Below are 144,179 nucleotides of genomic sequence, written 5' to 3'. Positions count from 1 at the left end.
GTAGTCTTTACTACTTCCAATTTACTGATGGAAAAAAAGTCCTGCAGCTGAGGTAAGAGTAGGACGGTTAATCAACTGAGCCATCCAGGCACCCTGAACTTTGTTTTATGGATACAGTTTTTTTCCTTTTCTTTCAGCCTTAGGATTTTTTTTTTAAAGATTTATTTATTTATTTGAGAGAGCGCGAGCATGAGTGGGGAGAGGGGCAGAGGGAGAGAGAGAATACCAAGCTGACTCTGCGGAGCATGGAGCCTGAGGGGGCTCGATCTCACCACCCTGAGATCATGACCTGAGCTGAAATCAAGAGTTGGAGGCTTAATCAGTTGCCCTAGCTTTGGAGAGAATAATGACTACTTTCACATGTCATTTTAAAGATTAGAAGATAGTTTTTTAATGTAATAATATAATCTATATAATTATATAGACACACATGTCTATAGATATAGGTAGAGACATATAGATGTATATAGTCTCACAGGGAAGAGTTCACAAAATCTCCAGAGGGGAGAGAATCTATCCAAAACAATTCAGACTCTTACATGTGATAACATGCTAACTGACATAAAGGAAAATCTCTCCTTTGCATTTATTTTCACATGATTGTATAGCCATGACAATTACAATTAGATGTGACTGAAGACCTAGGTAACTTGATTTCATTTTGTTTCATTTGTTTGTTCTGTGGGCAGCAGGGCAGCAGGGCAGCAGGTTTAAAGTCCTGTACCTCCCCCCACCCCAGATGGTTTAAAGAGATTGTGGTTGATGGAGCAATGAAATTTGTCATATCTATATCTATTTTTCTCCGGGAACTGGATCAACAGTCCATGGGTACCAACTGTGTCTTTCCATGAGAAAGGAAAAAGAACTTGCTTTGTTGAACCATGCAAGCCTCTGCTCAAGTCCCAGCTCCTTCTCTTGAAATTGGGCCTATAGGTGGCAGCAACTGTTAGCTATTGAGCTTGGGTGACAGGTGCCAAAAGTTCTCTTGAAATACTTTGAATAGTTTAAATATTCTTGGATACTTGAAAATGAAATTTTCTCTAGATAAGAAAGTGAAAGGTCGAACTTGAGTTGTGACTGTTGAATGATTCACAAAATATAGTCAACATGAAATAGACTAAAAAGTTACAGTGGCTAAAACATTCTGTATTTTAGAAGTTTAAGATGCGATCATGGTTGGGTTCAGTCTTTACATCTGCGGCTGCTGTGGTCAGATTGCTGATCCTTGGCTCTCCATGGTTTTGTGTAAAATGGATTTTTGAACCTTGGTTATTCTCCAATCAGTTCCTCTGTGCCTACCATTCAATAAGAGTTGAGATTTCAATTCATGTACTGTCTTTTTTACACAATGAATGTGCCACAGAAACATTGAATGCAATTCAAGTTTTTGCAAATCAAACAACGCTTACATGCATAAAGCAGCTTATACCTTAAGGGTAACTTGCAGGGAAAATCCTATTGCAGTTTGAATTATTTCAGAGGAACTTTTTTTGAGGGTTTGGCATTTTGTTAATTTGTTTTCCTAGATGAGGGACATCTGTATTCAATAATACCTTCCAAGAATCCATTAGGTTCTGGGAGAGTGGGGGCAATATGAACTTTAGCTGGATGTCTGTAGGTGACTGCTACACCCTATTTTGGCATGACTAATCTGAACACATTAATCATCCTTATGGTTTATGTAACTTGTGGCTCAGTCTACTGGGGAGACGGTGGGTGGCATCAGCCACATTTCAATCAGCTGGACCCAGCCTTTGTATTTCCTCATTCTCAAGAGAGCTGAAAATCATGCTGTTCCACCCACTAGGCTTCTCTCAACCCCCTGAGATACCATACAGACCAGAAGACTAGCTGCTTCTAACACAGACCTTTGACTACTCAGCAAAACCATGTTTCTTTGACTTCATCATTTCCAAAGGGAATTTTTTTTATGTGAATTATTTAGTTGGGTTATTTCTATTATGTAAAGAAAATGTCTAGTTTTCCTTTGTTATCTTGACCAGTCTGAAGGAAAAAAGAAGTGGCATCACTTTGGGAACACAAGTTTTAATGCATGCCAACAGTGAGACTCACTGAACCAGAGCAGAGAGTAAAACATAGTTTGGAATAGATGCATCTATAGTATAGATGTCAAATAATCTTAGAAAAATGAGGTATAGCCTTTTTATGTTACAACTCTGGTAATATTCATAAATTCTGACTTTAAAATAAGATGACTGAAACTGAAATTGAGTGGGAACAACTGAATGTTGTACCGGAGCTTACCTGAGATAAAAACCAAAGGGTTAACTTCCTCCTTTGGGATTAGCCTGCAGTGAATCTATTAGAGTTTTTTGCTTGTTTTGGTTTGTTTTTTGGGGGGTTGTTGTTGTTGTTTGAGTGTGCTGTATGGAGGGGAAGAAGATCTAGAACAGATACATAGACATCGACCTACAAAAGCAATGTTTCATATAATCAAATCAGCTATACTCTGTCTAGAATCCTGAGCAAAAGTTACGAGGTGCCTCAAGAGAATGTGCTGCAAAACAAAAGTATCACATACCTTCTACGGCACTGCTGAGGGAAGAGTCTAATACAAGGCAAAGGTGGAGAAATGAAAGAAAGTGCTTCAAACAGATGGGCATTTTCTACGGAGAACTTCCTTGTTGTCCTTGCACTTGAAAATACAGTATACTGTGTTTAATCCTTTAATCCTTATCTTTAAAGATAAGGATTTGTCCCAATGATTATTTTATTATTGTTCCAAAGCTTATATAAAATGTAACAAGGCATAGCTTATATATATATATATAATTTTTTTTAAAGGATACAGCCTTTCTACTTCTTTGACTCCAAGTTTTATCATTACTAGGTGATATCTGTCTCCCCAATAAACTTGGTCTGTTTCTATGCACGAAACAATATTTAGCAGAATCAGTACTTAATAAACAGTTAAATTCCAGATCCATTCTTTCCTTTGTAACACATGGGCTTCTCTCGTATCCTTAGACTTGGTCCTCATTATAAACTCCCTATATTCAGTGCATGTTCTTGATGCTATTCTCCTTTGCCTCGAGTTGGGTAAACTGGAACCACTTGGTCCTGAAGGAAGTATCTTAGGGGATTCTAGAAAATAATTTCCCTTCGGAACCTCTGTGATTTTGAGGAAAAATATAGAGTCCCTCCAGGAAGGCCAACCCCCTTTCCTCAAAATAACTCTGTTCTCTGTAATATTTTCTGGAGTCCACATTTTAAAATTCCTTCTTCTTATACACACACACACACACACACACACACACACACACCGTCAAATTAAGCTGTGATTAATAGTACTACATCTCATAAAAGGGATCTTTTCTCCACAGATTAGATTAATCATAAGGCTTCAGCATTACATATTAAATGTCTGTTCTTAGAGAAAAATGGCCAGGATGATTGACTAAGGCTCATCTTTGCATGGCTGTAGTGATTATGTAGCCAAACGGTAGTAATTTCTAGGATGTAAGCTCTCTGATGGCAGGATTCTCACCTATTTCATTCTTTGCAGTTTTGCCAATGCCTTAACGGAGCATGGCAGCTAATAGTTGCTCAATAAATACTTGCTGAGTGAATGAATCATTAAGAAAATTACTGGAGCAAATTGAATGGTTTGCTGGGATACAATATCTAGCTTTTTACAGCATTGAATTAAATTCAGTTTCATCCAAACACTCTGTTATTGTGACTTCTGATTGAGTTCCTTAATTTTCCAGGGACGACTTCTGTGCCCATTCACTCATCACTACTTTGGCACCGTGACTAGATCAGCAGCCATTTTCTCTTCAACATGCAACAAACCTACCTCTAACCCAAGAAAGAATTCTTTCATAGTTGCCTCACTCTTGAGTGCTCTAAGGCATTACGAGTTTTTGCTGTCTACTTGAACAATTGATAGTAGTCCTTTGAAGTAGAGCTTTGAACAAGAGATAAGAAATAGTAATCTAACCATAGCCTATGCTGATAGTCAACAGGACCATCTTGCTATTCAAGCCATTGAAGATTGTTAATCTCACTCAAAATTATGTTGAAACCATAGAATATGCTCTCTAATTCTCAACTTCTCTTCCTCTCCTTCCCTTTGGTATGCTTTATTTTTGTTAAGTCGTGCTGGCAGGATATAAATATAAAGGAGAGTTGTATTCTATATCCACCCTCCTTCTCATGAGCAGAAATGAAGTAAGGCCAGAGTGTAAATGTATGTGCCTTTCTTTCTGATTAAACAGTTTCAAACAAGAATCTCACAACAGAAGTGTTCTTTTTAAGAAGTGTCAATAGCTAATACTGGGAACTTTTTTCTTGAGTGGGAGGGACATTTGACAAAAGGCACTGCTCTTCGTACTAAGACTGATATTATGCCACCTACCAGTTCAACCCAGATCTGAGAGGTGACAGATCGAGTGCCATTGAGTATCTATTCCTGCATTCTTACGCTTCAAGGAGTCTTGAGACAAATTCTCAGAAATGGGCTACATAGCCAGAGGAAAGTATTACTCTTAAAAGGTTTATACACCCCTCTACTCTCCCCTCATTTAGTCTTTACCTTGTCCAGGAGAAAACTAGTCAAAGGGCTCATTTAGAAACATTTTCATTCTGTCGAGACTGGTTCAAACATTTTCCCAAAACTTCTTTCTGGACCCATCTGTTTTTTCTGCCAAGAAACTTGCTCTCACTGTGACTCTGTTTCCTGGGATTTGGATATGAGCTATTGATGGCTTTCTGTGGTTTTCTCTCTCTTCTTGTCTCCATGTTGAGGTTACTCACCTTAATAAATCTAAGTTATCTCACTCTGTGAAACGTCTTGGTCCTCACTGTTGAAAAGCAGAGCCAGGGGGAAAGGCAGCTCATGCCCCATTACTGTGACAGAGGCTTGGGACACCCCCAGTGGCTCCCTCCGGCTCCCCCCACCAGGGGTTATGGCAGCAGGTTCCTGAAGTCAGACAACGTATTGTCAGGAGGATTACCACTGATTAGCTCTAAGTCAGTTAGGTAACAGGAGCCCTTTCAATGGTGTCCTAGGATTCTGTCAGGTTGACTATTCAAATGCTGGTTTTTGGGATCCCCTCCAGCATTCCTTAATGTAATCCAGGCACGTTATTGCAGGTTTTATTTGAGAAGGGGCTACTTACTTGTCACTTAGAATATTTTCAGTTTTAAGTCAAAACCTTCTTAGTCAAGGGAGAAAAAAAAAGAAGAAAGCAAAAGAAATGAGAGAATATGGTGTAAACTGGAGCTGGTTGGGGGAGGCAGAAAAGCCCAGAACAAAATGCAGTAGTGTATCAAATGCCAAACGTACATTAAGTGCACGTGTGCTCTGGGGGATGCGGTTTCTGTTTTGTTTTACATAGTAACTGTAATGATTTTGTGCCGCTTAGTGTTTTACTTTTTCAAGGAACTAAGACCCACGAAGTCAAAAGCAAAGGAATATAGGCAAGAGTGCAAGTCTGAGCTGTTCCCAGGGCTTGGATATGTGCTTCTGTGTTCCACCCCTCGCTGGAGGGAGTGCTATAGGCTACTGGTGGATACCCAGTTTGCCATCTTATGGGGTTGGACTGGATGCTATTCAGAAGAGAGACAAATTCCCGGGTGCCAGGGCAAAGGCAATGGCTCCAAATGAGTCAACTGTTATTGCTGCCAGAAGGACAAGACTCAGCAGCCTCTCGAAGGTGTTCAGAACTTGGGGTACAGGCAGAAGAGAAGAGGTTTTAAAAAACCAGCCACTGCACAGTATCTTTTAAGTAAATATGAATTGTTGAGTTTGGGCAGAATTTTGCCAGGCTTCCTTTTTATATATACATTTTTCTATATACTTTTTTTTTTTAAGTGTCTACCTAGCTTGGTGCCTGACACGTTGTTATAAAGATCTAACAAATGGGATTTTCATTCTCTTTTTCTCTAGCTTAAAGGCCTTCTCATAAGAATTGAAGCCTAAAATAAATCAATTTGTGAGTATCCTAAAAACTGAAGTACTTTGAAGAATGCATTCCCCCCCCCCCCACTCTATTTTCCTGGAGAGTTAGTCTTCTTTGCAGTTAAAAATGTCATTAGGATAAAACATAGATACTGCCTTTGCTTTGGAGTGCTTAGTTAGCCCTGGTGAATTATTAGCTAAATAAGATTGTTGAAAAAATGGAGACCGTGAGAGGCAAGAATATCTCTCACTCTCAGTTGGTCCAAGTTACACAATCTTGCCTCTAAAATTGTCATTCATTCTGAATTCTCTCAGATGACCCTAAAATAGATAATCCATCTCTGCTGCTATTTACTGTGGCTATTTTCATTCTCTGAGTGCAACTTTCTAGCACTTAAAAATAATAATACTTCCCTCAACACTATCTTCAGGACTTCCTGCCAGTTAGAGACTTTCTGTATCCTCCCCCGCTCCTCCCTCTGGCTTCTCCCAGCTGCTGGAGCTCGTGACGCCGCCGCGTCCACACACTCCCTGGAGAAGTGGCCGCCTCTCCAGGTCGGGATGGGGCAGGCGGCTGCGGGTGTGCAGCTCTCTTCCGTCGCAGACGGACACAGCATGGGCCCACGTCCACATCGATGCGTTTCTTTTCCTCACAAGTAGTTGTTAAGTTGTTAATTGTGTTTTTGAAGGTCAGGTTTTGAAAGAAAAGGGAAAAAGAAGAAATGCTCTGGCTAAAAAGACTCCAGAGAAGGGAGCAGGAGTGGTTGCTATGAGCTTCGAAGCACGCACGTGTGTGCGTGCGCGCACGCACACATGCACGCACACACACGTACACATGCACGCACACACACGCACACATGCACGCACACACACGCACACAGACACACAGACACACACAGACAAAAGGCTAAATTGAAAAAGAATGCAGCAACCCTGCTTGGTTTAGCAGTCCGGTCAGCCCCACAGATGAGGAAGTGCTGCTTTGTTCCAAGCTAAAGCCTTGTTTTCTTGTTTCTTGTCTTTCAGGGTAAAATCGGCGGGGGGGGGGGGGGGGGGGGGGGGATTCACCTGTCTGATGCAAAGTTAAACTGCTGGCTTTAATGTGACCGCATGGGAACTTGGGTTTATTAATGAATACAACATACCCTCTTTGATTTGAAAGCTTTCACCCTGCTGAAAAGATTCAAAAGGCATGGCTTCCTGCACCAGCGCAATTCCTTTATCCGTCTCAGTGGCTCACCCGTACCGGCTGCTCTATCTCATTAACAAGCATTTGACCACTGCAGCCGGCCTGGGAGTGTGTTGACACTTGAAAGGCCCAGGCAGGCGTGGGCAGGCCATCAGCTATGGCAACAGGAAACTGCCCCGGAGACAAAACTGAGAAAACAGCAGCTGCAAAAGCCAAAGTCAGAACAGACATAAAGGGTTGCCTATATCCACGTCAGGCTGGGCTATCGGTGCGTGCCTGTGGGTCTGAAGTCACACGTCCGTTTGCGATATTTATGGGACAGACGGGTCTCTATCAACATGTATCAGAATCTAGACTTGCTGACAACCCAGAATAATTTTTTTTGACTTACAGTGTTCTCAAACCTTAGGTTTCAAAAATCTTAGTCTCCTTCTAATGCATGTTCTCGCTGAAGTACACAGGAATGTTCACTCGAGGCTTAAACTTGATATCCGCGTTCACTCTGGTGGAAGTCATATGTATAATATACCTGAATCCTTATCCACTTTTCATGCTACCACACTATTTTTCAAAAACAAATCAACTTGTAAAACTGTCATATAAAGATGTAAGATTTCTCTGAGAGTCTTTGGCCCAGGATTCAAACTGTGATAATTTTGGGTAGAATATCTAAAAAGGAGAAACAGTTGTGTAAAGATAGCTCATAAAGTAAGTGGGATAATCCACATGTATAATTGATTATAATAATTTTAAGTACGTAATAAAATGTATCTACCAGTCATTGAATTGTAGGCAATGAAGTACCATACCCCTGAATCTGCTCCTAAGTGTTGTGTCCGTAGTCATCAGAGGAATTCAAAGTACAGATTCCGATTAAAATGTCTCATGCAATGTTTGGAGCAAGTATTTCTCCAAATCTTGTGTGTCCATGTTCAAGCCTATAAAAGCATTTTGAGAGTATAGGTAAGCAATAGTTCAAAATCTCAAAATAAAGTTTGCTATCCATAAAGTTTTCCTGTTTTCAAAACAGGAAAAAGAGGTCACTCTGTATTAGGTGAAGAAAGAAAGCTAAATGAAAAAAGACACTAATGCAACATGTTATAAGTGAAGTTACTTGTCATTCCAAGAGTGTGACAGGAGTGGTGCATTATTTTCCTGTCATCATCAGTACAATAGACTATTAGTAATTATTATATTGATGTGTACTAATACTTTATTTTTTTAATAATTTAGATTTACTTAGCCCATTATGTACATATCAGTCATAAAAACTGCCCTAACTTATTCACATTGTTACTCTAAAATGATTAATTAGGTAAAAAACATGTGAACTTAGTTAACATTGCTAATTAACTTTTTTGTTGTTAGAAAATGTTTGAGTACAGTGAATCTTCCAATTCTACCTTCATCTACCTGTTCTTTTTCTTCCACCTTTTATATTCCAGGGAAGAAAAAAATGTACCAACCACCCCTGAAAATTTGCGTTCTTGACAATATGGTAAATTTAGAAATATCTTCCTGATGGTTATTAAAATATTTCCATTTGACTTCAATTTTTCCATGGCAGTCATATTGGGTTACATTCATGTGTAATAGGCAGAGAGATACCCAGGCCCTGGAAACAGATATCTTGGGAGCAACTTCCAGTTCTGTCACTTAGCAGCAAGGCAAACCTTAAGCAACTTAACTTTTCTGTGCCGCACTGAGACCCCCTGGTTTGTTAAATAGGAATAAGATTAATAGTACTTATTCATAGGGCATTGTAAGTGCCAAACAAATGTGGATCCACACATACAGGGCCTATCACTGACTAAGCACTCAATAAATGTTAACTATTTTTATTAACATCAACCCTTTCCCCACTATATCACGCTCTTCCTCTCTACACTATTGTAGAGGGTAATGTACAGCATTGTAGCTTATGTTGTCATATGAGTGTTGACTTGCTTATTTTATAATAAAACCCCTCCCCTGTCTTCTCCCACTCTCAGATATAGACTCATAAATATAAGCTCTATGAAATAATGGACCTTATCTGTCTTGTTTACAGTTGATTCCCTTGAGCCTAGTATACTATTGGCATATACTAACGGCTCAATAGATTTTTTGAATTTAAATAATGAATGAATTTGCATAGCTCTAGGCTCAGAGGCAAAAACAAAACAAAAAAACGAAAAACAAACAAAAAAAACCAAGGATGAGTTTATAAATTACTCCCATAATGGAAAAATGCCTGATGTATACAGTTCTAGGGACAGGATGAATACTAGTTCAATGGATGTCTATATTCCTCTATATTATAAAATCGATGCCAGTGCCCTGGAAAACACCTCGATAAAGTTGCCATATTCAGTTCTATTGGACTGATTCAAAGTTCCTGTCCTGTTTAACTCGCCTTCTAATCTTATCCAAAGAATAAGTTGTTTATATACAGGGCCTGTGGTTAAATCCTGCATAATATACAACATTCTTATTACACACTGACATGATTTCACAGTGTTGTTTGGAGTTTGTGTGAGTTGAACTTTTATTTTTTGGTAAAATGTTATTTTTTTCTAGTAGAGAATTGGGGGATTTGAGGAAAGGGGAAATGATGGCACCAAAAAGGAGGAAAAGCCTGACATTTGAAGGACCATGGGGATAAAGTAGGGGCTCTAGCAGCGACGTAGAGGCTAATCTCAAAGCCTTAACCACATGGAAACCCGAAGGTGATAACCTCAACTCTGCCAATGTTGGGCTGCAATCTGCCTAGGGCAGGGACAAACTGGGGGCTTTGAGGGGGGTGGATATCAGATTTTTCAGAGTTGAAAAATGTCCAAACCACCCAAAGCACTGTGATGAGCTCCAATCTGATGCTTCCCATCAGTCCAGCTTAACTCAGACTCAGTGATCTACAACAGAATTGACCCTATCTTAGCATTAATTGACTTAAATTCTATCTTTTTATAGCTTCACTCACACCTAAAATCTCCCCCATTCCCCAGTCACCCGTGGTGATTTGGGACTAGCATATAAGCTGGACACTGTTCTGGGATGGCATACACTGTCTCATGTAATCCTTGCAACGATCAGTATTTCTATCCCCATCTTCAAGATGATGGTATGGAGCTAGAGGCCAGTTTGGCCATTTTCGTAAGGTGATGAGTAGGTATGCCATTTGAACTCAAGTAATATGCTGAACTTTAAATTAAATTTTCTTGGGGCACCTGGGTGGCTCAGTTGTTAAGCGTCTGCCTTCGGCTCAGGTCATGATCCCAGGGTCCTGGGATCGAGCCCCACGTCGGGCTCCTGCTCAGCAGGAAGCCTGCTTCTCCCTCCCCACTCCCCCTGCTTGTGTTCCCTCTCTTACTGTGTCACTCTCTGTCAAATAAATAAAATCTTTAAAAAAAATAAATTAATTTTTCTTTTTATTACATCTCACTACCTGTAGAATGTCTAAATTGCTTTTAATAATACAAAGAAGTGGAGTCATTCTGAGACTTTATATTTCATAGATACCTTTTTTTTAAAGATTTTATTTATTCATTTGAGAGAGAGAGACAGAGAACAAGCAGGGGGAGAAGCAGAGGGAGAGGGAGAAGCAGACTCCCTGCTGAGCAAGGAGCCTAATGTGGGACTCGATCCCAGGACCCTGGGATCATGACCTGTGCTGAAGGCAGACGCTTAACCATCTAAGCCACCCAGGCGCCCTCATAAATACCTTTTAAAAATGTTCCAAAGGTGCTGGTTCCTGTGAGAAACCGAGTGGCAATTAAGGCATTGACCCCAGGGTAGCAGCTGAGGATATGTATTGGAAACAGGCACAAAGTTGTGTGTCACCCCTATGAAGAGAACAGGAAAGAGCCGAGGAAAATGGGCAGAGGGAGGAATGAAAAAGACTGAGTTGCTTTAGGTTTGCAGGCACACTTTGGATCTGGAGAATGTAAGGTCTATGGCAGGATAGCAAAGTATTGGGGCAGTAGCCTCCTACGTCATTTCTCCTGCAGAACCTTCCAATGGCTTCCCCATGGAACTCATCCCCACAGTTTGCACTCTCGTCCCTACGTACCCACTTCATGTCCCCTTCACAACCCCTTCACTAGTCACCCTCTCTAAAATTTCCCTTATACTTCAACTCCTCATCTCCTCCTTCCCTTCTTTATATGCATTCACTCCTTAACCCTTACCACTACTAACAAATGATATAGTTGACTTTCTTTTTTACCTACTACCTGTCCCTGGAATTTAAGCTTTTTAAGAAGAGGATTTTTGTTGGCATTTCTTACTATTATATTCCTGGCATATGAAATAGGACATGACATATAGCAAATGCTTTGTTTTTTAATGTGTTAATTATTAAAATTGTAGTTGCCCAAGATGTGGTAGATTGAAAAAGTGACTCCAATTAGTGGCTTCCCTGTATCTATGCCCTTTGCAATATGACTTTGCAGCAACTCCCATTAATATTTGGAGTCTATTTTCCCACTCTTAGAATTTGGGCTCTATTGGTGTTGGTTGGTAGGTTGGAAAAATATGACACTGTGCTTGTTCCCAGTCTTAGGCATTGAGAGGCCATGTATACCTCTGCAATTCTTTTGAAATTCTGCCTCTACTATGAGGACAAGTCTGGGCAAACCTGCTGGAAGATAAAAGTAGCAGAAATGACTTCTCTCAGCTGAGGTCATCCCAGAGTGACCAGCCCTAGCCAACCCACCACTGATCACAGATGCATTAGCAAATCCAGTTAGAATCAGTCAACTTGACCTAAATCAGCAGAGCTACTAGTAAACTCAAACTCAAGCAGAAAAATATTGATATGTGCCACTGACAATTTGTGGTTGCTTGTTATACAGCATTGTTGTAGTAATAGCTAACTGATACATAAAATCAGGAGGTAAGATCTGAACCCACATTCTGTCTCCAGTGTCTATATTCTCAACCACTATGTAAGTTCCACCCTTAGGAGCATTCACAGTCATAGATGACCAAATACAGTATCTCAGGTGAATTATCATCAGAGCTAAATTTAGGCGGACCTATCCAGGTACACAGGGAAGAAAAGGACTTGGGAAGGAGATAGTAACAAAAAACCCAGTAGCTTGTTTGGAAAAAATAACGAGGCTCAGTGTTGCTGAAGGATAAATTGTGAAATTGGAAAATGCCAGACTTGAGTTTGGAGAGGTAGATAGTGTGTCCAGATTATTGTATGTAATCCTGAGGAGTCTGAGTTGAATCCTATGCAAAAGAGTATCATTAAAACTTTGCAGGTAGGAGATGCTACAATGAAACTCATGTTTGGAAAAATCAGTCTGGCAGCAATCTGGTAAGTGCATTTGGAGGTGGCTATGACTGAGAGGAGGTGGAGACTCCAGTGGCCATTATAATATAGAGTTCTGAAAATATAGAATGATGGTGATAGTGGAAGATGAAGATGAGGGAACAACACTACTTACTAGGGAGAGAAGGAAAGAAAGGCTTTCTGAAGCAGTGAATTTGAATAGATCCTTGAAGAATAGACAGACTAAAACAGTAGAAACGGGAGTGAGACTATTCCAGGCTCAAGAAGTAGCACAGATGAGGTCATAAAAGTAAGGAATTACAGATTATTCTCGGAAATGGAATATAACCTGTCTTGTAGGTAGATAAATTCACCTGAAGCCTAGAATACAAGGTTGGTTACTATTGAGAAGTAAGGAAGGATATGTAGAATCATAAAGTCCCAGAATATTAGAGCTGAAAAAGATTAACAGATTGAGTTTAAGCTATAATATTTAAGGTCTTGAAAACCAGGCTAAATGGGGTTTAAATTAATTTAGTGGTCCTCTGGAATCACTGCTAATTTTTGAGTAGCTGTAAGTATTTTGTAATATTGAGAGAGAGGAGATCAGGGCTGAAGGTGCTTCTAGTGGAGGGGAAAGTAAATGGATTTGGAACATCTTGATCCAGATGAACTTATGGGGAGAGACATATGATTCTATTGGCAAGTTGACTTTATAATATTGAGTTTTATTAGCTTTCTTTAACAGAATAATACCAAAGAAAAACCAGTCTATCTGAGAAAGAGGGATGACTTTATTATTTGTTGAGTCTAAGTTCTAGAAGGACTCTCATATGTAGCACAGAAATGGAATGGAACTGTTCAGAGCTTGGAAGGGAGAGCAGGGCTAGGACACTAATTTGGTAGACAGTCATACTGATGTGGTATTTTGAAGATGCAGAAATAGTTATTACAGATATTATAGAAAGAGGGAGGGAAAAAGGCGACAATGATGGCAACCATATAATTTATCCTCCAAAATGGAGCACTTTTGAGAGTGAAAGGCAATGATATTAATAATTGTTGACAAGACAACAGACTATACCAAGATGTTCCTAAGACACCTTGGAGGAGAGGGCAGGCTGTAGAGATTCTAGGGTTGGTGATCAGCAAGGAAGAAACCCGAGACTGGCTGGAGGAAAGATACTGCAGTAGGAAGGGGTTGCCTACAGAGTCCTTTCTGCATGGGGAGACCTGGTAACCAGGAAGGGTCTATTGAACTGTACGAGGAACTGTGGGTCCTAAAGAAAGCCAGTATCACTATAGCTATGGAATATTTAAAAACTTCTATCCACAAAATAGCATCTGCTTTTGAGGGGTTAAAACTGGCTATCCCTCAACTCTGCTCCCTACCTTTTGCTCAGGTTAGGGACTAAGCCACGTTGTACTCTGAAACACCACTAGCCGCCTCCTCAGCATGTCCCAGGACAGTTTTATAGCTCCAAACAGAACACAGATGAATGGCCGCCTGTTTCCATTTTATGGTTTGGATCTACAGGTGCGGGTTGTATAGCTTCTCATCGTTACTTAACTTGGAAAACATTTTAAAAGCTTCCAGCATGTCAAGCTCTGTGATTTTGGATAAAATTGGATTTTGAGTCTGTTGTGTGCCTTTAATATTTCCTGTGCTGAGAAAATTATAATGATAAAGCCAAACAAAACACCTGCTCTGCATGAAATGTCTTCTAACTTTCATTTGGTGACGGTTGAATTGGGAAGGTGAAATTGCTGTAAGCGTAAATTGTCATGAAAATATTAATTCTTAAGTTGATTTAGGGGTGTTGTGGTATATATATGCTCAGTGCTTTGAGAGGCGAATGCAACTCTTTTGTTTGGGTGATAGCTTTTAAACCAGAGCTGTTGCTTGGGCAGGAGCAACTTGACCCTGGAGGGATCATTTTTGGCTGAGGTGGTAAATTACCTTGACCCAGGACAGTTCTGAAAGGCTGCAGAAAATTTCCTCTGAAGCTCCTGCCTCTTGTCAGTTGTCCTGGTTGGGTAATGAATCCCACTCACTCCGACAGAATGCTCCAAGCAGACAAAATAGTCATTTTCTACTTTTCTCTAGTTCTTCATTCCTATCAAATAAGTTCCTCTGATCTTTTTGTCCTAGCTTATATCTATTAAGGATCTGCTGAACCAAGTTTGCAAAACTGAGTATGCTTGAATGTAAAGCCTTGGTGCTCTGGCCAATGGAGGGCTTATTCATGTAAAAAGGTCCATAGTAGTTTATGATGTCCATAATATATCAACAATTTGTTGGAGGGTGGGTATAGACTCATTTTTTTAAGCAAAATTTTATATAAAATAATTTTCTACATAGTGATATCCTCTCAGGCATCTAATAACCCACGGTTCCAAAGAAGCTCTTAGAAGAGATTGAAGTAGTTAGCATTCTCTTGTGGGGTTGTACAAATCATATAATCACAGGTGTTTTGAAGCTCATGTAATCACGTGTCAAGTAAGGAAGTGGAGGCCTAGAGACAGTGGAACTAAGCCACACCCACACATGCCTGGTGGCCAAGTCAGGCCCAGAAGCCAGTGGCTGGCATCCCAGCTCTAGGCTCTCCCCACAGCGTGACCAGCATGACAGGTGTCTCCTGATCAGAAAACCAGAGCACTTCAGAGAGCAGTTGCCTGACAGCCCGGGTGATATGTGAGCCAGCTGCGTGGCATATGCCTTGTGTTCCTCAGAGAAAATTTCAGAAGTTCAACTGCTTGTAGACGCAGGGCACATTTTTGGATGCATAGGTCATTCCGAAGTGGCAAAGATGGTCTTCAGGGTCACAGACCGGGCTTCAACACCTGCAATTTGTGTAGGTGACAAGTGGATCTTTGATGAAAGGTAGACATTTATGGGAACGGAAGAATGTAAATTGTTCCAGGCAAATATTTACTTGAATTGTGTTTCCTTAGCTAGGGAAGTATTTATATTAGCTTCTACGGTGTGAATGCCCTTGTAGTCTGATCAATCTCTCATCCTGGTCCCTTAAAAACGCTGCAATACCATCACACAATATTCCACTGATGCTGTTCACTTGTTCCCTATATGTCCTGTGGCCATGCTTTCAAACCTCAAACTGGGACACTGTCTGCCTGAATATGCTGATGTGGCCTATGAAGAAGGATCTTTAAAACTATGCTGTCCAGAAAACACCACCATGGATGATCACCTTGCCTTAGGTACTAAAGAAATGTTGATGAGAGAAAACCGGAATGGCTTTGAGGGAAGTCTGTGAAAAGACTTTAAAAAGGGATGGGCCCCAATTCTGCTTCTATTCACAAATAAAGATGCTGCCCAAGGTGTCCCAGCGAGGCCTCTATTGTCCCAGGGTATCCCAAGGAGGCCTCTATTGTGAGCCTACAGTATTCCTATTATTTTATTTTATTTTTTTTTCAGTATTCCTATTATTGAGAGTCATTTTAGCTGTGACAGTGCAGAGATTTTAAGTGTGCAATTCGTGTTCAAATTATTTAGAACGTTAAATGTAGGAACTATGAGGGTTCAAGTTCCAATTGATTAAGGAATGGCATCAGAGGTGTTGTAACTCTATTGTGTGAAATAAATAACATGAGCCAAGATTTAGCTCTAAAACAATATTTGGACTAATTCTCCCTCTTGGGTTTCGCTGGGTAGAACAAGGTATACTGTCATGATGCACAGAGAAATAAAAGTCCATTCTTCTTTCTTTTTTTCTTGGTGCTGTGGCCGCGTGAGCCTTGGGAAAGAAATTTTTGATTCACCATCATCGGCTGGAGTGCTGTTTTCAATGGCACTATGCTACACCCTCTTATGAAACATCAAAATACATTAGCATACTTTGGGACGTGCTCTACAAAGCAGATCTTAAAAGCTTCTTCCCTAGCATAAATTCCCAATGGAAAATTCCTAAATATTCTGTGGAACTGAAGCAATGATACTCCATTGCAAAGGATTTGAAGATGACCCTAAGGTTGCTAACTGGGTACAATAATTTTTCTGAGGATTGCTCAGGCATGTGGAAATGGGACAAGGGTACTTTCGTTACTCCTGTCCCACTCTGTGCTTGACTGCAATCCATTCTCCGGAATCAAAGGCCCGCATCCCCTCCTCTTCTATTTTATAGTCTATGTATGCAGGATCATTAACAATTTGCCAGAGCAATTTAATAGGATTGAATTAACTCCCAGAAGAGGAGGAAGCTGTGAGTGAAATCACATTGCTCCAACAAAAATAGTGTTAAGCCTTCCAATGAAATATCATGAATTGACAGTGTGCTCCCTGAGTTGAAATAGCTTGGTGGTTACAGCAGATTATATGGATTTTGTATTACTACCTATCTGTCCTTAGGCATGTTGTGTAAGCTCCTCATACCCCAGTTCCCTAATCTATAATCTGGGGAATCACAAACTCTCTCTCACAGCACAGTTGTCAGGATTAAAGGAGATGGAGTATTTAGTTCAAAGCCCATTTTCACTAGTGTCTGGACTTTGTAAAAGTTCAATTAATAGTAGCTATATTATTTTTAGTAATAGTATTGCTAATGCTAATGCCACTATAAAGTTATCCACTGGATGGTTATTTATGTAGCCCATGTAAGTGCCTACCCATTCGTTCATTCAACATTTATTAGAATTGTGTAAGGCTGAGGGCTAAAGAGACAAAAAGTGAAAGACACATATAATATGCACACACATATATATAAAATATGAGCTATATGTACACACATATACTTTATTAAATGTACATAGATATAAAATAGAAATGTCCTATGCCTGACACAGAAGGACTAATTATCTAGTATGCCCCTTATTTTTGTCACACAGCAAAATAAGCTTTGGCATAGGGCATTGCTGACACAAAGAGATTGATAGGGCCATGGCCAGATGTCACATTTTAAAAATTTCGTCCCGTGACCCCTCATGTTAAGGATTCAGACAAGCTCCAAATCCATCAGGTCATCATTCGCTAATGACAGGTATTTTGACTTTATTGTTAGAACCAAGCCAGGGAGGCCAATAAAGAGAGTGAACTCAATTTGGTTTTGGTTTTGTTGCAGCTGGATGACTATCATCTAGGAGCCATTTAGCAAACAGATGAGAGACACATGGCTTTATTTATAGCAGTCTGTAGGGAAGGAATGCAGTCGATTGCGCCGTCCCTTCCGCTGTAGTTTAGCTTCACAATTATCTCTATCAGGTGGAGGATGCATTAGGCACACATAGGCTCATGGTGGAATGGAGGCAAATTGATCTCTAAATGGATGGTGCCGGTTAATTAGGCAACACAGTTTCACCTGGGGAGTGACGGTTTTACAAGTGGGGAAATTTAGTACGAGCCATGTTTTTAATTTCTTGAAATAAACATCGCAATCACTCCCAGTTTTATTTAAAAATAAATTTTTATATTGTTCTGCCAATTCAGAGACTTTGAGTTAAAATGATCCTAATGATTTATACCCATTGATACTTCCGACCATGTGTGGGTACTGTTTCAAGTGCACTGCTCTGATGGTATCACACTTACACCCTTCACTCTGAAATAAACATTCCCCAAAGCTCTCAAACAGATAGTGCTCAGAGCTTTCCCCTGGGTCCTCTTTTGAATTAAATCAATTAGGAGAAGGCCATATGTTCACCATATGTATGTCAACTTGCCAGGGATTCTTGAAAGGAGAAAGACATTTGAAAAAATCACTGATCACTTGGAAACACACAAACTGAAAAAGGATTAATCAACCAACCAGTTAAATCTCTATTTCTGTCATTCAAAAGTTGATTAAAATTAGACAAGATAACGTACCTCCTGATGATCATTATATATTGTAAATCCAATCTTTTTTTCCCATTCTCATATGCAATTAATTTCTCAGGCAGTATAGAGAATCAATCACTCTTTATCAAGTTTTCTTCACCTGTTCACCTGGAGAAAGTAAAATGACTGCCAGGCCAGAGGTGGTAGACCTTAATGAAACTTTTCAGAGTTCAGTAGTCTACAGACTATAGGCAACAGCATTTGATGAATATTTTGGCTGTCCTTCATGAACTGGGGTGGTAGTCCAGTTGGCTGGAACCTGATGACATGTTAGAGTTGGGATGTGCAGAGTTGGTCTTTCGGTTGGGCTTTTTAGTTGCACAGATGCTGTGATTCCATTTTGAATCCTTTAGGGGGCCCAGACATGGTGTTTGGCACATAGCAAGAGTTCCATACATATTTTAAAAATTGAAACAATAAGGAGACTGAGGGCTAGAGAAGCGAAGGGGCGTGAGCAAGGCTATCCAGTTAGTGAACTCCTAAACTTTATGCTTCTACACTCTGAACACCATCGAGTACTCTCCACAGGCCCCCACGTCCCCCTATGTTGCCTCCCAGGTTAAGCGCGGGGCTCTCCCCTTGGCATTCATCATGTCCGTCCAGTCCCATCTTCCTTTCTCCTTCACATTACTTAGATGTACTTGTGTGCTAGTCCCTATGTTCTCTCTGGATTTACCCTCATTTCGTTTTTTTTTTGGTTGTTGTTCCTTTGCTCAAGCTGTTCCCTTCATAGTGACAACCTTGTCTATCCATCTCTACTTTTCAGAAATTTTAGCGGCTTCTCAGATTAGGGGCAAATTTAAGTAGAGGTTTCAGGACTGGGACCTAATCTGGTTTAAAAAAAAAGTTTGATTACAAATAGCAAATATCCTAGGTGGTTTCCAGAAAGGTGGCAGAAGTATGTCCTTGAATGTGTGCAGTGAGTTGTGTATTTAGTCCCCATTACAAGGAGTTGAGGTGCTAAAAAATGTGGGGATAAAGGGTCCGGTTGGACTTAGCTCTGGAAAAAATTTAAACCATACAGAAATTATTTTAATGCATCCTTATGCTTCCCTTCTCCATTTGGCTCTTCTCTCCTTTTCCATCCCACAAATGCAGTTAAAGTCATCCAAAGTTTTATTGCTATCCCTAAGCCAGCGGGCTTTACAAAGGTAAAAATAGTAATAGTGCCTTCTTGCTTCTTAGTTCTGTCCAGTTGTAACAGAACCACAACAGCAAATTCTTACGTGGTGCTTTCTGTGTGCAAGAACGGTTTCACAACACACAGATACACACACGCACACACACACATTTAGTTCTCGTAAGCAGTATTTGGGTAAATACTATTATCACCATTTTACAGATGAGGAAACTGAGCCACGGAGAAGGCAGGTAAGTTGTCCAAATTGCCCAGCTAGTAAATGACAGAACCAGGATTTAAATTCATCAGTGTGGCTTCAGTCTGCTTTTAATGGTGACTTCTCTCTCTCCTCCTTTCCTCTGCCCCCGAACTACTGGGGTGTGGTCAGTGGGGGGTAACTACTTAATTACATTTCTACTTGTCTATCCTGACTGGAGTCCCTAATTGGATTTCTAAGGATATAAACTATTTTTCTCTCTTTATGTTCTTTCTGGCCTGAATATAGTTCCTTTTATGATAAACTTAGTTTTCAAATAATTAAATCAACAAATATTGAAATTTCACTAACAATAGTCTTCCCACTTTCCTTTTGCATTTTCAGTTTTGTGACTTATTCAGGTTATTGTCCGCACCTTTGTTCTTGAATTTCCCTTCTTTTTCCTGCTCCTTTAAAACTTTTTGTTTGCTAAAAGTCTCTGCAACTCTGCACAGCTCTACCTTTGGGCAACACTTAACCCATGAAATCCAAGTGAAGGTATCTTACTCTTCTCTAGGCTGGCCATTATCTTCCTTTTCTGTGTCTCCTTTTGAAGATCCATGATTACTTTTTTACCTAAAATTTAACTCACCAATTTTTAGATAGCATCTCCTAAATGCCTGAGGTTTACCATTTACAACTTGAATGAGACATTTTGTCTCTTGAGTTCGGTACACAGATATGGAAGAACCTTGGGGGAGAGGTACATAAGTTTATTTGCTTGCTGATCTTGGGACAAAACCATAAGTAGAGAACTATGTCCCATATATTTATATTTTGGCAAAGATCCCTGAATTAGAGAGAGATGGGAAAAATACTCAGTCACCATGAAAATTCTGGAAGTGCTTATAGTAAACAAGAATGAGGACAATGACAGAAATCTTATGCAAGGAAAATATGACAGTTCAGATAAAAAACAAGGAACAGCTGTATGAAAGATTTACAGTAAGAAATGTGAAACCATTTTGGGAAGAGTTACATATTTTAGGGAGAGAACCACTTAATATTTGAAGAGGACATAGATTCAAAGAAAAAGTAATAAATGGAATGGGAGTACTTCATTGTATCTTATCTCTTGCTATAATAGGAAGTAAACAGACAAAATGAAATTAACCCTTGGCACCCAATGCCCTGGTGGTTTTCTTGGAACCTTGCAGAAAGGATGGACCATATGGTAAGGACTGCCTCTGTGACAACACAGGCTCAGATGAAATTACAAGGATTATAAATCCTCTTGTTTCATCTCATAATTTGATCACCAGCTGGCATTGGGAAGGATAACATTGCACAATTAAGTGTCTATGGGTTTTTTATATCCTCCTCAGTAGCATCCGGATTTGGCCTCCACATTCTGGAAAAGAGAATGTGGCACTACTCCAGGATGATCATTAATCTGCCTCAGTAGGGCAGTCTTCCACACGGGAGCCCATCCATAATGGTCTGTTGTAGTGATCTGTCACACCATATGGGGGAGACGAAACAAGAGATTGAGCAATAGAGGGACGCACATAACTTGGAATCCTGGCAAAAACGGAAAAGAAGGAAGGAAGCATTACATATCATCTGTCCACATAGCTGAGCAGAGGTCAAGTAGTTAATTACATGCGCATTGTTGGTCTTAGAGTCTGTCATACAGACATGGAGGGGAAAAAGAACCAGCAGGGATTGTAAATCAGTGTTTTTGGAGAAGTACCAAATTAAATATCCTTTCTGTGGTATCTTTCAAGGGCCACTTGAATGTGAGGGAATGGAGTCCCTGGAAGGCCCTGCCATACCATGTACACCATGCTTGTTCATGTGGTATAGGTTATACAGAGAAGGTCTAGGGGAGATAGGAGATCTAAGCCACAGTGTGTATCCCACATTTCTACAGTACGAATGGTCAATGAACACTATGTCCTGTTCCAGTCCAGTGTTCACCTACCCTTTGTCCCACCTTATATGGAAGCCATATTGCACTCTTCATAGTAGTTCACACTTGTTCCCTTTCTGGAGCTTGGACCTGCCTGAAAGAGGGAGGGATGGATGGTTGAATGGATACATTGGTTGAATTAGACAAATGCATGAGCAAATAAATGTTCACACACAGCAACACTTTCTGTAACCAGTCAGCTATTTTAACAGAAATACTGGTGGCAGTTAGTGTGTTGATCTCCTGGAAGTAACATTGTAGGATGGCGGAGTAGGGCAAGAGAAGGTGAGGTGGAAGGAGTGGGCAGGTAGGAAAATCGTCTGAGGGAAATTGTGTGACTTTCTTATTTAAATTAGAACACTCCCTATTCAGTCTGTTTCTGTGATGCTTCAGTTATTTAATACATGGTTTCCCATTGGTTTTAAACATTGAAATATAGCGACCCCCAAGGTATTTTTAACGCAACTTTCAGGGTTCATGGACCAATAGGTGTTAGGAAATGCAAACTGGGGAACTGTGGAAACCAAACAGAATAATCTCTGTCACAGTATTTATTTCTTCCACCTTCTGAAGGTAAGACTGGGCTAATGTCAGCTCAGCTGCAGCAAAGACAGGATTCGGTGGCTGGAAGGAAGAAGGGAAAACAACTTTTTTTTTTTTAACCTATCTTTCATGGGAAGGAGCTCCCTCAGCAGGTGGGATCGCAGGGCTCTGGGAGAGCAATTACATTGTGCAGGCACAGACAACAGGAAGTGAGTGCAAACAGGGCCTCTCCTCAGCGTAAACACACACAGACTTAACCTACAGCTGAACTTCTGCCCTTGAGTGACCACTGCCATTAGGATACAGGTCAAAAGGTTGTAGGGTGACAGAAAATGGAGCCTTATTGAATGAAAGAGAAAATGAAAAATTCTTTTGTTTGCCTCACACTGTGGTTTGTATAGCTACCATGATGTCAGAATGGAGTCCAGAGTGGGAGAAAGAAGTCCCCGATTTATCACAGTCTGAGAAAGGCAGTTGGGGTATTCAGTTCAGGACTGAAAAAAAAAATCATACGGGAGAGCTACACAAAATGAAAGCAAAGCACATTTTACCATTCTTAAGGGGGAGTGCAGACTTGATCTGCCTCTGGTGATGGTAAGAAGGTACTAGAGAGTATCAGAACATTTTGCTTTCCGTAACGTGCGGGATAGGAGAACTACAAATGCAGTGGGCTCGGCTGGCTGGCCCATGCTCTTCCCTCCCATTCTCCACAGCAACGCCCCCCCACCCCAGCCAAGCCTGCTAGGAAAAGCTTCCTGAGGCTAATAGCTGTGCACTCTGGGAGCACATTCAATAACAACATATGAATGAATATATATATATATGGCAACATGAAGCTCACCTGGCAATTTGTTTTACTTCATGGACAAGTATAGACACTGGAGATTTCTTGTTGTGCTTGGCTATTTCCACGCATTCAAACTCTGACATATTTGCAAGTTCTGGATGATTCTATGTCTTCCAGAATGTTTCTTCAGGGTAAAAAATTAATCACTTAATTGAGGATGCAAAAGACTATCCTGTGTTCAAATTCAGCCCATCATTCTGTTGGTAAAAAATTATATATATTTATATATATAATTATATATATATAATTTTTTTAAAGAAGAAAAGAAACATTACATTGCTTTTTTGAGGGTTTTGAACTCCAAAATGTCTGGTATTCTAAAACCTCTTTTACTTTGTACCTTCTCTTAGGTTGGACTTTAGCTATTAACTTTGCTTCCAGTAGCTGAACAAATAATGAACTACTGCTTTTCAAAATGAGTTTTATATTTGGGATAATTGAGCAGGTTCAAACATGCTATTTTTTTTAATGCCATTTTCAACAACTTGCTCTGAGCATTCATGATTTTTGTTTCTTAGGGTATCCCCACGTTACAACCAGGCCCTCTGAAATGAGGCTTTAGCTCCTTGCAAAAGCTGAGCAGACCTGAACACCCTCCTGGGAGATTGATGAGTCCTATTAACCTTGTTGCACAGATGGAAACTCAGAAACAAAGTGACCGTGAGGATTAGGAGGAAGTCAATGTCAGCACCAGGATTAGAATTCACACTTGCCTGGTTTCTCAGCCCACGACCAGCTCCCCCATGGATCCCAGCTTTGTCTCCTGCCCTGAGTGAGGGGGCAGGGTGTTTCCAAACGTTGACAGAATCCTGTTATCCTCAGGCCTCCACGTTGCAGGAAGGTCCTTAATAAATGACAGAGCTGGAAAGTAACTTTGAGGTGATTTTTTTTTTCCAATCTCCAAACTTTATAAGTGAGAAAAAGGTCATAAAAGTGCTAGAAACAGAATAAGAATACCCAGCTTGCAGTAACACCATGGAGGTGAGGGGTGACAAATCAGTGTGGTGGAAAGTACCAGAAAGGATTTGGAGCCCAGGATTTGAAGCCTGGCTTTGACTTTCGGTGAGCCTGTTCCTTGTCTGAAAAATGTAGAAAAACAACTCCAACTTTAATGTTTTATGCAGATTAAATATTCCAAGTACCTGAGACGTTGTAGCTACTTCTTAAAATTTTTGTCCATCCCTATTTTCATCTTTTCTCCCATCAGAGTAACACAGTTTCTCTGTGTGAGAGAAACAGTACCCAAATGTGTTCTCCTAAAGGTTCAATCACAAATCAGCAGGACTTTGTGGTACTCTAACCTTGGAGCTTTGTTGAGCGTAGGGTCAGGAGTTAGGGCCCAAGTGCTGTACATGGCAGTTTAATTCATTGAGGCCATCATTGCCCAGAGTCCTCAACAGTGTTTTGCTCCTAGGGTAGGGATTGCCACAGTCCAGGGGTCAAGTGGAGAGGCAGTCTGGGGAATGAAGACCATTTGAATGTCAATGTTCTAGAAGGTGTCACCTCGATGGATGAGCTGGTGCATATTCCCACTGCCATGCCTTCTCTCCAGAATGATAGCTCTGCTATTATTTATCTCACTTCTTCCTCCCAAATTTTCTTTTGCCACTCCTCCAAAAGAGCATCTACTTCTTCTAATTTAACAAGCATGGTCTTTGTCCTTTGAGTAATTAACATAATTTGCCTTTTGCCCTCTGAGATTTGCAATTCATCTTCATGAGTCTGAAAAGGAAGGGAAAAATCCCCTTTTCTCTTTTCTTCAAATCTGAACTGGGATTTTCAGGCCAGAAGCCTTAAGTGGATGGTTGGAGCAAATCACAAGAAGGGTGCCTCTGTCAGGTAAGAAGGGCCACTGGCCTCTGTCTCCCAGAGGAGGCCTCTATACCTTTTTTATGTTAAATATATTCAAAACCAGAATGTGCTCCAGGAGGGAAAGTTTAGAACGGGAAAGATCAGAAGAATTGTTTTGAATAAATCCCCCTTCACCATGTAATGGGAACATATGGCCAATAACAATTATTGAAAATCTATTAGAGTCATGCCCTATGCTGTGCTCTTATGTACAATGTCTTGTTTAGTCCTCAAAATAGGACCTTTGTGAGGTAGGTTCTATTACTCCCATCTGTACATGAGGGACTATGGTGCAGAGAAGCTGGGTATGGGGGCTCTGAGCACAGATTTTATGGAGTACCCAGTGGAGATTCAAACAGAGAAGGATCTATCATGAACAAGAGTCCACGCTCTTGGCCACCATATTTTACCAGCTGTTCTGCTGATCTTGGCTTAAGTAAACTCAAACATTCTTCTTTACTCCCCTAATCTTGTCCTTGGGGAACATATGACTCTTCTCCTCAGATCCAAGAGGGATCTACTTCTTGGTCTACTCCTTACTCCGTCTTCCAAAGGCCAGGGTCAGCAGTGTGTAAGGGCTTCACACAGTATGCATTTGGCTTTCAGGCATTGGCAGTAGCCCACTTTCCCTGGTTGATGGCCCTGTATGGCTGGGGTTTGGAGGTGATGGAAGATGAACCAATTTCAGGGGTTACTGTGGTATGTGGGAGCTTATGAACAAGACTGCCACAATAGCGTCTCTCACATTTGATCTTGGAATGAAAGGCAGATAGGAATTTGCTGAGTGTATGTTCTTTAGGGTGATCAAAATCTTCTTGGTCTGTCTCTGGGCCATTTTTTGTGCCCACCAGGAGATTCAGGGCTCTATCAACTCACCTCTAGCAGTTCTCCATCAACATAAAATCTAGCACTAAGATTTTATTGACAAGATTTAGGTTAGGGACTTTCTGGGGCCAAAGGTTTTCTATCATTTTCTACTTCCTAAGGACTAGAAGAATAGGATTCAAGACCATTCTCTCTTTCTGTTGTTTTGCTCCTTGTAATCTCTTTAGATTTCTTTACATATGGATTATTTGATGTTTTAAAGGAAGCCTGAGATTGTTAGTGACTTGATAGTGTCTGATTGAAGGTGTTTCACATAGTCCCTTGAGTTTTCTAAAACACTCACTGGCAGAGCCTTCAAAACCTCTAGCCTTTTTTGCAAAGCTTGCCTGTTGATTTGAGAGCATTTAAAAATGTGAAAGCTCTGGATTCACTTTTCTCCTTCTCTGGTATGACTTCTGCCCCTGCAAATGGTCCGTGCACTGCTTGTCAGACTGGAATTGACCTCTCTGTGGAGAAGTGAGGTAAAAAATGACATGGAAATCCTTTTTGTTTTTCACATTGTCCATTATCACTCATCCTATTTAATAAAAGGGCAGCTCTTCCTTTGGTCTTCCCTCTGAACCTGATGTATTTAAAATCTAAGGAATGTGAAGAATGCTATTGTGAACTATAAGAGTGACTTTTAGGCACCTATGTCCTTTTCCTCTTGGCTTCTGCGCAAGGACACACTTGCCCAGAGGAAGGTGGGCAGAAGTTTGGGGAGTGCGGGGGTGGTATGTTAATGTAGCTTGTTCTCTTTGTCCTCAGACAGGCTGCTATCATCTTCTACCTTCGAAAATCACTAAGTGACATTTAGAATTAAACTCCCCCTGGGAAAGTGGTATGAATATTGAAGGTATTCAGGTAAAAATCCCTTTCTGCCTCACTGCGTGATTTAATTCTTTTCTCTTCTTTCCTAAATATTGTGTGTTAAGAAAAATACTGGGTTTAACTACAGTGCTAACCAACCATGATTAACAGCAGAAGAAAGATAGCGTTTTCTTTGATTTAAACAAGTGACTTTTCTCACGCAGAGCCTCAGCTCAGGGGCTGAGACTGGTGAAGTGGCTACTCTGCCCTCTATTTCTAGAAAGACAGCTTTTCTAAGGCTACAAGGAAGCCAAAGCCACCGTTCTGAAAGGGGAAAGGCTTTCTTATTGTTGATTAGGATTTAGTTAACTTTACCAGGGAAATAATGAGCTTGGTTTTTTCTTTTAGCCTCAGGAAGACTTAAGCAATACCCTTCCAGCCCCTTTTTCTTCAGGGAGTTTCCTATACTGATGCTCAAGTGAGGAGAATTGGTTTCTTCACAACCCAGAAGACCAGATGGAAAGTATTATTCTTTGCCTCTGCAAAACCAAAATAACTAGTATTTCTTGCTGGTGATAAGGCATGAGTGCCACATAGAAATAGTGCCCCATCTAATCACAATGGGACTCTGCCATCTTAGAATGTGTTGGTGGAATTCCAAATAGATGAAGCTGAGCCCAGAGCTGGTCACAACTATGAAACAATCCTATTGTTAAGAGTTTTCCCTGACTTGTTTTGTATCATATAGTCCAGATTTGTTCTTTTCCATTTCTTTACCTGTTCTTGGCACCACTCAGTTGACCATAAGCACATGGATTTATTTCTGGATTCTCAACTCTATTCCGTTGATCTCTATCTGTCCTTCATGCCAGCACAATACTTTCTTGATTACTGTTGCTTTGTGTAGTGAGTTTTGACATTGAGAAGTGTGAGCCCTCCAACTATATTCTTCTGTTTCAACACTGTTTTGGTGATTCTGTGTCCCATACAAATATATAAAAAATTCAGAATCAGCTTGTCAATTTCTACAAAAAATCCAGCCAAGATTCTGACAGGGTTTGCCACCGTCTTAATAATATTAAGGCTTCTGATCCATGAACAAGAGCTGTTGTCCATTTATTTAAATCTTTAAAAATTTTTTTAAACAATATTTTATAATTCAGAGTATAAGTTTTGAGCTTCTGTTGTTAAATTTATTATTTTATTCTATTTGATATTGAAAATAGAATTGTTTTTTAATTTCATTTTCAAATTGTTTCATTGCTAGTGTATAGAAATAGAATTGATTTTTGTTTATTGAACTTGTATTCTGCAAACTTACCACCTTCCTTGGTTGGTTGTACTAGTTTTTAGTGTATTCTCTAGGATTTTCTAGGTACAAGATCATGTCATCTGCCAAATAGAGATAGTTATACTTTTTCCTTTCTAATCTGGATACTTTTTTTTTTTTTTTTTCCCTAAGTTGCCCTGGCTAGAACCATCAGTATAAAGTTGAATAAAAATGGCAAGAGTGGACATCCTTATGTATTGCTCATGATCTTAGGGAAAAGCATACAATATTTCACTATTAAGTATGGTGTCAGCTCTGGATTTTTTGTACATACCCTTTATCAGGTTGAGAAAGTTCCATTCTATTCATATTTTGTTGAGTGTTTTCATCAAAAAAGGGTATAGATTTTGTCAAAAGACTTTTCCTCATCTATTGAGATAATTAGTGGGGTTTTTTTCCATTCTATTAATACAATGTATTATATTACTTGATTTTGGGGTGTTAAACCAATCTTGCCTTGCTAGTATAAATCCAACTTGGTCACAGTGTATAATTTTTTTATTTGTTTAATGTTGTCAGATTTGCCTTGCTAGTATTTTGTTTCGGATTTCTGTGTCCATTTCATAAAAGATAGTTTTCTTTCAGTGTTTTCACTTGTGTCAAGTGTTAGCCTTAAAAATAAAACTTCCAGTTATTTAGAAATAATTATTTTTTTAAAAAAAACACTGCCAGCTATTTTTCTAGAAAAATATGGGTTTATTCAGAAATAACAGAGAATTACAATCTGGGACAAGCAAAACTGCAGGCAAGTCTGGGAACACAGACTTCACTCTTTTATAGAGAAAAGGGGTAAGTTGGAAAGGCTGTTATAAACAAAAAGTCCATTGGAGTAAACTGGGAGTTGGAAGTATAGTGGCTTCTTATTGGCTGAGTTGTGACTTATCTCTCATTGGCTGGGCAGTTACAGGGGTGAGGATGGAGGTGGATGGAGGAAAGCCTTTCTTCCTCTTACTTAGGTAGTAAAGTAGCATCCTCAGGAAAGATCCATTTCTTCCTGTTGGATTTATAATTGACAAGTGGTAGGGCATGAGGACTCCCCCTGCTGAATCTCTGAACTTCATTTTAGTGAGGTTTCCCATTATTAATTTTCACACAGGATAGTTAATACTGGCCTCATATAATGGTTTGGGAACTATTCTTTCCTGTTATATTTTCTCCTCTCTCTTTCTTTAGAAGGATTGTGAAGAATTGGTATTACTTCCTTTTTAAATGTTTGATAGAATCCTCCAATAAAGCTATCTGCTCCTTTTTTCGGTTGTATTTTTATTCCCTATTTCATTAATTTCCAATTTAATCTTTGATTTCTTTTGCTTACTTTAAGTTTAGGTTGATTGTCTTTTCCCAGTGTCCTAAAAATGAAAGTTTGGGTTATTGATGTAAGTTTGTTCTTTCTTTCTTTCTTTCTTTCTTTCTTTCTTTCTTTCTTTCTTTCTTCCTTTCTTTCTTCCTTCCTTCCTTCCTTCCTTCCTTCCTTCCTTCCTGCCTTTCTTTCTTTCTTTCTTTCTTTCTTTCTTTCTTTCTTTCTTTCTTTCTTTCTAACGTAAGCATTTATAGGTTGTGAATTTCCCTCTAAGCACTGCATTAGCTACATCCCATACATTTTTTAGTATCCTCCTTTTTCATTTTAATTCATTTCAAAATATTTTCTAATTTTCCTTTTGATTTCTTCTTTGACACATTGTTTATTTAGGAGAATAGTGTTTAATTTCCATATATTTGTGTGTTTTCACCATTTCTTCCTTTTTTTGTTTTCATTTCTTTCTGTTATTGATTTCTCATTTCACTGTGATCAGGGAACATACTTTGTATTATTTCTATCCTTTTAAATTTATTGAAGCTTGCTTTATAGTTTATCATCCTAGCAAATGTTCCATATGCCTTTGAGGATCTCTATAGATGTTTTATAGCTCAAAAGATGTCTGTTAGGTCTAGTTGTTTATAATGTCATTCAAATCTTCTGTTGTTGATCTTCTGACCAGTTGTTCTATCCATTATTGAAAGTGGGGTAATGAAGTCTTCAGCTAAAGAGTATTGTTTTTGAAATGCCCAGCTCCCAAGATATTCATAGGATTGGCTGAGGCCTCTGCTGAAACCATCCCAGTTCACTTTCCCTCTGCCCAAATCTACTTCCTTATTCCCTTAGAGATATTGCTCCCAAGGGCTCTTCCAGTAAATCGTCTACATGAAATCTCTACATCACTGTCTATTTCCTAAGAAACCAGCCCTTGAAATGATCTTAGGAGCAAAGTCTAAGGGGATTTTGGAAGGTAGATTCATTGCTGCCTGGAAATGAGGACCACATCACTGGAAGCACAGTGACGCACAACAGTAGTACAATTTTTTAAACTTCCACTGGCTGCGAGCTGGTTGTGATACTAGAGGAAGGGAATACATTACTAACTGATGAGTGTTATATCTCAGGCATGTGACTGTTTTGGGGAGAAGAAGTAATTATAAAATTTATAGAATCAGATGGCTCTTGCCAGTTGCTATGGATGCACTGAAGGAAGATCATGAAAAGATGAGGGTGATTCATCACGCATTTAAGGTGAAGCCGTATATATTCGTATCCGTAAGAGGAAAACAGCCTGTCAGAAAACAAACAAACAAACAAACAAAAAGCCCCAGCAGAATCTGGAAAAAAAGAAAAAAGAAAAAAAAAAAATATATATATATACCACACATACAAGTAAAAGATCACCTGATAAATTCACAAATAATCAGAGAATAAATAGTATGAGATAATTAGTAATCTCCTCTGCCATCCCTTCCCAAATTACTTTTCATGAGAGACTTTTAACTGATGGCCTTAAAAGGAAAGGTGACCAATTAACTTCACAAGATTCAGCATGGAACTAGTGACATTGAGATCTGTCCCTACACCACCCTATTGATGCAAGTGTTGTAGGGACTTTCTTACAGTACAGGGGTGAGAGAGTTAGTTTAGTATCCTGGAGAGCAACCCAGGGCAGCCATGTGAACCACAGGGTGATGTCAAAAATTTTTTAAAAACCCAAAACAAATAAGTAAACTTATTGTTCTAAGTCAATGAAATAGAGTTTTTTTCTTTATGTTTTTATTGCAATCTAACTTAGATAACCCTGACTAATAGAGGTCCTCAATGAATAATGCAAACTAAAGTAAAGAGGAGAGAACAAAGCTCTTTTCATTTTTTTCCTTCATAATTCCCTATCAGCTTAAACAACTGATTAAGCTTCTCCATTTTTTATACAAGCATAAAAGTCTTGGCTTCCTATTCCTCGCACGTGTAATATATATTCTTCCTTAAGACAGCTGGACATTACAGTAGGCAACTTAGTGTTTAAAAGAGGCCCTATTTTTATTTGTTTTCTTTAAACATTGGTGCTTTGTAAATTCATATGGAGGAAAGGCCAGATTAAAAACACAACAGGAAAAAGCAGATGTCAACAACCCAGAGAGTGTCATGTTATGCTCCTTCATCTTCTGAGTTTATTTCTCTGTTTCTAAAACTAGAGAAGTCTGGGCATATGCTCCAAAAAGGAGTAAAAATAAATATCTAGACATCTCAGCAAAGTAAAAAGCCAAGAAATAAAGACAAGCCATTAGCCCTCTGATCAATGGGAAAAAGCTGACTCCCCCCCCGGCTGCAAGCGAGTGTGTATAGCCTCTGACCCTGTGCCCCGTGGCAGCACAGGTGATGAGCGCAGCACCAAGGCGCCTGGGATGAGTTTGGCCTGTGGGATGCTTTACAGAGGTTAGGTTGTAAATCTGTCCATTTATGAGCATCCTGCCCGCGTTCCCACCAGTTCTGTGGACAAAGCTAAAGCTGGAAGGAACCAAAATTGTCCCTCAAAGCCCTTCTTTTTACCACTGTTTATTAAACAGCAGCAATAAACACATTTGTTGTGTGCTGTTTCCTACTCCAAGGGCTCTTCTATTGTTTTGAGCAGAAATGTGTACACATGTAAGCAGTAAGGATGGGCCATTCTTTTTTCCCCAGAGTTTCCTGATTTTTGTGTTGTTGTTCTAGTGACACGCTGACTGTTGGAGGTCCTCAGGCCTCCGAATTCTCTCCCAGCTCTCACAGATCATTCTGTGATTAGAAGAGAGACCTCAAGACGTTCCCCCCAGGAACATATTCAAAGCAGATGTTGCCCATTAGTCTTTTTCCGCAATGAGGAGGTGGAGCAGTGACATTTGGATTACCTTTCTACACCAGCAGGTATTAGCCAAACAGGAGATATTATTTATTCCTCATTAAAATTGGCTACCCAGAAACCCTAAATGTCGTAACCATGACTTTGCACTACATTAGGGAGACTAATGGCAATATGTGGCACTAAAAGACCTGAGTGACAAATTGTGGCTTCATTGGCCCGGGAAAAAATCTCATGTTTCAGATTAGATGGCTTATTTTAGGTTCAAAAAAGGGGGCCAGTGAATTAGCCAAGGCACCAAGGGATTTGAATGCCCCTAATTAAGTGGTCACTTTTGCAGAGCTCTTCATTTCAAGAAGAACTTGTTTGCTCATAACTTAACACTGTAATCGCCAGGAGGAAATGTTGCTGTGGCATGAAGTTTACTTACCCTGCCACCTGCTACCAACTGTGAAACGCTATTCTGGAAATTCAAGAATGCTCTTTAAATAAAGCTGGATTAAAATGCGAAATAACTCTTGGATGCAAAGGAACCCTTTCCATAGAGGAGTTGGGGCTTTAACTCCCCTACCAATACTCCTGGAAATTACAGGGTATGAGTTGATTTAACGTTATAGATAGGAGTCATGGCAAAAGAGACAACTTGTATTTCTAGTTCAGGCAAATGCAGCTCATTCCCTTTTTATTTGGGAAAAGTATATCTTGCTAAAATGTGTCTTTTTGGTAAAAAGTGCTTATCATTAAAAGACAAATAATTTGGGAAAATAGGAGTTTCCTTTCCTGCCATCTCTCTAGTTGAGGATAAATACCTCTCCCACAGTCATTCAGTGTAATTATGCCTACTTCACGGGTGAGGAAAATATTGAATATTAAGAGAATCTTCTATGTTTTAAGGAAGAGAAAAGAATCTGCCTCTTTTAATCTGCAAGGCCTATATCCTTAGTTTCTTTTCCTTTGCATATCCTGGTTTGTGCAGTGATGTTGTGGCTCTTCGCCTGGATCCAGGATCCTCATTTACTCGAGTCGATAGTTATATTGGCCTGTGCTTCATTCTCATTAGTTACAAAAATAGATGACGGAAGAGTCATATTATTTTACAGCTATTCAGAGATGTAATTAATATTTTCAAAGTGCTTTAAAAACTTTGGGTGAAAGGAAATGCAATGGAAAGCAGAATATTGTTTGTTCTTTTGCATTTTTATCAGGTTTGAATAAAACCTTCTCTTACGAAAGAGTATTAGCAGCTGGGAGTGACAAGACATTTTCTTTCCTTGGGAACCTAGAGGACGTTAAAATCAATTATGTGATATTAAAAGGCAGAAGAGAAAAGAATGAATTTTTAAAGTGTATTAAAGGAATGTTTCAGACAATATGATGATTTTGCAAGCATACTTCCTACAAAACAGAAGGGACATTCTAGGTCATAGAATTGAGTCTGTCTCCAGATGGAAAATCACCAACCCCAAGTTTGGTTCTATGCACACCTCTGATGCATCCTCCTCACTTCTTCCCGTGTACGCCTTCTTCTTGCAACTTCCCCGCTGTGGCATGCCCTCCAGCTTCATTCTGTGCATGTAAATATCACCCCATGGAGCTCAGGTTGTGTCCAACCTGACCTTGGACTGCAGGCTGTGTCCAAGTCCCAGTACACCCGCTGTAAGGACAAAAGGAGTCTGAACATTACCGGGCTGTTCTCTCTTAGACATCTTCTGCAGAGAGCATGCTCTGAAGAGACTTGCCATAACATTACCATATTTTCAGGCCTAGATCCATTCTGAGAAGTCCAGTCACATACTTTTTTCTCAGAGTTTCTTATCACCAACCCCCAACATTCCTCTTTCCAAGTTCTTGCCTGTGGAACCAGATCAAGAGCCACTTCCCAGGAATCAAAGGAATTCATGCCTTTGGACCTATTCTCTTAGACAAAGTAAAGAATGCAATGTCCACTTAAGATTATTCTATACTCTATAGTATTATTTCCAGTTTGCCTCTGAGAAAGACTTCCATTCCATAGTGCTTTCCTTTCACTTCGTGTCTGCTACATCACCTCTGAGCCAGGCCAAAGTGGACAATCCAGTGATAACCTGAAAAGCAAATGCCTGCCCATTTAGAGGATTTTTAATTGTACCAGTCTCTTCAGTCCCACCCCCCCCTCCGCCCCACCCCTGGGGAAGTGGTATTGCTACATTACTCTTTGGGTGGGAAGGAGTTGAACCAATGAATCCCACCAAGCCGTTACTTCAAGGGCTAAAGGCCAGTGTGAGGATTCTGGTAGTTCCTGGGAATATTCATTATGATTATTCACTGTGAAACCGGGGACATGTCCACAGGATGTATTTGAGTCTCATTATTCCCACTGCAAAAACAAAGGAAGTCTGAGCATTACTGCCTGGCCAAAAGAAAGTCTGGCAAGTGAACCCATGACAACTTTCATTCTGAGACATCAGGTCTGAGTGTTCCCTCAGAGGCAGTATCCAAGAGAAATCACAGTGTTTGGGATTTCCTTTTCACCTGGGTAATGTGCAGGAACAAGATTCACATTGTGGCTGTGTGGTAGTAACGGAGGGCGGGTCCTCAGAACTACCCAGCCTTTTTTGCAGTCTCTGGCTGCTCTGGGCCTGAGAACTGAGTTGAATCCTGTGTCTGAAAAGATGCCATGACCCTCTAGTGGGGTGCTGGGGTCGGGCCTATGTTTGTCACAGCTGGAGGTTCTGCCTATCACATAAGGCCATCAACTTAATACCTACATCCCCAAGATTAAATAGGACAAATCTGCAGGTCAGATCATTTTCTGAGATCTGATTTCCAAATTAGGCACTCTGCCTATTATGATTATATCCACTTTTCTTCCTACTTCCTCTCTTCTCCATTTCAGTTGAATCTTCTACAATCAACAGTCCTAGCCTACCAAACCCAGTTGTTAAGCACATTAGATTTTTTTTTTTTAAGATTTCATTTATTTTCTGACAGAGAGCGAGCGAGAGAGGGAACACAAGCAGGGGGAGTGGGAGAGGGAGAAGCAGGCTTCCCACCGAGCAGGCCTGATGTGGGGCTCAATCCCAGGACCCTGGGATCATGACCTGAGTCGAAGGCAGATGCCCAATGACTGAGCCACCCAGGCACCCCAGATTTTATTTATTTATTTCAGACACAAAGAAAGCGCACAAGCACGAGTGGGGGGGTGGGGCAGAGACAGAGGGAGATGCAGACTCCCCGCTGAGCAGAGAGCCCAACATGGGGTTCGATCCCAGAATCCTGGGATCATGACCTGCGCTGAAGGCAGACGCTTACCTGACTGAGGCACCCAGGCGCCCCTTAAGCACATTTTAAACACTGGATTGCTTCTTTCCCCAATATTTTCCTCATGGTAAAGAAAAGATGGCCTTTTAGACCTACTTGACGGACCAGTGAAGGAGGAGGTTGACATTCCAATCTAGTTTACTGTTCCCAAAGTCTTTTAAGTATCCTCCACATAAAAGAAGGATTTTCTGGCTTTTTGGTATCACCTAGTGTGATTCTGTGTTTGGTCTTAGTTTGAGTTGGCTAGCCCAGCAACTGGCTTGAACTCTATAGCCAGGCACCTCGGCGAGAACACGGAGTGCTGCCACAGTGGAGATTACACCTGTGTCATTTGTGGTTGCCACCCAATCCAAAATGATGTTCTCTCCTCTTTGGTTTAATATCTTGCGAATGTAGGACATAGTTCAGATTCTGATTTTCAAAAAATATAAATCTCTGTCTGGGAATAATTCTTTCTTCCTTACTCGGATGTCACACTTGATCCTTGGATCCCTTTGAGGTCCAGTGCTGGCCACGCAGTCAGCAATAATGAGGAGATGGTGTTGCAGGAAATGAACAAATAAGCATTTAAATATGGGGTGGGGGGTTCTGTAAGTCTTCCGAACTTTTGCGGCTAGCCAGTCCTATTCCAACTGTAAAGATGCCTCACTTTTCCAATCAGTGGCTTATCTTTTTGCACAAGAGACCTAGTGGGCTTGTTATTTTGATAGGAATTATAATTTAGCAGCTTAGAGAGTGAATATCTAATTTTGGCGTCTGGAGGTCCCAGACAGGTCTCTAAAAGCAGTAAGGAATTCTTTTTGAATGGTCACATTTTCTCAGAATCATGCTGGTTGCTGGCAGAAAATCTGAACTGAAGGTGGTGGTGGTGAACGGTCAAGACAAAAGACAGGGACACCTGCTGAAGATCACGTCAGTGATCTGAAGTTGGAAGCATCTCTACTTAAACTAGGGGGTGGCAATGGAAAGGAAAAGTATGGACAGTTCAAGAGGCATTTGGGAACTAGAATCAGTGGGACTTGGTGAGAACTGGGTATGCTTTGTTCAGGAGGAAAGCGGTTTCCAGCTTGGATGAGCTAAGTGCATCTCTACAGAGGAAGAGAACGTAAGAAGAGCAACAGCATTGTCAGGAAAGCTGATCAGGTTAGCTTTAGACACATTCTGTTTGAGATGCTAGCTATTCTTAAGGAGAATCTCTGGGAAAGTTGGGCATTTTATTTTTGCATACAAGCTCCTTAGTGTCTGGAGAAGGCTGAGAAGGCATGGGTCCTCTGTGCCCAATCGAGGTGGGTCACCTAGCCCATTGACCCCGTTTTTCCTTCTATCTAGACACAGAAGTGTTTCCTGCAGAAGATCGGGACTTTTCTCCTAGTTTTGGTCCAGCATTATATATGCCCTGGAACTCCCCCTTAGGGGAACCTGTCTGTTACAGCCAGTCATTTTTTTAGCTTGACCAAATGTCCCAGGCACCTGTAACAGTAAGAACTCGACAAATTGAGGAATGTGGGATATTCTTGTACACAACCCAATTCTTCACAGACCCTGTGTTTCTAACTTTCCCTTTTTGATTAGTGGACATGAAAGTTCAGCTTCACCCTTTAGGGATCTCAAATGCATTTCTTTCCTTCAGCCTACTTGCGTTGATTTTGAAGCTCGCAAAACTTTCCCCAAGCACAATCTACTTCTAAATATTTTCTCCTAGACGCTAAAAAAAAAAAAAAAAAAGGCTGCAAGCTTCCTCTTGCTGTTCCCTCAGTAACTCTACAATGTTGTCAGTGAGAATGGCCTTGAATTCTGTTTTGGCTTCTGGTCCTCCATCACTGGTCTTTAGCATTCACAATCCTTCACAGAGGAAGCATGAGAAAAAATGTGGTGTATTGTGAAAACTTGTGTTTCATTCATCATATTCTACCTCGGTGCATAAAGAAGCTTGGCCTGTAAATGTCATGCAAAACAACTGTCGGTCTTTATGAATGTTTCACACAAAATATTTCTGGTAGTTGGACTTGTTTAGCTAATGAAAGAGGTTTGTAATTGATTTCTTTAAAAAGTCTACGCAGTACAATTCTTTTGGTGTTAATGCCTGGCAACAGTTTTGGGGTGAGAGAATGAATCTGGCTTGGCTGGAATTTATAGATTGTAAGCACAATCTGAGAGGGGGCTATTCGCATGTTCTCCACCTCAACGAGATTGTCACATGATTCTACCCCCACCAGGCCAGGATGCTGAGAGCCAGCCACAAGGGAAGTGGCCAGGAAAAACATTCCTTCTCTTTATTTCTTTTGGATTCAACTTGTCTTGAAACCTCTAGAGACAAAAACGACTTCTGTTGTTTTAGTAGCAGTTTGTGAACAAGGCTCTTCTCAATACTTTTCTTGAAACTGTGAGTGATGCATTCTCTCCTTGCCTGCTCTTCAAGAGGTCAAACCCAATGCACAACTTGTATTGCTAGATTCCCGCCAACCTCGCTGTTTTTCAAAAGTGTTTGCTTTATAAGAAAATAATTTTTATGAATGTTCATTGGAAATTTTCTTTGAAAATATATGGGGGACTGTGGCAGCAGTAGGGCTCCTTGCATCCACAATGAGCAGCACATTCTGGAGCAAATGTATGGTTTTACACAAAAATTTGTAAACAGTGGCTCACAGAAACATATTTTGGGGGTACATATACTAAACATGAAATAAGTGTTGAGGTGCTTTAACCAGACTGTCTGAATCAGCTTTCTGTATGTATTCATGCCACTTCTCAAGGTCATCCCAAGGTCAATCTTGGATTTTCACATCCCAGCCGTTTTCTGCAAGGCCCTTCAAGCAGGTCTATATCTAAAACCAAAGTGAGTTTTTCCTTCTATTGAGTGTCACTGAACCACAAAGAAAAATAATAATGAAGACCACACAACTACTCTGTTCTAGGCACAGCACCAAGCATTCTAATGGCTTGAATCTTTTAATTGTGAATGAATGCAAAGGGTCATGACGTCATGCTGTGCTCCCCAGGATGCTCAGCTAGGGGTAACATTTCAGTATGAGCGTATACTGAGGTCATGGGAGGAAAATGTTGGGAGTTGAAGCTGGAAAGGTAAGCTAGCTGACTGTTAAAAGATCCCCATAACCCAGGCTAATTACTCCGGCCCATAGGGATCTCTTTCTCCCTATTTCTTCTTCTCTTTTCTTTGGTCCTTATCTTCTCATATTTCGTTCATTCTTTGGCTTCTGTTGTTTCCTTTGCCAGTGACTGTGAACCCTCAGCTTCCCTGTTTCCCTTGGGCTCTGTCCATTGATTTTGACTGTCTTGGCCATTCCCACCCTGGTCCACCTGTTGGTGAAAACTGTGTCAGTGTGGCTAGACTTCACACAGAATTGTTTTCTCCTACAAGGATTGTGCAAGGAGATATTTGGGTAGAACTGTATTCTGACCATGAAACGTCCCTGCATGCTATATGCTTTGATAAAAATCTTCCCTTGAGCCATATTTTGAACAGGAAAGTAGATACCCTGCTACACTGGCATTCTTCATTATAATCCCCCAGGGCAATAGAGAAAAGCTCACCATGAGGAAAAGATGCTGTAAGCTTTTCAGATGAAAGCAAGATACTAGAAATACTTCTGTTTCTCTCTCTTTAAACCTGGGGGATGTCTGTCAGCTGAGGATCATGATCACAGCTGTCAGGGTTAAGAGAGAACTGAGGCTCAACAAAGATGGGCTGATTAAAAGAGTGATAGGTTAAATATTTAAATTGGTCTGTTTCTGAGGGGATTTAAATTGGTTTATTATTTCTGAGGGTAGCCAAGGAACTTGCAGAAATATGGTCTCTGAATCAGAGCCAGTAAGCTGTGAGGGTAGCACATGCCATGTGGAACATATGGAGAAGGAACAAATTTTCAACCTGAGGTGATACAGGTGAGAACTTGGCTTCTCCTGGCAGAGTGAGAGCTATGGATTACTGAAGATGTAGTTTGTGAGGACTTAGGAAGAAGTTGCGATTGCTTAAAGCCACATTCACTTTCACATAGAATCACTTAGAATCCACATTAAACTAGCTGCCTCTCTTAGTTTGGAAAGCACTAGGTTGGTTAATCAAGAGAGTTATAAAAATTGTGTATTTCTGCATGTCGTTTGACAGAATCTCAATATAGGGTTAGGAGTACAAGCTCTGGAGTCTTCAAGAACTAAGTTGAAATCCCCATGCCACCACTGTCTGACCAAGCATCTTCATTGCTCTGTGTCCTGGTTTCTTGATGTGTGAAGTGGGAATAAAAACATGGCCTACTTCATAGAGTTATAACAAAGACTAAATGAGCTAATGCATGTAAACCTCTTAGAAAAACACCTGAGACATAATAGGCCCATAATACATGTTAGCTCTTCTCATAATCATGATGTGGATGCTAGCTTTGTATACCACTTAAAGAACTGTGGGCAGTGCAGTGTGTTCAGAGAGTGACAGCTCCTGGATATGGTGCACCTAAGGAGTGCTGATTGACATCATTGATATCAACTTTGAGTGGGGCTCCCTGGTTTGTGTCCTTGGCCCTCACTCTGTCAAGATTATTGCTAAGGATTTGCATTATGATATGGAAGTACTTACCAAACTTACAGGTGAAGCAAAGCAGAGGCAGAATGACAATGTTAAATACCAGAGTGGGAATTTAAAAAGGACTTGAGAAGTTGAAAAGATGGCTCAAGATTCACAAAAGGCCATTTAATAAGGTTGTGTGCAAAGCCTTACATTTGGATTCCAAATGTTAGCGGTGCTATTCTGGGGTAGAGGACATCAGATTTGAGAAGAACTCATATAAAAATTAGGAATAAAACAATGTATGAGTCACCAGAAAGTGAGGATGTCTAAAAGCTAATGCAGTTTTAGGCTAATTAATGTAGCAAAATGGTCACCCTTGTACCATGCGCTGAGCTGGTCAGATCCTTGGGAAACATTGCACTTCGGGCCAGGTCAGAAGGGATGTTAGCAGTAAGAACTCTATAGGTGAGTATAAGGGCAGTAGAGGCCAAGACACTTGATGGGTTGTTGAAGGAAACTGGGATAATTGGCCTGGAAAAGAGTAGTAGCCAAGGATTTAGGACACTTATTGCAAAACACCTGAAATACTTGATGGGGAGTGCTAAGCAGATGTGTCGCATAGAACCCCAGAAGGCAGGATTGGTACGTGTGTGTGAAGATTACAGTGAGGTGGATCTCAATTAATGATATGGAAGTGCTTTGTAGAACATGTCGAAAAGTGGAAAGTGTTGCCTTGTTGTGGGTTTGTTGTCACTCGAAGTGTCTAAATGCAGGCAGGAAGACATCGATGGTGGAGAGGAGATTGGGCCAGATAACATCTAGTGTTCTCTCCACCCTAAGAGTCTTTAATTCTCAACCCAGTACCCTCTCTCCGTAAGGAATCAGTTGTAAATAAGGAGACACATTTGAACATTATTGATTATGAGTCAAGATAGCAACTAAACTGAGCACTCAGAAGTGAGGGCAGAAAAGCAGCCTAACAAAACCCAGAGCCCTGGAAATGCAACCTTCCACGGTAACCACCCCTAGAGAAGTACAAGTAAGCGTTAAAAACAAAACAAAAAGGAGTCCCCATATACAAACGCATTTCAAACAAACAAAAGCCCAAGGAGCTTGTTTAAGAATTATATAAAGAAATCCAAGAGGTTGTGGGGGGTAGGTAGGGAGATGAATAGTTTGCAATGAGCCATGAAACTAGGTCCAGAATAAGTAGATAGAATCAGTGTTAAGAGTACAATTAAGGAAAAGAACAATCAACCTATACAGCATTAGGATATGGAAGGTGAGGAATGCCAGTGGGGCATAAAAATTGGGAAAGGCAGAATTAATCTTCCTGAAGGAAACCAGCCTATGCTCAGAGGCACCCAGAGGGTTAGAGATGGTTGGGCTTTTATTTGATTCCTTTTGGAAGAGTGCCTGGAGGTGTAGCTCTTCTCTCATTTTACCTGCCAGAGGTTATAGACAATGTGCAATTCTAGCTGGAAGACGCATGTTATGAGACATTCAAAGGGAGGAGAAAATAAAGCCCACTCAAAAGAAAGAGCAGTTAAAAAAAAAAATTGTTTGGAGGAATAATTCTCTCCTGCGCTTTGTCAGAAAGGGATGTTTTCAGAGACAAGAGTTGCTTAACAAAGGTGAATTAGCAAGGACGATGCCAAAAGCAATCACCTAAGCAGCAAAGAATTTGGAGACTGGTTTAAGAAGCCTGGGTTGAAGGATAACTCTTCAACTGATGCCAGGGCTAGGAAGTTCATTAATAAGGGAAAGGGGACAAGCGGAATAGATACAATCTACTTACAAGAAAGCAAAGTTAATAGACAAAATAAAGCAAGGCAGGTGTGTAATGGAAGTAGAAGCAATTAACTTTGAAATTCAGTCAGGATTTGTCGGGGGGAAAGGTAAGCAGACTGAATAATTTTGTTTGGAACAGGAAAAGAGGAAGCTGATGGAAAGGCTGATAATTACAGGGTGAGAAGAATGTTCCCTTTCAGGATACAAAAGATGTTAGGAGACCTGGGAAGAAAAGATGGCTCTGAAACAAACATGCTGAAATGAAATCCTCAAATTCAGGGTGATGGATTATGATGCAAAGTCAACAGCATGAGTTTATTGAGTTCGTAATATGTCCCAGGCCCTATCTTCTAAGGAAGAGTGCTTTTCTCTGAGAAGCTCACTGCCTAGGTGAGGATAATAATCATGTTTATTAACATATTTAGTCCTCCCAATAATCCTTTGAGCTAGGCATTCATACTATGCATATTCCTATATTACAACTGAAGAAATGGAGACAGGTTGAGATAGTAGCCTATTTTAACACAATGAGAAACTGGTTAATTGTGAGATGAATGTGGGCACTTTGATTCCATAACCTTCTGATCTTAACCCCTATTGTGCTCTGCCTCTTGGACCAAGGTACCTCTAATGGGGTCACTTTGAGGGGCTAAAGGTTAGGTTTCCCTAACTCTCAAATACCTCCTCTGAGAGAGTAACACAGTACCCGAAATTCTACCAGTAGGCCTCTCTCACAGGGATATTCATTGTGGAAGAGGACACCTGTTAAACCATTACTGACCACTCACTTTGTAGAATTTATCGCCATTTATTCAACAACCATTCCCTGAGTGTTTGCTCGGTGCCAGGATTATGCCGTACGGTCTGTATGCAGAGATGAATTAAGTGTTTTCCCCCACCTGAAGCTGCACGCGTTCAGGATACTGAACAGCCCCCTCGTCCAGGCTGTCACCATCTCTCCCCTGGATTCCTGCAGAAGCTTCTGGACTGGTCCTTCCATTCTAAACCCTTCCTGTTAATTCCCACATGACAGTCACAGTTGTCAGTTTAAATGCACATCTCAGCTGGTCTCTCCCTATTGGAATCCTTTGATGGCTTCCTGCTGCTCTTGGGATTAAGACTCAAGTCATTAAAATGGCCTCCAGGGCCTGGTATGATCTGGCCTCTATCTAACTTTCTAGATTAACCTTGCTCTCTCCTCTGCCCCATACTCTTCCAAAGTCTCCATGATATCATGGTTCTTCCCAAATTACTTTTGCCCACTTAATTGCTATTTATTTGTTCAGATCTCCCTGCCAATGTCACCACCCCAGGAAGTCTGCAGTGAGCACCATCTTGTAGCTTCCTGTGGTTTTATCTTCCAAGCTTTGACCAGTTAGTGTGATTATTTGATTAATATCTGGCTCTTTCAGTAGACTCCATTAGGACATGGATTTTGTTTTGCTCTCATTTGTATCTTTACACATGGAAAAATGTGCAATAAACATTTATTAAATTGATGAATCTTTTTCTCTTGGAAAAGATGCCTACTTTTTAAAAGATTTTATTTATTAGAGAGAGAGAGAGCACAGCAGGGGCGGGGAGGGGCAAAGGGAGAGGGAGAAGCAGACTCCCTGCTGAGCAGGGAGTGGGATGCAGGACTTGATCCCAGGACCCTGGGATCATAACCTGAGCTGAAGGGAGATGCTTAACCGACTGAGCCCCCCAGGCGCCCCAAGATGCCTCCTTCTTTTACGATCAGTTGTCCAGTCTCTCTGCTATGTTCAGTTTACACGTAGGCATGGTGTCTATCACCTCACGGCGTGTATATATGGCTGTGTCTGTCTCCTGCCTTCTGTTGCACTCTACCACCCAATGCCCTCTTTTATACTTGACATTTAACCCCGCAAGAGATTCTTATAATGGTTCAATGGCTTATTATCCAGTATAGAAGCATTTTGGACATTTCTTATCAACTATCTTATAATCTGCTGCAAGGCCAATAGATGGTCGTGTTTAGGTCAGCTGCCCATTCCTATCCGAACAGATATAGTCACGGTAGCAGGCTCGTAGAGTACAAATCGCTGAAGTCGATATGTAAGGAACTGCCTCTATGCCTTCTTTGAAGGGAGTCTTGAACATAGGCTTTCAGAGCCAGCATCGAGCATAGCATTTGGAAAATATTATCCATGTACTAAGTAATTGTTGAGTGGTCAGTGATTAAAGAAATGAAAAATGACTGGGCCGAGGACATCTAATAGTAACGTCAGAGCTTGGTGCTGCAGTTAGAACGCGTATCTCCGGATGAACTTTGCAGGGTCTGTTTGACTATACCATTTCACGTCTAATAAGAACATGAAATAAGTAAACAATTACAAGAATGACACCTAGAGAAAGCAGTCAGACCCTGAGTATAGTGTTAGTGTGCTGTAAAGGACCATTGATTTTATTTTTTGGGTATTTTGTGTTTGTTTGTTCGTTTTTGCTTCCCTTGTTTAATACTCTTCCCCTCTAACTCTGGAAGTCCCTTGTAGACAGGTGCAGTGAGAGGCTGTCTCTGAACAGAGAAGGTCATCTCTCCACCATCTACCACCCCGTGGAATCCTTACGTATCCACATCACTTGGCCTTGGTTTTCTGCACACTTTGTGTTCCCAGGCGTTTTTCTGGATTATAAAATTTATGAGTGTGATAACACCATATTCCATAGGAATAAAACTTCAAAAATTTAACCAAGGGAAAGGAAAGGCTTGCTTGGTATTATATTTTTAAAGATATTTTGGAGTGGCAAGTTAAAAAAAAAACAACCTCTCCATACTCATGCATAGTAAGAACAAGGGAGGGCCTAAGGAAATGACACACAAATCAAGACTCCACCTGCAATTGGAATGCTGCAATTGATTATTTACAATGATTTTGTTGACACGTGAGAGAAATGAGGTTGTTGGGGTATTCTTTCGGGGACGGGTTACCCTGGGTTATGCAACTACTCGTCTCGTCTCTCTTTGTAACCATACAGCCACAGAAGCAATACACTTAGCTTATCTTTTTAAACTCTTCTCCCTTGAGCTTTGTTTGGTGGGAATTCTGAAGTTGCTCTTGACAGTTGGCCTAACTTTTTTTTTTTTCTTTGCACAAGGGAATAAACCCAAGCACAGCCTTTGGGACGATAGTGTACTTTTTGTTCTCCCATTGAAAGCCTCTGGGATTGGTGGCTGATGAATCACCCCCGGTCAGATTTACAGACAAAAGCTTTTCTGATTGGCTGTCACTGGGTCAGTTTCCCACCCTGTCTTATCTCTATCTCATCCTTGTAGCTGAACAATAGGACTGGGTGTAGGGCCCTGTTAGTGTAGGGAGAGATAGTGTGGCTTCGTCTGAGCCTTTGCCTGGTACTAGTGATGTCAAGTGAGACAAGAGATGGAAAAGCATTTTGCAAGGACCAAAGTGCTATGTACAGCAAGGGTTATAGCAGACAAGAAAGCAAGCTGCCTATGGATAAGACGGGTATGACCTTGAGAAGCTCCTATGCTGTAGGCTGAGGAATTTGAGGAAATTCTTCGTTCGCCAACCTTAACTGAGGTGCCTTTGCAAACACAAACTTTATATTTAGCAAGCATTTAAAAAATGTGTGTTGCTGCAGCCAAGAACTGAGTTATATTAAGGTAAAAGGCACACCTGGGTTAAGAAATGACAGGGAAGGATGATTAGCTCATAAACTTGCAATTCTTGCATTTACGAAGAGACCACGCAGGCTGCAGAAAGAACACATGTGAGGATATGTGCCCCAACCATTTCATTTAAGAGGAGAAAATGAAAATCCAAGAGGTGGAGGGACTTGCTCAGTGCCACCTACCAAGTTAATGGCAGAGCTCAGATCTCCTGACCCCTAGTAGTTGTCATGAAAGGAGTACCAAGCTAGGTGTCTGACACCCGGATTCAAATCCTGGATGTACCACATACCGTGTGTCCTTGCAGTTTCCAATCCTGTAGTATGGCAGGAAATACTCCTACTCCGCTTGCCTCTCAGGTTGGCTGTAAGAGTAATATAGGCAGAAATATTTTGCCAAGACTTATGTAAGTGCAGGGTTATGTTGCATTTGTTTGCCTAATTCAAAGTATTACCACTCGATACTATCTGTTTGATAAATCCAACTTTGTAAGTAATAAAATAATGGAGATGAAAACCTGTTTTTCACTTTCTTTTGCCCTTTAGAGTCTGGCAATAGTTCCAAGCACATACTATCTACATGGAGCTCAATAAATAATTGTTGATTTATTGAAGAGCAAGATTTGTGAAGTTCAAGTGTACTTGTGACAACAGAGCTTACTTTAGAGAAATCTTGCTTTCAGAGAATGTGTGTAAATAGACCATGATTCAAAGTTAATATTGCTCATTATTGTTTTTCATACCATGGATACTAGTGAGCTTCCTTTTAAAATGATCAAGGAGGCAAATTATCTCTTATTTAGCAGAAATATTCTGCCTTACCGAGTCACGAAATTCACCCTAATTTCAGGTCCAGACTCAGATCAGTGTAACTTTATCAGGATATCCCCACATTCATCACTGATATCCACTCTAGTTCTTTGTATACTTATTGTGTGTTTATTGAAAAGCTATAATGGGACAATCATTGTCCTTTTCAAACATGTACATAGACAATATTCACCATACCACCCTTTTCACAGACTTAGCAGAAACATGCTTTAGAACTGTAAATATGATGATAGACATTTTTTATTGAGTTGAAATTCATATAACATAAAAGTATCCATTGTAAAGTATACAATTCAGTGGCATTTAGTACATTCACAGTGTTGTGCAAACAGCACTTCTATCTAGTTCCAAAACATTTTCATCAACCCAAAAGGAACTCTGTACCCATGAAGCAGACACCCCCTAATCCTCCCTCCCTGCCCGCCCCAGACCCTGACAACCACCAGTCTCCTTTGTGTTTCTGTGGATTTACTTACCTCACCCAATTTGATTGGTTTAAGTTGATCTGTCCAGCAGTAGCTCCTTCAGCTTCATACGGTTTTGAAGAAGATGGTGTTTGTATTTGCAAGCTACAAAAATAAGAATGGAATTAAAGAGAAGTTAATGGACTTTCCACTGGTCAGAGAGGCACTAGCTGGCTGTGCCAGAAATATAATTGACCATGACAGATTATATGTGTACCCAGCAAGAAGAGAACCACAGGTTAGCATTTGTTACTTACTCATACTAGCCAATCTCAGAGTTGTGCTGTTGAATTCTTCAGCTTGATCAGGATGGGCAACAATGTTTGTTCGTTCATTCATTTGTTCATTCATTCAACAAAGAATGTGTGCCCAGCACATACAAGTTGCTGGGATACGTATTTATGAGTGATGGCACACGGTTCCTAATGCAGACAGTTTACTAAGCACTAGTGTCTTGCAAATTACGACATGCCAAGTAAATGTTCTATTCTTAGAGAGGGATCCTTTAAATACACACTTGCACACACACACACACATTGGTTTGTTCATGTTTGGAAATCAAAGCTCTTTTAGCTTGACTAGTGGTTTTCTCCTAAAATGGCTTCGTGAATGTCTAACATAACTTGGGTGTGCATGGCGAGCTCATGTCCTGTTCCTTCTGGCCACGGGTAGTGGTTCCTCGATACCTGACTGAGTTGACTATCAGACTGTTCGACTCGTTCAGGGGCTGTTTAAAATGCCTTTTCTTTGGGAGCTCTGCAAATGTGTGCTAGTGTAACATCACTGCAGCCCCCCCACCCCCCTCCCGAAACAGGGCCCTTGATGCCATGATGTCTAGCTGGTTCTCTTCTGTATGTGTTCCACACATGCGGGTGGAAGATGTCCTGCAGAACGTTCAAGTCTTGAAATGAGGAAAACTGGGGGGGACCTCGGCAGGTCATTGGTGCTGCTGTATAAAATTATTTGGGGCATGAATTTGGATTTAGGTTAGCCCATTCTTTGTTTAAAGAAATCACATTATACATGGAACTAGGACCTGGGAACCCCCAGCCCCTCCCCAAGATCATGGTCTGCTTGGGCCTTCATGATAAGAAGTTTCAGGTTATTCTATTGAAATGCAAGGGACTAAAGAGGGTTTGTTATCTGTTGCCTTTCAAAGGCCTCTCAGCAGTGAAATACTATCTGAGAGAGTGAAAGAGACACAAGACCAGACTAGCAGGTGCTGATCCAAACTGAGGTGAAAACACAGCACAAACTTACAGCCAGTGTGAATTCATTTGTGTGCCTTCAGGTAGGAAATGCCTCACAAACAAAACATTAGCCTCATTTGGTCTTTTGGAATATGTTTTAAAATTTTATGGTATATGTGCTAAAAGAAACAGTTAATGATTCATCACAGTGCTGAATTCTTGCACATAGCAGAGGAGAGAGGACATAAAGGTGAATATCAAAATTAATCATTTGTAGTGTAGGTCAAGACATTTTCCAGTTTTAAAGAAATTTGCTCACAACGTGGGCTTTTATTATTGAATCCATTGCCTGTCCTTTGGAGGACAGAGTTTACATTTCTTTGGGCCACCTGGGAAAGGACTCCTGTTTGACCCTGAAAAGGAATAAGGAAAATCATTGTTTTGGCTGTACTTGTTTGCTGTATTTTCCACTGAGCTATGATGATCATATCAGGATTCTGCTTCGGAGGTGATTCGTTTTTCCCGAATGGTCCATGGTTTTGAAAACATTTACGTTATGCAAAGAAAAAATAGTTCTCTATCCTACCTCTGCTCCAGATCCTTCTTCTCTTTCAGATCAAACTAAAACACTTGAGTGTTCTTCAGAAAGCCTCCATTATTTCACACAAGTACTGGGCACTCAGATGCGGTCACACACAGCATTCCTTTGCAGGGGTTGAAATGCTGTTGCTAGTAACTTCTTTTGAGTATACTGTTTTAGTTTCTCCAATGATGTGGATGCCTGCTCAGGATTGGGGGAGTCCTGTCCCAAAGTTGGGATCCAGGAGATATCCTGGTCATTTGGGGATATTCAATGTTGACCCGGTCAACTCAAGGTCAACAATTTTCTGTTCTCAACCCTCTTCTTACCATTTATACATGGGCACTAAAGATTTTTAGAGGCAAGTACGCTTTGCACGTGGCGGGGTGGTGGTAGGAAAGGGAGAAAGAGAAGGAAGGCGGGAGAAAGGGAGAAGGAAAGAGGGAGGACAGGAAGGAGAGAGACAGAGAGAAGGACCAGAAGAAAAAGAGGAGGAGGGCGCCTGGGTGGCTCAGTCGTTAAGCGTCTGCCTTCGGCTCAGGTCATGATCCCGGGGTCCTGGGATCGAGTCCCACATCGGGCTCCCTGCTCAGCGGGAAACCTGCTTCTCCCTCTCCCACTCCCCCTGCTTGTGTTCCTGCTCTCGCTGTCTCTCTCTCTGTGTCAAATAAATAAATAAAATCTTTAAAAAAAAAAAAAGAAAAAAAAAGAGGAGGAAGGGGAGGTTTTGTCTCTACACATTAGTCTCTGCACTGCCCCATGGGTGTACTGGTCCAGCTTTCAAACTGATATGAGAAGAATAACTGGCCAGTTTTCATAGGTAATGTCAACAGTGACATGGGAGGGTGGGTTTTACACATAGCTTGTTTCTTTGAAAGCATTACAGTCCAGATAAGCCCTGGAATCTTGGCTGCTCATTAAAAACATAAATGAGGCAAAGGGGGAAGGAAGCCCATGGATCCCACTGCCTTATCACTGAGGAGTTTCAAGCACCGCTAACATCCCAGGCTTCCAAACCTATGGTCCCTTTTCTGAGTTTTATGGCCTTTTTCATATGGTATGATTTATCCAACTAGAGAGTCTTTGCAAATGCCTGTCTGAATTGCTCTTCCCTTTCCTCTTTTAGTTCAACTCATTTTAGTTCATTCATTTAATGAATACTTGCAGTCAACTTTCATGCCAGGCACAGTTTTAGGCCCTAAGGATGATGTGACAAACAAGACAGCATAGTCTGCTCTTGTGAGACTAAAATCCCACTAAGTAGAAATAGAAAATACAGTATATATGGCTGTTCCTTGATGACTATGTCATCCTCAAATTCTAGCTCAAGCCTCACCTTCTCTGCAAGGTCTTCCTTAAAAATTGTTTCTAAATGCTAGATGTCAAATCCCTCTATTAAAAGTTCTCTTATCTTAATTTTACATGTTTTTGTGGTTATTTGATTAAAATTCCCCCAGGACAAGGGATGAGGTCCTCGTCCCATTCCCAGCAGCTAGCACAATGCCTGGCACATAGTAAGCACTCGATAATTTTTGAATGAACAAGCAAGTATATGTGCAAGTTAGACCATATGACAAAATGATAAAGACATGAAAATACCATAAACTACAAGGACTCTTGAACTGGCCAAATCTGGGGTTTCTAGAGATATCAAAGATCTTTCTTCTGATATTACCAGTGAGGTAGTCACTCCTCATGAACCCCCGGAGGAAAACGAAAAACAGAACAAAATGAGCAAATAAAACACCGTTTTCAATGGAGATCTGAGATTGTGATTCTTAGGTCCCAAACCTCTCTAAAACTCGAACCAACTACTCTTTCCAGTTACCTCTGTTCAGACTTGGTGTTTTGGTAAAGGAAATGTATCTCTTATTTTTTTCTTTTGCTGACTTTTTTATATTTTTTTCATACCTGGCGTAATGTCAGGCAATTGTTTACTCTAGTAGGTCACATAGTCCAATAGCTGGGACATTGAATTAAAAAAGACTTAAGAGGGCGCCTGGGTGGCTCAGTCGTTGAGCGTCTGCCTTCGGCTCAGGTCATGATCCCAGGGTCCTGGGATCGAGTCCCACATCAGGCTCCCTGCTCGGCAAGAAGCCTGCTTCTCCCTCTCCCATTCCCCCTGCTTGTGTTCCTGCTCTCGCTGTCTCTCTGTCAAATAAATAAATAAAAATCTTTAAAAAAAAAAAAAAAGACTTAAGAGTAACAGTAAATGAACTTATAAAAATGTCAAATTGATTATATTGGGCAAGTAACCTACATTCCAAGCCCTGAGGATTAAAATTGTATGCCATTTTGAGGTCATGAATCTTCAAGTTAAATATAGAAGAGACTTTTTTTTTTCCCAAAGGAAAGACATTTTTTCTCACCTTGATAACTGGTAAGGTTCTCTTTCTGCCATGAAACTATTTCTATGATAGGCACGTTAGTCTTTAAGGAAAGATCCTGAAAAAAATCTTTTTTCTGATTCATTCTTCAGGGGCACCAAATAGTTTTGCGGGTTTTTTCTGCAGTTAGAATTTACTTCATGAAATGTATTCGCTTCCTCCTTCCATGGGGGACTTGTGTTAAAATGGAAACAAGCGTGCCGCATGTTGATAATGCTCCAAATATTGGTTCACAGGTACACACAGGTACTCAGCCTCACTCTGTGACATTGTTAAAGTCACTGGTTGAGAGAATTTTAATCTCCAAGATCGACCTCTTTCAGAAACAAAGGGGGAGGAGGTAAAGAAAGAAAAAGTACACACCTGCAACCTATTTCTTTTTGAAGCAAAGCCTTTGAGCAGATGGAAGATGAGATAGAGAAAGAAAACAGGCCAATTGCCAAGAGAGGTCTGTTTACAATACAGGCAAGTTCCTTCAGAAGTTGATAGGGAGCCGTTGTCATGGAGATGAAGAGAAATATTGCTGCAGGGTTTCACAGAACAGATTCCTACTACAAATGTACCTGGATTTAAAGATGATGGAGATGGGAAAGGGGACAAAGAGTTTACAGTAATGTTCTCTCCGTGGCTTTTCAATACATTCTTCAGGCCCTGAGAATTCCTTGCCTTGGGGTATGCAAAATAAGGAATCTAAATAAAGGTTGCTTTTTCCTGTATTAAATGGCATTCCTAACTAGAATTGGACAGTGTTAAAGTGAAGCGTCAGTAGTCCACAATATATTCTAATTTTGGACCGTTGCCTATTGTTGGTAAAACTTCTGAAAGGCAAATTATCATTATTAAAAACCAAAAAGACATTTTTAGTCCTGACGACAGTAGCACAGGTAAAGTGCCTACTACGGCCGCTGTTCTACTGCGCACGGATATTAGCTTTTAAAAATTAAATGGAATCGATCCCTCCGCTCTCTTCCAAAAAAAGCAAAATGAAAAAAAAATCCCTCAACTTTACAACTTGTTGCTGACTTCAACCAGCATCTAATCTTTAATTTTAACCACCAAGACTTCCTATTTGCATTTTTTGAAAAACACGGGAAATCTTTTCACAAATTGTCTTTCTGACGTGTGAATTGTTTTGTGGAGGAAATGTAGTCCTGTGAATTCCCAGCTTTCCAAATTCCCTTTTAGGAAGTGCTTAGGAAGCTCTTTTCTCCCTGTTATCCTTTCTCCGACAATTCCAGCCGAGGATGACATCACTTTTTCCTTTTCCTTTCCCACCTCCCACCCTTTCATCCCACTAAGCTGCTTGTTAGGCTTTAATTGAACAAAGCAACACCTGTGTTTTTTACGTGACTTCAAACCCCTATTTCCAATCCATTTCTTCAGCTGCCGACAAGAGTTGTTTTCATTGACAGCAGGTTATTAACAACTTCACACAGATGGGGGAAAAGTCATCTAGAAGCTCCAGAAGACTTTGCTGTCTACTGCTCATATTAAATTTAGATGCTGACAATCAAAACGTGACATTGTTTATTAGACATTGTAGCACAGGGTTATGGAAAGAGCAATGAACTCCAGGTTAGGAAGTCTGATTCCTCTTCTTGGCCCTGACATTAACTAGCTAGATCACTTAAAACTTGCCTAACTTAATGTAACTTTGCTTTTCTTAACTCCGGCAATTTGGGGGACTGATGTCTTTGGTCTCTTGTCATATTATTCTCTAAGAATCACATACAATTGATTTGAAAGTACACCTATTTGCAATATGGCTCATGACAGTCTAGAAGCTACTGTTAAATTATTACTACTCTTTTTCCTTTCTTGCCCCTGTACCCTCTCTCCACTCTTAAACTCCCACCAGCATCCTCGATTTCTTTCTCGCTCCCTGTTGTCTCTCCCCACGATGCACAAGAGATCAGTCAACGCTATTTGAACACTATTATGCCATCTGGTAGGATTTCCGGTAGCCTCTGCAGCTCACTCCACTGTTGCTAAACTTCTCTTCCTACCTCCTTAGGAGGATGCCTCCCAGACAGCACGCTCAAGGACTGTGTACGCAGAATTATCCGCAAAGGCGTACCTGGACTCCTCCCCATCAGCATTCACTAAGGTCATCAGAAGATGTGAAGCCCTAAGCGAACAAACCACAGCAAGCCAGAGGGTAGTTGCTTAGAGGGTTCATGCTAGAACTCACCTGCATTGTTTTTTCCAGAACCTCTTTCTATTTTTTTACTGAGGTCCAGCAGACACACAATGTTACATTAGTGGCAGACAGCATAGGGATTCCACCTACAAGTGCATTTTTGAACATTGTGTCTCTTCAAAGCCCCGTGTCCTTGCATGAGTTAATTAAACCCTCTGGGCCTCTGTTTCCTCATCTAAAACTTGGTGGTTTCAGTGAGATAATACATGTAAAAATGTTTATAGCAGTGCCTGGAAAAAAGAACAAGCACTTGTCTAGTGTTGGCTTCATTACTGGGGAAGGTAAAGGTGGCGGGGACCCACGGACACGTTTTCTGATGATTTTCAACTCCTGCTGTTTTCAGAGTTGCTAGATCTTTTCCTGCTTTTGAAATTATATTTTATGTCTCTTTTGCTCATTGTTTCCTGTCTTCACTTCTTTCTTTGGTTTACCTCCAGGACATACATTTGATGCTCTTCCTTAAGCAGTCTTGATAAAAGCAGAAGTCTTGCATTATGATAGACTTCTGGAAAGGGAAGGAAGGCAATTAGCTCATCTAGCTTCACTGAAATATATTGCCCACTTAAAGGCAATTAGTAGTTCTGTGGTTCAGGAAAACAGGATATTGATTTTTTTTTTTCTTTGATCCAATGGAGTAGTTGACATGTTTGTGTTGAATTCTGTGTCCTGGGAACTTGGAGCTGAGGACCCTGTTTCACAAGTGAGGCCACCCTTGTTTTATGTCTAATGGAACATTATACACCCAAGAGGAACTCAGGGCATGTTTATTACTACATGCTCCAAATAAGGTTGATGATTTTCAAAAGCCATAGCAAGGGGGGTCGTGGGGAGGATGGGGAACTGCTCTCAGCCCCTCCCCTGCTGCATCTTCTCTTTGCTCCCATTACTGGGCTTGTAGAGGGTAGAGATGGGCTTCAGTTTTTGCTGCTACTTTCAGTTGGTGCTGTTTGTAATTTACCGCTGGGCCTGCTGAATTTTTAAGGGAAAACTCAAGGAGGACTGTGTAACAAATATATTTAAGGGGAAATAACTGTCCCATGTTTTGGAAAAGTCCCATTTCTGCTCCTTAACACTGAAAGAGCCTTGAACTTTGTTGTTTACTCTCTGTGCCTCAGTTTCCTTGTCTGTTAAGCAGTGATAAGGGCACTGTCACAGTTATGAAGATTCTATGTGTTCGCAAGGCACTGATAATACCTGGCTTAAAGCAAGTACTCGGGAAATACGGCTATTGCTAGCATTCTCTTCCAAATATTATTTTCCGTAGCCATGGGTGTATGGGTGCCAGAGGTGATTGCTCATCCTTTCCTTGTAATCTTTCCGTGGAATGTTCGGCATGACCCCATCATTCGTTGCTGTTTGAATGCCTGGTCTCTTGATTCCAAAGGCTTAGATATGATGGCTCTGTCCATGCCTCACAAGTGAACTGGAACCCGGACTAAGAAACTAGCTTGAATTAAGACCCGTGAATTCAGTTGTTTTGTAAAGTAGGATTAGCTTGTTTATTTTCCAAGAAGGGAAACTTCCGGCCCCAGTTTCTTAGATGGGTTGGAATTTTGTTCTTCATTGCCGTAGAGAGATTTGTTTCTTTGAAATAGACTTTGGTTTATGTTCTGAATTTCAGGAACTTCTTAATTTCAGGCTGAATGGTCATCATTTTATAGCCAGTGTATTGGGCAGTTATAAGGTAGCTGCTGTGGCCACTCCCAAATCTCAGCGGCTCACACGACAGTTAAGTGCAGGGTGGGGGCGGGGTTTTGTTGCCATGCGGTGACTCTGCTAGCCACTCGGGCCACAGAGCATGAAGAGAATGGTGTGGTGGGTGCCTGGCAGGCTGTCTGGATCAGGCCTGGAGGGAGCGTACTCTGCCCACCCTCCCTGGTCCAGAACCCATAACTGGGTGGCACCTATGCAAGGGAGGCTGGAAGATGGAGCCAGCTCTGTGCCCAGGAAGACAAAAGAAATGGTGGTGAACAACTAGTTAGTTTCTGCCAAGCAAGCTAGTTGGTTCTACCAATTCCTTAAATGATGAACTATTTCTCATATAACATACGTATAAGATACAAAGAATAAGAACATAAGTACCCAGTTTAAGACGTCATACATTTTATATGTACACATCTCACCAATGCAGCTGAGATCTCCTACATGCCTCTCCATCTCTGTGTCATTTTCTGTATTGCTCTAGAACAAGCGCTGTTTTATTTGTGTCCTTTTTGGTTGTCATTTTGTGACAGATATATTTATACCCAAACTCTAATTTTCTTGTTATTTTTGGCCTTTGTGCAAATAGTATCTTACAGTATATAGTGTGTGTTCTTTGGCAACTTAGGTTGTTTTCACCCATTTTTTTGATTCTGAGATTCATCCACGTTGATGTGTGTAGCTAAAAATGGTTCGTTTTCCTGCTGTATAGTATTCCCTTTGTTGGATAAACCACGATTGATTCATCCAGTTCCATGCTCATGGGCATTTGGGTTGTTTTCCTTTTTTATTTTTTTATTTATTTTTTTATTTTTGCAGTCAATGGTGCTATGAATATTCCTGTACATACCTCTTCATACACATGTAAATTACTGCAAGGTATGAATCTTCCTGCTATACCAGAACACCACTCTATTAAAATTGTATATGGTAGTGTGGATCCCTCCCTCAAGGAAAACTAAAGTAATTTAGATTTCCATTCACTCTGGCCAGGCTGGTGTGAGTTTGTTGCCATGGAGAGCTGCTTCACAGAACATGGACTAAAACAGACCAGCACATTCCAGCTCCAAAGATCTAGTATCTTCTTTTGGTTTTTGAAGAAAACTGACAAAATGAATCTCTAGAGGAATGTTGTACTTCCATTAGCTGCCTTTCTTTGTGCACTGTGGCTAGGTTATTTTTGGGGGTTTCATATTATGTAATGGCGTATCACTTTTTGAGGTATAGCATTCCACGTGCCAAAGCTAGGTTTACTTCAGAGATAAAAAGGAAAAGTCTCCAAATTCCTTTCCTGCCCACTAAGTGAAATTCCAACTTCCCAGCCTCATTTTTCCAACCTAAGGTTTTTCTTTCCTTTAAAGAGCAAACACAATCCTCCTGACAGTACATATGAGATAAGCAAACTAATAAAGAAAAGCGGAAATATTCTTAATTCCAGAACTGGAAAGAATTGTACCCAGGGTTCTCAAAATGGGGGATAATTTGATGCAAAAAAAAAAAAAATGTAGACAGTGGCCTCATCATAGCAAATGACATGGTGACTGTCACAGGCCTGCTTGATAGCATCTGTTCATTCAAGTAGGTGGCATCACTCTGACATGATGTTGGGTCACAGTGAACCCTCAGTGGGATAAATCTAAGTTTCAGTTTCACATTAAAATAACCTCCCTGTAGCCCAGAAGAAGGGCAGTGTTTTCTATAATAAGACAAAAAACTGAGAAAAAAATTAGAAAAACAATCTCCTAAGTAAAAACCACAGAAGAAAGCAAGCTGTTCTTGTAGTACAGCCTTGATTAAGGGTTGGTACATGGTTCATCCATTAGACAGCCGATCCTGTAATTCCACACAAATTTCTAGTTGCTCTGTCACATGACTCAGAGGTTTGTATATACCTAGAGTTTGTCTGTGTGGGGAAATCTTTTCCAAACTTACAGGCATAAATCGTTAGAAAAACAACAACAACAAACAATTGACATTTTAGACTGCATGTGTTTTAAACTACATTTAAAAAGACTTCTACAATTTTAAGCCACATGATAATGAAGGAATTTATTATCCACATATAAAACTGTGTTGCTGTGATAGTTTTTCCTTGAAAGAAAATGAGGAGAAGAGAGAGAGAATTTCTCACCTCTGTTTGTGAGTTGCTTCCTAGCTGTTAATAGTTACTTAGGCAGTTAGGATATTAAGGTTCTGAATACAGGGCTAAGATGCAAAGTACTAGCATACACCAGTCAGTAGCTAAGGCTTTAGTGCCCACATGCCTGGGTTTAAATCCCAGCCGTGTTGCTTTCAGCATCTTCTCAAATCTATCTATTCCTCAGTTTTTTAATTTGTAAAATAGGAGTGATCATACTAATATTTACCTTGCAGTGTTTGAGTAGGAATTAAATAATTTAATGTAGCTTAAAAAATTGATAGCCTTCTTTTTATTAATATCCCCCACAACAACTATTAGTGAGCCTTTTTGTCAGGTACTGTGCTAAGTGCTGGTAATATAAAGTTAACTGCCTTGGAAAAGGAGCAGCGTAGGGGGAGATCAGAACTTTCTGTAGAGTAAAAAATACACTTGCATTTTAGTAGGAGCCATTCTTGTGTTTATATTTGTTTTCTTCCTGTAATCTTCAATCCTCCACAAATAATTTTAAAACATCAGTTTATTTTTTTAAAGATTTATTTATCCATTTGATAGAGAGAGAGAGAGGGAACAAGTGCACACACACTAGTGAGGGGGAAGGGCAGAGGGAGAGAATCTTCAAGCAGACTCCCTGCTGAGCATGGAGCCTAAGGCGGGGCCAATCCCAGGACCCCGAGATCACAGCCTGAGCCAAAACGAAGAGTCTGACACTTAACCGACTGAGCCAACCAGGTGCCCTGAGAAACATCAGTTTATATTTTTGTTACAAATATACCAATACCCATTCTGTAAGAAAGTAAAAAGAAAAAAATTCCTCCTTCATCAAGAGATTCCTTCACTTCTTACAGGTTCTCTTATGTCCCACTGAGTTGACAGACTGAAAGACCAACTGGAGTGAAGTCATATACATAGGCCACCATTACTGTCCTCAGCAAGCTCTGTGCCTATAAAAGGGAATTTGCCAACATATCTGCCCTCTTAGTGACAGGTTGGGGACACTTCTAGCTCGTGTCTTCTCCCTGGTTCAGATGTTTCCCATTTGGGTGGGTTAAATAGGTTCAAGGTCACTGTCCAGGTGTGATCTATAACCCTTTTACTCTCTTGGGAGCTCCTGCTTGCAGACTGTTGGCATTCTCCTAGCCTCTGAGCCTCTCTGGGGAAGCTCTATCCCGCAAAAAGGATGGACAGAGGGGATGCATCTACAGTTTTTCAGCTGCTTTGTCTGTGACCAATTTAGGGGAGAAAGACTAAGAATCCCAGTTGGGCCTCAAGTCCGGACTATGCTCTCTAATGCAACTTCCCCAGTTTTGTTGTCTAAAGGAGGCACGTGTCTATTTCTCCACTAGGACAAAACCTGGAAGAAAGTGGCATGTGATGAATTGGCCCCTCAAATTTCTAGGCTGTAGAGTCTCTATTCTGTCACTTACCAGCTCTGTTAACTTGGGCAAGTTATTTTATTCTCTAGACTGTAAGAGTGACAATGTATTAGCTTCCTACTGTTGCTGTAACACATTCCCATAAATGTGGTGACTTAAAACAGCACAAATTTATTATGTTACAGTTCTGGGCACCAGGAGTCCTACCTGTCATACTGGGCTAAAATCAAGATATTGGCAGGATTGTGTTTCTTCTGGAGGCTCTAAGGAGAACCTGTTTTCTTTCCTTTTCTAGCTTCTAGAGGCTGACTATGTTCTTGGCCTATGGCCTCTTCCCCTTCTTCAAAGCCAGCAGCCTGGCATCTTCTGATCTCTCTTGACTCTGACATTCTTGCCTCCCTTTTATAAGGACCCTTGTGATTACATTGGGTTCCCAGGAAAATCTAGGACAATCTTCCCATCTCAACATTCTTAAATCACATCCTCCAAGTCCCATTTGCCATGGAAAGTAACATATTTACAAATTCAGGGGATTAGGATGTGGACACCTCGAGGGGGGCATTGTTCTGCCCACCACAAGCAGTTTGGATACTGTCTAAATTATTTTCCACCCTTATAGATTCCTATTATAAATTAGCTTTGGAGCTCTTACCCACAACTTTTCACACACTCACTTCCTCATCAGTACGGCCTCCCTCTACCCAAGTCTTCACATCACCTTCTCCCATCTTGGTTCTTTGTTACCCTCTCTTCATTCTTGCAGAAATTCCTTAATAACAGCCCTCCTCTATATAGGTCCTTGATTCTCTATTCAAATCCATTGTTATAAACAAGCCCAGCTTTCAATTTCTTCAGATTTCTCGTTGTTTAAATTTTAAGTATTTGGCCTGATAACACTATTTGCAGTTCAAGTATTATTCTTTGCTGATGTTTCATCTTAACAGTTCCATGTATTCACAAATGCTGGGAAACATGACTTAGCTCCCCTTCCTCCATACTTTTTTTTTTTTTTAAAGATTTTTTTAAATTTATTTATTTGACAGAGAGATAGCACAAGTAGGCAGAGCGGCAGGCAGAGGGAAAGGGAGAAGCAGACTCTCTGCTGAGCAGGGAGCCCAATGTGGGGCTCGATCCCAGGAGCCTGGGATCATGACCTGAGCCGAAGGCAGCCGCTTAACCGACTGAGCCACCCAGGCGCCCCCCTTCCTCCATACTTTAAGGGTAGTTTAATGTAGTGAAATCTCAAGGCTTACAAAAATATAAATTTTATTTGAAATAATGAACTGGCTTTAGGATCAGAAGTATGAAGTAGCATGCACCCTGCCATGTAATCAAGTACTTGTAAGACAGTGTAGCAGATCTTCAGTGTTCTGAAGACATTTGCAGAGTGCTTCGGGAATTTGCTAATTAACAAGAGCTTGGTTCCCTGTTGGTATGCCTTACCTCCTTGTGTTTCTTACCATACATTCATCAAATGGAATTTCATTAAACATCAACATATGTTTCCTTGATTTGTTCTGACTTTTCTCATCAGGAGAAAACCTCATTTTTAAACAGCTGTATTCCTGATTCTGTCTTGGCTGACAGAATGCTATTTTTACTGGGAGTGAAATAATGGATGGGAAGTGTCAGAAAGGGTGGTATTTTATCAGGCCCTTACTTGGGCACTTAGGAAGATGATGATTGCTTCCTTGTCCCAACTTTCTCTCTCTCCCATGGAAATGTCTACTTGCTTCAGCTCATAAGATAATGAAGAGACCCATCCTTGGAAAGATTCTTTGAAAATCTAGCAGTTGTGGTGATGACTACATTTCTTCTAGTGGCACCTGGAAAAGAAAGTATTTTCTCTCTACTGTGAAAGCACAATTTTCAGATCTCTTCAACAGGGCTTGAGTTTCACTATAATTCTTCAAAGAGCTGCTATTATTTGGGGGTATTTCTGGTAATTCCCATGAAAATGATAAACTGTAAAGGCCTGAAGGCTTGAAGCCGACAGTCACTAGCTGGGTGTGTTGGGGGGGAGGGGCATCGGCTTTGATGTGTTAATTACATAGTGGTTTCCCCCCCCCCCCCCCCCCCCCCCCCCCCCCCCCCCCCCCCCCGCCTCCTTAGTCCTCTTCCTTACAGGCTGGGTGAAATCAAGGTAAAAATCCTATGATAGGTATCCTTGCAGGAATGTATTCTATGGAAAGGAGGGAGGATCCTTCCAACTGTTTTTCCTTAATCAACACCACCCCTAGGGTATTCAAAGCCCCAGGCAAATGTTTTGCAGGGTCTGTGTCTATTTACAAACTTTTGTTTGTTTCAAGTTTTCATTTAAGTTCTAGTTCTATAATGACTACTTAAAAAAATGCATTGCAACATTGAGCTCCCATATAGCTCTTTCCAATGATGGTTTAGAATAATTAGTAGAGAAGAGGTACTCCTGTATTTGTTTATTGTCCAATCAGAGCACAGGAGGATTCTTCCTATTCGGAGACCGTCTCTTTCTGTTCAGACTCAGGCATCCCCTCTTCAGGTTCTTAATTGTTAAATAATTTTCACCATGAGAATAAGGTAGCAATGACTGTTAATTCACAATACCATAGCTGTTTGGATCCTGTTTATATTAAAGCAATGTTGATCTTTGTGCTTCTAAACTTCACCAGCAGCATTGATTTCATTTATTCAATGCTGGCTGCAGCATGACTCCTGACGTGTATCCTGCAGCCTGCTGCCCATCCCACAAATACTGGCTTTCAAGGATTCTCTCAAACGTTGTATTTGGGCTTTACTGATGATTTGCCCACAAATGCAAGTCTTATTCAGAGCACACAGAAAATGTGAACAATAATTCATTTTCTGGTCATAATTTATTGTGTGGGACTTCGTAGTATAAACATAGAACAGATACATCTTCCAAACATGTCACCTCTTGAATGCTTTAGGCCATAATCACTGCATTCTTAGATCGTGACGTCTTTTAATGTTGACTATCACCCTGCCTTTTATACATGGCCCACCATTGAGAGGAATATACAGGGGACTGTGGACAGAGTAAGAAAAGTGATTCTTGCAAGGGAAGTGTGTTCCTCACCCAGCATGGGTAAAGATCAATGCAGAGACGCCCTTGTCACTACATGGACGGGAAGGGCTCATTGGTATTGGAGAGCGATGGATGTCCCAGGAAGAGGTAGGTGTGGCCACCCTGGACGACTGCCTGCCACATGGTGCAGAGCTATGAAGGGGGTGTAGTGACTATCCCGAGTGCCCCCGTGGGCAGGGAGGGTGCACTGGGTAAAGGATGCCAGTACCACCCTACCATCCTCAGGTGCCGAAGACCCAAGAATATATTGTGGTCGGCAGGTGCAGAGAGCCCACACACTGCTGAAGGCTGAAAGGTTAGCCCAAAGCCTGAACTTGTCCTTTACCTGTTGTGAATAAGAATCTATATAAACCAGTAGCCAGCGGCACTATTCAGGCAGCCCAATTACTGTACTGGCCAATGGGAATGACAGATTACAGCTCACCCCTGGGAACTCTGTGCCAGCCACAGAACCCCAGGACCACTGCATAGGCACATGATCCTGGAGCTCCTGGAGCACTGGTCAACCCAATGCTTGAGGGAGGAGGATTAGGAGGATTAGAGGGTTGGAGGGTACCTCAAAGGGGGTGGGGTACAGAAACGGATCCCTGTGGGCTTTGACCAAGACTTGGGACACCCAGCCCAGATGGTGCTGTGGCCCCTGGTGGTCTCAGGTGCAAGAGGGGTCTTGGAAGAAAATATGGAGGATGACACTCCAAAAAGCAGAGCCCCCTAAAATGCAACAGGGGTCCCACTTCTTTGGGTCTAACGGCCTCAAGTGATAATGGGTGTGTGTGGGGATGGACAGATAATTAGACTGTTACGTGTGTTTGAACTCTGTGTATTTTACTATTAGCTGGCTGGTTGCATTCTCTTTTTCTCTCCCACCTGTCATCCATTCATCCAACAGGGACTGAGTGCCTTTGATATGACCAGCAGGGCCAACTTACCTGTTAGCCATTAAGACCAACAATATTTTTAGGAGCTCAGAAAAATGTTATAATTGCTTTTATAATCGCAAGAAAGAAATGAACTTTTAGGTCCAAGAAAATGTTTTAATATATAACATGTATTCATCTTTATACCAACACAGTCATAAAATACCATCTTTCATTTCTTTTTATGGAGGAAGGTGCTCATAAAGGCTATAGTGCTCAGAACCTAAGGAAGTCAAAATGCAGCCCTGATGGCCAGCACAATACTAGGAGATAGGGAAGCTGCAGTGAGCAAGAGACAGTCATGTCTTCTGTGGTATATGAGCATGGAGGAAGATGGCAAAGAACATGGGAAGTTACAATACAGTATAATATATTCTTCCAACAGAGATCTGCCCAAGGAACTACAGAAGGCTAGGAAGCAGGGCTGGGTGTATGTCCGTGCAAATCAGTGATGGGTTGGGGAGGATTGCCTCATTTCACTCTGGTGCGCAGCCCGTTCACCAGAGTTTTTACCTATTATTCTTGTAATTGATGCAGAGGATGATCTGAATGTATTATAGGCAGCTATTAAAGTCAGCTACTGGTAGAGATTTAACTTTGATACTGGTTACTTTGAAATTTAAGCATCCCATCTGAAAGCATTTTTGAAATAATTGTGAAATGTGTAATAAATGTATGTATAATTTGCTACCTGGCTCAGTGTCCATGATTACTTCCAGGTTCTTCAAACTACCCCAATCAATGGTAATCCTAACATACCATACTGAAGCTTTGGAGAGTAGACTAGACATCTCCAAGTGATGCCTATTTAAATGCCTCCCAGGGTCATGATCTCATTACCTTTCAGCCTAGTCCACAAAAGTTAGCTTTGTACCTTAGTCAGTTCTCTTTGAAACTTCTTAGTATAAACAGCAACAACAACTAAAACCCTCTGTGTGTTTGTTTTGTCATCACAGGTAATGATGCAATATATATACCTCATTAGTTTAGGTTGTATTTGATGATACCAGAGTTCCCTTAAAACCATAAAAGTATACTTTATTTACATTTTGTTTAATGGAAACAGGGATTTGACTAAAGACATGTACTTTATTTCAACAAGCCAACATCTACTCTTGTGCGAGACACCGTACCAGGCACTGAGGGTCCATAAATAAACAACGGACAGTTCTTATCTTCAAAGAACTCATAATTTAGGGGAGAACACGGGCAAGAGAATCAGTGATTGTAATATTGTTATGGTCACCTTCAATGGCAGATGGGCTCTTCTACCCAAAGTTTGGTTTGGATGTGGAGACTTCTCATGCCACTCACACACAGAGGGCTATGAGAAGTCTTACTGCTTACAAAATTGTGGTCTCTGAGGTGCACAGAGCAGTCCTCACCAGCAGATCTGAAATGGCTTGAGAGAACAAGGAAGGGAGACTTACTGGACTAACAAAGCCCTTGGTTAGGTGGGTACACATACATAGGGGCTTTCATGGTTCAAATCTCCTGCTGGCGCCAAAGGAGGAGCACCCAGGTTTTCTTATCACCTTGTCCAAATGTGGGACACAAAGGAGAGTGGGAAGAGTGAGGCTTAAATGCTCTCCACAGCCAAACACGCACCCCCCCCCCAAAAAAGGAGCCAGATTCCTCATTCCAGATACAGTGTGATAAGAAGTGTTATATGGGAGGTTTCCAAGGGGTGCTTATGTCACCTGAGCATTTAATCCAGCCTTGGAGGGTTTCAGAGAGTTCCTAGAGAATGGTGCTCTTTAGTGAATCGTGGAGGGTGAGAGGAAGAGTGAGAGGATGTTAAACACGAAGATCAACTCAAGGCAGGAGAGCACCTACTAGGCTTAAAGCATCAAGGGTGCATTTAGAAGGTGACTATTCTAATCCAAAAGCTGCCTGAGGTTTAATAAGAAGGAAAGAAGTAAAAGCCGTATCAGTGAGAGGTATATGACTTCATTAGCTGACCTTATTAATCACAGTCTTAGTTTAAAACAGTAACTCTCAACGTAGTCTTAGGGTGTTTCTAGTAGGGGGTGTGCAGTGAAGAGAGGTTGGAAAGGCAGGGGGATAAGAACTTCTTGGTAAGTCTTCTAGTACTGTGCTAATGAGATCACTGTGCTCTCCCAAACCATTTTGATACTTCTCCCAGGGGAGGGAATTCTGTGTGGTTTAAGAACAAAAACAGGTGGTTTGGATATATGCCAACTTCTGCTGAGTAGAGAATTACCGGACTAAAAAAGCAAAGTTCTAAGAGTGAATTTCAGGCTTGGCTCCAGTGGGGGCAAGGTGGTGGGCTGGATGGGAGGGGAGGGGATGAATAGTGTGGTGCTTTCCTGGAGTATTAAAATCCCCGGGGCGGCGCCTGGGTGGCTATGTTGGTGAAGCGTCAGACTCTTGGTCTTGGCTCAGGTCGTGATCTCATGGGTCATGAGACTGAGCCCCGTGTAGGGCTTCATGCTTAGAACGGGGTCTGCTTGAGATTCTCTCCCCCTCTTCCTCTGGCCTCCTCCCCCTCTCAAATAAATCTTAAAAAAAATAAAAATCACAGAAAAGCCAGGTACATGTGGTTATAAAAAGAAGACCTGGTTCTAACTCGTTCAATTTCATGGAGGAGGACTTAAGAAGGATAAAAATAATACTCAGGAGTAAAAGGAACTGAAATGGCCAAGAAGAGCTGGACCCTGCAGGGAGGCCAAGTTCCTGTGGTGTGTCCCTTGGAGGGAGGGGAGGGGGCACCAGATTCCCTTCCTCCTATTTCTGACATGCAACTAAGAACTCCACCTTCAGGACATCTGAGAAAGGAAGACAAATACTAATCTGGCATTTGTGAGATGTAGTCAGTTTCCTAAGCAGATTCCTCAGAAACTTCTCAGCCAGTAGCCTTAGCATTGTGGTCCGCCATTTCAGGTAGCTCTTCTGGAAATCCTTGTGTGACAGTGGAATCAGCTGCCATCAAACCTTGGGCTCTGTGCTGCTGGGGGCAAAAGAAAAGAGTAATAAAAGTTGGAGCTGGTCTGCTGAGCAAAGGCTCCTTTTTTTTTTTTTTTTTAAAGAAGGAGGCTAGGAGTTGGGGGAGGAGGGATTTGATTAAAGGAAGAAAACTTCCTGTGACTAAGGCAACCAGCAGGGCCCCCAAAGCCTGTGGGAGCTTGTGGGGAGAGGGATGACGAAGTCCTGTAGACTTCTTACATCAAGATGTTACTGTTTTTAATCAAGGTTCATAAGTGACCCTTAGGCAATTAACTGATGGTCCAGTTGTCCTATTATGTATCTTCAGCTGATTCTTTATCCATTCTCTTCTCTTTTCCTAACACTACTAAGTCTGAGATGTGGTTATGAGTGGCTACATTCAGCATTAATTTAATCCTGGTGCTTAATTCATTTCTTTCACTTGTAGTTGACTGAAAAAAGGAGGAAGTTATTTCAATCAAGGTTTTATCCTTTTAAGAGAAGAAGGAATAATTTAAATACATGCAGCATGCCATTTCTAAAACCAGGGCAAGTAACCTAATGAAATAATTCTGACCATATGAATGAATCTCCATTTCATTTTCATTGCCAGGTACATCCAACTGGAACTGAAATAGCTGTATAGATCAATGTTTGTTCAAGTGATCATAGGAAAGTGGTTCTAAAGGTTACTGTTTTAGCAAATTAAAATTTCAAGAGCATAATATATGCCTTAATAATAGTAGGCATTTTTAAGATTGCATGAATTTAAGAAAAAGTCAAATTTACAGTTTCTAGTTAACCCAGGGGTCAATATCAAACAAACTTGGAACTGAAAATAAAGGCAGAGAAAAAAATTGGTAGGGAAGTATTTATTTAATAATATGGCATTTAACCAGAAGAAAACATATTTCGTTTTCTTCAAGTTGCTATTCCACATTGATTTGAAATATTTCATATTGTACTCTTCCACTCCCTTCATACTATTTAAATTTTTACCCACCAATTTGTAAGAGATAGGTTCATCAGGAGACATATGGTTAATTGGATATTTTCTATGACTCATCAGGGCAAGCATGTTTCATTAATGATATAGGGTACTCTGAATATGGCCAGCACAAAAGATATTCAAAATGCATAGAAAATAATGAATATTTATTGGATTAGACTGTCAAGAGCAAAGATTTTGCCCACTAGGCTGGATTTACAAAGTCAGGAGGTTTAGCTAAATGTCTAAGAGTTACATTTTCTGGAGGAGATGATACTCAGGCACAGTGGAAACGCTTAGAATTCGAAGAAATCTGTGGCCATCTACAGCTGCTCTCTCTAGCAAGTCTAGGAAACATGATGGCTAACCTATGGGCTTCCAGGTAAATTCCTGAAGATGGTTCACTTTTTTTTTAAGCATTTTTTTATTTTTATTTTTTTTTATTGTTGTGTTAATCCCCATACATTACATCATTAGTTTTAGATGTAGTGTTCCATGATTCATTGTTTGTGCATAACACCTAGTGCTCCATGCAGAACGTGCCCTCCTCAATACCCATCACCAAGCTAACCCATCCTCCCACCCCCTCCCCTCTAGAACCCTCAGTTTGTTTTTCAAAGTCCATCATCTCTCATGATTCGTCTACCCCTCCAATTTCCCCCCCTTCATTCTTCCCCTCCTGCTATCTTCTTCTTCTTCTTTTTTTTTTTTTCTTAACATATATTGCATTATTTGTTTCAGAGGTACAGATCTGAGATTCAACAGTCTTGCACAATTCACAGCACTTACCAGAGCACATACCCTCCCCACTGTCTATCACCCAGTCACCCCATCCCTCCCACCCCACCCCCCACTCCAGCAACCCTCAGTTTGTTTCCTGAGATTAAGAATTCCTCATATCAGTGAAGTCATATGATACATGTGTTTCTCTGTTTGACTTATTTCGCTCAGCATAATACCCTCCAGTTCCATCCACGTCGTTGCAAATGGCAAGATCTCATTCCTTTTGATGGCTGCATAATATTCCATTGTATATATATACCACATCTTCTTTATCCATTCATCTGTCGATGGACAAGAAGATGGTTCACTTTATAGCTCTTTGATCTCATCAACTACAGAGCAAAATGGGAAGGAAAGATGAAGAATGGGTTCTTGGTGAGAAGCGTTTTGTTTTTCATGACATTGCTCAATGTATTTTGAATACTTTTCCTAGGAATACTGATGGATTTGCACATATGTGTCCATATTCCTTCAACTGCCTTCCTATTGCTAATTGGCATTTATGAGTTAGTTCTTCTAAGTCTTGGGAAGGTGCCTGCGGCCACATCTTACAGTAGAACCCTGGAGCAATCCAGACTTCTTTAGTGATCCTTAGCCTCATTAATACCTGATTATAATCTGTCCCTCCTTTATGCTTTCTTCCTTGATGGACAAAATTAGTGATGTGTCCAATGTGTCAGATTTAAAATTATTTTATCCAACCATGAAGTTGAGTTGGAATCCCAGAATTGGGTCTAAGATGTGAGGTCCATGTGAGAAACCAGTTTGGGTTCTAGCAGAACTAAAGCTTAACAAATTGTGACCACCCCCTCAATAATTTCCCTCAATAATGAATAAGTATATTAATGAGAAGCTTATCTTAGGTGGATTCTTAAAATAATCTAATTGGTTTAATCATGCCAAATCAAAAGACTGGGATCCCATATGTCTGGAATTCAGGTATCTGAAATATGGTTAATAAAATTATAAAAACAATGAAGTCAGTTCTATTTAGTGAAAATATTATTAAAGCTCAGTAATAAAAATTACTTTTAATCATATTGAAATATGTGGCATTTTGGCTTGCAGCCTGAAAAGGGTTTTAAGTGTGATATATTTATGTTACATAAATAGAAGTGCAATTAGTATTTATTCAATGGAATAAACAGTGCACACCTGGTACTAAACATAATAAACTTTGGACTCATTTTCAGAATGGTTAAATCAGCATTTTTCTGGATTTTTTTTAGCCTTGCTCTGCCTTTTTCCTGTTCTAACTTCTCCTCTCCTCTCATTCTAAATACCGTTCCTTCCAATATTTGAAAAAAATGTGAATATTCTGAGAGTCTCTAGCCAAAGTATCTTCAGGTAAAAAATGTTTTCTCCAGCTGGTATGCTAATACAGAGGTATCGCTGAACTTACTGTTATTTCAATAATAGACATTTTGCTGCTTATTTCTACTAATCATTTGTTCAAGGGACAGGAGTGGGACACCTGATCTCTCGAGTGTGGTCTGTCAGGCTGGGGTTGACACTTCATTTCTGCTTCAGGCCACCAGTTGCGAGTGAGGATGTAGCTCTGTCCTCAGTTTCCCCACAGAGAGGATAGAACCTCTCTGTGTTCCACTGTCCCGATAATGAAAAAACAAGTAGTATAAACTTGCCAACCAGAGACAAAATCTTTTTTGGTGGTTTAGCAAAACATAAGAACTATGGTTTCTGGCATGAGAAACTATAAACTAGATGAACTAGATGTTCATTCTTCTGACGATGGATATAATTAAATTATTTGCCACTGAATCATGAAAATGCGGTGATCTGATAGTCAATGAAATGACATAGTCTTAATGGCCCTGTCTTTTCAATCTTTCCCATAGCAGAAAAAGAAGGGAGGCATCAAACAGTATTTTATTCTCATATATTTGGTGAGTCGGGAATTTGGACAGGACACAGCAGAGACAGTCTGTTTCTGCTTCACCATATCTGAGGCCTCAGCAAGGGAAGATTTGAATAATTGGGCATGAATCAAAACTCTAGAGGCTACAATCATCTTCACACTTATGTCTGGCATATGGCAGAAAGAACTAACTAGAAGATCTCACTTAGGTGGTTCTATCGACTGGAACTCTTGCACGGGATTTTCTATGTGGTCTGAGCTTCCTCACAGCATGGTGGCTGCAGGGTTGTTGGACTCTTGACACAGTGACTCTGGACTTGTGTTTATTCCTGAAAAAAAAAAAGGTGGCAGCCACGTGGCCTTTTGTGGCCTAGCCTTGGAAATCACATATTGTCACCTCTACTATACCCTTTTAGTCAAGCCTCTCATGAGCCCACCCAAATTCAAGGGAAGAACAGACCTCCTCTCTTGATGAGGGCAAGTTTTGGAGATTCTGGCCATGCTTTAAAACAGACCCAGGAGGAATGGTTTCCTTCTGAAATAGCCTTATTCAGTACTGTGGAGAAGGCTCAGATTAGTCCTTCCTTGTTTCCTCACGGGCTCTATTTCTATGCACATGCAGTTCTTCCATCTCAACGTGTGATAAATACTTCACCTACATGAGAGAAGAGGGTGAAATAAATGTTACTGAGTGCTGATTATATGTGTCATATTTACCCCTACTAAACTCATGTCAGTATTAGCTCTGCCTAATCTCTTCTAAACTTTCTCAGAACCCTTTGGGAGTGTTTCTTTCTGGAGTCATTGAGATTTTGGAGAGAGTTTGACTTGGTTGGCTTGGTTTCCCCAAAGATTATATATCTCCAATCTGCTAAATATGTCTGGCCACCATCCCTGAAGAAAGTCTCAGATTCTCTCACAGACTTGTTGCCCTTTCTTTAAAACAGAGTAAATTGGAATCCAGTTGATGGAATAGAACTCAAACTTCTGCTTCTGTGATCAATATTAACATTATAATAAGAGATTTATGAATACCCCAAAGTGTTCAATGTTTTACAAGAAAGAGTAGAATCTTCACAGGAAGAAGATAGAGTCTCTGTCCTTAAAGGAATTTACCATCTTATGTGAAAAGGAGACAAGCAGTTGCACCCTCTCAACAATGTGTCCAGCTGCTGATGAAACATGTAAAACTACACATAGCAGGCAAACACATAACTAGTTTAGCTATTCTTACTGGGCAGCTGAGCCAGAATGCACCAATGATTGGAACTGGGTGATATTAACAAGGAGCGCTCAGTGGTGAAGGTGAATCTTAAGGGGAGGAATCAAGTTCCATTGGTGATGAGGTAGAGAAAGCACAGTGGGAAGAAGATCCAGCCTACACCTGCTGAGGCCTCTGTTTCCAGAGTTCTCAGAATTGCCTTAGGGATATTCTTGGATCTGCTTTATTATCTGAAGGCTTTGCATAAAACAGTCCTCTTCCTTTGGAAGTCTACATAGCTGTTTTTAATTGAGCAGTCCTATCATGCTGGTTGTGCTCAATGATTTTTTGAGCATACTAGCCCTTGTTGAATGAGCCCAGGGCCTGAGCCAAGCTTTTTGGAAAAAAGTAGAAAAATAAGAAATCTCAGATGTTGTGATTTTTTTCCTCCTAGAAAAAAAGAACCTGAAAGTCACATATACATACCTGCTTTCAAAATACTTATGAGATTGTAAGAAAGGCGCCATCCAAATTTTGTAATTATTTCTCTCTCTTCCCACTTAATACATTTTGGTTTTTAGCATTTTCTTTACTCATTTTCTGTGGAAACAATTCTAGGTTTCACGGCTCGCTGTTTCTCCTGATGCATGTGAATCTCATACTTTTCTAACCTAAGGGCTTCTGTCATTTTCAAGAAGGCAAAGCTAATGAAAACTCACATGTCACAGTGTTTCAAGGGCAGGACTAGCCCACAGAAGCTTAGTTAGTCTGGGCCCTGACAGGGTTAGCAGAAAAAGCCCCAAAACGAAAGACTAACTCTGACGCTCATAATGCTCACAATCGACTCACAACAAAACAAAGTGATTCTGTTCCATGATCTTAGCTATGCCCAGGTCACCATCTTGCCTGGCTGGTTTTGTTGATGGCAGCTTAACCTGACACAGATTCCAAAGGTGGAACCCCTTCCAGGAACCCCAGAGTGGTGGATTATATAACTAACCTGGGACAGGATCAGGTTTATGAGAGGCTGATAACTAACAACTTACAAGTACTTGCCTTCGCCAAAGACATCCAGAGAGATCTTGTTTTTCTTCATAGGACAGTAAAATGGTTCAAAATTTTACACAGTCAAATGAACACATCGTTTATTAAGATTTATTTTCCATGTAAAATCTATAGTTCATTAAAAAATACATTCTTTAATCTCTTTTCCAGCTGTGCATCTACTCTTTTTCAAGGGTGGTGGTAATGTAACAGGCAAAAGAAGACAAAGTGCCAAATATATAAATAGCAAAAAGTGAAAATTACATCTTAGTAAGTAATCTCATTTATTTGAGATGCAGAGAGACATAAACTCACGAATCAACACTTAGGATTCGGTGTGTTTAGTTCTATGACTCTCCCTGGAAAGGATCTTGGTTTCATGTTACATCTAAAAGGGAGTGGACATTAAAAATGATTCCTATCCTTTACCCCACCTCAGCCCACTTGTCTATGTTTTATGGCTTACAAATGTTATCGAGTTGAAGTAGGAGAGAGAGGAAAGAGTGGCCCATAAAGAGGAATTTGTCCAGATCTACTCCCAAAGGGCCCGAAGATCCTGTGTTTTCCCAGATTTTGTATTAATTCAAAGGACTCTAGGAGGTCTAATCTAGATCTAGGCACAAGTGAAAATCTACAGTGACCTGGGGACTGAAGTCTAAGTATGTGTCCTTAGCCTTATTACTATACACTTTTCCTCCTCGCAGTGGGCCTATCTTTTTGAGAACATGCAGGTAGGGAATGATTGAGTTTTAAGTTATGGGAATTATTTTGACCTTTAGTAAAACCTTGTATTAGTATTAATAATAATGATATAGAGGTATAGAACCTCATCATTTTTTAAGATAATGTCACTTCTAGTATCATATTTGACCAAACAACTTAGATAAATAAGAGAGTATCCCCATTTCATGGAGCAATTCACTGAGGCTCTATGGGGATAAATACTTTATACAAGATGATTTAGAAAAGTGAGTAGCCCATGCACTTTCCATTAAAGGGCTTTTGTGACTCTCCCCAACATGTGTTCCTTGAACAAGAGTTGTGTTAGGCAGAATAATGGCCTTTCAAAGATAAGCACATCCTAATCCCCAGATCTTGTGAATATGTCCTTCACATTGCAAAGGGTATTTATGGTTATATATGGAATTAAGGTTGATAATCAGCTGACTTGAAAATGGGGAGATTATTCTGGATTATCCAAGTGGGCCAATATAATCACAAGGGACCTTGAGAGTGGAGGAGAGAGGCAGAAGAGGATGTCAGAGTGATGCAGTGTGAGAAGCACTAGGTCTGTTGGTGGTGGCTTTGACCACAGAGGAAGGGCCACGAGCCAAGGAATGTAGATGGCTCTAGAAGCTGGAAAAGGCAGGAAAATATACTATCTCCTATAGCCTCTGGAAGGGAGGGCTGACACTTGGATTTTAACCCAGTGAAACGGTGTCAGACTTCTTCCTGACTGTGAGGTGATATATTTGTGTTGTTTTAAGCCACTAATTTGTGGTAATTTGCGATAGCAGCAATAGAATACTAATACACCAATGCTGTGGAATGTTTTATTAACAAGCAGTTTCTGAGACTAAATGGTATGCTGGTAAATGTTTAAGAACCAGCTTTCCAGGGAAAGGAAAAAAGCCCTATTAGTGTTTATCACTTCCTGTGGTATAAATACTCCCACCATTGCTAAGATTTCAAAGTCCCAGTGACATCGCCCATCTCAGATTTGGGAAGAGATGCCCACAATGTCTCATGAGCTGGTGCCAGCCAGCAGCGGTAGGCTACTGGAATATGTTTGAGAAACCGTATAGCTAGCCCTTTCAGCATTGCAATGTGCACATTAGGTTTATTAGTGGTAGCCCTTCCGAGAAGAAGTCTGCTTCACGTTATGCAACCCGGCACTCCAAACTTACTTGACAACATTCTTTTCCCTGAATGGTGGACCTTAAGTGGAAAGTTGGTGACAAAATAGTATCAGCTCTGTCGTCTACTGCCCCCTCCCAGTCCAGATTTTTTACACTCTACTAAAACATCTACCCAATTCATGAATACCATTTACTTTTTTCTTCTTATCCATCTCATAAGAATCAGGGAATGTGAGTCGAGGGGTAATAACATAAGACCAACTGAACTAGGGATGGATACTGTGGCCAGTCATCATCACTGACCACCCAGTTTGCCAGGCAAGGCAAGGCAAGCAGCAGCAAGCAGCTGAGGAGTAAGTTATCTGCATTGACATCAAAGATCTAGTGACTGAGGCTCTCGTCTTTTCTATCATGATCAGTCCAAGTTGTCAACTGAGGGAGGGTCCCCTTGCTTCAAAGAGGCCGGCTTTTGAGTGCTGGGTGTTAGTGAAATAGGATAAATGACATTTGCCCTGTGACTCCTACTTCATATAATTCCTTCATAGGCTTTTCAGAAGCTTGGGGGAATCTTTTGATAATGATTTAATTTTTCCCTGAGCTTGTTAATTCTGCTGATTGGGGCATAGGGGTGGGGGTGAGGTGCTTTAATCTTGCTAATTAACTGCATTTCTGTCTCTTCCTGTTTAGATCATTTCTTTTGGATGACTCAGTCTCTTTAGGGTAAATGTTCAGTCTTTCAGATTTCTCAACCGTTTCCCTACTCTTCCCCGGGATGGTGTCATATGTCTCAGGGTTGGGGGCTGAGGGAGATCATATAATCCTGTGGCAGTGGGCAAGTCGGGCTTCTATGAATGCAGGTCCTTGTTCTGTGTGCTGTTCTCTGGCTTTGTGGTGAGGAAGTTTGTCTGTTCTGGCCTGCTGGGGTCTGCTGACATGTGGCTGGCTCCGTGTGGCCTCGAGAGAGATCATGCTGATATCCACACCTGACATTTGTGGGCGTAGACATTGGCCTGCAGTCTCATGTCTCCATGCTCCCCTGCCCTTGCTTCCAACCCAGACTTCCTCCAGCCCTCCCGATACTCTGTGGGCCCCCTTTGGAGCTCACAGGATTCGGGCGTGTCCCTCATTGAAAACTGCTACTGCAGACTCCCAAAGGACGTCTCTTGTTGCTGTATCGTCACAGAGACAGATGGGAGCTTCCTCATGCCTTAGATTGTACCAGAGAAAGGATGTTGCTAACTCCAGTGTTCATGGGTCTCCCAAGATGCCGGGGGGGTGGGGGAGAGATTAGATACTTCAGAATCTGGCTCTGCCATCATTGACCACCATTTCTGTGCTGCTTTTTCCACTCTGCCATGCTCAGAGAAGTAGCTTTCCATTAACTGCCTTTCTGATTGAAACATTTCTTATGCCACATCTATTTCAATAAGCTTCATGGCTTAGCTTTCATTGGTGGCAGAAATAACTTTTCTGTATCAGGGAAAAAAATTCTAACAGATGAGGTGGCCAGGTGTGTTTTCTCATATAAGGAATCATGGGAAAACTAGGAGGTAAGAGTTACCTAGCATGGAAATACTCTAACTTGATATCCTGGCAATCCCCGTTATACTTGCCAATAGAATTGTGCAAATGAGGACATAAAGCTCCCTACCCTCACTCCCATCCCCATTATGAGATCACTGGAGAATTTAAGCTCCATTGAGTTTTATGCCTAATGTATATATGTATATATATATTAATTTGATTCATTCCTGGGAGCTAAAGTGGTATGATCCTAGTGGACATTAGAATTCATAATTTGCTTTTAATAGACTCAGAGGAATGTCGTTATTTTCCAGAAAGGCCTTCCCCTGCCTTTATTCCTCTAGTAATTTGTATTTTGTTCTATTAGCCTATACCATGCCATATTGTAATTAGTTGTTTTCACATCTTCCTTGCTCTCTCCCAGCATCTCCCTACATGTATACTAAGCATGCATGACTGTAAGAGACAGAATCTTATGATGTTTATGTCTATATCTCTCATGCATGTATCCCAGGTAGTGTGCCTAGCACATGGTAGCTGCTCCATCCATGAATGGATGAAGTGACTTGTTAGGTAAGCTTTCGGCAAATAGGCAGTCGAGAAAAAAATCTAATGCCATCATCAATATCAGGTCTCTGGTAGAGGCGTGATGACTTAGCCGTGAGACCAACTCACGAGAAGTGAATCACAGCCGATTGAAAACCTCGTTTTAAAATATGGGACATTTTCATCAAATTTGATAATGTGGATTGACTGTGTGAATATGAAATATCCAACCCATGGTAAATATTGAATAGGGTTTTAGAGCAATATTTTTTATGACAAACATAATCGGAGCAAACGGTATGCTAATAGTTAGACATACTGTGAACACTGAGGTTTGCTATCATTATGATTATTATTGCTGTTGTTAATACTATACTACAACTGTACACCTGCTCCACTCAGTTGTTGTTTCTTTTTAAATTTAAATTATTTAAATTTAAACATGAATGCCTACTTATAGAAAAAGTGATAAAAGCACAGATAGGTTTAAAAAAGAAAATATACCAATTGAGGATAATCACCCTTAATAGCTTGTTCTCTATATTTACGCCTCTTAGAAAAAATTACATCATGCTGTATTTACTATTTTATAGAGTGCTTTTTGGTTTGACTTAATAGCAATAATATTGTTGACATCTTTTTAATATTTTCCTTTTTCTAGTCTAAATGCTAAGTTGTACTGACTCGTTAATGTATTTTTCAATTTTATGAGGTATTCGAGTATTTTTTTTTGTCACAGTAAAAAAAGCCACTTGGCTTCATTAGTAGGATTTTCTATCTCTTATACCCAAACAATCTCGTTTGCCTCTTTTTTAAACATGAGAAGTAGTTTTTATTGGTTTGTGCAATTGATTAATGAATTAGGTCCTGGGCCTGGCTTTGAATCTTAGGCTCAGCTGTGATTGTTAGCGAGACCCACATTCTGCCTTCAGATTGTCTGGATACTGTTGAAACACACTAACCGACTTGGATGTATGTTGCCTTGAATATAACGTATGCTAATTGGTTTAAAATATGGGCAGATCTCACGCTGGGTGTTTGCAAGTAAAGAAAGTTTTTAGACTGTGAACATGCTGTCTGAAGTGTGAATGTCTCAGGAGTTTAGAACAGGTTCTGCTCAATACATGAACCCGAACTGCCCTTCAGCCAATCTGCCCAGCAGGTTACATCAATGTAGGCATTTCTCAAGTATGGAATATCCATATACGTCAGACCAAATTGATTTTCCTGGAAACTACACTCAGAATTAAAACAAAAACAAAAAATATTTCTAGTACACTGTAACATTCTAAGAAAACAGTTGCCACTTATTCGTAATCTGAGATAAATATAACAAGCTAAGCAAAGAGGACCTTTGTACTTTGTGTATAAAGGGGCTTCTAAGCACCTGAGTAAGGAAAATCAAAGTAGGTGGATGAGTGTAGGAAAATTTTAGAGATAGGACAACTTCATAAACTCTTCATCAGGACACTACATATAAATTTATATACATCATACTCATAATTTTATACATATTATTCTCTACACCATAAAGGGCTGCATGATCTCTACCTGATCATATATTCTGGTAACATCTTTTGGCTTAGTTTGGGTGCTATATGAGTTCAGAAATAACAACATTGTATTTATTTAAGCATGCCATATAGTTAATCTGGCTATCAGAAATATCTTGCTTTTTATAGCCTAGTATTTACACTTAGAGCTAGAGAAATTGCCACTTGACAGTGAATATGTTTTAGTATCACTATCTTGGAGGAAGGTTTGTATTCCCTTTGATATCAATATTGGGAATTTGCAGTAGAACAATGTAATCATTGTGTAGCATTACAAGTCCCATAGTGCAATGTAATTGGAAGTCAAAGATTATTTGGGAATGGAAAGCAAAGTACAAAATGACTAGCTGCCTATGAGTGGTTTCTAATTTTTCTACAAAGAGTATTTATAGCATAATATGAACTTCATAAAAAGTATCTGCTGTGACTTAGGTTGTACTATAAAATATTTAATTACATTTGACACTAAGTTTGTGTGTGTGTGTGTATGTGTGCACATGTGCGCACTAGGACATGTGATGCAATGCTGAATGTCTTCTGAAAAATGGAAGCTAATAAGGAGTTGGGCCAAATTCTGGGGTGAATTATTCATGGAAAGTGACATCTGCACAAGGCAAATAAGTAAATGTTTCCTTTTCTTACAGAAATTGATTTTTTTTTGTATGAGACAGATGTTATTACATTACCTTGTTCTAAATGACTACTACAGAGTGAAGAATGAAAACAGCATTTTACTTTTTATGTTTATAAAGTGAAGTGATCTAATTTAATTTGCTCATTTTAAATAAAAGACATTTTAATAGTCCTGTAAGTCAGGGTTCTGTTAATTAATGGGGAGTGCTGCAGAAATAGAATACATTTCTGGATATCTCTGCTGTAGGCAAAGATTTACTAATAGTTTTATGAAAACAATTCTAAATTGCAGTGATTATATTTGTTAAATGTAGAGTGGGTGCCCTGGGCTCATTGATATCTGTTTTCTTTAAAATTCTATTCAGAGTTATTTCTCAATGAAGTGTAGCATTTTCCAAGTTGTTTGAGAGGAAGAATTTTCTAGTTTTTCTTCAACATTGCTGAGACAGAGTGTTTACATTATTTTAAATTCCTTAAATTGCAAACGAACTGTTGTCCCATCTGTGCAAGTGAATGAGCAAAAATAAACGAGGTTATTTGCTGCAAATTATTTTATATTTTTTACCAGGACTTAACTATGTTTCAGCTATGGGAAACTGAAATTTAGACTTTCACTGAACTTAAATAGCACGGCAAAAATGATCCAAAAGTGGTAGGACAGTTTCTAGAAAGTCTCAGTGTAGACTTCGACATGGAGGCTTTAGCACCCTGGCCCTTGAGAGGGGAGAGGAGCCTGCGAAAAGAAGTAGTTGGCTCTCAAATGCTCCATTCCTGGCATGCTTGGTGCTCACCTTTGAGTCTTAGCGGGCCGCAAGCAGACTGCATTCTTGTGATCACATAAATTCCGTCCAGTGGCTGTTGTTGCTAAGGTGTCACCAGAAGGGTTTTGGGGGATTATGATGTGGCTATAACTGTAGGGAAAGATAATTAGAAGTTAGAGATGAGCTAGAAATCAGTTTTGGGGTTAAGCTGTGACAAAAGGGAATCTCATCAATTCCTTCAGCAAATATTGATCAGAGGCAGAGTCGAAGATGCTGCACTACATTCTAGAGAGGGTCTAGCTGTGTTGGCCAATATGTAGCTACTAGTCATCTGTGACTATTTCAACTTAAATGTTCATGAATTGAAGGAAATAAAGTTCAGTTCCTCAGTTGCTCTGTCCACATTCATGTGCTCAATAGCCATGTATGCCTAGGGCTATCACACTGAGTAGTGCGGATAAAAACCACTAACATCATTGCAGAAAGTTCTACTGGAGAGTGTGGGCAGGATGGTCAAAGATGTGGTCCTGGTGCTTTTCATGCTGCTTATCCATCTGAGGAGGTTACAAAAACAAATAGGTTCAATGCCAGCAGTGTGCAGTGTGAGTGATTTGGGAGGTAAAGACAAGACAGAGGGACGAATTCAGAGGAGGGAAGATCAAATCAGGTGGATAGAAGAGAGTTACAGAATTTGAGGTCAGAATGAAAGAAAGCGTGTGAGTTTAGCAAAGGTAAATTGAAATGTTCGCTACATAAAGGAAGGCAGGTGTACAAGGGCAGAGAGGACGGTGAGTAGGCTGTGGTGAAGAGATCATGAGAGATGTGGGCACCTGAAGCCATTGACGTTCTGGCTGCGAGAGACCTTGAGGTGAAGGGTTTGGGCTTTTTCTGAAGGACTGAGAAACCACTAGAATTTTTGAGCAGGGACTGTGATCCAAGTGTTATTTCAGGAAGGTATTTCTGGCAGCAGCGTGCAGACTGGATTGGGTAGAGAAAGAAGTTGATAGACCATATTAACTCATGTTGGAAATGGGCCATACGTGCACTTCTAAGGACCTGACCTTGAATATTGGCAACTTACTCTGGACACGTACCATAGTGAACCTTGGCTAAAATAAGCTTGTTTTATAATGGCACTATTGGAAATCCAGGTATCCATATCTCCCTAAATGACTGATTTCTGTACACCTCTCTTTCATTATTTTTACAGTCAGAAGGATACATACAGATTGTTCATAATTCATAGCAGAGCACCTGGAGGGACACAGAGACAAGAAGGTAAGATCAGTGGGAAAAATTAAGCGAATGGAAATAATTCAGGCTGAAGAGAGAAACAGAATCAGACAATTTAGAGTGGGAGTGACCTGATTGGTTTAGAGAACTGAAATCTTTGTCTGGATAACATCTCCCCCCCCCGCCCCATGCTTGCCCCACATACGCATTGATGAGGTTGGCTCCCACTGGTCATCTGTGTCTCTTCTCAGTTTTGCTCTTGGTGAGTCTCAGGTGGAGTATTTACACCATGGAAATTGGCAAATGCTATAAATCAGGATTCTCTCAATGCCAGCTGTGCAGAGCTATGTCCCCACTACACCCACAGGAATCATGCAGACAAGCTTGATCTCGTCTTTAAAAGACAAGACTAAAAAATGAAGATATTATGATGCTGAGCAGTCATACCAGGGGCAGGGAGATGAGTTCTTCGAACCTAGAGTTTACAATTCTAGATATACATATGGATCTACAGTGTTTTGTAACATCACGTACATCTTAAGTTACATGTACAAATGCTTCAAAGGTGCAGGTTTTAGATCTCATTTTCCCTTCTTGCTTTGCCATGGAGCTGTTCAGGAGTTGCCCGGGGGAGTGGAGACCCTGTCTTCCTCGTAGAGATTTTATGTAGCTTTACCTGTGATTTGTGGACAGGAAAGCTGTCTGCGTAGTTCCACTCTTACTAATTGATGTGTAGAGCTTGGCTCCCTTTAAGTTTGGGAATAAATTGTTTTTGTTCTCTTTTAATGGGCTAACCATTGACTTTGCTACAACGGTGGTGGTGAGCGGCCTCGGCTGCTACGGTGGCTGTTTTACTCTTCCTGCCAGGTGCCATCAGTTGAGTGCCCGTGACGTGCCTGGAACTGTCCTAAACACCTTCCAGGCATGATTTCACTTAACACTCACCATCATCCTTTTCGTTAGAAACTATTATGCCCCTCTGCCAGATGAAGAAATCGGATCCGAGAGGTTAACAGACTTGCCCGAAGTCACCTAAGTGCTTGAGCTGGGATGCCAGTTCAGATCTCTCGGACATTATAACACTGACCCTTCACCACTAAGTTATAGTATATGGAGAAAAACTCTTTCCTGGCGGTGACAGGCCTACCAGGAGCCATGATGAGTGAAGAACGACAGCCCTGAGGGCTTTGGCAACCAGGAATGAGGCTTTTTTACTGTGTGCCCAGAGTGTGTTGCTATTACCTTTATGGGCTGGTAAGGAGAATAAAGCCCAAGGTGCGCTTGGACACACAAGGGGAACCTTGTTCGAGGGATCTGACTTCCTTTGAAACCTCACAGGTAATGAGCAGATTCAGTGGTTCTAATAAAACGCCCGTGAGAATTCCCAGGTTGAGTCAGGGTCCCAGATTGAGAAAATCTATGACCCAATTTTTCCAAGTCTTGCCTCATTTCAACGCTCTAATATTTTAAAAACAATAATAACAATAACAAACTACACAGACATTTCTGAGATGCATAAGTAGAAAAATAATTTCTGAGATGCAACCTACACAATCCAGTTGTGAAAAAGCGTACTTTGTGGGTATCTTAGAATGCTCCCGAATGGGTTGATGACTCTAGCATCCACAGTGCACAAAACATCCTTGAAAAAGGACCCAACTACAGTAGCAAATACGGTTTGTGGAAGTGGTGCCATTTTGTGAATTGGGTGTGTAACGTGGAAAAGCTATCTGCTTTTGTAATGTCATGTTTGTGTATATTCACACTTACGCGCGGACATGCATATGTAATAGTAACTCGGAGAACTACCCAGAGGGTGTGGAAATTCCTGCCTAGACTTGGGTTTTTAGACATGCTTCCTTTATTCTCAACACCCGTGCGCATGAGAAACTGCAGCTCGAGCGCAGACTTGGCAGGCAGACCCCGTTCACTGTTTTTCTGAAACACTCTTCCTTTCTCTTCAGTGGTACCTATTTGGGGGGCACTAAGCGGCTTCACACTGGCCTCTCAGGCTTCCGAAGGGTATTGAAGACTTGTTAGGAGCACATAATTTATGCTGTGCTGAAAAACAGTCGAGACTGTAACGGTGCCCAGAGAATCCAAGTTCTCTGAAGCCCAGGATCGCATTAATATGCAGTATTTCATTTACAACCCCTTGCTAAGTAGGTTTGAGAGGATAATGCCTTGTTTGAATAATAATATAGCACATTTTACTATTCAAAGTGCTTTCACATAAATCATCCTTCTCATTTTATTTTTGAAACAATGAGGGAGATAAGGCCAGGATTATTACCTACAGGGAATCAGAAGCTCAGAAGGGTCAAGTGATTGACTCAAAGTCACATTGCAAGCTCTCAGCAAAGCCGAGATTAGAAGCTGTGATTCTTCATTCCCAGTTCAGCTGGGTCTCTTTTAAAAGAATGTTAGTGCCAGCTTCATGGGTAGAATACTGAAATCCTCAGGCACAGCCTCTCGTTTCTAAGTATTCATTTCTATGGTTTGCTTTTGGCATCTTTTAGATTTGGTGGCCTTATAAGATGGCAGGAAATTTTGAATGAAAGTTTATAATGTAAACTTTTCTCTTAGTAGATGACTTTAAAATCTGACCTGAAAGCATATCAATTTCTTAAACTAAATATACAAAATTGGTTACAAGCTATGCCTAATGATAGCGATTCTGGATTCTTGTTTTTCATTTTAATCATAGGCAGGGTGGTGAGTTTAACATGAGACAATTACTGCGAAAGCACCTGGTGATCTCTGTACTATAATAGGGAGAGTTGACCTAGGTACTCTTAGTGTCAGAAATTATTTAATTGATTTGTAATTTAATAGTTTCAACTTGTTCAAAATGGTATTTTGATTTGTTCACAAGGTTTCTGTGCTTAGTCCCTTTTCATTACTTTCATTCAATCATTCCTTTAAACATGTCTATGTTATTTTACATAATACTAAGGGTGATGATATATATGTGTTTAGCTGTATATATACTGGAGGGTTTAGTGTAGTACTACTGTTCTCTTATACTTTTTTATTTGGATCCCTTCTCGTACTCCTCACACTCCTCTTGCTCCCCAGTGACCCATAATGACCAAAATATTCATCTTTTAGGCATTTTACCATGTTTGTGTAATTGCAAGTGAAAATATACACAGATACACATACACACATGTGTAAATATCTGTATGTGTATATATATACATATACACACACACACCTATGCACATGTATAATAGGGATTATTTATCTTTTTTATAAATATAAGATTATATAATAAGACTTTTATGTAACTTACTTGCTCACTTACTAATAGCACATGAAAATACTTCTACCATATCAGATGGTCCAGCTCTCTTATCTCTCGTGGCTGCATTATAGAGCATGGTAAGAATACACCATATGAATTCAACCATTCACGTATGAAAGCCTACGCTTTCATTTGTTTCCACTCAGTTTTCTTTTTGCAACTTGAAACAATCCAACATGAAATATAATCAGGCAATGCTTCGTGAAATACTCATATCTATATATATCTATACAGATATTTCATTCCTATATGATGACTGGAGTGGGTATTATAGATGGAAGAGTATTTTTAACTTAATAGTTACTTGCCATCCTGCTTTCTAAAAGAGACTGGAATACCTCATGTTTCCAGTGCTATATGGGCGTTCTCATTTTGTTTGATTCTAATCATACTATTTCCTTTTACCCAAATCTATAACAAGTGTTCTTATTTTTAATCTCTCCTAGTTTGAGGGCAAATTGATAAAGGGATGTATTTTTTTTTAAGTTGCTCTGCATAATGATAAGAACATCTTTTTTAAAAAAGATTTTATTTATTTGAGAGAGAGAATCAGCAGGTGGAGGGGCAGAGAGGAAGGGAGAAGCAGACTTCCCACTGAGCAAGGAGCACAACGCTGGGCTCCATCCCAGGACCCTGGGATCAGGACTTGAGTGAAGGCAGATGCTTAACCGACTGAGCCACCCAGGCACCCCGAAAAAGAGACATATTATTGTGCCTTTACATTTCCTATTGCCCACTACCAGTGAAACTGAGCATCTTTTCATGCAATTGTTATTTGCCTTTGCTTTTCTATGAAATACTTACAACTATCCCAGGCCTATAACTCAATCATTTTTTTGTTTTGTTTTGTTTATATGTCATACCTATCTATGGCAATGAGCATTATGTATTAATCCTTTATTATTTGGTTTACAAGTATTTTTTTTTCCTATTCTAAGTTGGTCCTTTGACTCCGTGTATGACGTCTTTTGCCAATTTAGTTTTTCTAAGTACGATATGTCTATTCTTTCTTCTATAACTTCTAGGTTTCCTAAAGTGTCAGTTAAAATTGCACATCTAGAACTGTTTCAAATTTTTTCATATCAATGTATTATTTACTTTTGTCTAAGGTATCTGAATGAAATGCCATAAGGTTGGGGCCCACGTTAAAGTTTTTTGTTTGTGTCGTTGCTAGTGATTAAGTAATCTATCCTTTTTCCAATGAATTGAACTACTACTTTTGTCTTTATCAAATTTTTATACATATTGGGATTATCTCATTTAATTCTCTGATGTGTATTTTTTTTTTTTTAATTTCTTAAAACTGATGGCCATAAGGCATTTTATGGCAATTACCTGGCATTTCAGGGGAAAGGTAAGACATTACAATACAAGATTATATGGGATTCACATCATAAACAGCTTAAGGGCAAGGAAGTTTGAGGGAGCTAAGTTTCTGGCCATTTTTCATGAATATGAGCATGATGTCAGTGAAGATAGAAGCATGAAGGTATGCATTTGTGACACAATTTGGCCAGCATTGTTCTGTTTGTCCAGGAGTCTTGAGCATGACAAACTTGATTGTTTTAGTGCTATTATGCAATACATACATCTCACCCCCGAGACTGATATCTTAGTGGTAGTAGATTTACAATTATAATAGAATCAAAACTTCTCCTCATTAGTGAAGGGTTTGACAAAAATCCTGGGATATCTTGTTTGTTTGTTATGTTGTGTATGTTAAAGAAAGGAAGGCTGGATGAGAACATAACTGCAGATTTAAAGCCCACATTCCAACACTGTTGATTAATTAAACAAAATTATCTTTCTCCCACTGCATTTTTCCCCTTGGCCATGTACTTAAAAATTTTTATCACACTTTTAGGTGATATCACATTCCCAGATCACACAGAGCACTGAGGAATAATTCCATGACAGATAGAAGAATCAAGATTCAAAATTACTCTGACAGTTTATGACAAAATAGTGACACTTGCCCAGGATATAAGTAAAGCTCCTCATATTGATTAAGAAAAATAACTCATATAGGAAAACATTATATTGAGCAGGTTTGCTATGACCCAGCATGAATATTATGAGGCATTTATGCTTTTATGTCCTATCTTTAAGCCACAAATGAGCTGTATATTCTGGCCAGAAATACCCAGGTAAATATGGAATTTCTCTTCTTCACTTTGAAAATAAGATTCAACCTCCATATACTAAGTACTATAAAATATATTTTTTATAAATATTCTTGTTCCAAGTCACTTGATGTCAGTTCAATTCCATAAATGTGTGACAGGTAACTACTATGACTTAGGCATTAGGGAGTATTCCAGAAAAAGTATACATATAGGACTTTGCTTCTGACCTTAAGGAACTCAGGGTTTAATGGTGAAGGCAGACCCAAGAAACACATGATGTCAAGGTACTCATAGGAAGGGCACTGTGGTTACCTAGCTGTCAGCTGTGAGAGTTGTTAATGGATTTTCAGTGATACCACTTTTACCTGAAAGGTGTCTCGGCTCCCTTTTTTTTTTTTTTAAAGATTTTATTTATTTATTTGAGAGAGAGAATGAGATAGAGAGAGCATGAGAGGGGGGAGGGTCAGAGGGAGAAGCAGACTCCCTGCTGAGCAGGGAGCCTGATGCGGGACTCGATTCCGGGACTCCAGGATCATGACCTGAGCCGAAGGCAGTCGCTCAACCAGCTGAGCCACCCAGGCACCCCTCTCGGCTCCCTTTTGACTTTGCCATGTAGTAGTGAGCCAGTGAGTTGTTCTCACACTGCTGGGGAGTCCTGAGTCCTTCTTTCCCTGACCAATGGTTAGAAAGCAGTAAGAGTCTCCTAACTAATTGGCATTTCAAAGAACAATGAGGGTCATTTAAGCATAATGCATTTATTCATAAAACTATCGTAAACTACAGGTTTGGTTTATTTGACCCCTAGTAATTGGCACAGATTTATAATAGAGCTGGGCTGCTCCAAATATTTTTATTATGATGATTCCTACAGGAAAGAATCAAAGCAAACCAAAGCAAAAAAGTAATAGCAACTTATTCCGTCTGGTGGAAGCAAAAGCGGCAAGGAATACTCTACCTGCCCATTGGACTTAATCTTCTTTCTAAAGGCCAATGCTCATTCTCCATCAATCTCACTTGGATTTGGAAATAACTTCCCTGTTGCTCAAGAGGCCCCGCTGACATTTCACATTTCTCAAACAGCAAAAGTACAACAAAACCCGTTAGATTAGTATTTCCTCAGTTGTTTTCTTCAGAACAACAGGTGTGACAGAATTCAATGGTAAAGAGGTATAAATAAGTTAGGAGAATATTTCATACTTTGCCCCCATTCAAAATTTACAATGTACATTATCAGAATCACATTGTTTTAACCAGATATGATAGGACTAAAATGATATGACTGAGAGCTTTTTTAAAAAACTAAAATAAAGAAATAAATGAAAATAAATTTAAAAACTCCCATCAACATCCCTGGGAACTTAGGAAATGCTACTTCAGATAATAGAATGTGGACATCGTGACAGTTTTATAATGAAAGTGCTAAGAAGTTTGCTTGTGGAATTAACTATTGATTTTTACTGTTTTTAGAAGTTTAGCATTCCTGCTTTTACCTGTACCCGCCTTTCCAGGGAAGAAATTGCATAGCGAGAAAAAGTCCCCAGAATTTAGTTGGGAGGAAGAAAGTGTATGCATGTGTATGTGTCTGTCTGTCTTGGAGGGCTGGGAAGTGGGAATGAATGAGATAATGTGAGAAAACATTGTAATTGAGTTTTTTTAAATTAGTCTCGAAGGACTTCACTGTTTGTAGAAATTAAAATAACGCATGATATAATTAAAACCAACTTAAACTCAGATAGTGTCACGTGGTTACAAACTTTCCAGATTCATGAAATGTACAATATGTAATGCCATTTTCAAGAGATCAGCAATCACTTTAGAAGGATGTAACAAACTGAGAGCTGCTGGGGGGGAGGTGGGTGGGGGGCTGGGGTAACTGGGTGACAGGCATTAAGGAGGGCGCTTGACAGAATAAGCACTGGGTGTTACATGCACCTGATGAATCACTAAATTCTACTTCTGAAACTAATTAAAGAAATAAAAAAGGATGTTCAACCTCAGATTCCTATGCAGTGGGTAAACATCAATATCCCAATTTTACAGGTAAACAGGCACAGAGAGGTTAAGAGACTTGCCCAAGGCCACAGAGGAAATCAGAGGCTGAATCTGGCAGAAACATTCTATCCCCCATTCCCAGAAGAACCCACTAAACCATGCTTCCTCTCGCCATGGAAGTTTAGAACACTTAGCATGGTCATCTTGCCTTTTTTCTTCCCAATGGCTGTGGAAAGCCCTTCTCGATTACGTGGTCAAATCAGACCTTTTCTTCAGCCTCCCCCATGCCTCCTTCTCTGGTGCGACAGCAGCAGCCTATCTTCTCTCTGCTTGGTTTAGGAAGCTCCTACACCAGGGTTTCTGAATTGTTGGCCTTTTGGTGGCGTTTGGCACAACCACCCTCCCTACCTGTAACCCACATCACGGACCTCAGAGCTCAATGAGAACGTTTCATTTACATGCACAGTCAAATTAAATTTGCCCGGCCTTTGAAAACTTACATCTGTTGAGTGTCTAATTTGTATTGCCATTTGTTTCACAGATGTGTAACAAGACAAATACCTGTCCAGGCTTACATGGGATTCAGAAATGCTTACGTTAATCATGCTGGTGGAAAGAGGTTAAGGGCTATACAATAAATCAGTCTCCAAATGGTTTTCACTTGGAAAGGCCTGGGAGAACAGGGTTATTTTTATCCTAGGATGCTTTTAATTTGAATCAAAAATGCTTTACCACATGTTCTGCCACAAGTTCAAAAGGATTGGTAACAAACATTTAATCTTTTTCTTCTCGGATTGGCGCTAAGCCCTCATCAAAAAGCGTATGCAGTCAAGCAGCTTATCTCCACTGAGCTGCTTCCCTTAATGTGTTCCTAATTATAATCGTATATGTTGCTCACTGTGGCCGATTGAACAATATGGCAGTAATTTCTTTACAGGCCTCCCTGCTCTTTGAACTGTGAGTACAGAGGGCTAGAACAGAACCAGATCAATGGGATCTGAGTGCTGGCAAATCAAGCCAGATGCGATCTTTAGAGAATGAATCTCCAGCTGTTTCCCAGAAAGGAATTTCAGCAGACAGCTGGGGACCTTATCATTATCATCATGATCATGATCTTCATCATCATTCCCACAAAATACACCCACAATGCCATAGGAAATGTGCAACTACTCTCATCTCTTCCTAAATCACTACCCATCGTAGAGTCTCCTAAATGCTTTGAAATGGAGACTGTGTAACACAGATAAGTCTGTGACTGATGATGTGGGATGGAGACATAATAATATTATATTGACACTATATATTTGTCAGTGCTGCATGATATGTGGTTGAAAGCAATATCTAAAAGTCCTTTTTAAAGTACAACATTTCCACGTTTTGTAAGAGGGAGCTAACATAATCCTCATTCTCTTGGTCAAAATGGTATGTTATTGCTTTGTGCATACATCTCTGTGCCCTCCTCATCACTGTCACCAGGCCTCGTCTGGGATAGTATCCACAAAACATTTCTGGAAGGAATAAGTGCTTGCTCTGCACTGCATCTTATGCTGTAAGGGAAGAGGGCACGCTTAAGAAGTTGGACGGAAGTAGCCCTCAGAGAGACTTCCAATCTAAGAGACCGAGTGCATACATTTAAATGACTATTATTTTGAACAATTTAAGAATCATTCTGGTGAAAGGAAACGCCCAATAGGGGAAGGACCCACGGGGTTTCCCACATGCACCTTTCAGAGTTGGCTGGTCAAATGAAATGATTTATGCCTCCGTCAAACACCTACCTCATAAAAATCCTTCACTTCTGGCATGCTCTGCTCTGGTGCTCCCAGTTCCTGCTCCTCGCCTCCCTTTTTCAGGACTTTCTATGGCTGTCTCTTTTCCATTGGGGCACAGCGTTCTATCTCCAGGGAAGAATTTCAGAAGAACCAGGATCAAATTAAATTCATTATAATCTGTTGTTACTAAATGAGGTTGGTCAGGTAAAATACAGAAGAGGTGGAGGGGGAATCCAAGGTCAGGAGAAAAATACTTAGGGACCCCCAAGATATGAGCAAATGAGAAGAGTAGGGATCCCTTTTTTGGAGTAGTGACCATTGAAGAGGAAACCTGAAAGAAGGAGCAGAGGGCATTGACATGGAGGAACACAGTCTAGGACTTTGTTCATCTCTTGCTTAAAACACTTTCTCCATTTTATATCCTTTTGTCTTTTCCCCACCCCCACTAGCTTGTAAACTCCTTGAAGACAGGAATCACCAATGCTATTTGCTCATCACTTAATCTTCATTACCTAGCACTTGGAGAAAGCAAACACTCAGTAAATGTTTATTAATCTTTGTGTCTTCAGTATATTATAGTAGTTGCTCAATAAATATTTGAAGACTAAGTATTTACAATTTTTGTTTGACTATATACTTACCTGAAAAATTCTAGACATCTTAACCCCTGATTCTCAACAAAACAAAAAAAACAAAAAAGGCTTCAGCCCTGAAAGTGCATTGTACAATTAGTCCTTCTGTGTGTTTTTTAACACTGAGTGTTAAGACCTAGAGCATGTAGGTGATGAATCATGAATGTTTAGTTTCATTTGCTTACCTGAGCTAAAAATTTGAGGAACTATACCACCATACATGGGTAGAGAGTCAAATAATTTATATTAATCTGTCAAATATATTAACACATAAATATGACCAGAATGTGATTAAAATTATGCAGTTTGTCTTGAAACTATCTTTCCTTAGGTCTCACAGATAATAAATGTGAATTGTCTGGAGCTGTGGTGTTCAAACCTTTTTTGATTGAAGATCCTTATGAGTTAAAAAAAATTGTGGACGTGTATCACCAATATATGTATATTTATTTATAAGTACATGTACTTCTTTTTTTTTTTTTTAAAGATTTTATTTATTTATTTGAGAGAGAGAATGAGAGACAGAGAGAGCATGAGAGGGGGAGGGTCAGAGGGAGAAGGAGACTCCCTGCTGAGCAGGGAGCCCGATGTGGGACTCGATCCCGGGACTCCAGGATCATGACCTGAGCCGAAGGCAGTCGCTTAACCAACTGAGCCACCCAGGTGCCCCAGTACATGTACTTCTATTAACATTGATAGTAACATTTAATATATTTCTTCCTTGCTTTAGGGAAAAATATATCTAAATATCAATTCACACGGCATTTGTTCATAATCTAATGGCGCATCTTGCTCCTGTCCTGGGTGTGAGCATCCCACTTGGGAACAGACCATAGCTCTAGAGAAGTAGCTGGGCTGTTGTGGATCTCATCATTACCAAATTTGCTCTCCTTTTTAGGACACCAACACAGAATTGAGAAGGGCAGAAAAAATGCACTTGATCATGTATGGCGAAAGCCGAGGACCTTCCTGTGCAAGGCAGGGTGGGGCGGGGGACAAAATTGCTTGTGAAATGAGAAAAGCATGGAGTTTGAAGCCTCTACTATGTCTGTTTCTTCTTAGCCAACATTTTAGTAGGTTTAGTAAATATACATCTAAAATAGGGTTAAGAGAACCAGTGTCTTCTAAAGAGTACATGAAATCATCAATGTGCTTTTGCAAAAAATTAAAAGTGAAAGTAATTTCCTCTATGAACCTATTACAATGCTTCCCTGTTTCCCGGCCACAGGTCAGTGAGCAAATTTGAATTAAGATTTGGATAAATGGTTCCTTCTGACGGGGAAGGGCAGGTAATGTGATCAGGGCTGGGTAAACAGGGGGCATCAACTCCGTATATTGGGTTTCTGTGGATGGGTACAGAGATGATTGCTGTATATTCTTTATTATAGAGTATCTTTTTTAAGTGGGTAAAGAGAAATAGCAGACATTATCCTAGAAATATTTTAAGAAATTAATAAAAGTCATAGAATTGGGTTTACCAGAATAATTTAATCAGGTATATAGGGATTGGAGACACTTAAATTACTCTGGAGAGACTTGTAATAAGACCCAATTTAATGGAGCAAGTTGTTAGAGAATCTTGGTTGTCTTCCTTTTAAGTCTGACTTTGGAAGGATGAACAGTGTGGTATTAAAAAAAAAAAAAAGTTCAACTTCCTTTTAGGAGTGCATACCAGTTCTTATAGGCTGTATAAATTCTCTATTTTATGCCAGCTGAGTAGTCACAGGTTCTGTGAAGTCCTTCATTATAACTTTTATAAAAAAAACAAATCAATTCTAATTCAACAATTACACATTGATCTCCTAAAATGTGCCAAACACAGAACATGCATTTTACAGGAAAATTGGACTGCACTAAGATATGCAGTAAATCATCTGCAATTTTATGAAAGGGAAGCCAGGCATGTTAATGGAGTTTGTTTTTATAAACATGAAGTGTTTGGGCATGTTTGATTTTTCAGTTGGGCTGCTCGGCCAAGCTTAGTTAACACCTTGTAAAAAGTGAGTTGCTTCTCATTTTCTTAATAGGAAGCAGTGAGAGTCATATTTAAGATCCCCTGTATCAGCTGGAGGCCTTCTGTGGCATTCCTTAAGCCTCTGAGGTTGGATCTAGGATGCAAATCCATCTGGATACTTGAGACCGGAGCGTGTGTTTCTCCAGAGACTTCAAACTATCTTCCCATCAATCTCAGACAAGTAAACTATCTAAAAGCCGATCTTTGTTTCAAATTGCTAAGTGGGCATAAAGGTTCTATTGATGAGCTTTTACATCATCCTAATTTCTTGAAATATGTTAGCCGGATTCTCATTTTTACAATCCACTTGGCCTTTAGTACGTACCATATTTCTGCATCTGTGTGGATATCACTTTCCTCAGTAATATAATGTTAACTTAAGAATGTGATAGAACAGGAAGCACGCTGGAACTTCTCCTTGTCCTGTGGCCTTAACACGCCACAGCTGTATCAGCAGCTGGTCATCAAGGCAGCATGGTGCTAGCCTCTCCCAGCATCCTTTTTCAACTAGATCAAAAGGAAATAGACGAGGCCGAAGGTTTTATCATCAAAGCCAATAGAAATCTGTGGGAGCCAATATTTCCATTTAGATTGCTTTAGCCTCATCAGACTGAAAAGTTTTTTCTCTAGCGGGAAGGGGATGTTAAAGCAGCCAATTTAAAAAGCTTTTTCATCCTCATAGATTTATCCTTAGTTTGTCAAAGAAAGGGAATATGGTATCAAAAAGTTTGTCCACCTCCCAACATGCTTTGCTGAGTTGTCAGCTTATTCTCTGACCAATTATTTTAAAAGTTGTGTTAAATACCACCAGTGATTGCTTAAATGGCATTTTTACTACAAATGGCTTGCCTTAGATTGAATAAAGGAACCCCAAACTTCTATCTCATTTGCAGGTGAAGGTAAAGAATAACTACAATCAGGGAATTAATAGTATCAGTTTCTAGAAAGAAGTCAAATAAATAGTTTCATCTGAAGCTGTTCAAAATAAATATCTTCATTCTTTCGGATGACACCATCTCAGTTCAACTGTTTGCCAATTGCTGTAGGCCAAGGACGACTCGTCATTCGATGGACCCGTGGGGGCCCTGGGAAAATGTTGGGAAATATTCTGTTTATTTTTAAATTTTGTCTTAAAAGACTTCATTATCTTTAGAGCAGTTTTAAATTAACAACAAAATTGAGAGGAAGGTACAGGGATATTCCATATACCCCCAGCCACCCACGCATGCATAGTTTTCCCCTTTAGCAACATCTCCCCTGAAACGGTGCCTTTGTTACAACTGATGAACCTACACTGACACACCATCACCCAAAGTCTGTAGTTTACATGAGGGTTCACTCTTGGTGTTGCACATTCTGTGGGTTTGGAGCTTTTGGTAAGGATGTGGGGAAATGGGAACCCTTGGGCACTATCGATAGGAATGTAAAATGGTGCACCTGCTGTGAAAAATAGTATGGAGTTCCCTCAAAAAAAAAAATTAAACATATAATCACCATATGATCTAGCAATTCCACTTCTAGGTATATGGTGCAAAGAATTGCAAGCAGGGACTCAAAGAGGTGTTTGTACACCCATGTTCACAACAGCATTATTCACAATAGCCAAGGGCTGGAAGCAACCCAAGGGTCCATCAACAGATAAATGGTTACACAAAATGTGGTGTATACATATAATGGAATACCATTCAGCCTTTAAAAGGAAGATAATTGTGGCACATGCTACAACATGAATGAACCTTGAGGACATTATGTCAAGTGAAATAAGCCTATCACAAAAGGACAAATACTGTATGATTCCACTTATGTGAAGTACCTAGAGCAGTCAAATTCATAGAGATAGAAATTAGAGTTGTGGTTGCCAGGGGCTGGGTTAGGGGATAATGAGGAATTATTGTCTAAGGGGTACAAAATTTCATTTTTGGAGGATGAAAAGAGTTCTATGTATGGATGGTGGTGATGGTTGCACCCATACAACAATGTGAGTGTACTTAATGCCTCTGAACTGTACTTGTAACAGTGGTTAAGACAGTAAATTTCATGTTATGTATATATTACCACAATTTTTTAAAAAGGTAAAACAAAGCCCTTTAAAAGCAAAAAGGAATACAACACACAGTGCCCACATCTTCATTTCTAAATACCATTTTCTGATGAGAGGTACAAACACTCTTCTGAGAAATGGCTGTTTCTAGGGCTGGGGCAGAGAAAGGACAAGGTAAGCCTGGAGAATCTTGCCAGAAAGTAATGAAGCTCTCAAAGAAGCAAAGGGAGCAAAACACAACAGAACAACAACAAACAACGGGGCATGTCAGAGGGATGTGGGAGCCAACTGGAAGAGCCAACTGGCCAGAACTGGCACCATTTGAGCAACAAAATAAATACTGTGGTATTGAATTGGAGCCCAAAGTATAAAGTAAACATCTGTGGATCCATCCTAATATAAATCATTGTTTCAATAAATCAGTAAACGGAGAAGACAGAACCCATCTGCCTTACAGAAGAATTCTAGATAATATATGTAGGCACTGCCTCTTCCAGGAAGTGAAGCTTAGCCTCTCTGCTCCTCAGTGGAGGCCAGGCTTCATGGCTGGCTGAGTGAATAGAGTATGGGAAGGAAAAAAGGATAGTAATTTTGCAGTGGGGAAACCTAGCAAACACTGGCTTCATCAAGGTTAACATCACCAGAAATGGAGTTTGATATCATGTACCCACTTATACAGGGTGATAAGAAGGACACTTCTTTGGGACGTACTTCTCCCAAATGTTTGACACCAATCTAACCATAAGAAAAGCATCAGACCACCTCAAACTGACGGGCATTTCACAAGATACCCGACCAGGACTCTTCAAAGTTGTCCAGTCGTCAAAAATAAGGAAAGACTAAGAAACTGTCACAACTGTAGGAAATTCAGATGACATGAGGACTCTGTATCATATGGTACCCTGGATGGGATCCTGGAGCCCTAAAAGAAAATTAGTGGGAAAACTGGAGACATCTGAAGTAAATCGAGTTTATTTCGTAGTATGTACCAATGTGAATTTCTTAGTTTTGACAGATGTACCAAGATGATGTAGGTTGTCAAATTAAGGGAAACTTGGTGAAGCATGTGCAGGAATTATCTGTACTGTCCTCAGAACTTTTCTATAAGCCTAAAAACTGTTTTAAAATTTTATTTTTAAAAAGGAATATGTTACTTGCCTTAGCATGATAAACTATAGTTTGAACAAACAACCTATAGGTATTTAAGGACACTGAAGACATTTTTTAAAAATCAATAAAAAATCTAGCAAGTAATGGAATAATTAATACGTAATGTTTATTAAGTAATTATGGCAGGGCCCATGACACAATATGTATTCAGCAAGTGGTAAGTGTTATCACTTAACATTGTTTTGGAAGTACTTAAAGTTGAAACAAATAAAAATTATATTTTTGGGAAGGAAAGAAATATATATTATTTCTATTATGCATTTTTTGTACATTTTTGGCTCCTTGCAAAAACAGTAAAGAATCAACTGAATAACTATTGTTGGTAGAAACTAACTATAATTATTGGAAAAATTTAGTGAAGTGACTTGGCACAAGATAAACACATTTAATGACTTTCTTATGCACCAGCAATAACTACCTGTGTAAATACACCTGAAAAAGAAATCATGAATAGAATCAAACAGCATAACATATCTAGGAATAACGTTAAGTGCCCAATAATAGAGAAATGAAAAAAGTAATTTATGGTTTATGTACATGATGGAATATTATGTGGGTATTTATAATTGTGTTTTCAAGAGAATCTGTGACGATAAGTCAGGTATCTATAAAAAAGTTAAAAAAAATTTAAGATGCCAAATTATATAGTAAGTCAGTTCAAAACTGGGAGGAAACTATGCAAATAAAAAGCCATAAAATCAATCCACTTGATACTTAGGTCAAAATATCTGAAGAATAAAACCTCTCAAGTTGTGGTAGGCCAAGGAACAAATCCCTACCATAAAAGATGAGGAATTTGGTTCTTCATATATTCAGGGAGGGTTTTTGACGTGAGCTGACGTGAGCCACCAATCTGGCCATTCGTAATTGTCAGCCACTTTTCTGTGGATTTCAGGTGGTCCGACCAGAAGGAGGTGGGAAGGTTAAGTTTGAGATACACATTAAACACACAAAAGGAGATACCAAATATGTTGTTTTGCAAAGAATCAACAAAGGTGAACAATGGTAGCTCTCCAGAGGAAAATTTTTGTGTCAGAGGGTGAAAACTGAAAGCTTTTGTCTAGGACGTGGACAATTTTGGCTCTTTGGCAATTTCTTGTAGGAGGGGTTGAGCAGAAGTGGAAATCTGCTGTGGGGGGCATTCAATAATAAAATTGTCCCTCCCATGGACGTGGCCCTTAAGACCTTGCTGGAGAACCCTTCCAGTGGGGCAGTGCAACGTGACACGGCCCCCAAAGGCTGTGCCTTGAGTCGTTGCATCAGCCCAAGTAAAAGGTTCTCAGTGTCCCCCCCCTTCCTTCACGCTCGTCACTTCTGTTAAACTTCCATATAAATATATGCTCTGTAAAGTTAAGAGCGACCGAGTGCAAGTGCTGCCAGAAAGAATGAAGAGCTCGAAAGCTTAGAACAGAAAGGGAATTACTAAACCATTAAGTTCAATTAACAAGTGAAAAATGAACTAAGTTGCTCCAGAGTGATTTTTAATTCTGTCAAATAAAGAGGAACCAGACTGCAGGGTAAACTCGTATTTATTAGTTTTGGTTAATGAGTTTTTCCATAAGCAGAATTTCTTAAATTTTATTGAATCAATAAAGTCACCGTTTGGAAATCTGGTTTTTCCCACCAGAGTAGGATTTTAATTAAGCATACAGCAAACACCCAAGCACTGTAAAGCTATTCCATGGAGATGTATTGGTCTATGGGTTATGTTATTGGCCCGGTAGGGTTGCAGAAGTCCTTCATTTGCATGTAATCTCTACCATGTACCTCTTGCACGTTAATTTTTATCTTCAGGATGATGGTATTTTCCTTGTATTCGTTCCCAAAGAACCATTGTAAAAATAGTAACATCAGGGCTTCTCCTTGAAAGAGGAGAACTACATCCTTTCTTCTAGCCTCTGAGCAGACCAGGCATTAATTATCACTATATGGAGTGTCTTGAACTTCTCCTAAGAAGGACTGAGTCTGGAGTGTGACGACCCTTTACAGTACAGATGGCCTTGCTGCGTTTCATGGTCATGGGATGCATCCTTCCCTGGTCAGTGGCTCTGTGAACACCTGCCTTTTTCATGAGAGAGTCCGCGGACAAAAGGGAGTTGGAGGGGCATAAATCTGTCCCCAAAACTTGAAAACATCATGAAATGTGTGCTTTGCAGATACTCTGTCGGTCGATGCTTCCTTATTTCAAGAGTTTTGGTAGAAAGGAAAATTCCTATAGTGTGGCCCCATGTCCTCACATTTCTGTTTGCATTATGTGTTTTTCAAGATAAAAGAAGTAATGGGAACTTGGAGATTGCTAACTTACTCCTCGGAAAATGCCTCCATTAGGTAAAAGGCTTCTCCACTAGTTCTTGGGTAAAGTTGTGTGACGTAATATAACAGTCATGTCCTGGGGGCCTGAAGAAATGGATTTCCGTCCCGTTCTCCAGACTGTGTATTTGGCTACCCCGTGGACCACTTTGCCTGCATCAGAGAGCCCCAAGCCAGCCAGCAAGAAAGCAAGGGCCTACTTCCCTTCCCTCTTCAAAAACGCTCTCCAGGGTTCCACCTCATAAATGGCAATCCCAAGAGAGGATTCAGGTTTCGTGGGGTCTGGAGCTTATAAAATTGGGGGACCCCCTCAAGAGATCGATTTCTGACTGTTGTCTGCTGTAGCGTGCCAACTACGGGTAACCTGGGGATGGTAGAGATGTTAGATTCATGCCCCTGCTCTAGACAACTGTGCTTCGCCAGTGTCTTCTCTGGCCTGGTAACCCTGGGGGCCATATCCCTCAGATGATACACCCGTGTGTGCGTGCACAGTCAGGCATGGCGGCAGATGGGTAGTATTGGCTGGAGGCGACAGCAGCCTCATCATTACTACCCTGAGTTCGCACCTTGAGGGTATTTGTCCTGAAAGCTTCTGTGTCCTGCATTAGGCTTAATGCCTTAGTCACAGAGATTTGGCTGGCCTAATCTGTTTCTAGCCTGCAAGCCCGTTTTCCATCCTCTGGTAAGTCCTGGCAAGAAGTCAGGTGGCCTAGGTACCCTCACAGGAACAGGAGAGGCTTCTCTGCTCCTCACCCTTCTCTATTGATACTTCAGGGTCTGGGGCGCCTGGGTGGCTCCGTTGGTTGGGCGGCTGCCTTCGGCTCAGGTCATGATCCCGGAGTCCTGGGATTGAGTCCCGCGTCGGGCTCCCTGCTCAGCAGGGAGTCGTCTGCTTCTCCCTCTGACCCTCTGCCCTCTTGGGCTATCTCTCTCTCTCGTTCTTTCTCTCAAAATAAATAAATAAAATCTTTGAAAAAAAAAAATACTCCAGGGTCTAATGACGAGAGTCAGTTGAGAGCTCTGTGATGGCCTCCACACCACACTCTAAATACTGATGCTTGTGTCGTGTCATTTTTCCCAAATATGCTTTACAAACTGGTTAGTTAGTCTTGAGGTTCCTTTCCAAGGCTCAGAGCGTAGGAATCATAAAAATTTTGGAGGGGAGGAGGTCAGGGGAAATGGTGAAATATTTAAATTATGAGTAGTACAGGGACGCCTGGGTGGCTCAGTCGTTAAGCGTCTGCCTTCGGCTCAGGTCATGATCCCAGGGTCCTGGGATCGAGTCCCACATCGGGCTCCTTGTTCGGTGAGGAGCCTGCTTCTCCCTCTCCCTCTGCTGCTCCCCCTGCTTGTGCTCTCTATCTCTCTGACAAATAAATAAATAAAAATCTTTAAATTATGAGTAGTACAGCTATTAGTTTTGAAATTGCCTTAAACAGTGGGAAATAAGACAACATGCACATACGTATGTCACTGTCACTCATTACACCAGCTTATGAAACTAGTAACATTGAAAACGCCTAGACTTTTCAAGATATGCTGTATGAAGACTTTCGAGACCGGCAGCTTGACTGCTGTCTCTGGAGCTGCAATGCACCCATCCAGGAACTGAGAAGCTCTTCATACTCACAGCGCAAGCACCCCAGTGACTGTGGACAACCACTGTCTGCAGCCTTGCCTGTGGGATATTCTGTTAAAGGTCAAGTCCATAAAGTGGAAACACGGCTGGTATGAAAATAAATTTCTGAAAATAATTTCTGTCACTCTAAAAAAGAAACCATTAATTCCCAGCTTTTGCCCTTTTCTAATTCTGTTGGCCACTGGGACTTTAGGTCCCTCCCTTGATGGGACACTTTCTGTCCTCACCTCCCACTGCTTTTCTTCCCTCATGAAAACACTTCCTCAAACCCATCTTATGATTACCTCACATTAAATAATCAGGCTTGTATACACTTTGGGATTTCATGATTTTTCTCATTGAGATTCCTCGCACCTAGAACGCAAAATGGACAGATCCATTATGGTTATTGGCGTTTTGTTTTTTCAGTTACCTGATTGTTTGGATTATTTTCTAGTAGTCTCAAACAGCCCTTATCACTGTGTTTTCCTATGTTATGAAGACACGTAAAACTGAGGAAGAATATCGAGTTTTTCTTTGTCGTTATCAGGCACTACAGGCTTTTGCTGAGTTTTCTGAGCTGAGCTAACTCTTTGATTTGTGAGCAAAAGTTTAAAAGGCTAAACAGGGGGAAATTGGTTCAATATTTCAGGCACAATGAAACATTTCTTTTGTCACTTTATTTCCCTGCTCTATTAATTTGTGGTTACTCACCTTCTCCTCAGAGATCCCCAGGGAACCCCAAATCTGACTCTCTATGATCTGCCACACGAACCCAAACATTTCTCCCAGTAAATTACATCCCATGTGTACTAAAACAAAACTGGCTTTTTAGGGAGCATAGGAGAATGTTTCAGGCCCCAGCTGGCCACATTCAGGTTTGTTGCTCACACGCATCCTGACGATGAGACTCTCATGGCCTGTGTGGGTCTGGGAAGAAGAGCGTAGGGTTCACTCAGTGGCCTGAACAATGCTGGAATGTTTCTTCCCTGTCCATTCACTCAAACAATGTGCCATTCTGCACCTCATAAGCACTTGATTTATCCCAACTCTTGGGCCTGACCTGTAATCCCCCTCTCCTTACCCATCTGACCCATCTGTGTTTCATTTCCCACTCATCAGCATCCAGAGAGCTAGGCCCAGACCCTGTTTGGAACCATTAGACAGAGATTGGCACTCTTCCCTCTGCCTGCACCACATCCTCCGCTGGAAAAAAAATGACCATCAGATCAGAGAACAGAGCCTGCTTTGTCCCTTGCAACGGGGATCTGGAAGCATTTTCAATCATTTGCACTCTATACCCACTCAAACGCATTAATGTGATCAACATTGGGCCTGTTGTGGGCATTTTTTCCAGCAAATAGCTTGCTAACATTCCAGGCATGTACTCCCCTGAAAACAAGACTGAGACAGGGCCCTGAATATTCAATTGGAAAATCACCAAGAGCAAAAGCTTAGCTTGGCACGGCTGGTGTTGATTCTTAATAAGTGACTTCCTAAAGCTGAGGCATGGGGCTTACAGCGTCAATGACTTGTTTGAAAAATATTTTGTAGGTGCCTCATACCACTCTATTTCCTGTGGTATGCGTCATATTGTGAGCTATTCCAAGCCAGCCTGGTTAAGCACGCTAACTTTTTCCCCCCCAAGATTGTGGTGTTTAACTAAAAATGTCTTTATACAAGATGAGCTCATAGCTATTAGTGCTGATGTAGTTTTAACTGCTTGGATACCCACTGCAGTTGGTTGAAAATGTGCTGAAAAAAAGGTAAACCTGAGCAAAAACATATCTCACCCTGCCTAAACGGGCGGATGGCAGTCCCAGTGACAGCATTTCTTCAGGGGGAGAAAGTTCCAGATTTAAGTACAATGCGTACCTTTCACTTTCATTAAAAAGACTTACTGTTCTTAGTGTATTACTAAGGTGCTGAAGACATCTGGAACATGGGAATAAAATTAACCCTTTCTGTTGCTTCAGGTACTTTTAAAGCTCAACGAAGGACAGAGGTAATGTGATTGGAGAAAACAAGTGTGTCTTGTCCACAGAATTTCCTAAAAGGGAAAGACAAGAAATCCAAAGACTGAAAATTCTGCCTCTGAGATTAAAATATTTATGAGTAGGGTTTGTGTAGGGTTCAGATGAAGTAATGTATATAAGATATCTTGACAAACATTTAGAATTCTGGAGCTGGGGGAGGAAACTGATACTGAGCCCATGCCTACGCTGTGCCACATCCAGCTTTTGGTACTTCTGCATCCTAGCAAATGTGGTCTTCACGGCACTTAGGATGTACATATTCTTTTCATTTTGCAAGCAAGGAAAGAGAATCCCAAAGAGATTCGGTGAACTTCTCAAGGTCACACAGTTGATTAATTATAGAGGCAAGATTCAAAACTAGGTTTGTATGAATACCAAGCCTGTGTTCTATCCCTTACCTTGCTTGCTACTCACAGATCCAAATCCAAATAGTTGCATCATTCTTATTGTTGTAAATTTTCTACTTGTTCAAAGGATGTGCATTTGCCATGGCGTGAAGGGCTAGAACAGGAGATGAGAGTAAATTTATGTCATATACTCCCTTGCCTTCCTCCAGCAAATCGGTTATAGACAGTGTCTAGTTTGGGGCCCTTCCCCAATGGGTGACCAGTAGCTATTAAGTGATTAGACATTGTACATGCCATCTCTGAGTGATTTGTGTTTCTACAATAGGGCCTTTTATAACACAGAAGAGAGGGATTGAGACTCTGGACACTGCCCAGGCTGTGTTTGCCTCTCGGGGCAAATAATTTTCCTTGGTGCCAGGAGCAGCTCTGACGTGGCCGCTCTGCCCTTGTGGGGCCTGGGGCTCTGAGCTCCCAAGCAAGGGCCTGATCGCATCTGCCATCAAGTAGGAGTGCAGCAAGGTGAGGCCAGGGAAGCCAAATTGTGTGTCAGGAAAAGAGGCGACCACAGATGTTCCTCTTTCTAGGCCACTGAGGGGGTAGGAGAATCTCTATAGGAAATGACCAAGACCTCCCTGGCGCAAAAGCTACTGGACAAATGCACTGTACAGGATTATTAAGGCAAGGAAGACCCTCTAGCCCCCCTCCACATTTAGGAAGGCACATACTGCAGCTCTTCCCATGAAGTAGAAAAAGGGGCTTTTGTGTTGGGTATTATCTGTAAGTGTTTGGGCTTTGCCAAGCTTTCGGGCTACAGAATTACGCACTGGGACTGTGAATTGTTAGTTGATCCTTTATGACTTGATACTTAGCGTGTTATCTAAAGGGAATAACTTGTTTCTTGGTGGAGATTTGCAAGCTGGACAAGTTTCTTTTCACAACATGGTTTTTAAAAGATAGAAATTTTCTAAAAAATTCTGTGACTCCCCCACCCCCCACTCCTTACAATTTAATAAGTTTGCAAAACTATCAGTTCAGAATGTCTAGCTGAATGACAGCTATGAGACTGGTTTCTGTTCTCAAGTTGTAAGTAGTTCGCATCTTCTACCTGAGGCATTAGAAGAAAGTTTCCTTCAAGTGAGGAAAAAAACATTCACTTGTTATTTTGAAACAATTCTGACTTCAGAAGTTTATCACCACTGGAGAGTGACATTTGGGGAAAAACCATATAAATATGTTGCTAAACTGATGAAACTTTCACAGCTTTTAGAAATAGGTACATTCTTTTATTCTTGCAATTTAAAGTCTACACTGGAACTACTTAATGGAAAGGCAGCTTTAGGAAAGGCAAGCAGATTTTTCTAATGAAAGCAGGTGATGTGGGTACCAGTCAGAAATCAGTTCTGTTTAGGCCTTTTGTAATTTCATCAAAAGTCAATTTTTTTACACTGAATACTCTTGTGTTATTATCATATTTCTTGCAAGTTGATTTGCTCTCTCTTGTTAGAGAGACTTTCATCCTCAGCAAGTAATGGGAAGAAAACATGTAAGAAAATGTCAAAAAAACCTAAATTTGCATGATTAATCATGATGTTAAAGAGAAAATTTGGAAATGTTGGTTAGGAACAACTGAAGTCTTCAACTCATGATGTTTGAACTGATTTGAGTTTTCCTGAAGCCAGCTCCATTGCGGGCTTTCGTGTTCACCATGGACATAAATTCCCCATGGCTCTTAAGTAAGGACTACGTCTGAAAGAAGTGAATAGAATGCTGGGACTTTTCTCTTAAGATTACATGTGCCCCTTCAAGTAAAGTTCCATGCAACTTTCCTTCCCAGAGCTATGCACACAAAATTTCAGGAAACAGCAGGTCTTAATTAGGCTTCCAGTTTATAGTTTCACCTGAAAAAATACATTTAAAAAAATCATATATGTTTGGCTGTCGAGATTTTTCAAGTCAATAAATTCTTGCTAATTAATCACATTAACGGTGCTCCTTAAAAGTTGAAACAGAATCAGAAAACAAACCAAATTCCCCATAAATATCCAACATAAAGGCCTATTCACTGATGCATTTTTGGTTTCTAAGAATTTTACAAGTGCTTTTTTCTCCCTGACAGGACACACACACACACACACACACACACACACACACATATACACACACACACCCAATGTCACTACCTGCAGTCGGATTACATTGTCTGCACAGGAAAACAATTCTGGTGATAAATTTTAATACTTCAAAATGATGTCACTGTGTGTGAGTACTTTGCTGCTTTGTACCTATATGTGTGATTGTTTTAAAAAATCAGAGCCCTCAGGGGCACCTGGGTGGCTCAGTCAGTTAAGTGTCTGCCTTTGGCTCAGGTCATGATCCCAGTGTCCTGGGATCAAGCTCCACATCTGACCCCCTGCTCAGCAGGGAGTCTTCTTCTCCCTCTCCCTTTGCCCCTCCCCCGTGCTCATACACGCTCTCTCTCTTTCAAATAAATAAATAAAATCTTTAAAAAACATTGGAGCCCCCAAACCATCAACAGCAACATGTTACCTCGACTTTGAGCCCCCACAAAGGGAGAAATGAACGATAGGAGGTGAAGAGAAGAAGGTGAACTGGGAAAGCCAGGAGCTAAGGGAGCAAATGGACTTCTGTCTGTTTGTCCACCATTGCGTTCTTTAGGAGGGCCCTAATCCTGGTATAAATGTGCCCTACTGATATCCTAGTTGATGCTTTGGTCTGCTATGGTGCATAATGTACAAAAGCAGATTGCTTAAATCCCCTTCGGAAACATAAACAGATCTAAAATCCCACCTCTCTCTCTGGTATGCTTCCTGAGAATAGTTCATTAAGAAAATAACCTTTCAAACTCATAAACTTTAAGCTCCCCAAATTTCTTTGGTGTGTGTTTATCAAAATGCTGTATTTCAACACCAGTGTGCTTCAGTTTAAAATCTTGTTCTTTCTCAGCGTGTCGTACTTAGCCATCTCTCTGACAGGATTTCTGAATGTGGTCGATCTTTTAGAAGGAGAGGGGGTCAGTTGCTGTTTTCAACAAGTAATGAATTTTAAATCAGCAAAATGGGAGAAGTCCACATTCAGGGGAATAGATTTTCATATCTTTTTTTTTTTTTTAAAGATTTTATTTATTTGACAGAGAGAGAGACAGCCAGAAAGAGAACACAAGCAGGGGGAGTGGGAGAGGGAGAAGCAGGCTTCCCGCGGAGCAGGGAGCCCGACGTGGGGCTGGATCCCAGGACCCTGGGACCATGACCTGAGCCGAAGGCAGATGCTTAACCATCTGAGCTACCCAGGCGCCCCAGATTTTCATATTTTTTAAACCTTTCATATAGTATGGAGTTGGCCCTAACTTTATACATACATAAAATGGGAAAATGGCTAATAAGAATTTCTGTCACTGCCCCTCCCACAGCCACAAATGATTGATCATGGCAGCAACACAGCATTTTATAAGATCCTTATTTGGAAATTTTAGGATTATAGATTTGAGCTGATTTTATGCTGTATAGACAAAGAGAAAACTAACAATATAAAATAAAAACAGTAACAGTGATCTAAGAAGGGGTACGTTCCAAGATTCCCAGTGGATGTCTGAAACTGCAGATATATATACTATGTTTTTTCCTATACATACATACCTAAGACGAAGCTTAATTTATAAATTAGGCATAGTAAGAGATTAACAGCAATAACTAATAATAAAATAGAACAATTACAGCAATGTACCATAATAAAAGTTACACGAATGTGGTCTCTCTTTCAAACTATCATACTGTACTGTACTCATCCTTCTTCTTGTGATGATGTGAGATTATAAAATGCCTAGATGCTGCGATGAAGAGAGGTAAAATATGTGGGCACATGTCAAGAAGAGGATCATCTGCTCCTGGACTGTGGTTGGCTGCGTGTAGCTGAAAACACAGAAAGTCAAACTATGGATGAGGAGACCCTGCTGTATTTTAATTTCAAATACTTGCACATTTCAGTCCTTCTTTTGACCTATTATTCCTTCCTGCCTCCCTTAGTTACATTTAGATCTTATATTCTGGGCTCTATGTTGCCAGCCATTAAGGAAGACTAGGTAAAAAGCCATATGTTATGTCGAAGAGTAGTTGACATGGCCCCAGCTAAGCTTGTAACTCATTGTTTAACTTGGGCAAAATATTTCACGACCCACCCAGTTCCTTTACCAGTAAGTTAAGGAAATGGAATCACTGATTCACTCAACAACTTTTGGTGAGTGTCCATTCTAGGCAAAGCACTATATGCAGTTGACACAAAGATACATGACAGAGTCTAGCTCTTGAGGGTCTTATTGTATAGGCAGACATGTAAGAGATTGGAATGGGGATAATATCCACACATATATTTCCCTTTTTGATCAGCAGGCTTACTACTTTATTATTCACTATATGGAAAGAAGTAGAAGAGAAGGAAAATATCTTGTCAAGAAGCTCATGAAGAAGTAATGGTTCTTTGTTCTCCCATTTTTTCATTGAGACTAAAGATGAGGATTGGAGGTAGAAAAAAAGAACAAGATAGTTGTGAAACCAAAAGCAGATTGGGCTTGTGTCCCACTTCCTTCCGGTTTGGGATTCTGGATGGAGAAAGCCTGGCAGATTGTCTAAATTCCCAACAGGGAATAGCTACAGCAAGTGTAGAGATGATGGCATGGCATGGGAGGGAGAAAGAGTGCTCAAGTGGGCCTTTTGTCCCCTAGCACCTGTTAGTAGCACTGGGGACATCTAAAATTTCCCACATGTTCCCATGGACACCGAAGGCTGAGAGCCAGCAGGACTGCGATGAGGCTGCAGCAGTGAGGGAAGAGGGGGACCCCTACCAGAGGCTGAAGAGAGGACCATCTCACTCAGGGTCAGATGAAGTGCAAGGCTGAGACTCAGAAGATCCAAAGGGCAGAGAGAAAGGAGTTCAGGCTGAGGGGCAGGATGTGAACTGCTGACCACAGCCGGACTGACAGAAGAAAGTAAGCATTTCATCAGCTATTGAACTTCATGACCAGAGGCAGAGAGGACGGAAACCTATATGGAGACAGGGAAAATGAGTTTACCTCAGCCAGAGGCCAACAAAAGGCAGAAGAGAAGCATGGGGCTGGGTTAATAGGAGGGGCTCTGCCATAACACCGTAGCATTATAAGCTTCCCCTGTGCTCACACGTTAGCTGGGAATGGAGCAGAGTAATCTGTCTCAGGTGAGATAACACTGGTGAGGCGTTTCAATTTTTCTTTGACTAACTCGTTGCCAAAACGGGATTGAATTAACTTAAAAGGGGAGTGTTTTAAACTGGAAGAGATTGAGACACTCTGAATTGGCAGGTTTAGGTCTTTCTCCCCTACTCCCAGTCCATTACCACGGGGCCTCAGGACAAGACGCAGCTCCAACATGGATAATACAGACATTTTTTTGAACACCTCTATTGTAATGTATATGATACAGATGTGTCCTCTTTTATGATAATATAGCAATAGCTTCTAGATGTTTTCTAGCTTTTCAGGCACTCTCCCATCCGTTATTTTATTTGCTCTTCTTGGTAAGAATGAGAGGTTGGCAGTGTGAGATATTACCTCCGTTTTATAGGTGAGAAATCTGAAGCTCAGTGAGGTTGGCTTGCGCCTCTTTATCCATAAAGTGGAGACAATAATACTCGGCCAAAGGCTTTGTGGGATCAAATAGGAATGGGGAACCCATAGGCAGATATGATTTACTGTAACTCTAAGAACATGTAAAAGCCAATGAAGCAGGGTGAGAGTGTCATCAAAATGACTAAGATGTGGATAATGCTGTCAGACTGCAGAGATGTTTCATCTCATGAGAGGGTTCCTAGAAAGGTTTCAGTAAATCTGTTGATGCATGAAATGCTCCGGGGAACCTCATGTTACATGAACACTGGAGAACTGCAGTTGGGTTCAAGGAATAGATACTTTTTTGTGATTTTACGAAAAGAGCATGATTTAGCACACCCAACTCAAGTTTTCACTTCAGCACTTAAAGGAGTATAAGTGTGATATGGATATTAAATACATGTTTTCTACAAGTTCATATTTTTCAGCTATCTTAAAACTGTGAAAGATGTGATAACTGTATGCTTTTTAAACAATGCAATTGAATTTACATTCCATTTCTGTAGAATAATACAAGTGTGGTGCTCAATTAGCCTAAGATTTTGATCATGGGCAGGTCAAGGCCACTCCAGGCACTTCTGCTCTCTAGGAATGAAGTGGCCTCCTCTCCTTGGCCCTTGTGGTCTTGTGTGTTCTGGTCCCTTCTGGTGTCTCCAACCCGATCTCACATCTTTTCCTTTTTCACTAACTGCATGCTTGTCACATGGCCCTTCATGTAGCTTCTTACTATTCTGAGTGAGATTTGTGGATATGATCTTCCTCAGCAAAGAAGCTCTTTCCTTCTCTGGAATTTTGGCTCCTTCTCATGCATTAGGGCCCTTCATCAATGCCTCCTCCCCAGTGAAGCCTTTGTGAATTATCTGGTTTAAATATAGCCCCATGCTAATCTCTATTTTACTCTACTTTTATTGTGCTTCATATTTTGTAATGATCCATTCAATTGGTTACTTAGTATCCATCATCCCAAGTTATAGGAGGGTGGACACTTTGTTTCATTCATCACCCCACTACTAGGCACTACCTGAAACATAATAAATAACTGTTGAATTAACAGGTAAATAAACGAATAAACCAGGTGTATAAAGCCCTTAGCCAAGTGTATAGCACATGACAAAAGTTTAATAAAAACTGGCTGTTTTTATTACCATAGTATCGATGACCTCAAAATCATTGTTGCTTAAGTTATATATAAATATTGGGGTAAAATATAAAGAATATATTATAAAGAATGTAATAGGTTTTGACATTTCTACATGATTGTTTTGTGTATGTTCTCAGACTATTCAAATTATTCATAATTTAAATTGCAAATCCCAAAATAGAAATGCAAATGAATAAAGTTCTGAAAAGATATTCAAACCAACTGAATATTAAATAAATAGAAATGGAAACAACAATGAGATATCATTTTTCTACTATAAGATTGGCAAAGAAAGAAGAAATTAATACTATTCTGTGTTGGCAAGCATATGGCAAAAATGTACCTTCACATGGATTTTTCTGAAGGTTAACAAGGCAAATATGTAACAAAGTTTAAAATGTGTATTGCTGTTACTCCAGCGCTCTAATCCCAGGAAATTATACCATGAAAAAAATTAGGAAAGTTAAAAAATATTGATAAGAATGTTTACACTAGGGTTTTTTACAATATAAAAATTTGGAACTTACTCTGTTAGAAATATTTCATTATAATGCAGAAATTTGGGAATAAGTTTATTATAAATAATGGTATATTTATAACTGCTGATAGGAATGCAAATTGGTACCAGCTTGGAGAACAATTTGACATCATCTTTAAAGTTAAATATGAACATGTCCTATATCCTAGGAATTCCAGTCTTTAGGTATGAACCTTAGAAAAACTTGCACACAAGCCCAGAGAGGAATACACAAGAATTTTTCTAAACATTGCTTTTAATAGCTGAAGAGTTTGATATACAGCATTTGTGGTATGGTTTAAGGTTTTTTTTTTAAAGATTTTATTTATTTGTTTGAGAGAGCGTGAGATAGCGAGAGAGAGCACAAGCAGGGAGGAGAAGGAGAAGCGGGCTCCCTGATTGATGCGGGACTTAATCCCAGGACCCCAAGATCATGACCTGGGCTGAGCCACCCAGGTGCCCCTAAAGTATTTTTAATTTATATTATTTTAATAGGTTAACAACAGGGTTTTTAAATTTTATTTTTTTTCAGCTTTCTTGAGATATAATTGGCATATAACATTGTGTAAGCTTAAGGAGTGCTATGTGATGATTTGATACACACATATATACACATGGCAAAATGCTTATCACCCTAAAGTTAGTTAAAACATCCATCACCTCAAACAATACAATTGTGTGTGTGGTGAGAACACTTATGATCTCCCTCTCATAGCAAATTTCAAGCATATAATACAGTGTAGTTAACTAGAGTCGCCATGCTGAATATTCGATCCCCAGAACCTATTCTGGGGGTTGCAACTGATCCTCCCCCCCTGGGCAGTTTCTACAGCCAAGATTGAAATCTGTAGAGCTGGTTCTGGAGGTGAGGGGGGGTGTATATCCCGCTGGGTCCCGGGGTTGTTTGGACTGCTCCCTGACCTGGCTGGAGGGGTTGCAGCCAAGTACAGGCCCCTTTAGGGTCTGAGGCACAGATGTGTTTCTCACCTGGTCCTCGAACCGGCAGGACTGCTTGCAAACTGCCAGTGGAAGATGAGTGTAGCCTTTTTAGGATCTTCAGGGGTGCTGATGGAAGTGTCTGCTGCTGGTTTACTGGGCTAGGCCCACAGCTCATGACCTGTGGGTGGGCGGGGGGCTGCGTGGAGCCAGGTATAAGGCCAGGATCACAGGTAGGAGTGTCTCCTTCTCAGTCCCTGGGCTGGCGGGTCTGCTGGTGGACTTTAGCTGTCGGGTTGGTGTCCCTTTAGGATCTCTAGGGGTGCAGCTGGGAGTGTGTCCTGCTTGGTCCCTGTGCTAGCAGGAGTGTTCACAGACTGTCGTTGGGAGTGGCTGGAGCCAAATATAGGGCCTTTTCAGGTAAATCCATATATTGTTATTATTATATCTATTCTTAGATGATTATTGGTATTTCTTTATGGCCTGGCCCATGGTAAATTTTCATAAACATTCTATATATTCTTGATAAAAATGTTCATTCTTTATTTGTTGCATACAGAGTTCTATATACATCTATTAAACTTTTTATGTTGCTCAAATATTTAAAATATGTGTTGCTCAGAAATTAATTTAGCAGTGAGTCAATCCTTTCATTCTCCCTGACAGAAAGGTTCTCTCTCTTTTAATTCTCTCTCATCCTATAACTGATAATTTTGGTATCTAATGTCCTAATTAGAGAGGGTCTAATTCTGTTCTGATGGCTTTTGCCAGCTCTCTCAAATTGGCTTGATTGGGCATGTGTTTTTATAATTGTGGATTGTAAGCTCATCTTTCTCTGGACTCTATACCTGGCAATTATGTGAAGCCTAGGTGGAAATCATATGTCTTCCTCTAAAGAGTGTCTTTTATTCTTTTTTAGGCAACCTCAAATTGGGTACAATTTTGAGTTTATTTCTCAGCTCGGGGTTTCTTAGACCATGTGAGTTGTATAAATTTGAATCCCAAGCCCGTGTGAGAGCCGACTTTGGTTACAAATTCTCAAGGGACACTTTTTCCGACCCAGCTTTTAGCTGGAACCAAGATGTTGGTTCTTACAGTTCTCCTTGCTTTTAGGTATATTTTTCCAATCTACCTTTTTACTGACAATGTAACTCTTCAGATGCTGAATTTATGCAAAGGGGATTCTTAGTTCCAACTTCAGTATTTCTTTAGCCCAACATCATGTCTTTAGTACTTTGCTTTACCTTAAAATCTTAAACCTCCATACACCTGAACTCACGTAACACTGCATGTTAACTATACGGGAATTCAAATAAAATAAGATTTAAAAAGAACAACTTAAACCTGCGCAGTTCAGGGATTTACAAGGACTTTAATATCCACTGCACCATTGCCCTCAGCTTGCTTCCCGCTTCCTAGCCACTTCCTGGCTTTGAGTCTACGGGTATTTGGTATACTCTTTTGCCAGCTTTGTCATGCATTTAAAGCATCTGCATGAACATGTTTGTTCATAGCATTGGTGTGAAATTCAGTGAGAATCTATATAGAGCATTTAGCTCACTGTCTGAAATATATGCAGATCTAGAGGCTTGGGTTTGAAAAATACTGCCCTGAAAGAAGAAAAAGCTTTTGACATTCCTATTAGTGACAAGAAATTGTCTAAGTTTTCTCTTTTGTAAATAACCATCTCACAGTATACTGCAGTTTGAGTGCACAATAAACATCCAGTTTTGCTAATGATTGAGATGAGAAGAATGTGTCCCTGATTTTTCTGTATGTGCATGGCAGAAGTAGCTATGAATTGGCACACAGAAATATCAGGTCAAGGGTTTCATTTCTGAAAGCCCATGGACTAAGGCACCCTGGAGAAGAAGAGACTTTCACAAACAATAGGAATGGTTTTTTCCACTTTTCCTTTCAATCTAATTTTCTTTCCATTGAAAGCAGCTGTGCTTTTTCTCATTCTGACAACTGAGAAATCAGTGTAACCCATTCTTCATAACTGCTTTAGAATATGCTGGCAGAAGCTGCTTCTGACAGTAGGCTGCTGAATGTTCAATGGTGCTTGATTATGTGGAAGGTTCAAAGACTGCTGTGATTATTTCCTTCTTTGTTAAACTGTCCTTGTCTTATTACAAAACTGCTAATTCTTCCAGAAACCAGAGATTATCTAAATAAGCAAGAGCAGAAGCAGTACTGTGTAACAAGGACAGGTTCTTTCATTTTCCTTTTTTTTCCTGGGGGAGTGGGTGATTTTTTTTTAAACAGCTTTATTGAGAGATAATTCCCATACCATCCAAGGCACACATTAAAATGTACAATTCCATGGTTTTTAGTATATTCAATTCAGTATAATTTTAGTTTTAGATACCTACTGTCACCACAGTCAATTTTAAAAAATGTTTTCACCACCTCAAAGAGAACCCCTGGGGGCGCCTGGGTGGCACAGTGAATTAAGTGTCCAACTCTTGGTTTCAGCTCAGGTCATGATCTCAGGGTCGTGAGATCAAGCCCCGTGTAGGGCTCCACGCTCAGTGCAGAGTCTGCCTAAGACTCTCTCTCTCCCTCTGCCCCTCCCCCTACTCTCTCTCTCTCTCAAATAAATAAATAATTCTTTAAAAAAAAGAAAAAAGCAACCCTGTAGCCTTTAGCAATCACTTTCTACCTCCAATCCTGCTCCCCCCAGCACTAAACAACCACTAGCCTACTTTCTACCTCCATAGCTTTCACTCTTCTGGACTTACATATAAATAGAATCATATGTGGTGTTTTGTGACGGACTTCTTTCACTTAGCATAATGTTTTTAAGGTTCATCCATGTTGTAGTGTGTTTTAGTATTTCATTTCTGTTTATGACCAGATAATATCCCATTATATGGATATACCACATTTTGTTTATCCATTCATCATTTGATGGACATTTGGGTTATTTCCTCATTTTGATTATTATGAATGGTGCTTCTATAAACATCCATGCATAGGTTTTTGTGTGGACATACTTTTTCATTTTTCTTGGGTATATATCTAGGAGTGGATTTGCAGGGTCTTATTGTAACTACATGTTTCATCATTTGAGGAACTGCCAGACTATTTTCCAAAGTAGCTGCACCATTTGACATTCTCATCAGCAGCACACGAGGATTCCTATTTCTCCATATCCTTGTCAGCTCGTTACTATCAGACTATTTGATTCCAGTCATTCTATGGAAATAATTTCTCATTGTAGATTTGATTTGCCTTCCTCTGATGACTAATGATGTTGAGTATGTTTTCATGTGCTTATTGACAGCTTGTATATCTTCCTTGAAGAAATGTCTATTCAGATCATTTGGCTTCATTTTACTTAGGGTAAGGGCAGATTTTTAAAAAAATGATTTCTAATATATGATTTTTTAAATAAAACCTAACAACTTAACATGTATATAATATTTAATAATATCCATAAGAAACTTACTTGATTAAGAAGAATAAAAGTACCTGAAATTGGAACTCTTAAAGAAAAAAACCAGTTTGTTATATAGATCATTGAACAAAAAGAACTTAAAATAATAATGATTAAATTTTGCTCACCCCTGTCCTTCATTAGAGTGTTCCCCAGGGTCTCTTACAGTTGGACTTCAATCCATTGACCTAATGAATATCATTACCCAAAATATTCTGTTTGACTGCTATGTTCTTCCCTTGCAAATTATTGCTCCAATCAAGGGACATCTCAGATTTTCACCTATTTCCTTGGCAGCCCTTTAAGAACTCAGAGTTCTTCTCAAATAGTATCTCATCCCCTCTGGCAGGAAATTTTCTTACCTTACGACTGACTGAAGCCTATTCACCTACAGTAACTAGATTATTGATGTCACATACTGGGTCTCTGTCATTTTAACCCTGCCTGTGGATGGAGTGGGGCAAGCTTTCTCATACCTCAGCACACCAAATGCTGTTATTGAGCTTACCCATTTCATATCTTTATGGATGGTAGCCATAAGCCATGGAATTTCCAGTGGCACTCCAATGCCAAGAAATTGATCATTTTTGAAATATATAAGTAAATAGGACTTAATTTCCCTAGTGTTTCAAAAATCTTCATATAAATAAATTCAGAAATTGTTTTTAAAAATCCCCTTTTTTTCCAACTTGGTATCTTGACTTGTGTATCAGGTACATGTGAACCATTTTGGAACACTAAAGTTCTAAGACAAGGTTGGAGCATGTGAGGACCCTTATTGGTTAACTATTCATATCTCCCTTCAAATTGACATTTTATAAATATTAGCTTAATATTTATTTGGACTCTAAAGAGAAATTGGTTTCCAATTAACAAAAATTACATGTAAAAGGGAATTGTCCATAGGATAGGTATTATGGAATATATGTGAAATTATATATGATAGAGTTTACTTGGAGCATCAGTTATAATAGCCACAGTTTATAAGGAACTAGATGTCCCTCAGTAAGAGTTTTATAATAATTATGGGTCAACCACATAATAGAATAATAGGTAAGCTATTTTAAAAATGTGAAATTCTAAAGAACCATGAGAGACGATGGACTCTGAAAAACAAACTGAGGGTTCTAGAGGGGAGGGGGGTGGGAGGATGGGTTAGCCTGGTGATGGGTATTGAGGAGGGCACGTTCTGCATGGAGCACTGGGTGTTATGCACAAACAATGAATCATGGAACACTATATCTAAAACTAATGATGTAATGTATGGGGATTAACATAACAATAAAAAAATAAAAAAAACCAGTAAAAATGTGAAATTCTATAGTTATACGGAAAGGTCTCCAAATGTTTTAATGGAAAAAAAATACAAAGTATATAACAATATGTATAGCATGAAGCCATATATAAAATATTTCTGTGGATAAGTTTACAGATGCATGAAATATCTCCTGAAGTTAATGCAAAGAACTAGAAACTGGTTGTTTCTGAGGAATGAGGTGGTAGCTGGGAGGCAGGGGAAAAGGGAGGCTTCTCACTGTACCTCATAGAGTGTCTTTCCATCTTATATCATGTATATTGATCCTATTTAATAATTCACAAACCTTATAAATAAATCAACCAAAATAAAGAATTTGTCACATATTCTTATTACATGCTATTTCTCATATCATACAAACTTCTTAGGATGCATTGTAACTCCCAAAATTTAGGTAATCAAATATTCCTCCCTAGTAAAATAGACTTGGCTTACATATTAGCTTTGAGGAATTCTGCTGAGACAGCTAACTTCATATGAATGGTGGCAGCTGACTTCAGAGATTATGGTGCTCTTTATAGAGGGCATATAGGAGAGAACTTAAAAAAACAACTCTATTTTCATTCAAGGTATGTCTATTTCTCTGGTTATTTAAGAATTTGAATGAGGAAACTTGAATCAACTGGCACCATATTTCTGATTTATTCCAGTAAGTTTTATTGACATTTTAGACTAGAACTCTGGGGACCTGCCCGTCTAAGTTGCTTCTTAATCCTACCGTGGTTTCACACCAATGTAAGAGTTTTGCTAATGTTATATTAGTTAAAACTTTAGTAGAAGATAAAATAACAGAGAGTCTAAACACTTATTTCAATTTTAACCCAGACAGAAGTTTGAACTTTTGGGACCCCTTAATAAAGACACCAGCTCTTTTAAATACATTGTAAGATGTGGCCATTTAAAATGCCTTATTACAGATGACATTTAAAGAGAGAAGAAAGAAAGAAAAAGAAAGAAAGAAAGAAAGAAAGAAAGAAAGAAAGAAAGAAAGAAAGAAAGAAAGAAAGAAACTCAAGGAATATAAAAGATGTTAAGAGAATTTGTGAAAAGAATGATTTAGAGTTATTTCTTCATACCTTCACAGTTTTGGTTCAATTTCATTTTAGTTAAATGATGTCTGTTGTAAGTATTGTTTATGAAAATGCTGAAAAATCATCTTGCTATAGAAAAAACACCTTTATCTAGCTGCTATGAACAGAGCTCTTCCATTAAGTTTTAGACAAATTCTTTCTCCTTTTCTTTGTGCACACTCTATTTATGTGTGTATATATGTTAAATATACTCCTTTTGCCTTGTTACAAGTGAAATCTGATTTCTTCTAGTTACCAAATAGTTTATATCTGAATTAACTAAAAACTTTACTAAAATGACTTGACCTTACTTGAGAATGACCCTGTATGCCATTTTCTTGAGAAAATGGAGCCAAAGCAAACTCAAGTTTAATTGGGAAAAATTATGCCAGTTCCCTGTTATTTAATATTTTATTTGGGGATTTTTTTTTTTTTCAGTAACATCAACTAATCTTATACTCTGAAACTTGCAATGTGATCTATGTTTGCACTCAAGAAAATCTAGACCAAAAAGTTCACCTATAGAAAATGGGGGAGGGAAAAGGAACTTCATAGTGGAGAAACCTAACTCAGCCAAGTGGTCAGGGTCAGCATCAACATGATAAGCAATGTATACATTATGAATACATACAGTATGTTTTCTTGATATGAAAGTGACTCTTTACCTCTATGTTTCTTCTCCCCAAAACACAGAGAAAAACATTAGCCAAATCCCAACTGAAGGGAATTCTACAAAATACCTGACCAATACTTCTTAAAAGTGTCAAGATAATAAAAAACAAGGAAGTCTGAGAAACTATCATAGCCAACAGGACACTATAATGGTGAATTCATTTGCTTCTCCTTGCTGTTCTGTCAGTTTTTGCCTCATGTACTCCTCATGTACTTGGATGCTCTATTGTTAGACACATACAAGTTAAGGATCCTTATGTCTTCTGGGAGTAGTGACCCCCTTATCATTATATGATGCCCCTCCCTATCTCTGATAACTTTCCTAACTCTGAAGTCTGCTCTGCCTGAATTAATATAGTTACTCTCTGTCCCTTCTGATTAGTATTAGCATGTATAGCTCTCTCTATCTCTTTATTTTTAATCTATCCTTTATATTTAAAGTGGTTTCTTATAGACAACATACAGTTGGGTCTTGTTTTTTTTGATCCAATCTAACAATCTCCCTTTTGTAATTGGCATATTTTGATCATTTGTGTTTGAAGTAATTATCAATATAGTTCAATTAATATTTACCATAATATTTATTACTGATTTCTTTTTGTTGCCCTTGTTCTTTGTTCCTATTTTTTGTCTTCCACACTTTTCCTGACTTTTGTGGTTGTAATTGATCATTTTATATAGTTTGATTTTCTTTCCTTTCTTAGCCTATCAATTATACTTTTTTTTCTTACTGTTTTGGTGATTGCAGTCCTAGGGTTGCTTAGGTGTAGTTTTTGTGTGCATGTCCATTTATCCAACATAGTGTTCTCTGAACTTCCTACATCTGTGGTTTGGTATCTGACATTAATTTGGGATAATTCTCAATCATTATGGCTTCAAACATTGCTTCTGTTCCTTTCTCCATTTCTTCTTCCTCCGGTATTCCCATTACATGCATGTTACACATTTTGCAGTTGACCCACAGTTGTTGGATACTCTGTTCTATTTTTCAGTCTTTTCTTCTTTGTTCATTTTTTGGCAGTTTCTACTGTCACATCCTCAAAATCAGAGATTCTTTCCTCAGCTATGTCTTGTCTACCAATGAGACCATCAAAGACAATTCTTCATTTCTGCTACCATGTTTTTGAGCTTTAGCCTTTTTTTTTTTGATTCTTAGAATTTCCATCTCTCTGCTTACATTAACCATCTGTTCTTCCATGTCATCTATTTTTTCAATTTAAGCCCTTAGCATATTAATTATAGTTTTGTTTAAAAAAAAAAAAACAGCTGGCCTGATAATTCTAACATTCCTACCGTATCTGACTCTGGTTCAAATTGTGTTCTTTCCCTTTTAGTATGACTTGTAATTTTGTTGTGGTGGATGAAAGGTGGACACAATATACTGAGTAAAAGAAACCTCAGTAAATTGGGCTTAGTAGTGGTATTGTGTTGGGGGAGAGAAGTGTTCTGTAGTCCCAGGATCAGGTCTCAGTCTTTTGGGGAGCTTCTGCCCATGGACCATGAACTTTGCCAGTGCTTCTCAATCCCACCACCCTCCCCTGAGGTGGGGTGGAATGGGCAGGGGGACTGAATCGGGATGTTCCCCTTCCCCAGGTAAGTCAGCTCTGATAAAACCCCATCAGGTTAGGCTCTGGTAAAAATGCTTTCTTCTCAGGGTGGACCTTGTTAAGAAGAGCAGAATGCTCTAGTATCTTTGAAAATAGTTCCTTTTATTCTCCCCCTGGTGGAACTATGAGGGGATTTTCCTCCAGTATTCACTCTGAGGACTTTATAGAGCTCCTGGAGGTAAAATTGTCTTTGGTTTTTTTTGTAGTTTGAAAATGATAGATGCCTAGGTGGAACTTGGCGGGGGGCACTTGTCCTGCTTGGTGTTTGCACAAAAGTGTGGGGAGTCCCCTATGAGTGGGTCCTGTGGAGTTTTTAGCCCCCAGGTTGGTCCACTCTGAGCCACCAGCATTTCATCTATTACAGTTCAGATTTTTTTAGTCCTGCGCTGGTTCTCATGGAGGTCTCTGCTTGTGGGTTTCTGCTCTAATAAGTTGTGATTTTCTGCATTTGTCTGTCTGTCACTCCACAGTGATTTGCTCTGTGACCTCACTTCTCTGACAGATCTAGGAAGAGTTGATTTTTCAGCTGTAACAAGCTCTTGTTACAGTGGAGTGGTGACTTCCTAGCTCCTTACATACTCAAATTTATCTGTGGCATCTGTGGAGTCCCATCAGTTTCATTATTGGTGGCTTACAGCACGCTAAACTTGGATTTCCCCATATTGCAAAATTTGGGTTGTTAGGGACATTTTTGTTAAGTTCTGGTATATCTGGTTCTCACTTTGTTCTATAAACTAAAAGAGCAAAATCTTGATTGTCAGCTTCTGAGGCAGGGAGGTTTCACCATAGAGCATGACTCTGCCTCTCCTGTCCCTCCCAATAAACAATTGCTCACTGTGGGCCTGGGGTCCCCACCCAAGGTAAATGACTCAGTTGCAATTTCAAAAATATTATAAGCAAGCACAGAATATTTGTGCAAGGAAACAGGACAATAAACATTACTTCGACCAAATTATATCTAGTTTAATAACTATGGTGATGAGTGGACTTGAGTAGAAACCTAAGAGCAATAAAAATGTTGTCATAACCATTAGAAATAGTGTTCAGTGTTGAACTTTTGCTTTCATCGCCTCTTTTTATTCTCCTACAGATTTTGTCCCAGCACTGCTTAGCCTGGATAATTATTTATTCCACAGACATTTATTGATCTTTCCAGTCCAATTTTATCCCCTTATGAACTGTATGAGCTCTGTAAGCACTTTTTTAAAAATTTTGGATTTCAGTGTTCACCACTTAATTTCTGAATCATAGAATATCTGAAGTTTCTACCACCAAAAGTATTTAATAAATTATAGATTATTGAGTGAAGGACTCAGAGTGATGTTAATCAGAGAAAACAACTTTGGAGAAGGCTAAAAACTGGAGGGTTGATCTCTCTCCTTCCCTCTAGTCTCCTTAGCAATTTTCTGTAATGTCTTCGAGACCTGGTTCCAATTTCATGTCCCCTGAGAGGATGTCCTTAACTTCTCCTGTGGGTGACTCCTCCTCTCTTTCCTACAAGCCTCTGTTATGACTTATGGAAAGATTCTATGGTTCATCTGTGTATGTGCTGCTTCCATCCATCCCTTACACTGTGAGCAATACAAGAACAGGAACCACATTTCACCCTTTGAGTGAACAGAGCTCATCCCTCCTGTAATACATGTCATTTATTTATTTCAGATGATTTTGGTAGTTGATAAAATCTTACATTTTATGAATGTTCAATATATGTTATATATGTTCCAAACTACCCTACAAGTGTGCTCAGCAAAAATGTAAGTGTACCTTCTTTTTGTGTTTTCTTCAGTTCTGGGTACATGGCAGGTGGTCAGTAGGTGCTATAATTCTTTGAACTGGAAGGAGAGAGATGGTGATTTTTTTGATGGACCTTTTCTTAAGAATCCCCTTGTTTAGGGGCACCTGGGTGGCTCAGTTGATTAAGTGTCTGACTCTTGATTTCAGCTCAGGTCTTGATCTTGGGGTCATGAGTTCAAGCCACATTGGGCTCTACGCTGGGTATGGAGCCTACTTAAAAAAAAAAAAAAGGAATCTGCTTATTTATCATCATTTAAAAGCAGTTATTAATTCACTTGCACATTGCTCGTATCAAGTAGAAGTTTAAACTAAATGGTTTAATCTATTCCTTTAGGCAGCTAAAATTATGCACACAAGTGTTCACCCGGGAGGGCAAGAAAGCGCCAGCTTATCTTGCATTAGAGTGCATTGAACAGTATAAGTATTACAGCTCTTTTGAAAAATACTCTTTTACAACTGGGCTGAATCATGGGGCTGGGAGCTCATGTAAGGAAGCAATTCCTTTGCAGCTCAGAGGGCAAGCTGCAGAGTTGGGGCAGGGATACCTTTAGTGTCATTGCACATCCTCTAATCCAACTTACTCCACCATGACCCTTTCTTTATACCATGACCGAACTAACAGAAGACAGTTGCCAGCATTCTCTTGTATCTTTTCATTGGCAATTGGTCCAGTGTTAATCCATCCTCAGGCCTGAAAGCCATATAGGACCAGACGTGGTCTATGAGTTGCTGACTCTTCAGGCAGAAGAAATGATTTAGGATATTACAGGTTGTCAGACAGGTTCATTTAGGCTAATGCAGGCAAAGTTTCCTTTACCTAAGAAACCACAAGAAGAATCTTTAATTGAATTATTTAGCAATTATTTTAATTGCTAAAATGTGTTTTGCCTTGTGGGCAGCTTTGGAGTTTTCTCTTCTTGTCTGTTTATTGATGATATGGTCAATAAATCCATCGAAGACCTCAACACCTGGCTGACAGTCATCTTCTCCACCCTGTGGCCTGACATCATTCTGGGTGACTCAATATGACAACCTCGCTGCATGGTTCCATGCCCACCTCACCTTCAAGGACCTTCCCTGACTCAGACACCACCCCATGGCCGCACCCTAAACCTTATCAGATCCGTATTGGTCCACCTCTCAAATAAAGCGTTCACACTCATTCTTAACCATGTGTTCCCAACCATCTCTCTCTCTCCCTCCTTCCCTTCCTCCCCTCTTCCCTCCCTCATGTTACTGTTCCCAACACACTAGTTCTCTAGCCTCTTTAGTATCTGTATTTTAGAGTCCTTTGTCCCTGTTCCCACTAGGTCTTTCCTGTCTCACTTAGCTCCCCACCCATGCCATCCCTTCATCCCTTTGTTTACCAGTATTCTAAAACCTTTTATTCTATTGTCTTCCCACCACACTGGGACAGAAAGAAGACCCACAAATCTTAATGAATGTAATTACGACCTTCTCTGCTTTGATATTCATTGATATTTTAAGAGAAAGATCCCACAGTATTGAAGATTGTTCCATGATAGATTTCTATCCTTGATCTCAGGGAAGCACTTAAAGCTCCCTGACAGCACTATCTTGTTTTTCCTGGTCAACATGCTCTCATTCCACAGGGTATTTCAGATAATACCTATGCTTCTCAAACTACAACCCTGCCCATTCCAGCTCCCTTTCACTATCAGCCTCTGATCTTGTCTTTTGGTTCATGGAGTAACGAGTAATTAGACAGTAATTCTTTCAATTTACTTACATACAACTCTACCCTTTTCTTCCTTCCCCTGTTAAAAAGAGATTTTCTTTTTCCTTAGGAGTGTAAATCTGGTTATTCCATCTCACTCTTTATATTTAATACCTCTCCCCTGGCCCACTTAAATATACATATATATTTTTAGTGGGGGTGGGGCGAACCCTTATTTCTAATTCCTGTCCCTGTCCACTGTTCTCTTCCTGGGTTTCTTTTTCCATTTAGAGCCTATCTTTTTGAAATATTTGTCTTTTCTGATATCTCCACAGTGCCACCTTCCAATCATGACACAACATAGCCCTTCATTCTTATTGCTCTACTCAAACAGATCTTTAAAAGACCAATAATGGTTTCCTTATAGCTAAGTTTAAAGAACATTTGGAAGCCTTTGTCTTACTGGATCTCTCACTGATAAAAACACCACTGATTGCTTCCTCCTTTTAAAAATACTTTCATTCATATTTTCTATGTCATAACACTCCCTGGTCCGTCCTCCCCTTCTTTACATGTTTATTCATGGTTACTTTGTCTCCTCTTCCTAGGCCCATAACCTTTTAAATTGGTGCCATTCAAAGTGTTGTCTTTGATGCTTTGTCTCTACAACTTGTAGTAAAGGAGAAATAGTAGCCCCTTCCTAGGGATGTCCACATTCTAATTGCCAGAACTGTGAATATGTTACCTTACATGGCAAAAGGGACTCTGGGAATGATGAAATTAAGGATCTTGACATGAAAGAGTATCCTGGGTTATCCAGGCGAGCTCAATGTAATCATAAGAGTCCTTATAAAGGAAAGAGGAGAGTTCTTGAAGGAGATGTGGTAATGGAAACAGAGGTTGGAGGCATGCAGGCAGCCTCTAGAAGTTGGAAAAGGTAAGGACATTGATTCTCCCCTAGAGCCTCCAGAAGGAATGACACCTTGACACTGTAAGACCTACTTCAAACTTCTGACCTCCAAAACTCTAATACATGTGTGTTGTTACAAGCCCTGAAGTTTCTGATAATTTGTTATGGCAGCAACTAGAAACTAAGACCACCCTCTCCCTGGACAGTCTCATCTGACGCTTCACTTCAGGTCTTTATCCTTTTACATATCAGAAGGCTCCTGAGGTACTTACTGTTTTGTTGCTGTAAAAAATTCACCACCTAAACAAATCATTCCTGGGTCATAATTCAGTTTAGGGATATTGCCCTTGTCGTAGGATTGGGTAGGTGAAAAAGTACTCAGCTATTCAGTAACTCAGGCTGACAGAGGTTCTGCCAACTTTAATATTGTTAAAAAGAAAAAGAGCATGGACCAGCACACCTGGGAGGGTTTTAAAGGTCTGGTCTATAAGTGGGGTAGTTTTCCTTTCAATTCCCTGGTCAGATTTCAGTCACATTGCAGCATCTAATTGCGAAGGATACAGAGAAATATAGCCTATTATGTGCCCATGATGAAAGAGAAAACATGGGGATTTCTCTTAACAGCTTTTTGAAATATCTCCCAAATCTATATTTTTAAGTCTGGTCTAGTTTCAGACGACTAGAGCTATGTAGCCAACTTCTTACTGGATAGCTTTGCTCAGAGATCTCTAAGAACTGTGAACTCAACGTTTCAAAAGTGTAACCCATCATTTTCTCAATGTTGTGTCCTCCAGTGTTTCTAAATCAGTGACCGGTAGCATTTTTACCCAAGCCAGAAACCCAGGGGCCATGTATGACTTCTCTTTTACTGCTTAATCAATCACCAGGTCAATAAATAGTGAATAAAAGAATTCTGTTTCAATTCTGTTCATCTTTCCAGCATTACTGCCATCACCCTAATCTATGCCATCACCATCAATCACCTAGACCACTGAAAATGCCTCATAATTTGCATCTATTCTTAATCCTCACAAATCCATTTTTCATACTGTAGTCCAAATGATCTTCTGTGAATGTCAGTTCCCAAATTTGTGCCATTCCTCAATTCAAACCCATTGTAAATTTCCCCCAGTATTCTCAAGACAAAGTTAAAACATAACATGGCTTCCAAGGTTCTCCTTGACCCATCTCCTACTCGTACCTCCTGCCTCTCCTCCAGCCCTGCCCACATAGCTCTGTGCTACTGTCACACCAAACGCTTCTAGGTTTCTCTCAGGCTCCACTCTGTCTCTTGCTTCTGGATCTTCATACATCTGTGGCTCTTGCCTGGCTCCTCTCCTTGGCCTTCAAACTTGACCAGTCAAGTCTTCCTTGTCTTTCAGACATCAGCTCAAAAATCATTTCCTGTGGGAAACTTTCCCAGACATCCCATAAGAACATAGAACTCATATTATACTCTATTGTATAAATATGTCTTTCCTGAGAAAATGCCAGGTATGTGTGGGCAGGAAAAGAGTCTGTCTTTTTCTCTTTATCCTCAGCACCTAGTATAGTGCCCAGTATGTAGTGATGCCCAATAAATATGTGTTTAAAGGATGAACAGATTTTGTTTGTATGTATGTAAAGCTCATGAAGCTAAGTAAAGACTAAGGCATTTATATTCTCATCACTGATGTCCAATTCCCACTTTGACTCCTAATTTCTGTACTGGTTAAAATGAACATTAACAGCTACTGTCATGGCATGATCCTCAATCACAAACAGCAACTATGTTTTATGTGATATATGATTATCACATTAACTCATAGTGCTTCAAAGGGACACAAAAATAGCAAAACTACTTCTAAGTATAGGCCAAGAATGCTTTACAAATAAACACAAAAACAGAGCAAAAGTTGTTTTCTAATTCAAGAAAATGTGTATTTTATATATAGACAACATATATATACACACTATATATATATACACACACATATAGACATATATTACATATACATCTATGTATATATATGTATACACACACATTTTATATACAATTTCCTTTTAATCCAGCTTCTTACATTTCTAGCAAGAGAAAAAATATGTAAATATAATGGTTATTAAACTAGATAAACTTAAGCCACTTTTTTTAATTCAGAAAAGGCTTAACATAGTTCTCACAGTGATTCAGTCTAGCACTTTCTTATATGACAAAAGAATTACTTGTGAAGTCATTATGGTCAATATGCTCTACATTTCTCTAGATTAAATGAGGATAATCTCTAATTATGAGAGATAAGGTGCATTTATCTAAATTTAAGCTTGAAACATTTGGTTAAGAAATAAATCATTTTGGTGTGGAAATTTTTAAAAGAATGCTTAAACAATAATAAAATATATTTTAATGCCGTAAACTATGGTACTATTATGTTAAGAATAAGACTTCAAATACACCAAAGTTTGAAAATTCAGAATGACTATTCCCAAAGAAATTATAATCCATCCCTCGAGTATACAATTCCATTTTTGAAAGAAATTCTTTTAACACAAGACAATGCAATCTTTTATTTGGCACATCAAGCAATTCAATAAAATATTATGGGAAAGGATGGATCTATGTAAGATTTAAGGGCTTTGATTTGCATTTAAATGGCATCATTTCTTAAAATGTCTATGCCTTTTTCAGTGGAGAGTTTAATAAAAGATGGAAAATATTACTGACAGTAAAAGTATGCGTACAATTGGTCTTTAGTGAAAAACGGACAGAATTTTTTATTAGAAGATAAATGGTAAACCTTTTCCTGATGAGACTGAGTCAGTCAGTGCCCCCAAACCAATTCTCGTCCAAGTAATTGATGAGTAGTTTGATGTTTTTGTCTGTAGTAACGTTCTCACAATTTTCTTTGAGTTTCGGGAAGCAAATTGTTTGGTAATAATAATCAGTTTTTAAAAAAATTGTTCTCATACTTTGTGACTCTGAACTGTTTAGGGTAGCCACAGAAAGATCTACTCACAAAAAGAGAGAGAGTTTAAGAAAGGAAACTTAAAAAGAGAAAAAACATGGCTCCCAAGAAATAAAAAAAGGAAGAATGAAAGATCTAGAAAACACACACAAACACACAAAAAGAAACAGTACACAAAAGTGAGGGAAAGGGCCACCTTGCTGCTTTTCATTTTTCTCCATGGCAACAGTTCCAGAGAGCACCAACTATGGGTCTGGAGTCTCAAATGCAGCTTTGCAAGATTCTCACATCTGTCGGACTCACTGTGGAGCATGGGGAATGACTATCTGCTCCACCAGTGCAGGTCTAATCCAACTTTGACCCTTGTCTGAACTGATTAGCTCTGTCCCATCATGGGGAGACACAACATTGATTATGCCTCATTGTAGTTGAACTTCAGCTGAAGAATTACCCTGGAAGTTGTGGTAAAAATAGTTATCAGTGATTTTTGAGTTTCCAACATGTGTCAGGAGTGTACTAGATCTTTGGAATTCAAATAATAATAACTGCTACATATATAGATAGCATCCATACGTGCTAAGAATTCTCCCAAACACTTAACATAACTCACTTAATCCTGGGGCACCTGGATGGCTCAGTCAGTTGAGCATCTGCCTTCGGCTCAGATCAGGATCTCAGCGTCTGGGATCAAGCCCTGCATCAGGCTCCCTGCTCAGCAGGGAGTCCTCTTCTCCCTCTTTCTCTGCCCCTCCCCCCACACTTGTGCACACACTCTCTCTCTCTTGCTCACTCTCTCTCAAATAAATAAATAAAATCTTTAAAAAAAACCTCATTTAATCCTGGCAACAACATAACAAAACAACAGTATTCCCATTTTACAATTAAGAAACTGAAGCTAGAATGGTTTCATGACTTGCCCAAAGTCATATAAATAGTTAAATGCACAGCCATTGACAAGTGAAATCAATACAGGAGACATGAACCCAACAATTGCCTTTTGATGAGACATATAATAGCAATATGTACAGGGTGTGACAGAGAGACAACAGTGGTGCCCCCAACACAGACTGAGGGTGTCAGAGAAGTCTTCTCAGGAAGATGGTGCTTGAACTAAGTCCTAACGAATGGATAGGATTCAGACAAGAACAAAGAGAATGCTTTCAAGGTAGTAGAGGAACATGAAGAAGATCCCAGAAACCAGAAAGAACACAGGTGTTTGAGTAAAAGCACAAAAATCAATAGAATAGGAGTCTAGGGCAGGACATGGAAATAGAGATGAAAGATGGAGGTGGAGAGCTGGCTAAGTTTCAAGTCCTGAAAAGCCTGGTTTGCCATGCAGGCCATGGGGAGCCATTAAATGAGTTTAATCTGAGAAAAGTGTATTTGGTTCTTAATATCAGAATAAACAGTCTAAAGAGTATTGCTTATTGGATAAAAGCACAGGTTTTTTGTTTTTTTGTTCAGATATTATTTTGAATACTGGTTCATTTTGAATACTCATACCATCTATGGGTAAATCACTCCACTAGACCTCCACTGCCTTGTTTGTAAAATAGGATGAGGGGATCATGCTTAGAAATGGCCAAATAAATGGCGGTACTCATAATGTGCATGCCAAATTGGAGGAGAAGATAGGAAAAAAGGATATTAGTTAAGAGTGCATTTTAGTAATGTACTAGTGAGATGATGATGGTTCTTAATGGGGTGGAGATGAGGACTCCCTGCAAAAAGAATTATCCAGCCCAATATATCAACATGTTGTGCCAATGTTGATAAACCCTGTTCTAAGCTAAGGTGTGGGGGTGAAGATGGAATGAAGGGGACAGACTGAAGCAATGTTAATGAAGCTAAATCAAAAGATCTTGGTGACTGACTTGAAGAGAAAGTCACAGGGCTGTGGTCTGAGTTGTTTATCCTGGCACTAATTAGAGTACCCTGCACACATGATATTCCAAAATATTTGTTGAGTGAAAAAAGGAATATATGAATGAATGAATGAATAAAGAAATAGGATTCGAGACTCCCAGTTTGTTGTCTTGGGCCATTTAGGTAATAGTGGTGACAGCCTCTGCAGGGCAGGGCAGGGCAGAGGAAGAGGAGATGGTCTTGGGAGAAAGATGGAGAGGTCAGTAATGGAATTGAGGTGCCTAAGGTGAAAATTACAGTGTAGGTAGACCCAACTGTTTAGTTGTTCAATGTCTCGATGGTTGATTATACCAAATGGAATACCTTTAAAAAAAATGGAAACCCTCCTTGAATCTGAAAATCATATTGGAGATTTATAAATTATAACCAAGGATGAATTCAAGTTTTTATGATAGCTAGAGAAATCTACATTTTTACATTAATTTTTCTGAGGAAACCATATTTTAAAACTTCCAATGATGTGGTTTTAGGATGCTAACTATTTCCTCCCATGTCTTTCTTGCCCAACCTCACTACTTTGGCTCTGAAGCGAAGTAAAAAAAAAAAAATCTACTTGAGCCATTTAAGCACCAGAGGCAGTGGGATTACTTCTACCCTCAGATGTGGTTACTTGTCCTTCTCCACACTTATCCCTTTTCCAAAGCCAGTCTGTCCCCAAAGGCCCATCTGCCATTGATCTATTATCCAATGGCCCCTAGAACTACAGTGGAGACATTTGTCCCCAGGGTTCCTTTTGCCTACACTCAGTGCCACTCAATGGCCTTGTTGAGTGGTTTCTACACCACTGGCAAAGAGGAGTGGCTCAGATACAAGGACATTGAGGTCACTGCCACTGCTGTTTGTACCCTTGTCACTCCACTCTGGGCATATCATTTCTCTATACACGTGTCTTCACCATGAAGAGAATACCACTCTTTCTAAGCCTTTTCTTACTCCAAAAGCCACTCTGTCCTTACCATTTACAAACCATTACCTAAAACCATTTAGGGCAGATTCCCTAGGGCCTGGGGCAGAGTGTATTTGCCAAGTGCTACACCACCATGCCCAGGAGAGAACTCAGGAAACCTAACTCTTCTTATCTCGGGGATGAGATCCTTCCTTGCCAGCCAGGTCAACAGACCTTACTTCAACCTTCTGTTCAAGGATATTCGTTTTAGTGACCTTCGTGTTCTCAGAGATCACAGCAACTATCAGTTCTGTGAACTCTCCTTATATTTTCCAGAAACTCCTTGAGTCTTAATGCAAATAGCACATGTGAGGGCCTGACCTGATATCTCAGTCTGATCAAGGTGGACACCCAGAGTATGTCCCATGCCTGTCCTTTCCTACATACATTTTTATGAATTATATTTTATTTTCGTATTGGTACTGAAGAGAATTTGACTCTTGGTCTATCTGCTTTTACTGACTCTTAAGCTTAACAGAATTAGCTATTCAAAACATAGCCATAAAGACATTGTGTATTCTGTGCTCTGTAGCTCTTGTTACGCACCTTTAGGATACTGCGTGCTGCCTAAACAGGATCTTAGCCAGTGCCTTTGAAAGGGAGTTGTGATTGGATTGAGTCCTTTCATCATGGCCTAAAATTATTTTTGGTCAGACTTTTAAATCCTAAGTCCACCCTGTGATTTCTGTGGTCAGGGGGTTTGGCAATCATGCTTTCCAAAAATATTGAGACATCAGGAAGAAGGCCCTGAAACGAGTGCAGAGGTCAGCACCTTCATTTATAAGAACTCACACTGCCGTCATGGAAAACATGCTAATGCCAGAAAGAGGGAGGAGAGATTAAAGGAGTTCTAGAAGCAACAAGTCAGAGCTGGATTTCCTGGTGGTGGTGCATGCATGCACACATAGAAGGATGTCAGAAACAGTTTTAAAGTTTTTTTTTTTTAATCTAGCAAAGGAACATTTTATCCATTTGTCAGACCTGTGAGCTCTGCTGCCTCAATTGCATTAGCTTTTTGTTCATTTTTAAGTGACTGAAATGATGAAAACAAGTTCCTTGTGAAGTCTCGCCAAAAATCATCAGGGGAAACGATATCTGTTCATGTATTGGATCAGAGTTCACATTGTGACAGGGTATTTTCATGTCAAAACGAGTATCTCCATGGTTATGAAGTCCTCTTCTTGTCAGCTATTAAATTGCTACCAAGGGCTATAGGTAGGGGTTTTGTTTTTGTTTTTGTTTTTTCTCATTTTAAAATTTCTTCCATTGAAAGAAAGTAAAGAAAACAACAGAAGACATTGATTTATACAGAAATCCTAATGTGCTACTGAGAAAATGATGTATTGTGTGGTCACATGATCGAAATTTCTCCCATGAAGGATTAATCTGGTTCTGGGAATAGTTCTGAGAGGTTTTATATCCATTTTTGTGAAGCTTGAAGAGGCTTCAGTGTAACACCGCACCCCAAGAGGTCTGTAAAGTTGTTAAAATATTAAGAAAGACATAATTGTTAAAAGACTAGTTCTTAAATAAAATCCCTTGTGGAATATGAAAAATCTCCTAAAGCTATAAGGCGACAGTGTTACATTGAGGACTGATGTAACTCAGTTCATTTAGAAAATACCATAAACGGCTTTATTATGGGAATTTGGTAAAGAAATCTTTCATTAATAGGAAATATTTGGCTCTACCTTGCAAATAAAGTGATGTTTACATAATTTGTTAAGATCTTTCAGAGATTCAATATCCTCTGCTCAACCTTAACATGAGTACTATATTAAATATATGATGTTGAAAAAAAAAAAAAACTTGTAAAATTCAGTTTTGGGTAATGTGATTTCTCATTTTGAGTTGTACCCTTTTGTTCTTCACTGAATTCATTTGATGTAAGTAGGGGAAATGGTTCAAATCCCTACTGGAGGCTGATGTGATACAGATAATCTTAGCTAGTGGACCTTGTTGGAAGGAGATGTTCAGATTCTGAATCCCCAAAATCATCAAGGGGAATCTGTGTTAGATTTCCAGTGGTAGATGGAGAAGGAACATTTCAGTCAAACACACAGTTGACTAGTGTGGGCTTTGACTACAAATCCAGTGAAATCCTGAGCCTGCTGATCTGGCCCGGACCACATGGGAGCCTTTGCAGTTCTGTTGTTCCTTGGTTTATGCCTAGAATTTGAACTAGTCCAAGTAGTCTGTTTTATCTCCTTTCCCTGAGGACAGCCCTGGCATTTATCAGTTAAAAACTCCACCGGTGTTCTTGGCTCAGCTTAGAATCTTTTTTCCTGGGAAGTATGTTCCCTTGGAGTAAAACAGAGGTGATGGTGAGCCAGGTATGACCCAGAAACACTCAGCAATCTCTAGAGGTTAGAGTGTTATAGCCAAGAGCCTTTAAATCTAAGGCTAGGCAATTCAATTTAGTTTTGAGTATCAGTGAATACTGGGGTTAGCCTTTGGTGCACCAGGCTTGGGTAGGAAATTAAATAAACATACGTGGGCTTGGCTAAGATTTCCCTCCACTCCTGCGGCCCCTTGGACTCTGCTGGCTTCCTTTTGAATCTATAGGGGAGCCAAGGTTTTATCCTGTAAGCCAAGAGAGTGGCATGATAAAATATGCATTTTGAAACGAGAAGCTAGAAGTTATTCAAGTGGCAGATCAGGAGGAAAGAAGGCTGGAACCAGGGCAGTCAAGGTCATTAAAATGTTCCAGGTGAGAGACCAAGAAGATGGGAATAGGGGAAGAGAGCTGGTTAAAGGAACAGTAATGGAAAATGACTCTCAAGATGTAGTGGAAGGTCCCCAAACAGGTAGAGATGAGCTTTTGTTTTCTGTGGTTATCAAATGGCATGGAAGAAAAGTATGTAAGGTAGGAATGCATGCAGGAAACCAAATATCCAGTGTGGAAACAATTTCAAAGATGGCAGTAAGAGGTAGAATAACCCAAACTGTAACGGGTTTGCTAATGCCTCCGTATGCTCTCCTTGAAACCCCAACTGGGGCAGATATTAATGTCACATTACATAACACTAACTCTTTACTTTGTACACATGTGATAAAGTTCCTCCTGTAACAAACTATCCCTAAATTATGCATCAGGGTGCTCTGCTTCCACCTGCGGCAGTCACTCTTCCTTAGTGGTTTCTACCATCTGAGATGCTGGTTCCCTAGCACATAAAAGCAGGTGATCGTTATCGTCAGTCCCCTGGCTTCATTATTATTTCACAGGATGAACTGCAGAAGATAAAGTATAAATATCCCTTTCTTACTGTTCATTACCAGTCCCATTTTCTCATATTCAATTTCATTCTTCCTTCCAAGAAACCTAAATAGGAGTAGATATTGATTTGGGAAATGTGTTTCTTAATGGTTAAGAAATAGCAAACTATACTCTGAAATGTAATTTTAAATGTATATTTTATGTCCTTTGGATAAAACAAAGATCTCTACTTTGTCCTGTCTTTAGTGCTCCTGCCATGTATCAGAAGACAGATCTTTTGTGTTCAGCAGGAAAAAATATTTTTACCATTTTTTCAGTGTATAGAATGAATAAAACATCGAAAATTTCTTGTTTTGCCAGCTCTTTTACAGTTTAGCAGAATCGAGAGGAGAAAATTCACCTGCAATTTTGATACACAACCTGACAGGACACAGACTACAACTCACAAAAAAATTCTGATTGAAAGATTTATCTCCTGGATGAAATCCATGCAGATAAAGTGGCTGGATAAAGCAGGATGGAATAGCACACAATTGAAACTAGTTCTTACATTTTTCATGTAATGGTATTCTTTTGTTCTTTGTATTAAATATTCTAAATAGTCTCTCTATATTAATTGATGGAATTAAAGCAAGCTAGATATTATGTGCACCCGCATCATTTCTGATTGGCCCAATTTGAAAGCTTACTGGGGCGTGAAAAAAAAAATCATCACACACACAATGCTTTCTTTCTGGGCAGTCTAAGGAACACAAGACTGGAAACAGAAATGGGAATGTATTCTGAAAATCGCAGCCTTGAATCAGCAAGCTATCGGTTTCAGAATAAAAGCACATTAAGACTCAGTGTGAGGATATTATCCCCTGTTTAACCTGTGAAAAGTACATCCAATCCAAAACTTCACACCGTAGTTCTCTTTAGTCACTGACAACACTGCTGATGGTGTGGTTTTCCTTGTAGGCAAATGTGAAAGAAAACCTAGATTTTTGTCTGCAGTCTTTGCTGGCTAATAGGGTCAGCTTCATGGGGCAGTCTCTCAGAGCCCAGCACCCAGAAGAGCCCTGCATTGGTTTAAAGCTCTGCTGTTGGGCGCCTGGGTGGCTCAGTCAGGTAAGCGCCTGCCTTTGGATCGGGCCCTGATCCCAGGGTCCTGGGATCGAGTCCCACATCCTGCTCTCTGCTCAGTGGGGAGCCTGCTTCTCCCTCTACCCCTCCCATCTGCTCGTGATCTCTCTCCCATGCTCTCTCTAATAAGTAAATTTTAAATAAATAAATAAAGCTCTGCTGTTGCCGAGCATGGAAAATGTTAATAAATTTTGAACAAGGAACCCTGCATTTTCACTTTGCATGGGGCACCACAAGTTTTGGAGCCAGTCCTGCTCGCTGGACCCAACATTTTGGAGCTCAGTCTTTTTGCTCTACAATGGCAGGACATGAAGACTTTGGAGGATTTGTGTGTGTGTGTGCGTGTGTGTGCGCTGATTGTTTGCTTGTTTTTCTTTTTAAAATCAGGCAGTCTCACTTTTGGAGCTAATTTATTTATACTTATGGACTTGAATCACTACTGCCTCTGGATGGCAGGGTATGATTCTTATTCTATTCTTATTCCCTTCCCTCCCCCCATCCACACACACAGTTTAATAACATGATCTATTAGTTACAGGTCATGATATGAGATAGAGCTCTAAGTCAAACTTCTATCATAAATGCAGAATATATTCCTCCGTCCTTTGTTCTCTGAGGTGGAATCTCTGTGCCAGTTTCACACACTCTCTTGCTTTTTCCCTGATGGTCTTTCAGTGTTTACTTGGTTCCCCTTTTATGCTGCTGTCAAAACTGCACTTCGGAAAAGCTTAACCAAAAAGAATGAAGCCAGATGTTCACAGACATTTTGATTAACTTTATTTTAAACCACTTTTGAATTTTAAAATGCTTTCTGTAGAACATACTTAATTCTTTGCCTACTCGTGCATCATGGCAATCAGTATTAACTGAATTATAACCAAGTAATTATCTCTTGCATCTCTATTGAGGGAATCCATGTTGTTGATATGGTTAATGGTTTTTTTTGTTTGTTTTGTTTTCTTTTGTTTTAGACAAGATTTTTTGCTAATTAGGTATGGTTAATTTACCCTTATGTTGGCTTTTTAAATTTTTAAATGTTATGATTTTTTGAAGTTGGATATTCTAGCTTCTTCTAAAACATGGGAGGGACTAGCATCAGTGGTTCAGCTGTTCTGAAATTAATGAGGTCCAACTTGCCATTTTCTTATGGGTAGCTTTTTTGTGTCCTGTTTAAAAAATCTCTGCCTGTTCTAAGCTCATGAATATATTCTCTTATATTATTATCCAGAAAATGTATTGTTTTACTTTTCAGATTGATATCTGTTCCATCTGGAATTCATTTTTGTATGTAAGATAGTGAGGTGGGATTTAAGGTTTACTTTTATTCTTTTTCCAATTCACACGGTATCACTTATTGGTGAAAGAAAGTCAAAGGAAACTATCATTTCCACTGCTCTTGAGAACACCTTTCTCATCAATGAAGTATTTGTATATATGTGGGTTTGTTTCTCAAATATTTCTGGAATGTTTTCAATAAATGTATCATCTATCCTTTAATCAATAATAAAATTTTTTCTAAAGATTTTATTTATTTATTTGACAGAGAGAGGCACAGTGAGAGAGGGAACACAAGCAGGGGGAGTGGGAGAGGGAGAAGCAGGCTTCCTGCCGAGCGGGGAGCCCGATGCGGGGCTCGATCCCAGGACCCTGGGATCATGACCTGAGCCAAATGCAGACGCTTAACGACTGAGCCACCCGGGTGCCCCTAATCAATAATAAATTTAATTACAATAGCTGTAAATAAATTTGAATATCTGGTGTTGTAGGTCTTCAAACTTTGCTTTTCTTCTTCAAGGTCATCATGGCTATTCTTGGTCTTCAACATGTCCGCATTGATGTAAATCAACTTCTCAAACTCCACAAAAATACCTGTTGAGATTTTGACTAGGAGTGCATGGAATTTACAGATCAAACTGAGAAATGACTTGTCTTACATTATTGTCTAATTCATGGACATAATATATGCAACGTTGATTTAGATCTTTTAAAATTTCTTTCAATAATGTTTTTTAGTTTTCCCTCCTACACACTATTGTTAGATGCAGTCCTGTATATTTAATTTTTTGATATTATTGTAAATAACATTGTATTGTTTTTTATTTTATTTTTGAAATTATTGGTCTTTTATGAGTATAATTTATTTCTGTATATTGATTTTGTATGTACTGACTGATAAATTCAATTATTGATTCTAATGGTTTATCTTTTGGATTTTCTATGTATATTCTCATGTCTCCTTGTCAATGCATATATATTTTATTTCTTTTTCTTGCCTTACTGCATTGGCAGGATTTCCAAGAAACTCTTAAACGGAAATGGCAATAGGGCTATCCTTATCTCAGAAAGAAATTTTTCAGCATTGCATTAAGTATGATATTTGTCATAAGTTTTCTTTGAAGATACTCTTTATTATATAAAGAAATTTCCTCCTACTTGTATATTGCTAAGAGGCATTTGTTATGTTGTTTTGTCTCAATCATGAATGGTTGTAAATGTTTTCATTTATTTTTTTTACACTTATTAAAAGGGCTACATGCTTATTTTCTTATATCTGTTAGTATAGTGGATGACAGTGATTGAGTTTTGAGTGATAAATCAACTTGGCTCTCTTGGTTTGATCCCAATTTTGTGGGGATATATTATGTTTTCCCATATTGTTGGGTTTAATTTGATACTATTTAGTGTGTTTGTGCCTCTGTTCACAAAGATCTATAATTTTCCTTTTTTTTTTTATGTCTTTGTCAGGTATTCCTGTCAAGATTACAGTGACCTCATAACATGAGTTGGGAAATACATCCCCTCTATCTAGACTATAAAAAAAGCTTGTGCAGGATTGAAATTATTTCTTCCTAAAGTATTTAGAATGGTTCTCTTTTGAAGCATCTGTGCCCAGAATTTTCTTTGTGGGAAGGTTTTTAATATTTTTTAGAGATTTATTTATTTATTTGAGAGAGAGAGAGAGAGAGAGAGTGGTGGGGAGGAGCAGAGAGAGAGGGAGAAAGAATCTTAAGCAGACTCCGCTGAGCATGGAGCCTGATGTGGGGCTCAATTCCAGGATCCTAAGGTCATGACCTGAACTGAAACCAAGAGTCAGATGCTTAACTGACTGTGCCACCCAGGCGCCCCAGGGAAGATTTTTAATTTTGAAATCAATCTCTTTCATAGATAATAGCATCATTCAGATTTTTTTATTTCTTTATTTGTATCAATTTTGATAAGTTCTCTTTTTTCAATGAGTTTAACTTATGAAATTAGTATAAAGTTCATGATCTCCTTTTACTATATTTTAATGTATGTGATTTTTAGCTTTTTTCTCCTTCTTCTAGTGAATGTATTTAAGGCTTTAAAATTTCCCTTTTAAGCACTACTCTTCCTACATTGTATACATGCCATTCATTTCCAAATATTTTCCGATTTCCTCAATTAAAACTTTGATTTCTATCTTTACAGTGCAGTGAGAGCACTATAAACACTATGCCACTGTTTTCTGTTTTGTTTCTATGCTCTGTGCCAAAACCAGCTTATTCCCTGAGGGCTTGTGGGGCTCACCTCAAAGTATTTCCCTTCTCTATGCAATCAAGGCTCAATCTTCAAGGATTCAGGATCTAGAATCTTCAAGTCCTGGCTGCATTGGTTTCCTTTCATAACATTTAGTGTTTTTCTTCTTTTTTTTTAAAAAAAATACAGATTTTGTAGTTGTCCTTTGTGAAGGATGAGCCTGATAGATATTTTCTCATAGCCAAAAGCAGTTTACCTCCCCCACAGTTAAGATTTTACTAGGAAAATGCATTTCACTTCTGCTTATATCACGTGTTTGTTCAGCTTATTATTATCTAGAGAATGGCAATCTAGAAATATTGAGATTATTTTTGAATCATAAAAATCATATTTCCCTTTTCTTTGTGTGTCTTAATACAATAGGTTTTATGTGTGTGTGTGTGGTGTTTCAATATCTGATTTTATCTCTTACACAATTGTAGTTTTTGTTTTTGTTTTTGTTTTTAAGATTTTTTATTTATTTATTTGACAGAGAGAGACACAGCGAGAGAGGGAACACAAGCAGGGGGAGTGGGAGAGGGAGAAGCAGGCTTCCCACCAAGCAGGGAGCCCCTGCGGGGCTCGATCCCAGGACCCTGAGATCATGACCTGAGCCGAAGGCAGACACTTAACGACTGAGCCACCCAGGCGCCCCACAATTGTAGTTTTTGTTTGTTTGTTTGTTTTTTGAAGGATTGCCATAGCAAAACTGGCTTTTTTGGTGGGGGGAGGTGGAAGGTGGAAGAAGAAACACTAGTTATTTTTGAGTTTCATCAAACCTGTGTATTCCTTCTTGTGTGTAACAGTATGGGAATTGCTGTGTCAGGGATGATGGCTGAAACTCCTACTGGTGAAGCTAAAACTTCCATGGGATGTTCTCTGATTCATAGATACAGGTCAGCACTTTCAAATAGTTCTCATTTGTTACATTGCAAATCTTTTCTTGCTGCTGAAAACATTGAGTATTATTGGTGGCTCAGTAGCATCACCTTTCTCTAGAAAGATCAATCCCTAAAAATTTTCAGTACTTTAATGTCACTTTTGGGAATGTCTCAATCACAAAACAGGTGATTTATTCATCATGCACAAATGAGTGAATTATGATGTGGTCACTCAGATCTATGTCCCATTTGTGATTATTTCTTTAATTCATTAACCAAAACATAAGACTTTTCATGCCAATGTTTTATGCGTCCCCTGAGAAGCAGCATGCTTGCCTTTTCACTTTCTATTCAGACTCCTGTGAATTCTGTCTCTTAAATTATTTATATCAGATGACTCTTTTCTTATTAAGCTTTGCAGCCTGGCCCCGCTCTGGAGGCTCTGGAGGCTCTGGACTCAGGGCACTGATTCTGAGTGCCTTCTCCTAACCCATGATTTTATCCAGGTGAGCTCAGGTTATGTTGAGCATCAAGGGCAGCCTTGAAAAAGAAAAGACACACAAAAATAATATCTTGCAGTTTGAAGGGTGGAAGGAGGGAGAGAGAATTAGGCTATCCCACCAGCTTGTCCTGGGGCTGGGAGAGGAATTATGTCCTGGCTGTATATATATATATATAGAGAGAGAGAGAGAGCACAGAGTAATAAGACTAGTTCAGCAGGTCACTCAGGAAAATCATATTCTACTAGCCACAGCAAACAACTTTAGGTCTTTCTTAAGTAGTCACATCAGAGCCACTTTCTTTTTCTTCATTCTGGAAGACTGACTCCCTGGACTAGCAGTGTGTCCCTTCCCATCATCTTTCATCCAGTTGGAACTGTGAGTGGAAGACCACTGTGGGAGCAGTGCACACAAAGTGTGATTAAGTATAGCTGGACAGAGAAGGCTTCTGAGCTGGAGATAGGCATGGCCTAGAGAAAAGCCTCCACTACATAGCTTCAATGATTGTACCATTTCATTCTCTAGGATAATTGCTACCCTGTATTTGAAACAGATCCAACAGCGTGTATATTAATTGCTCCAAAAAGCCCTTGCATTCTTGCCATTATTTAAGTCAAAAGCAGCCTGGTGATAGTGACCCAGGGCAACTGATCTATTGTCAGGGTGGAGGGAGGGGAGAAAACATTATTAGAAAAACCTGGGTAGTGACTTAGTCTGCTCAGGTTGCTGTAACAAATTCCACAGAGTGGATGGCTTACATAGCAGACATTTATTTCTCACAGTTCTGGAGGCTGGTAAATCCAAAATCAAGGCACCGGCAGATTTGGTGTCTGGTGAGAACCCACTTCCTGGCTCCTAGATGGCTGTCTTCTCTCTGTGTGCCCCACGTGGCAGAAGGGGTGAGAGAGCTCTCTGGGTTCTCGTCCATCAGGGCACTAATTCCATTCATGAGAGCTTCATTCTCACCTCCCAAAAGCCCCACTTCCTAATAGCATCACCTTGGGGGGTAGGATTTCAGCATGTGAATTTTACACAAACCGTCTACAGCAGGTAGGCTGGGAGTTGCCTTGTTGGACTGTTTTTGGAAGAGAAATGATGCCTCGGGAAGGCTGTCGTCAATTACGATTGGGTGAAGATTATATCAGAGAAGCACCTGATAAGGATATAGTTAGAGCGAGAAACGAAAGGAGGGGCTGCTGCATTTTACTACCTCTCAATCGGTTTCCAGCCTTTCTAAGTTGGAATACTTGCTAATGAAGCAATACCAAAATAGTTTGGATTTATATGGAGGAACATCAACATATTTAGAAAATGCAGGATGTCTCTCATATGGTTGGTGTCTGTTCAGCATCCGTTTACCTTCTATAGTTCCCTAAAACAAACTAGCTAATGAAGACTCTAGCTCCAATCCCTTTTTCCCTTGCCCAGACAAATAGTGACAAGCATCTTCATTTATAAAATAGAGGGGTTGAATTCAATGATTCCCAAGGTCCTGCCAGCTTTGATAATTGAACTTCTGCTTTTGTGAAACCTGAGGTTTTGTGACTTCTCACACAGTTTAAATATTGAGTAACATTATAGAGTGTTCGCTAGTCTTCCAGGTGATTTAAGGACCCTTCTGTTCATTCCAGCTACGATAGAAACTGCCAGGTGCTTAACACCAAACTTCATTTTCTTTGAATGGATTGCCGACGCCTTGATGCCAGAGATCGCAATTGCCTTTTGGGATATCAGGTGATAACTGATATCACAGCAGTGCAGCCAATTTGAGAGAAAGATGACACTTGTTACTTGGTTCAAGAGGGCAGTTCAGGTACAGGCAGGGTGGACTTGGGTGTTTTAAAGTGAAGCTTACTGAATAAGAGCAACTCACAAAGCCTGGTGCCCAACTGTTTCTTTGGGCAGGTCACCAATGTCACTCAGAGCTCAGCTTAGCAGTTATAGATGCTAATTACTTTGAAGTTTATCAGTCTACCTAAAAGCAAAAGCAATCATCTGATGAGTCTGATTATCACTCATATCAAATATCATTAATGTTTCTTTGCCCATCAGAATAAATATGTAGCTCAATAGAGGACAAAGGGACTTACATTAGGAGTCAAAAAACCCAGGTCCTAGGATTTCATAATGTATTCGTTAGACATTCTTAGGAGAAATCATTGATCTTCCCCGAGCCTTTTTCCACATCTAAATTTAGGAATAATCCCTACACAACACCATTTTATAAGATTGCTAAACGACCCAGAGAGAATATTAATTCACCTCTAGTTTTATAAGTGAAAAAACGGAGACTCGGAGAATTTTATTCACTTAATGTCTCCAAGTTTGTGAAACTGGAAATTCAGTGTGCTTTCTATTAGGTCTTATTAGCTCTCTTTTGAAACCAAATGACATAATGTGTATGAAAGCTATAATAGAAAAACTGTAATATGGATTTACTATATTGCATAGTATATTGGCACAGAAGGGCAGTCATGACATCTCTCTTTTCCGAATGAGAAAACTAAGGCACAGGAGGGTTGAAAGATTATTTGAAATCAGCTCTCAAGGGCTAGAAGCCAGGATTTCTTATATACCAATTTCAGTAGTATCTCCATGAGAATATACTAGATGGGAATATTATTTTCAATAGGGGCTAAATGTACTTGTCACTAAGTGGCAGTATAGAATAATGGAATAGGCATAAGCTCTGGAGGCTGGCAAAACGGTTCCAAACCAGAACTCATCCCTTACTAGCTACATCACTTTGGATAAATATGAAACCTTCCTGAGTATGAGATTCCTCAGGTAAAAAATGGAGATCTATCTAATCAGTAATAATATTTTCGAATACTTATGGAACATATATCATGTCATAATTGCTCTGTAATAGTTTTACTATTATTATTTCAATAGTTTTGAATTTATTAGCTCTGTGTATCCCCAGAACAGGATTACTGTCAAAACTTTGAGAAGATTAAATATGCCAAGCACTTGTTTCCTTCTTTCCTCTCAAACACTTCAGAGAGGATTGCTGGTGACAAACCATATGCTATAACTAATGAATCCCCTTCTCTTCCCTAATTGTGACCCAAATTAGGAAATATGGGATGGGAAGGGAAAAGTAATGGGATTTATTGTTTGATATGTATCACAATTTGGAGATGAATTGTTGATTTTTAGTGTTTTTCCAAGCATTAATGACAATACTCTGACCTAACATTATAATCATTTCTAACCAACCTGAAAGAAATAACAATTTCATTGGTTTTTCAACTGATGTTGTTGGTGTTTGTCCACAACTGAGCAAAAATATTTTCCCTCCAAGAACTCTTTTCTGATTAAAGTATGGGCAAACTGCATCCATTACATAGCACATATCGTTTGATTCTTGTAATTTTATCTGGTAAAAAAAAACAAAACAAAACATAATGAGAAGGAACTAATTTCACAGGAGATTTTTCTAAGGAAATCATACCCTATAATCAAAATCAAAATTGACTTTCCAATTAGAAAAGGAATTCAGGTCAGGAATGTGAACTAGCAATTTCCAGATATAACCACATATATTGTTTAGAACAAATATTAAAAAACAAACTCTTTTTGCTGCCCTATTTACCAGAAGATCTTTTCAGCAGTCTCTGTAAAATCTTACCTTGTTGCCAAAGAGTGATTTGAGGTTCAAAAGCAACTGGAGAATAGAGCTATTATTTGTGTGACTTTTCATTAATTCTGAGCCTTATGGTGACTGAACATCTTTCTTTCCAGAAGCTCAGAGACATTGTTTACTGAGCTGCTATGCTAATTTGTACTTTGGAACAAAGCTTGAGCTAGTACCTCCTTCAGAGATGGTGCAAATGAATTGGGTAGAAGCAATAGTACCCAGATCTCGTAGTTTTGGAAATTGTCAGAACCTCAACGACAAAGTATTTCACAGTTACTCTTAAATCTTTATCTTTAGATATGTTCTCTCTTCTGAATTCTAAATATATTAACCATGCATGATATATTCACCTAGAAGTCTCAGAGTCCCCTCAAATGCAACTCATCCCATACGTACTCATAATATTCTCCTCAAAATCTGCGACTCCTTTGGTATTCTACATCTTGATTAATGATTTACTATCTACCTAGATGTCCACGCCAGAAATTTGGCCATCATTCTTGATTCTTCCTTTTGTTTCAGCATTTATGTCCAGTGCATCTCTCCTGACCATCAGTTCTACTGTCAAATATGTCTTTGATGGACTCTGAAAAACAAACTGAGGGTTCTAGAGGGGAGGGGGGGGTGGGAGGATGGGTTAGCCTGGTGATGGGTATTAAAGAGGGCACGTTCTGCATGGAGCACTGGGTATTATGCACAAACAATGAATCATGGAACACTACATCAAAAACTAATGATGTAATGTATGGTGATTAACATAACAATAAAAAATTTAAAAAAAATGTCTTTGAATCTGCTCCTTCCTCCTCCCACCATTATCCTCATTTTCTCTCTCCTGGATTATTGTCATAGCTTCCTAATGGGTCTGCCCGTCGCCAGGGTAACCACTTTCCATTCCATTCCACCCACGGAACTGCTGCCACAGTGTGCTTTCCGAAGAACAAATCCGATCTTGTTGCTCACAAAATTCAAATCCTCCAGTGGATCCCAGTGACTTACAGCATGAAACTTTAAACCCCTGAGCATGGATGGCAAAGACTGTTTTTCACCTGGCTCCTAGGTCTTCCATCTGCAACCCAAGACCATCCTCCCTGAACGTCTCATGCTTTGGTTTCACGTAATCCTCTCTAGAGTTTCTGTGGCTTTGCACATGCAGTTCCCATGCCTGCCTTCCCCTCTTCCACCCCCTCCACACCCACTCACAGTTCAGGTGGCACCAATTTGGGGCAGCTCTTCCTTTGCTCCTCTGTGCGTATTCTGAGTAACGATCTCAGGCACACCGTTATAGTAAGTTTTACTTCATTTTATTTTAATTCATTGCTTATGTATTACTTTCCCCCTTCTTTCTGTGTATTCATTTGAGCATTCTTTGTATTCCCAGCATCTATCAGAGCACTTGGCAGTAGAGTGGGAACTCAGTACATGTTTGCTGAATATGAATGAATACTGAGGCAGCTGGTTCCCGTCAAAGCGCAGCCACCCCGGGCATACAACTTAATGTCCTTTGAGACTTTGTCCTCATTTGCAGAACCAGGGATGACAAAACCTATCTTCCTGTTCTGCTGTGAGAATTAAATAAGATGGACATTCTCTGTAAACAGTAAATTAATATACGCCTATAAATATATACAAGATCATATAATTATTATGACCTATTACACACTGAACAATACATTTTTAAAAACTGATTTATTGATACACATGACAAATGAGAACACATCACAAAACAGCCAAGGCTTTCCTTTCATTCCCATCTCCTTTGCTTTCCTTCTTCTCACTATTGATGTACATACCCTTGATGTTATAACCACCGCATCTAGTGTCCCAGAGTTGCCGTCTACTTTCATATCTGCAGGACTTTGCATGCTGTCCCCCTGCTCAGAATGTCCCTTCCCTCTCCTCTCCTGGTGAATTTATCTTCTAAAGTCTGACTCCAGAGTTTGATACTCTTGCGAGTCTTCCCTGTCTCTCCCAGGCAGAACTGATCATGCTTCTCTCTCAAACACTTGGCACATGCTTCTCTTATGGTTTGCACCACTGTAAATAGTTTTTGTTTGTGTGTTCATCTTTTCCACATTCTATTGTGAGCTCCTTGAGGGGTTATCTCATTCTCCTAGGAATGTTATTACTGTGTCCCTGTGATTGCTTCCTGCAAAGTGAGTCTTGCTCAGATTCCCAAACCAAAGGGCACAATACAAACAAAATATTTAAGCATCCACAGTCCCTCAGATTGTCCCTCTCTTGCTTGAAGGGTTTGTGCTCCAGGAGACATCCTGGTTTCATGAGTTACTCTCAAATTCCCCTTGATGCCTGTCTGATGTCTGCCTGGGGCTCCTGGGCATTTTGGAGGTTTCTCCAGGTCACTGTTCTCCCTGGCATTTTGGGGCTTGATTTATTTTAAAGCTTTAAATGGATGCAGTGTCCTTGGTTTCCCTCTTAGTATCAGCTCAGTTCTCCATATGAGGCTGGCACTCTCTTTCCTCTTTGGTTTACTTTTTCCTGATGCCTGAAGCTTTGCTCAGGGACCATAGCCCTGTGGCTTACCCTGAGCTATCTCATCCAGGACACATGCCCCTGAATATCCCACCCCTCCCTTCCTCCTTCCCTGTCCTCTGTTTTCCTTCTTTTTCTTCCTCCTCTCCCTCTTCTCTTCCTCTTTCCCCTATATTGACAATCTTTTTTAAAGGCAGCCAATTGTCATCGAAGATTTGCTCAGGGCTAGGTACCATGTTAAACACTGTATGTGTATTTTATCATTGTTCCTTACAATAAATCCATGAGGAATTACTAGTAGTGTTCCTATTTTAAAGGAAAAGGACACTGAGATGTACAGAGATATCATGACTTGGCAGGCATAGGATTTCAAACAACCTGGGTCTTCTTCAGTATAAAGCTCATGCTCTTGATCCCAATGATACTGTACTTCTGAGGCCTCTCTGACCAACCCCGCCTTTCTCCTGTCTGCCTCTCAACCCTTCCTCTGAATCTCTATCTCACCACCAGCGGCACACAGTTTGCCTGCATTGTGACCTAGATGATCATGCCCAGCTGCACGTCCATGATCAACCTTCATTACACAACCTGTCAACTTCCTTACTCTGCCTTTCTTTAGGTACCACACCTGGTTACCTTCACCTACTGACATACAGCAGAGGGAAAGAGGCATTGACTTCTTTACCTCTATGTTCCTAATTTCTACCACAAGTGGACCCCAAACAAATACATTAAACAAATATGCAGATTTTATTAACAATAGTAGAGAAAAGATAAATAGAAGCAATATCCAAAATTCTTTTTTTTTTTTTTTTAAGATTTTATTTATTTATTTGACAGAGAGAGAAAGCACAAGCTGGGGGAGCTGCAGGCAGAGGGAGAAGCAGGCTCTCCACTGAGCAGGGAGCCCGACGCAGGGCTCCATCCCAGGATGGTGGGATCATGATCTGAGCCGAAGTCAGATGCTTAACTAACTGAGCCACCCAGGTGCCCCCCAAAATTCTTTTGACTACAAATTATTTTAAGCACCATTGATTTTATATAGAAATATTTGACATGTTAATTTAAGTGTTCTCAAAGAAGATTGCCCAAAGATGACTACTAGGCAATCTGGTTGGTTTGGGTTGAATTAAGGCAACATATTTAAACCTAAATATAGAAAACTGGGTTCTTTTAAAACTGGAAAGGGAAATTTAGCCCCATAAAACACTTAATTGTGCCTTCTTCTCAATTTTAACTTTAATATTTTATTATAATTAGAAGCAACCATATTATAATTTCTCTTTGCAATATTCTTGGGACATAGAAAAAGATTGGGTAATTGTAAATTTAAGTATTGATAAGTGGCTTGGTCAGGATCTTATACTGAACCCAAGGAACTGCCTCCCTTTTCATGATTGTGATCACTGGCAAATCCTAATCCAGTTTTTGGTTCTCAAGGAGCTACTTATAAAATTAGACAGTTTAGTAAAGCAAAGCTAATTTGAAGTCAGTTATTTAACTTGAGTAATCATGAATCACTGTAGACCATATGCTGTAGACTAACTGCATTTTGTTTTGTGTAAAGTAACCTATGTTGGGAATTTTCCTCTTTGAACTCTGAGCCCATGATGGGAAAAGGCCCATCCGTGTATCTCTACTCCGAAGTGTTATTGCTCTTGTATTTTTGGTCGGTACCATTTGGTGGTTAGTCACGTGTGGTAGACAGGATAATAGCTCCCTCCCCCAAGATGTCCATGATCTAATCCTCCAGAACCTATGAATATGTTATGTTGCATGGCAAAAAGAAATTTAGGTTGCAGATGGAATTAAGCTTGCTAATCAAGTGACCTTAAAATAAAGAGATTATTCTGGATTATCCAGGTGGACCTAATATAATCATAAGGGTCCTTAAATGGAAGAGGGAGGCAAAA

At 39.9% G+C, this 144,179-nt stretch overlaps 2 long non-coding RNA genes across 5 annotated transcripts in view; both read right to left on the bottom strand.

The window, feature by feature from the left end:
• Positions 1–60,106, bottom strand: part of LOC144381563 (uncharacterized) — a 625,721-nt gene extending 565,615 nt beyond the window's left edge. For all 4 annotated transcript variants that reach the window (XR_013446916.1, XR_013446917.1, XR_013446914.1 and 1 more), the window contains exon 1: positions 60,055–60,106. This is a non-coding gene — a long non-coding RNA (uncharacterized LOC144381563). The remainder of the gene's footprint in view (positions 1–60,054) is intronic.
• A 26,244-nt stretch (positions 60,107–86,350) lies between these two features.
• On the bottom strand, positions 86,351–141,082 carry LOC144381468 (uncharacterized). The gene is made up of 3 exons (XR_013446710.1): positions 140,977–141,082; positions 88,157–88,481; positions 86,351–86,786 (listed from the first exon to the last, which is right to left on the bottom strand). It is a non-coding gene; the product is annotated as an uncharacterized LOC144381468 (long non-coding RNA).
• Between the last annotated feature and the right edge of the window lie 3,097 nt (positions 141,083–144,179).

Source organism: Halichoerus grypus, chromosome 4 (genome assembly GCF_964656455.1).
Source record: "Halichoerus grypus chromosome 4, mHalGry1.hap1.1, whole genome shotgun sequence".
NCBI lineage: Eukaryota > Metazoa > Chordata > Mammalia > Carnivora > Phocidae > Halichoerus > Halichoerus grypus.
Note: the sequence above shows the minus strand (reverse complement) of the source record. Positions and strands in the feature narration are given on the sequence as shown.